We start from the raw sequence: 121,896 nt of genomic DNA, 5'->3' as shown, positions 1-121,896 counted from the left end.
CCTCTGCTGGGGATCTTCCTGATCCAGGGATTGAACCCAAGTCTCCTATATCTTCTGCATTGGCAGGCAAGTTCTTTACTACTAGCACCACCTGGGAAGGTCTGTCTACCCTCAATTCCTCTCCCCTCACTCTCTCTTAAATCCACTCGGTTTAGCCTTTCACGCAAACCATCCCACTGAAACTGGCTCTGTCAGGTCACAGGTCGGGTATCTCTCTATATCTCTTTCTCTCTGTTACACACACACAAAGCCCCCAGGATACAAGTCGCGTGCTGGAGATTTTTGTCCGTTTTGCTCCTTGTTGTATCCTCAGCACCTCCAATCCTCGCGACATTTCTCTCTCAATTCCAAAAGTCTGACTGAGGCGTCAAAGGATGAAGAGTGGGCTTAGGGCCACCAATCAGCCAAGGTATATCAGGTTCCTCAGGCCGCTAAGACAATCCCGGAGGTCCTAGGTGACTAAGCAGCTTCTCCCTTTGCAGATCCTCTGGTTTTTCTCCAGAAAGGAATGGCCTCAGAGAGGAGGTAGTAGCCGAGGTTTATAGGAGGGAAATCCGGGTTTGCTGCTCATCGGGACCACAGACCCACGAACCACTCCTTACAGGAGGCTCCCATAAAGCTAAGGCACAGACTGCCGGAGGATTGACACTAGGCCAAACCAGAGGGCCACTAGGCGGGGGTCCTGAAAGCCTCTGGCTGCAGAGGACTAAAAAGGACCTCTGCGGGAGCAGTACAAGGTCTCACGCCCCCGGATCATCCCTACTACGCTGCTAGAGGCTCTCCTGCGGACAGAAGTCGGACGCTAAGAGAAAGATTTTGCCGCTCGGCCTCGTGGGAAATGTAGTCTTTCATGAGGCAGGGCTAGAAAGGCCTTTTACAAAACTTTGGCAGGAGAAGAATAAAACACGGTGAGTATCGGAGTCCAAAACGATTGTGATGCTCACACAAACTCTGAATACACTTTCCCCGTTTTCTTAGTCTCGGGCCGTCTCCAGAGAAGATCCAACCCCAGCCCACCTCCAACGTCCCATACTCCTCCACTCTGTTTGGGCCGATCTAGCTCGCTCCCGCTCGCTCACCTCTCCGCCGCTCTGTCCAATCGTAGGTGTGTTCCCAGCAGTTCCCAGAGTACCTTGCGTCTGCCATGGCTGCCTCCAGCTGGCGCGGAGCTGTGCTCCTTCGAACCGTATCGGGGCTGTGGCAGCCAGGTCCTGATGCCGCAAGGGAATGGATGATCCGGCTCCCTTCTCTCTTGGGCTATCAGCGGAGGTGCGTTTCCTGTGTAGCGGGCCCGGCCTTCTCTGGTCCCCGCCTGGCTTCGGCTTCACGCCCTAATGGCCAGAACTCGGCCCTGGATTGCTTCCTCGGACTCTCTCAGCCAGACAACTCGTTGCCTTTTCGCGTCCCCGCTGTGTCGGTGCACAGAGGTAAAGAACGCAGATAGATTTGTCCGCGACTGTCACGGCTTTAGCACAGCAAGTCCCGTGTTAGGAAGACCCCTCAGCCTCTGGGGCTATCATCTTTGGCTCTATATTGTAGAAAACGATCTTGAGGACCCGAGAGTTAGAGGGGAGCAGTGAAGGATCTCACAGGAAAGAGATGCTAGGTTCTAAGAGTTTTCGAGCTAGAAGGAACCGATCTAGTCCCAACCAACGACGCCCACAAAGAGCAGGAAATTGAAGGGCCACAGGCATGGCAGAGTTGTGGCTCTCTCTCCCAACATGGGGTGCAAACTCGACCCCAAAGTGTCCCATCTACTTATCAAGACACGGAATTACAGTTGGTCCTTGAACAACTGGGGACAGAGATATTAAAGATGCTGAATCCGCGCAATCGAAGGTCCTGTATAATGTATTATTGGCCCTCCATATATGCAGTTCCTTACATACCCACAATTCCAGATCCAAGGATTCAACCAAGTGCAGAAACCAACATTTAATGGGGGGCGGAAGGGGAGTGCGGAATCCTGTGTGTAAGTGGACCAGCCCAGTTCAAACCCATGTTGTTTAAGAGTCAACTATAAGTAGCACTCTCTATTCTTAAAGTAGCATAGACTAGAGGCTGAACACAAAATCTGGTCATTGCGATGCAGAGTCATAGGAGCGAATACCGAAAGACTGAGAAAGCTTGCAGAGCTTTCATAGTACCCTTAGTAGGGTGAGACAGCTGAGGGAATTTCTGGCTTTATCTGGTATGGTGATATTTTCACACATGTGCATACATTTACTGGGTACAACTATACAATATGATTCCACAAGGTTATTGAGTGCCAGGCGTTGTGCTGAGATGTTTTACACAACTGTCAGTTGTCAAAAGAAGGTTATACAGTAATTAAGTACCATTGATATCATTTCTGTTTTACATATGACAAAACGAGAAAATTTGATAAAGGCATATTGTTTATATGGAAATAGACATACAAAATCTAATAGGCAAACAAAATCTCAAAGCCTGGTCTTGACTTCAACCTGGCGCACCAATCTCTTATCCATACTCTTTTTGTGGACAGATAGGGCTGTGTACCTGGTGGGGGATCCAGATTGCACTGCCTCTCACTCCCCTCCTGTCCCCTCATGCAGATGAGCAAGATCTCCTCTTGGTCCATCACCCTGACATGCCTGAGAACCCCCGAGTCCTACGAGTGGTCCTCCTGGGTGCCCCAAATGCAGGGAAGTCTACACTGTCCAACCAGCTGCTGGGCCGAAAAGTACGCTGCATCCTTGACCCTTCCCCCTCCCCTTTTCATTTCTCACATCTTACTGTGCCTTTGTGGATTGTTCCAGAGGGATCCAGGACCTCACTTGGGATTTCTTTCTTCCTGGCAGGTGTTCCCTGTCTCTAGGAAAGTGCACACCACTCGCAGTCAAGCTCTGGGGGTCATCACAGAGAAAGAGACCCAGGTGGTGGGTACTTGCAATGAATGTCCAGCAAACAGGACAGAGGGTGAAGCCAAGACAGTCTCCCTTAACGATTGAACCCTTCAAAAATGATTTTTAGATTCACTTTTCTTAGGGAAGGGGGCGCTTCTTCCTTTAGACCTGGAGCAGTTCTCTCTCTTATCTTACCCCTCTGGTATCTAGTCACAGAGGTCTCATTGCCTCTTTACTGCTTCCTAATATTCCATATATTCACAGTTGTCCTCCTCCTCCTGGATCCTGCGTATTGACAATAGTAAAACAGCTGGAGGATAAAAATCTAAAATAAAAAAAAAAAAAATCTAAAGTCAGCTCAACCAAGAAGTGGGGGCAGGCTCCTGACATCAAGGGTGGGTGGCTTTTCACTCCCCAGTCATAATCTTTCCTCCTGGGGTTGGGGACCTGGGCATCTCTTTCCTGATTTTAGATTCTACTTGACACACCTGGCCTCATCAGCCCTGCTAAACAGAAAAGGTAACAGCTGGGGGAACAGGGAGTCATTGGGGGGAAAGATGTTGAAGAGAGAGTGGGGAGATTCCATCCTAAGGGCTGGGAAACCCCCTTGTCACACCCCACCCCTCCTCAGTAATGCATCACTCACCAGACCCTTCCTGACCTATGTGTGTCTGTCCCTTAGACACCATCTGGAGCTCTCTTTGTTGGAAGATCCGTGGAAGAGCATGGAATCGGCTGACCTGGGTTAGGCTCAGGCTAGGAATCTGAGACCCAGTTTACATGATCATGGCCTGTCACTCCTGGTAGCTTGAGGGGTTGGGGGTTGGCCAGATCCCATACCCTGGAAGTTTTTTTTGGGGGGTGGGGGAAAGGGTGATCATAACCTTGTCCTCCTCCATACACTGCCGACTTCCAGTTGTGGTACTTGTGGATGTCTCAGACAAGTGGACTCGGAACCAGCTCAGTCCCCAGCTGCTCCAGTGCTTGACCCAGTTTTCCCATGTCCCCAGCATCCTTGTCATGAACAAGGTGAGCCCCACCTACCTGAGGAAGGGGTCTGCTTCAAGGCCCCCATCTCACTGACTACAGTCTTCTGCCCATCGCCCACCACCAGGTTGATTGCCTGAAGCAGAAGTCCGTTCTCCTAGAGCTCACAGCCGCCCTCACTGAAGGTGTAGTCAACGGCAAGAAGCTCAAAACGAGGCAGGCCTTGCGCTCACAGCCGGGCACCCATTGCCCTAGCCCAGCAGCTCAGGGCCCAGACCTGCAGCCTGCGAGAGACCCTCAGCGGATGGGCTGGCCCCACTTCCAGGAGATCTTCATGTTGTCAGCCCTAAGCCAGGAGGATGTAAAAACACTGAAGGTCAGTTAGCCTGGCCCTTGGTGTCCACCAGGTGAAGACAAGCCTCAGAGTTCCTCCTGGAAGTAAGAGTGAGAGGGAAGTCCCACTTGGGACTGATATGCTGACCTCTTCCCTCTCTGCCCATAGCAATACCTCCTGGCACAGGCCCAGCCAGGTCCCTGGGAGTTCCACAGTGAGGTCCTCACCAGCCAGACACCTGAGGAGATCTGTGCCAACATGATCCGAGAGAAGCTCCTGGAGTACCTGCCTAAGGAGGTGCCCTACAACATACAGCAGGTGTGGGCACAGTGAGGGGTCCAGGGGCTCCTTCTGGAGCAGGACAGCTAGGTCCCCAAGATCTGGGCTAGGGGACCTGCTGACCAGTCATGATGTCTCCCTGTGCAGAAAACAGAGGTCTGGGATGAAGGGCCAAGCGGGGAGCTGGTGATTGAGCAGAAACTTCTGGTGCCCAAAGAATCTCACATGGTGAGCAGGGCTGGGCTTGGAGGAGGGATCAGGACTGTTAGGCAGGGGTTCTTCCCGACTGCCTGATAGCCAGCTCACGGCCCTTTCTTTTACCCCACCCTCAGAAGATCCTGATTGGTCCAAAGGGGTACCTGATCGCTCAGATCGCACAGGAGGTGGGCCGTGACCTCATGAACATTTTCCTCTGTGAAGTTCAGCTCCGGCTGTCTGTGAAACTCCTCAAGTGACCACCCTCCGCTGTCTTTTCCAAGGCGTCCCCGCCCAAGCTGCTGGCGGGAGCCACTAACCAGAACTGCCTGCAGGGCCTGGGGCCAGGCATGGACACCGACAGGCTGACCGACTGCTGGCTGGCCTGGCCAAGTCTGCACCACATCTGCCGAGTCATGCCTTCCTGCTGGAGGAGGGAACCTGCCTTAGCTGGGTTCCCAGGTGGTTCCTCTGCCTGGGGCTATAGCTACTTGGGTCTTAGAAGCTGGCCCTTTGGTGCAGAGCACTGCTTCCCACTGGCTTTGGGCCCAGAGTCTCTGTGTTGCCAGTTGTCGGCAAAGAGGAGAACTTTCCCCTCTCCGCTCAGTCCGTCCACCTCGCAGCTGTGTAAGGACCTATGTGTCCTGAGTGAGATAGTGCCGCCCGTCTACTCCTCAAGTCCTTGATCTCTCCCACCCCACCCCATCTCCAGTCTCAACTGCGAATAAAGTTCAAAGACAAACATTCTGTTTCTCATCTTTATTTCTTTAGAACAGGAAAGAGAAAACTCACCCATTCCCTCACCCCCACCCCGTGGTCTGAGCTGGAGCCTCCCTCCCTTTGGTAGTCTGCTCCAGGGATCCGAGCAATCTTCTTGGCACGTTTTCTGGGTGCAGCAAGAGAACCGTTACCATTACTAAACTCAGTAATGGTAACGGTTTCCTCGCCATCCCCAAGTGCCCTGGCGGTCGGCAGGCTGTGATAGGCTGAGCAGTGAGCATGGTGGGCTTACAGCAACCCCTGGCCTCCTCCGCTGGCTCCAGAGCTGGGAGCACCCGGACTAGTACATCATCTATACTGTAGTGTCTCATCGCAAACTTACAGTATATGATGATATCCCAGTCAGGGCCCTGCGGGAGGCGCAGGGAGCATGGCTCAGAGAACACGGGGGCAGAGAGAGCCAGGCACTGGGGGCAGAGCAGGACAGGGCCAGGCTGGACACAGAGCTCTCCACTCCCTGGCCGACATCTTGACTCTGTGGTCAAGGACACCCTGAAGGGACTGATCCAAAGAGCCTTTCAGAGCAAGGGTCTGTTGAGAACTCCTTAGGGACCCAGCGCTGGTGTGAAACAAGCCAGAGATCACAATGAAGCTGAAGATTCCCTCTGATCAGACCCACAAGCAGATAAAGCCAGAGGAGGAACACTTACCTGGAGCTGAAACTGCAGACCTAGGAGGCCTTTAGAAGTAGGGAGACCCTGTCCCTGCCTCTCCACACAAGTAGCTCCCTTTTTAAGGCACCGGCTGGCCCCTCCCCTTGGGTGGGGTACTTTTCCCCGGGCTCTGGAAGGCTCTATCTCTTAACCCTTTCCTTTCTAGTCTCCTTGGACTGAGGATCACTGGCCCTTCTTCCTATTAGGCCCTTTGTCACATATTCTTTTATGGAACTTGAAGCCTAGGAGCCACCCTCCACTCTCATCCCCATGAAACTGGTCACCCATCTACTGGGAGGAGAAAAAAAAAAACAACCTCACCCCAGCCATCCTTCAGGGCTTAATTACTGATCAGAGCCCTGGGAAAGTAGTGGTGATGGGTTCTGGTGTTAGCAATGTAAAGAATACTCCTGCCAATGCAGAAGACTTAAGAGACAAGGGTTCGATCCCTGGGTTGGGAAGATCCCCTGGAGAAGGGAATGGCAACCCACTCCTATATTCTTGCCTGGAGAATTTCAAGGACAGAGGAGCCTGGCAGGCTACAGTCCATGGGATCACAAAGAGTTGAACACGACTGAAGTGACTAAGCATGAGTGTTAGTTTGAATCTCTGTAAGGCAGGGAGGGTCCTGACAGCTGTATCTTGGGGCAAGCTCTGACCTAAATTCCAGTCCCCAGGCCCCTTCTTGGTTTCTGCTGAGCCTGAGGCCAGAACCCTTGCCAACCTCTGCCATGGCAAGATCCTGTAAGTGGAGGGGTCCTCTGCTAGGAGATGTGAGGGCAACTGAATCCCAAGCTCATGTGGGAACCAGCCTAGGAATGGGTAGGGGCCTGTTCTTCAAAGCTCAGGGCCCCTAGGGTGACAGCCTGGCTGTACTGGTTCTCTGCCTCTGGGGAAGCTGAGACTCTTGGGGTAGCAGCTTCTCCAAGCGGGGCCTCTGTGACTTGGACTCCCATGCTGGGGAACACGTGGGCCCCTCTGCTTCCTCTCCTTCCTCCCTCCTAGACCATCTGGTGTGTGTGCTGGGAGGCAGTTACAGCCCTCTGCGGGGGGCAGATGAGGCCAAGATGGGGAATGAGAGGGAGAGACTCAACCTTCTTTTGGTTTCTTGGAGATATTTTACCCCCTGTCACGGAACCTTGGCACATGCTCTTCCCTGTTTGGCACAATCTTCCCTCCTTTCTTGTCTCCTGTTCTCTGTTTAGATCTTGAAGTGTCATCTCTGCAGGGAAGTCTTCCCTGGCTAAATTCCCCTGTTGCAGGCTCACCTATTTGTGTGGTTATTCATATTAAGCAAATTTTCACAAGGGCCTGCTTTATTCACTGTTTCTCTACCACAATGAAAATGAAAGTGTTATTCACTCAGTCGTGTCTGACTCTTTTCTTCAACCCGTGAACAGAGGACCCCATGGGCAGTCTGTAGCCCGCCAGGCTCCTCTGTCCCTGGGGTTCTCCAGGCAAGATTACTGGAGTGGGTTGCCATTCCCTTCTCCATGGATCTTCCCAACCCAAGGATTGAACCCGGGTCTCCCGCATTGCAAGTGGATTCTCTACTGTCTGAGCCACCAAGGAAGCCCCTCTACCACAGAGCAGTGACTAAATAAACGTTCATGTCGAATGACTGATGTCATGTGGGGGAGGGGAGAGATTTTGACCTGAGGAGGCAGACAGACAAAGCTGTGACTCTCTCAGGCAAGTCATTTTCTTGGACAATCCCCATTCCGTTTTGTAAAAGGGAATGATAGCAGTCCCCAGTTTGCAGAGTCGTGAAAGCCAAGTGATGAGCTGCTGGTCAAGCACTCAGCACAGTTCTAGTCCTGGCCCACAGGGGCTTTGCTGTTGTTTAGTTGCTAAGTCATGTCCAACTCTTTTTGACCCCATGGACTGTAGCCCTCCAGGCTCTTCTGTCCTTGGAATTCTCCAGGCAAGAATACAGGAGTGGGTTGCCATTTCCTTCTCCAGGAGAGCTTCCCGATCCAGGGATCAAACCTCAGTCTCCTGCATTGCAGCCGGATTCTTTACTGCAGAACCACCAGCGAAGCCTTTAAACAAGTTAATTTCCACCTCATGCCCTGCCCCCAGGGGCTCACTGAAGACCACAGGTGAGTCCTGTTGTTGAACATCTGAAAACTCATCAAATACTCTCGAAAGCAGCTGGAGGCCATTGAGGACGTCCAGGTTTAGAGATAACGGGCCTCAGGTGACAGCCCCGATTTCACTGTTCCAGCTCTGTGACTCTGGATCCAGTGCTCCTCTCTTCAGTTTCCCCATGTGTAAGGTGGGCGCTTTCCACACTGACCTCACGTGGCGGTTACAAGGATTAAGTGAGCACTCGTGTCAAACTGGACATGGAACAACAGACTGGTTCCAAATCTGGAAAGGAGTACATCAAGGCTGTATATTGTCACTCTGCTTATTTAACTTATATGCAGAGTACATCATGCAAAATGCTGGACTGGATGAAGCACAAGCTGGAATCAAGATTACTGGGAGAAATAGCAATAACCTCAGAAATGCAGATGACACCATCTTTATGTTCTTCACTTTCTTCAGTGAAGAAGAACTAAAGAGCCTCTTGATGAAAGTGAAAGAGGAGAGAGAAAAAGTTGAACTCAACATTCAGAAAACTAAGATCATGGCATCTGGTCCCATCACTCCATGGCAAATAGATGGAGAAACAATGGAAACAGTGACAGAATTTATTTTTTGGGGTTCCCAGATCACTGCAGTTGGTGATTGCAGCCGTGAAATTAAAAGACGCTTGCTCCTTGGAAGAAAAGCTGTGACCAACCTAGACAGCATATTAAAAAGCAGAGACATTACTTTCCCAACAAAAGTCCGTCTAGTCAAGTTGTGGTTTTTCCAGTACTCGTGTATGGATGTGAGAGTTGGACCATAAACAAAGCTGACCACAGAAGAATTGATGCTTTTAAACTGTGTTGTTGGAGAAGATTCTTGAGACAAGTCTCTTGAACTGAAAGGAAATCCAACCAGTCCATCCTAAAGGAAATCAGTCCTGAATATTCATTGGAAGGACTAATGCTGAAGCTGAAATTCCAATACTTTGGCCACTTGATGTGAAGAACTGACTCATTGGAAAAGACTCTGATGCTGGGAAAGATTGAAGGCAGGAGGAGAAGGGGATGACAGAGGATGAGATAGCTGGATGGCATCACGACTTGATGGACATGAGTTGAGTTAGCTCAGGGGGTTGGTAATGGACAGGGAAAGTCTGGCATGTTACCGTCCATGGGATCTCAAAGAGTCGGACGTGACTGAGCGACTGAACTGAACATGTCAAACATCCAGATCAGAGCCCAGCACCCATGAGCCCCTGTCAACGTTCTTCCCTCCTTCCCTGTTTCACTCGCTTGCTGTGGGACTGCAGGCTAAGTGCCACATTTCTGAACTTTGGCGGTCTTATACATCTTACCAAGTTACAAGAATTAAGTGAGAAGTGTGGGTGAGAAGTCTTCACAGACCCAGGTGCTTTACCCAGTGAGGAATTCCCCTTGTCTACTCCTGCCTTTCTGGACCCTCACTTCCTGGTCCTGTGACCCTACAGATACTCCAGGCTCCCTTCCCAGAGTCAAGGCTTCAGGGACTAGGGCCAAATTCAGGCCACTCACTGCCTAGGTTTCTATTTAGACCCTGGGGGCCAAGTCCAAGGGTGAGCATGGACAGAACTCAGGGATCCTGGAGGTAGTGGGGAGAGATATCTCCACCAGCCAGAGACCTTGTGACTGCGGCCCCGAGCTGGGGTGGAGGGTGCTGCCATCAGGGTGTGGGCTGGCGGAGAGCCTGAGCCTGGGTGGGGTAGTTTGATTAGCAGACTCGGGCTATCAGGGGTGGGGGCCTTTCTTCTTATCAGGAGCTTGCAGGGGCCCCAGTAGAAGCTGAGGACACTTCGTTCTGAGGGCTGTCTCCTGGATGGCTGCTTTTCCATCCCTCTGCCTCCATACAGCCTTGAGGGGAGTTAGAGCGGGGTCCTTCTCCCTTTCTGCAGGTCACAGAAACCCCTGGCAACCAGCATAGGGTTGGGGAATTCATTTCTGGTCCTTGGGCCAAGGCTTGTATATTAACTGCTTTTGCTTCAGACTGCAAGCTTCACGGCTCTCCTGAGACTCGAGGTGGGCTGGTCTGGTACCTTTCAAAGTCTGGTTCCGATTCCCGCCACTGCAGCTTTTAACCTTTGACTCGTATTTTGGCTTTCTTTGGATGAAGTTCTGAAACCATATGCTGAGTGATGAAATTAAGGATGGTCAGATCTGCAAGAGTGCTTCAAAATCATGGGTTCAAGTCCCTCTTTTCTACAGAAGAGGAAACTCAAGCCCAGAGGAGGGGCGGGTATCACCCAAAGCCTCAGGGTCCCCTCCACTTCACAGCATCAGGGGACCCAGAACCCTATGAGAAACAGGCAGGCAGGAGCCGGTACCCACAGACAAGACATACAGTCTCACACACAGATGTACACGGCACACAGGTATGATGCCTGCATAGACACACAATACACAGATATACACATTTTTGAAAAATGGACTCAGCTAGTAAAATTACTCATAATTTCCTCTCGGTTGTTTTACTAAGTTTCATAAAACTGGCAGTTTTGTACAAAGATACAAGAAGGCCAAAATATGTCATTCAATGTTTCACAGCACAGAGTTAGCATCAAAGCTCATCTTAGAACCAAGGACTTTGAGAAGTTCCGGGAAATTCTGGCTCCCTGTATTGCTTTACAAACAAGAGGCTCAAAGCAAGAGCCAGGTGTGGTTCTAGGAGTTTCACAGATGGGACAAGAAAAGCTAGAAAACTGAGCAAATCCGTACTTTCTGCATTGGGCTTGCAAACTGGGACTTTGCTGGAGATTACTGCCGGTGATTGCCTTTATTCCGGCTTGGTTTCATCTTGACTGGCCTGTGAAGCTTCTCCTGACCCTCCCTGATGATTGCCCCTGTGTCCAGGCTTGGACCTGCTCTGTCTTCCTCATCAGACTGTGAGAATTCATCTGATCCTTTATTTGTCCCATAACGACTCTGCAAGTGGGCACCTTGTCTGATTCTTCTCTGTGGTCCCTGCACCCTTCATGGGCCTTATCCTGGGAAGTGCTCAGAAAAACCCTTACACTGAAGAGATGCCCGCAGACAATGGGCAGTATATGGTACCGTTCTCAACACATTCCCTTACACGCTCTAAGCCTGTTGGCCCCACAAGCTGAGCAATGAACTCAGGCGTGGCGGGTCCTAGCAATGGCTTCCCTGGGGACTTTGCCACTGTCCATCAGCCTCCAAAGGATGACTGCCTGCCAATGTTATAACAGAGAAACTGAAGCTCCAGGAGGAAACTCAGAGTCCTGGGTCACACGGTAGTCAGGAAAAGAGGTAGGACAGCAACCCACTCTCCAAACTCTAGATCCCTGGCTCCAGGTCCAAAGCTGCTATGAATGAGGTTGATTTCGTGTGTGCATCTGTGGGGCCTTTCAGACTCTCAGAGGCAAATGGAATCAGACCTGAGCTTTGCCGCTTACCTACTGAGCACATGGCTTGCTTCGTCTCTCCGGATGAGCCTCAGCCTCCTCATCCCTAAACTGGGGCCGACCTTGGGAAGACTCAGTGAAAGAGTGTGTGGGAAGCTCCCAACGAAGCTGGGATTCCCTCCCGGCTTCTGCTTCCTCAGATCCTCCCACCCATCCCATCCCTCGTTTAGCCTCTTCCACACCTGCTCTTGGTCACCTCCAACCCACCAACATTCCTCTCTCCTTTCTCGGACCTCCTGTGGTTCCTGAAGTGGGCCCTCACATGGAGCTCACTGCCCTGGACTCACAGTTCAGGCCATCTGCCGCTTGAACCAGAGCCTCAGCCTGTACGTTTCAGGGGTCGTGCCTCAGAAGTCTTAACTTTTCTTCCTGACCACCAGCTCAGGACTGATGCAGAGCCAGAGGGAAAAGCATGGCATTGTATCCATCGGAGCCCAGGCTCCGCCCCGCCCAACTCATGGAAACTTGCCTTCCTTAGTAAAACGGGCTTAAAATGCCATCTTTTTCATGACTATAGTACAGATGAAATGAGACAGTAAAGGTGAAAATTTCTAACCGAGAGCCCGGCTCATCTGTAACAGGAGATCAGCAAAGCGAACGCCAGGCTCCTTCCCTTCAGGCTTTGCATCGCTTTTCCTGCTCCAGCCCTCCCCAGGGGGGCGTGTTTAGCTGAGGCCTGCGTGCTCACTCACATACCTGCCAGGTACGCATGGGAGCTCACACCTGCCCAGGCTCACACTGAGGCAGAAATAGAAACTTCCTAGCCCATGCCTCCCTGGCTCTGTTCATTAGCTCCCAGTTTCCTTGGTCAATGGGAGGCCCCACGTCCAGACTCAGGCCACGCCCACTTCTGTCTCCTGGCACCTGAGGTTTCCTGAAGGTGGCTGTTGGGTGGGGAAGGATCTCCAGGGAGCCTGGGTGTTGCTCCGTCTTCAAATCCTTCCCGCCATCAGCCTGGCCCCTGACTCCCTCCCTCCTTACCAGGACAACCTCTCTGCTTCACAGCTGCTGTGAAAGAGATAGGCAGCCTGGATTATCAGGCCAGAGGAGGCTCCCCATGGCAGCCCCCATCTTCACCCTGGCAAAGGTTCCAGGGTTTAACCCCCTCTGTGCTGGGCCCTCAACCCAACTGAATCTGGTTCCAGGCTCTGGGCACCAGGCCTGGTTCTCCTCACTCCGGCAGGCGTGATGACTCACCCTTCCTCCCTCCCCCCATCATTGCCCCTTTCGTGCCTCCAGCATCCTTCAAGCCTCTTTCAGCAAGACCCCTGCCTTTCCCAGGGCCCTCTGATCATCTCCTCTGGCTAGCCACCCTCTCTGACACGAAGGCTAAACAGGCCCATCTCCTGCTTAGGGGCCAGTGCAGTTCACCCAGGCCTCCCTTCCCTGAACGTCAACAGGAAGAAGTGAAAAGAGAACAGGAGCCTCAGAGTCTGGGAGTCTGGCTTCCAGTTCTGGTTCTAGCTCAGACCCTGTGTGACCTCAGGCAAGTTTTTCCACATCCATGCCCCTTGGTGATTTCATAAAACGGAGGGCAGTAGCTCTTTTCACAGGGTTGACTCAGATTACATGAGAAAGACACACATATCATTTTAGTAATCAGTTGGAAAGCAAAATTAGAATCTGAAGAAAGAAAGAAATGCCTGCAAGAGGGCTTTATAAGCCAGTTACCAAGCAAAGGATACCAGCTCCTACATGCTAAGCGCTCACGAAGTGCCGTACTTGATGCGAACGTGAGCTCATTCGGTCCTTATAACATCCCCACTAGAGATGGCCCCAGGACTTCCCACGTGCCTCAATAGTAAAGAATCCGTCTGCCAGTGAAGGAGATGGGAGAGTCACAGGAGATTCTGGTTCGATTCCTGGGTCAAGAAGATCCCGTGGAATAGGAAATGGCAACCCACTCCAGTATTCTCACCTAGAGAATCCCAAGAACAGAGGAGCCTGGTGGGGCTACAATTCATAGGGTCACAATGAGTCTGACATGACTCAGCACGTATGGACAACACATAGGTGGCCTCGGGCTCAATTTTGAACCTCTTCTCTTTACACCTACACTCATTCCTTTGTTGAGCTCATCTTGTCTCACAGCTTTAAATACTGTCTACACACCAAGTGACTCCCTAAGTCCTGTGTCCAAGTCAAGCCTCTCCCCAACACTAATTTGTAAAGTTAATCTCCTACTTGGCGAATTTCTCTAATAGGCACCTCACACTTAACATGTTCAAAATCGAGGTCCTAATCCCACTTCAATTCTGCTCCTTCAACTATTTCTCCCATTTCTGTAAATAACAGCTCCATTCTTCTAGACCAGTCAAAAAACCTTGGAGGCAATGTATTCTTTTTTTTTTTTAATTTCTAAAAACACTTTATTGGAAAAAAAAAAAACCACTTTATTGAGGTGTAACTGACCATAAACTGTTCTGATTAAAAATGCACACTGTGGGACTTTCCTGGTGGTCTAGCAGTTAAGACTTCCACTGCAGGGGACACAGGTTTAATCCCTCATTGGGGAGCTAAGACCCCACATGCCGTGCTGGGCAGCAAAAAAAAAAGCACAATTTGATAAGTTTGGACACATCCCACTGAGACAATTTATTCTTGAACTATTATTGAAGTACAATATATATTTTAAAAAATGCACAACTCATAAGTGAATTATCACAAAGCAAACACATCCACACACAAACATCCGGGTCAAGAAATGGCGCATTGCCAGGAGCCTCCTGTGTCCTCTCTCTGATACTCCCCTCTTTCTCTCCAAAGGTGACTTCTATCCTGACTTCTAATGACATAGATTAGCTCTGCCTGCTTTTTTGGATGTTGTATGATGGGATGAATCCTAATCACTAGGCCACTAGGGAACTCCCAGTATTCTTGTACATATATGAGTGCGTATATCTGCTGGGGGTGGAATGGTTGGGTCAAAGGGCTGCTTATGTTCAGGGGTATATATGTGTGTGTGCGCGTGCGGACTCAGTCATGTTCGACTCTGTGATCCCATGGACCGTAGCCTGCCAGGCTCCTCTGCCCATGGAATTTTCCAGGCAAGTGTAGGTATGGCGGCTCACTGGTAAAGAATCTGCCTACCAATGCAGGAGATGCAGGAGACTTGGATCCCTGGGTCAGGAACGTCCCCTGGAGAAAGCACATGGCAACCCGCTCCGGTGTTCTTGCCTGGAGAATCCCAGGGACAGAGGAGCCTGGAGGGCTGCAGTCCACGGCGTCGGAATCGGACACAACTGAGCTCACGAACATGCACCGAGGTACTATCTTCTGTCAAACAGGTTTTCACAGTGGTCGTATTGACGTACTCTTCTTCAGGCTGTGTGTGAAGTTTCCAGTTGCTCCATATCCTGCCCTACGCTTGGTATTGTTGCTCTTTTCTATTTTAGTCATTCTGGTGGATGTGAAGTGGTATCTGTTATGGTTTGAATTTGCACTTCCTTGATGACTAATGAAGTTATGCGTGCTTGTCCCACTATTCATCACTGTGTAACAAATTATCCCCAAATTTGGAAGCTTAGATAATTAATATGGTCTGGACTTCTCTGGTGGGCCCATGGTTAACACTCCATGCTTCTACCGGAAGATCCCTTGGAGGAGGGCATGGCAACCCACTCCAGTATTCTTGCCTGGAACATCCCATGGACAGAGGAGCCTGGAGGGCTCCAGTCCATGGGGTTGCAGAGGCTTGTACACAACTTAGTACACAGCATGCTTCCACTGCAGGGGGGCATGGGTTAGATCCCTGGTCCGGAAACTAAGATCCTATATGCCTCGCAGCCTAAATAAATACATAAATAAAAGATAAAAGCTCTTAAAAGAAGAAAGACAAATGAACAAAAACCAACAATCCTTTTGCTACCTTGCATAGTTTCGGAGGTCAGGAATTCAGGTCTGCTGGGAAGAACTAGCTTGGGGTTTCTCTGGCAGAAGAGGTCAGGTGGGGACTGGAGGAGCTGGGGGCTGATGGAATAGCCCTCTCTCTTTCTGTAGCTCAGGGCATATCACTGAGGTTTGCCTGCTGGAGCTTCCTTACAGCACAGACTGCTTACAGAGTGGCTGAAGGCTTAAAGATAGCATATTCCATCAAATAAAGTGGAAGATATATTGTCTTCTATCAGCTAGTCTTGGAAGTCCCATAGGATCACTTCTGCCTTATTCTGTTGACCTAAATAGTCACAAAAGGCCACTCAGTTTCCAGGAAAGGGAGCATAGGCTCCACCTCTGACTGGAAGGACTGTCAAAGTTACACTGTAAGAGGAAGTGTAGAAAGGAAATTATTGTTGCCTCTATCTTTGCCACACGTGTTTTCATGCATCTACTGGCCATTCTGTGTAGTGCTTGAGCCCATCATTTCTCTTTTCTCTGAGGGGTTGTCTTTTTTCTTCTTTGTATGCAAAATATATTTTGGGTGCTAGTTTCCCCCCTAGGTATATGTGTTATAAATATCTTTCCCCCTAATTCTGAGGTTTGCCTTCTCATACTTTCAATGGGTCCCTATGTGTGCATATGTGTGTATGCATGTGTGTTTATAAATTGAAATTTTTATAAGATAATTGTAGATTCATATGCAGTTGTAAGAAATAATAGATCCCTTTCACACTTTACCCAGTTTCTCCACTGGTCATGTCTTGCAAAACTGCAGAATAATATCATAACCACAGCCAAGTATCACAGGATGTTGACCTTGATATAGTTTACCCATTTTATTCAGATTTCCTGTTTAGCTTGTGCTCACTTACATGTGTGTATTAAGTTCTGCACAATTTCATCACCTGTGTGTACATGTAGCCACTACGATAAAAGTTACTGAACAGTTCTAGTACAAGAATCCCTAATGCTTATAATCACACCAACCCCCGTCCCTACCACTGGCAGCCACTAATCCATTTCTGAAATTTTGTCATTTCAAAAATGCTATATATACCTTACACACATTAGGATGGCCACTACCAAAAAAAAGAACAAATGTTGGTGAGAATGGGTAGAAATTTGAACACTTGTACACTGTTGGTAGGTGATGGGTATGTAAAAAGAAGCAACTGCTGTGGAAAAGAGTACACTGCCTCAAAAAATTACAAATAGAGAATTCCTTGGCAGTCTGGTGGTTAAGACTCAGCGCTTTTACTGCAGAGTCCATGGGTTCAATCCCTGGTCAGGGAAAAAAAACAAAACCCCAAACAATAGCTAAAACATGGAAATAATCCAAGTGCTTATCGACAGATGAATGCATAAGCAAAATGTGGTGTATACATACAATGGGATGTTGTTCAGCCTTGAGAATATTATGCTAAGTAAAAGAAGCCAGTCACAAAAGGGCAACTATTGCAAGATCTCACTTCTGTGAGGTATGTAGTCAAATTCATAGAGACAGAAAGTAGGTTGATGTTTGCCAGGGGCGGGGGACAGAGAGGGATGGGGAGTTAATGTTGAACAGGGATAGAGGTTCAGTTTTACAAAATGCAAAATGTTCTGGAAGACGGATGGCAGTCTTGGTTACATAATAATGTAAATATACTTAATACCACTGAAATGAAGGCTTAAAATTGGTTAAGATGATAAATTGTTATGTGTATTTTACCACAATTAAAACTAAAGGCTTTACATTAATAGTTGGAATCACATATGCAGTACATATGGACTTCCTTGGTGGCTCAGACAGTAAAGAATCTGCCTGCAATAGAGGAGATCCCAGGTTTGATCCCCGGGTCAGGAAGAATCCCTGGAGAAGGGAATGGCTGCCCACGCCAGTATTCTTGCCTGGATAATTCTCTGGACAGAGGAACTTGGCAGGTTACAGTCTATGGGGTCACAAAGAGTTGGACACAACTTAATGACTAACACTTTTACTTTCACATGTAGTACATAATATTTTGGGGTTTTTTTTGCTATGCATAATTCCTTGGAGATTAGTATGTCTTTTATTTTTTTTAGTATGTCTTTTAATAAAGATATTCTTTTTTTTTTTTTTTATTTGACTGAGCTGGATCTCAGTTGTGGCATGTGGGGTCTTCCATTGCGTGGGATCTTTGTTGCGATTCATGGGCTTCTCTGGTTTCGGCACATGGGCTCAGTTGTCCCTGGGCATGTAGGATCTTAGTTCTCTGATCAGGGACCGAACCCGAGTCCCTCGCATTGGAAGGCAGATTCTAAACCACTGAACCACCAAGGAAGTCCCAATAAAGATATTCTTGATTGTTTTTATTTTTGGCTGCACCCTACAACTTGTAGGATCTCAGTACACTGACTAGGGATTGAACCCAGGCCACTGCAATGAAAAGTGCCAGTTCTCACTGGGGAACTCCTTCTTTTATATTTATTGATTTCTGCATTGTTTTAAAATTTTTTTGGTTATCCTAAGGTCATGACGATATTCTGTTATTTTCTATATGTTTTACCATTTTACCTTTCACATTTAGATATACAATCCATCTGGAACTGATTTTGTGTACAAGGTGAGGTTCAAGGTCAAGAATCATTTCTCCCCCAGATTTCCAGTATCTTTTATCAAAAAGACTGTCCTTTTCCCATGGCTCCGCATTGTCATTTTAGTCATAAAATAAGTGTGGGTCTATTGCTGGATTTTCTGTTCTATTCAATGCAATCACTGGTGTACTACGTGCCAGGATCACGGAGTCTTAATTACTTAAAAAGGAGATGGCAGCCCACTCCAGGTGCCATGGACGATTCCATAGACAGAGGAGTCTGGCGTCTGCAGTCCGTGGGGTCACACACAGTTGGACACCACTGAGCAACTAACACTTTCCCTTTTTTTATGTCTTGACGTCTAAGTTTGAATCCTCTCACTTCACTCTTTTTCAAGCTTGTCTTGATTATTCTTATTCCTTTGGCATTTCCCTATAGCTTCAGAATCACTCTGTCGATTAAAAATTTCTTGGGATTTTGATTGGGGTTATATTGAAGGCCAGGGTGCTGCTGCCCCCCAGTGTCGAGGGTGGGGAAGAACAGGCAAAGTGTAGCCTTTAGGCTGAAGGGGTGTGTGGGTGCGTTCCCAGTCTCTCTCCTCACAAAAGGCACGGTACAGGGTGTGGGCATGACCAGATCTTTATTTTACCAGAAGGGACAGGTAGCGGGGCAGTACAGCATCCAAGCCCCAGACCGGACATGCAGCACCCACATGCAGGAACAGCTACACAGGCTGGGGCAGAGCGAGGGGTGGGGGACCAGGGCCACAGGACTCCCGCAGCGTCCCTGCCAGGATGCTGGGGCCCTGGGCTCTTCTGCCTCCTCTGAAGCAAGGAGACAGAGGACCGGGCTGCTTCCCCACGGCTGGAACCTGATCATTTCTGGTCAGGAAGCAAGCCGGCACAAGCGGGGAAGGAGTCCAGCCGGCCTACGGCACTCGATTCTGTACAGGGCTGGCACAGCTCTGCCCACTGGAAGGGCCCGACCTGATACTCAGGGCAGCACAGCCCTAGTAGGAAGGGGGTCTGTACATTTTCTAGTCCCCAGAAGGGCTGGATCCTGATCCCAGAAAGGCTTAGCAGAGCTGGGACCAAGCCCCACTCCAGGGAAGGGGCTTCCCTGAGCACGAGCAGGGGCCTCCTAAGGCCGTAGTAAACCGAGGGAGCTGCTCTACACAGGAGGCCTCGCCTCTGTGCCCGTGGGCGCGGGAGAGAGGTGAGGTGTGAAAGCAGGCCTTGGGCTGGGCAGGGGTTGGCGGACGGCCATGGCCCTGGGCCTGCAGCCACAGCTACCCGGGCCCAGAAGGGCTGGAGTGGGTGAGGCTGGGGACTTCCTGGGGGCAGGTTTTGGGCTGGGAAAACCAGGCCAGGAGAGGGCAGGGTGGCCATCATCCCCAGAATCCCTGCACCCATGCTGAAGCTCTGGCCGGGGCCATGGGGTGAGGGGGTGGACAGAAGCACAGAAAACTTCAAGGCACCAGGATTCTCGGGAGCAGCAAGGCCACCCCCACAGACAGACAAGACTGTGATTGTAATAAACATCAATTTAAACAACATGATGTGTGTAGAGGGTGCCAGGAGAGAGGGAGAGAAAAAGACAGACAAAGGAAGAGACGTACAGGAGAAAAGGGTGCAAGAGACAAACCAGACAGTCGTGGCAGTGAAAGTGAGGCTGTGGGATGGAGGAGAAGAGGGAGGAGACAGACAGAGACAGAGGAGAAGGGAAGACAGCCAGAGGCCTGAACACGCAGCACTTCTGGTCCCTACAGAATAAGGCACCAGAGTCAGTGACGTTCCCGTTGTCCCTGTGGTGTTAAAACGGGTGCTGAAGGTGGGGGCGGTGGCTGCTGAAGGGTGTGGGCCGACGAGACCTCACACTTGTGCACCGGTGGCCTTCTTGATCAGCGGTATCTGCAAGGACGGGAGATGCCATGAGGCCTTGGCTCCAGGGCCCCCACCTCTCTGCCTGGGCAACCCATCGCCGACGGCGAGACACCCACCTTAGACAGGTCCACGCCCGTGAGGGCGTGCACAGAGGCGGGCAGCTCGGCCAGCAGGCGGTTCACTTCTGACGTCACCTTGCTGTTGTCCCCACTGAGGACCACAATCTCATCGACTTTGGTCAGTGGGGCGGCAATTTTGGCAGCAATCTAGGAGGCGGGGTCGAGGGAGAGCTAACTGTTACTCGGACTCCATCCACCTGCCCCATCCAGCATCTCTCCCTCCCATCTCCACCTCACATCATCCCAGTGCGGCCTGGGTGGCCCTTATTTGCAATAAAGGTCAGATGGTCCACTGGGTTAGGGATGAGCCTAGGCTGTTGTAGAGTTCTTCCCCACGCCGCTGAGTACTTCCCCATTTAACCCTCCTAGCCGTCCTGTCGCTGTGTTACTGACAAGGCCCAGAGAAGTCCGGCACTTGCCCAGCCAGTCCCAGCCTGGGGTGGGAGCCTTACCCGGGGCAGGGCGTCCAACACCAAGGCCATCTTAGCTGCGTCTCCGTATTTCTGGTAGGCCTCAGCCTTAAGTTTCATCCGCTCGGCCTCTGCCTTGCCCCTCGCCTCAATGACTGCTGCCTCTGCCTCCCCGATTTTGCGGATCTTCTCTGCTTCTGCCTGAGCCAGGAGGACCTGCTTCACCCTGGGGGAGTCACGGGCAGGCAGGGTCAGTGGGAAGTGCCAGGGGGCCAGTGAACCCTTGAGCCCCCCACTTTGGCAGGTGTCAGGGGTGAGGGACCCATGAGGGCAGTGCCCTGGCCTTCTGGTTCTGGCCTGGAAGAGGGCACTGGCTCCCAGAGGCCAGACTGGAGAGGGGACCTACCTGGGTGCCCTGTGCCAAGCAGCACACCAGGCCCTTAAACCTCTGGCACCTAATTCAGTCTTCCTAACAACCATCCCATGGGGCAGGCGGGTTACCCCTACTTCCCAGTGAGGAAGCTGGCGTGGGGGCCTCCAAGCTTGGCCAGGAGTGGAGGGGTTGCCTGGGTGGCAGAGGAGCCGGACTAAAGCGGGGCCCCCAGCGGCACCTACTTCTCGCCCTCGGCGATCTGCTGTATGCGGTGGGCCTCGGCCTCGGCGGGGCAGCGCACAGTGGCGATGAGTTCCTTGTCGGTGCGCAGGATCTCCTGCGCCTCCACAGCAATCTGCTTCTTGCGCTGCACGACCTCGATCTCAATCTCTTCCTGCCGGATCTTCTGCTGCTCGCGCGCCCCTTGCAGCTCGTAAGCCAGCTGGGCCTCAGCCGTCTGTGGCGGGTGAGGGTGGTCAGCATTTCAGAGGCTGGCCGCCACAGTCCTGGGCCTTGAGCCCTGACCCCGGGACGCCCAACAACTTCTCACCTTGATGTTGACCTCCTCGCTGAAGGCCGACTTCTGCAGCTCGAAGGCTCGTTTGGAGTCGGCGATCTTGGTGTCCGCCATGAACTTCACATCCAGCATCTCCTTCTTGCACTCGGCTTCCTGGGAGCAGGAGGGGCAGGTGCTGAAGGTCCCCCTGAGTAACTGGGGTTCCCACCGCCCCTGCGCTCCCTCGTCCCCAGGGCTGGGAAGGTAGGCTCACATACCCGGATGCCTGCGTCCCGCTCGGCCTCAGCTACTCCGATGTCAGCATCTCTCTGGACCACAGCCGTCTGTGTCTTGCCCAGGGAGCTCAGATAGTCCACTTTGTCATACACATCCTGGGGAGGGAAGGGGAAGTCGTCCCTGGGAATAGTCAGAGGCATAAAGGGGCCCCTCCTGCCAAGCTCCCCTGCCCAGCACGGATGGACACGGGGGCCACAGCCTTCCCGCCACACCACACCTTGATGGTGAAGCTGAGGATCTCGATGCCCATGCGGCCGACGTCAGGGGCTGCCACCTCCCGCACCAGCTTGGCAAACTGGTCTCGGTCCTGATAAATCTGCTCCACCGTCAGGGTCCCTGGGGGCAGAAGGATCGTGGGCTGGCTCCCCTGGGGCCCAGCCAGCTTGGGTAAGGGAGGAGGTGGCCAGGGAGAGGTCTGAGTGTAGGCAGGGGTCACGCAGTCTGTGCTGGGTCTTCCTAGGTTTCTATCTGACTGTGCTGGGTCTTCGTTGTAGCAGGTGGGATCTTTAGCGGCAGCACGTGAACTCTTAAGTTGTGGCATGTGGGATCTAGTTCCCTGACCAGGGATCCAATCTGGGCTCCCTGCCTCGGGAGCGCAAGCTTGGCCACTGGACCAGCAGCGAAGTCCCTGGTGGGTTTCTTCTAACACCGAGTCTCCTCCTGCAGGGTGTGGGCAGGATGAGGAAAAGTGCCCCAAGCAGCCCTAGGTGCCTGACCAGACTGGCAGTCACTCAGCCCCATATCCACGCTCTCTTCTTCACTCGACTCTCCTGACGTTTTGAAAGGAAATACATGACAGAAAACCTGTCAGCTTTTCTGAAGAAGCCTCTCAGTGGGACTGACAGGCCCGCCTGTCCACGGCCCCCTCTCCCCTCCCTGGCCTTGGCCCAGGGATGCTGTGTGGCTCCTTGCAGGTGGCAGAGGGAGAGGGGTCCCTGTCCCAGGCAGGGCCTCACCGAGGATGGAGCGCAGGTGTCCCTCCAGCGTCTGCAGGACGACGTTCTTGATGTCTTGCACGCTCTTGCCCAGGAACTGCTCGCAGGCCACGGCCAGGAGCTCCTTCTCGGTCATGATCTTCACCTGCCGGTGGTCACAGAGGAGCCTGAGCCAGGCTGGAGGCAGGCAGACAGAGGCCCCAGACCCAGGAGGATGGTGGCGGTACCCCTCCCCTCCTTCTCAGGACCTGGAGGCCTGGGGGGAGGGGGAGGGAGTGGTGGTGGGAGGGGATGGGGGTCTGCTGAGGCCTCCAGCAGGGAGAAACACGAGGAACTCATACTGAGAAATTTCACCTTCACTGGCAGCCCCAGGCTCTGCCAGGGCCTCTCTCCTGGACATTCAGGGTTCCTCCCCCCACCCAACCCCTCCAGTCCACCCTTGGCCCCTCAGCCTGCAGGTCTCTGCAAAAAGGAGAATGAGCAACAGGGGTGCAGACAGACAGACTAGGAAAGAGAGCCAGGAGAGGGCAGGAGACAGATCTGCGGTCCATCACCAGGGGTGGGCATCCTCCTGTCTTTCTTCCCCAAGGCACCAGGCCAGCCACTCCTGCACCAGGGGCCCTTGAGATGGCTGAACCTGCCCCGTGAGGATCTCTGGAGAGCAGGAAGCCCCTCACCCAGTCACCGGGCTGGGAATATAACGCAGCTCTGACTCCAGAGCCCAGAGCTCCCTGGCCTCACGTGGCCTCGCCCTCTGGTCCCCACCCTGCAGCCCCCTACCCAGGGGTCAGGGGAGGCCTGCGTTCGGGGGCTTGGCATTTCCGACACCTGCAAAGAACGGGGAGGGGTTAGTGACACAGGAGCCCTAGCACTGCTTCCGTCCTCCGCTGGCCCGCTGGGGAGAGAAGGGGTGTCTTGTTAGTCCTGCTGGGTGGCCGAGAGGCTGAGTGCAAGTTCCGGTGGCGGCGACCCTCTCTGGGAAGGGGGGCGGGCGGGGCCGGGGCCGCTGGAGAGAGACTGCCCCTGGCTGCCGGCCTTTCCTCGTTCCCACCCCAAACCCCAGCATGGGGACGAGGCAGCTCAACGGACATGCGTGGGGCTGCTGAGTTACTATACCTGGGCGACACCCGTCACAGTTAAAGCTACCCCCTCGGCCGTCTCTACGTCCTCACAGCGGGGCTGCAACGTCATAATCTCTAGGGAAATCCTGCCAAGAAATGCAAAACAGGGGCCATGGGTCTGGGGGCCCAGGGCCTGTGGTGCGCGGAAAGACTTTGACATCTCACTGTGCCGGCTGGGACGGGCCAGGGGGGTCCTGCTGCAGGAGACGGAGGGGGTGGGCTCTCCAAGGGGTCGGAGCTGGGAGCGTGTGAGGAGGAGAGGGGTGGGAAGGCAGGGCTGGGGTGCAGATGGCTCAGCGGAAGGAGCGTCATGTGCCACCCATGTGCACATGTGTCCTCTGCTCACATCAGCCTGGCTGGAAGAGCGGGAAAAGGAAGTAGAGAAGTAGTCGGGGGTGGTCTGGGCCGGGGGGCGGGGGCTGGGGCAGGGTGGGCAAGTCTTGGCGTAGCTATGTGTGTTGTCCTGGGACAGCACATAAGTGCTGGTCCTCCAGGCTGTGTTTGTGGGTACCATTTGAACATCCCGCAGGGGCCTTCGCCTGTTCCCTGGGCGTGCTCAGCACCCCAGGGTGTTCCCGAGGCTGCTGAGAAAGCTGCCTCGTACCTGGCATGCTGGGGTATGCCCACTGCTGGGCCAAGATGGAGGTGATCCTGTTTGCCCCGCCCCACCTGGGGAGCCCTGCCGGATCCCTCTACCTGGCATCAGGCCAAGGCTGGAAGCCCATTCTCTGGGGCTGGGGTCAGGTGGGGCCAGTGGAAGAAAAGGTTGGGGTCACGCTAGAGCTTCGGGGCCAAGAAAAGTTCTGCCCAGATGACCTGAGTCTTCAGGGTCCATGTCACCCAGTTGAAAAGGGACCTGGGTATTAGCAGCTCTTTCAAGTGGAGTGTGGGCTTGGAGGGAGACGAGCCTGCTAGGTGGGGTGTCGAGGGAAGCCTGGCTCCTATGCATCCCACGCAAAGGGGCTCTGGGCTTCTTCTCTGCCCTGAAGCCTGCCCTTCCACGGCGATGAGTGGTGGGTGTGATGGGGACAGTCTTCTTCCCCATTAAGGATAAGAGGATGGGTGAGGCAGGGTGTGGGGAGGCAGGGTGTAGGGGTGCCAGGTTTTGCCTGAGAAGCTGAAGGACAATTTCATGGAAGGGTGGAGGATGGGTAAGGTGACATGTAGGTCTCCTCTGGCCTGGGGACCCGCCAGCATGCAGGCTCTGAGAGGCAGGGGCTTTCTGATGTCCATTGCTGCCTCCGCTGTGCTGGGAGCTGACAAGACGCTCAGCAGGGAGCTGGCAAACGGACCAATGAAGATGGGAACCTGTGTTGCTAAATGCCCTGGCTCAGGAAAGGGTTTCATCTCTATGGCTGCATGGCAGTGAGGAGGGAGACAGAAGGTCGCTTGCTTTCCCAGGTGAGATCAAGTCTGTGATACAGATGGCGTTCCTCGAGCACTTCTTTTCTGAAAATCCCAAAGCGAGCACCCTTACATTACTTTACTTGCCTTTCTAATATTCCTACAAGGCTCAGGGAGGGCTTGATTCTCCCCCTTTTGCAGATGGGGAAGCTGAAGTCTGGTGACAAAGACAGCTGCTCAAAGGCCTCTCGACAGAGAATCAGGGGCAGGGAATGGCCATGGCTCTTTTTGCTCAGGCCTGTCAAGGAGGTTGGAGGTGGTCAAGGGGTGGGGTAAACACAATTCCCCAAGGGGCCCGTTTTCCTGGCGCTGCAGGGAGGAGGGTGTCGGCCTGGAGAAGGCACGGGCAAGAAGCTCTGTGATGCCTGGAGGACTAGGACTCTGGCAGGAGTTGTTAGGACAGACCCCTCCCGATCTGGGCAGTCCACCTCTGTCACCAAAAGGGCCTGTGTCTTCTTCTGCCTCAGCTTACTCTCAGTGTAGGCTTGGTGTCCAAGGACACCCCCTGGCAGACTTGGGCAGAGCTCCCAGAAGCCCTCACTCTCTCTCCCCACTCGCAGCCCCCCATGAGCCCGGACAAGGGAGTGGGGGCCATCCAGAGCAGTGGTGGTGGGAGCAGAGGGCAGGGAGGCACGCTTTCAGGAAAAGGGAGTCCATCTGGAGTCTGCCAGGCCCCCGAAGGGCAGGAAGAGAGGAGGTTAGACACAGAGGAGGAAGCAGGCGGGTTATTACCTGTGCAACCCCTGTTACGAATAGCGGGACCCCCTCCGACGTCTCAATATTCTCACAGCGACACAGGATGGTCATAACCTCCAGAGACAGTCTGAGGAGCAGCCGGGAGAGGGAGGGAAAGGTAGGGACAGGAAGGGGGAGGAGGGGACACAGCAAACACACACAGTGGTTACCAGACAAGCACCGGATGCCTGAGGCCTGGGGGCTGGGGGTGGGGTCGCTCTCAAAACTTCAGCTCCCATCCCCCACTGCCAGCTCGGCTAGGCCTTAGGGGGCCAGAGACACCCCGGCGCTGGCCTGAGGCCTCTGGGTCTCTTCTCCAGCCCCTACACCCTTCCAGTGAGAAGCTGCTGGGCTGGAGGTAAAGCCTGCTGATGCCCTGGGCCCGTGGCCTGAGGCTGGGAGGCTGCCTGTGCGCAGGGCACCGGGGTTACCCACTGCCTCACTTTCCCAGGAGATTCCTTGCACTGTCTGGCTGGCAGTCCGAGCTCCTTGCTCCAGACAGAGGCAAACCTGTGTTTCCAGAAGCTGGGGTGGGGGGTGGGGGGGGCCACTCTGGGGGTTCATGAGTCGCAGCAAATACTGAATCCTGTTCAGGGCACAACCCCTCAAGGCCTGTGCTACTTATCCCTAAGAAGGCAATTTAGGCCCAGAAGAGTCTAAAGAGATTTTTGGATTTTCTGATTTGCGGGGGTGGGATGTGTCAAGGAAGGCTGGGGAAGGGGGGAAGTGTGTGCACCCCTGCCAATATTCACAGGGACAACTGGGAGTCACTCACTTCCAGAGCTGGACACAGGCAGAGTCATTGCAAAGAAAAGGTGCGTGGAAGCTACCTGGGCCTCCCAGGGGCAAGGTGTGTGCCCGTAAGTGCTGGGTGCTGGACCAGGCAGAGGCCAGCCTGTGGACAGCACAGAAGGTTTCCTTAAACCAGAGGGAAGGAGGGCAGAGGCTGAGGTGAAGGAGCAGAAGCAAGTGGAGTGGGGGGACAGGGAGCAGGAGGCAATGTGGGTCCCCCCACTCTCCAGCCATGCGCATGTACACAGGTTGACTGCCTTCCGGCCCCTCCCTAACAGCACACTCAGGCCGAGAGCAGCAGACCCAGCTCAGACAGGCACCCATCAAGCTCTCTTTGGGGAAGGAGGAGAGGGAGACAGGAAAGAGGGGGGAGGGAGGGAGGGGAGGACAGAGGGAGGGAGGGAAGGAGACAGGAAAGGGGGGGTGGGGGGGAGGAGGGGAGGGAGAGGTGGGAGGGAGACAGGAAAGAGGGAGCAGGGAGGGAGACAGGAAAGAGGGGAGGAGGGAGGGGAGGACAGAGGGAGGGAAGGAGACAGGAAAGGGGGGGTGGGGGAGGGGGGAGGAGGGAGGAGGGAGGGAGACAGGAAAGGGGGAGGGTGGGGAAGGGGGGGTGGGGGGAGGGGGAGGAGGGAGGAAGGAGACAGGAAAGGGGGGATGGGGGAGGAGGGAGGAGGGGAGGGAGAGGAGGGAGGGAGACAGGAAAGAGGGCAGAGGGAGGGGAGGAGAGAGGGAGGAGGGAGGGAGACAGGAAAGGGGGAGGGTGGGGGGAGGAGGGAGGGAGACAGGAAAGGGGGAGGGTGAGGGAGGGGGAAAGGGGGGGAGGGGAGGAGGAAGGGAGACAGGAAAGGGGGAGGGTGGGGGAGGGGAAGGGGAGGAGGGGAGGGAGGAAGAGGGAGGGAAGGAGACAGGAAAGGGGGAGGGTGGGGAGGAGGGGGAAGAGGGGGAGGGGAGGGACTGGAAAGAGAGGGGAGAGAAAGGGAGGGGAGGAGGGAGGAGGGGAGGGAGTGGGGAGAGGGGAGAAAGGATGAGGGAGGAGGAGGGAAGGAGTGGGGAGGAGGGAGGCTGCAGCTCAGAGGCCAGAAGTGGAGGAACCGCTCAGGTTAGGGAGAGACAGCTGCCCCCATCGGGGCCTCAGGACAGGACAGGCCATGGCAGCAAAGGGCAGCGGGAGAGACCTCACTGGCTCTGGAGAAGAACAGCTGACACTGAGGGCAGGTGACATCGAGGATGGCTGTGGAAAGGACCTCAAATAGGAGGCTGGGTTAGAAACCTAGACCTCCACTCTGACCTAGGAAGCGCCTGCTGGCCTCGGGGAAACAAAAGTCCCCGCTGGGGGAGACGCCCCTGCAGCAGGCTAGGGGACAGGGAAGGGGCCGCCCCAGGAACCCATGAGTGGGCCCTGCTGAGCCTGGGTGTCGAAGAGCCAGCTGCTCCTAGGATGAAGCACAAGGCCCCCTACCCCTCACCTTCAAACCTGCCGTCAGAGAAGCCGGGCCCTGCTGTCTTGGGGCTCTGCTCCCGGGAGCAGGAAGCGGGAGGGGACCAACCACGGTGTGGAGAAAGGGCCTCTGGGGTGTCAGTAGTACCCGGCAGCGGATGCCTGGCAGGACAGGTCTCGGGGCAAGTGGACACTCTCCAGTCGAGGAGCTTGGACAAGACACTCTGCTGTCCCAGGACTGCGTTGTGGGTGTGGGGTGGGAGGTGACAGTGTCTCTGGAGAGGGGTCCCATGGCTCCTGTCAGGCCAGGGGGCCCCCTCAGGAGTCTTAGGATCCAGAGAGGAAGTTGTGACTGCTACTAATTACTTTATGAACACTTTTGACCTCGGGCCAGAAGAGTTTCCCAAGATCCTTCAACTGAGGAAGGACCAAGAGTGGGGAAAGATGGGCAGTGGAGGGAGTTAGGAGAGATCAGAGAAGTTAAATCGTTGTGACATGCTTCCCATGCCCCTGACCTGAGCCAGCACCCTCAGACTCCCCGGAGCCCCAAGCACTAGCAGCTCCCTGCAGCCATGAGGCGTCTCTTTGCCAAGACTGAGATACAGGGGGATTTCCACTGGAATCTCCACTGCTTCCCCTTCACAGGACCCCCACCCCTGCCAACGGGCCTGCGCTTTCATAGCTCTGCCGCCTGTGTCGCCTGGCTCCTGGCCTGGAAGAATCTGGGCCCCTCCTTCCCTGATCTCCCATAATCAGGAAGGGGGTGCTGGTGGAGAGGTGGCCACCCAGCCTCATCTCCTCCTGGGTGGGCAGTGAGGGGAACAGGAGAGGCCTGGGAACAGGAGAACCCTTTCCCTGCCCCGGGCTCTGGGAAAGCCAGCAGGTAGAGCCTGAGCTGAAATCTCCTTTCCCCTTCTAAGTCTCTCCAGACTGACGGAGGAGGTCCAGACCCATCTTGCCCAGCCCCAGCGCCAATTCCTTAGATCTGCATCCTTTGTCTTTAATACACAGAGCCCCTTCAGGCTGTAACCATCATCTGCCATTTAGCCCCTGCCTACATTGTCCCGGGGTCTGCACAAGGTAGGGGTCTCTTCAAGCCTTTCCTCCTTCCTAGGACCACTTCAAACAGGTGTGTTATTAAGGCTTCGTGAATAATTCTGAGCTAGAATCAGGGCGTTAGGGTTCTGCCTGAATTGCCTGGGGCAGAAGTGATGCTCTCCCTGGAAAAAGCACACCCACCAAGGAGGAGCTGCCCACAGACAGCCCTCCTGCCTCCCCATGTAATCCATTCCACCTGCCTCTTGGGAGGTCCCCCCAACCTGAGTGGAATGCAGCAAGTGGTAGATGCTTTAGCTCAAGTGGCATGAAGGGGGTAAGGATAGTCTTCTCCCAGCCCACCAGGATGCCCGATCGCCAGCCCCCAGGCTCTTACCTCTGAGTGTCGGAGATACACCACCAAGCCCAGGCCCAGCCGCCAAACACATACTGTTTATAGTCGGAACCACAACAGCCCCCTGGAGAGCAAAGCAAACCATGTCTGGTCAGTCAGTCCTTGGGTCTGTCTACCCTCCAACACTTCCATCAGCAATGTTGGGCCTTCACCTGCATTGACAACTCCCACCACCGGGCACCAGGTGTGGAGGTTACAGATAAATGGGAGACAGGCCCTTAAGGCCTTGGGATCTAGTTTGTTAGACAGGCAATTTGCATAGAAATGAGGGGAGCCAATGAGTGGTTCAGAATGTATGTGCTTTCAGAGAACAAAGTCAGTGGGCAAGAGTGAACAGTGAAGCTTCCATCTTTGATTCAACCATCACTTCAGCAAACAAGTACTTTTCTGTGCTAGGGAAACAGAGATGAAGGTACTGTTCCTCTCTTAAAAAGAGGTGGGACTCGGAGGAGTGACCTTTTCCTGAGCTGATGGTTGTACCATGCGACTGGCCTGTTACCAGGATGGGATCAGTCCCAGAGGGAAAGCAGGTGGAAGGCTAATACAAAGGAGTCTATGAGCCAAGGGGCGGGGTGGGGGTGGGCGCTGGCTCACGCTCAGCAGACCTCTCAGTGAGGCTGGTTCCCAGGGGTTCAGAGTGAATGGGAGCAGATGGGGAAGAAGGCAAGACCTCAAAACAGAAGCCAACTCATGGTACCAACTGGAAAAGTGAGAGAAAGGGAAAAGGCCTAAAAAGGAAATGACTCCTGGAAACTATGTATCAACTAAATAGCCCGTTGAATCTGGTCACAACCCAGATTCACTTCGTGGATGAGCTCCGCACAATCTCTATACAGAAATGAGAAAAATCAGTTCTTGAAATTCTTGTTGCAAACCCTCCTGCTGATGTCAAAATTAATCAACAAGTTCAAGAAAACTTAGTAAAAGCAAGATGGGCTATTCCCTGGCAGAAACAGATGATTCAGAGGAAATGTGACGGCAAAAAGCCAGTGGGGGTCATTTCCGCATTCACAAACTTGGGTTTTCAGGAAAGTCTAGGGTGAGTGCCTCCCAAGGTCAAAGGTCAGGGGTAGTTTTGTGTAGCTGGGTTAGTGTCTCTGAGGCCTCATGGCAGGGGACAAAGCCAGGTAGAAGGGCAGAGGGCAGACTGCAGAGTACTATAAGTATTGGGCCAAGCAGGGGTGCTGTGTGTATGTGCCTGAGTGATGGGGAAGTCATTTAAGCTAAGAAACCACACTTATATTTGCATTTTAGAAACCCGACTTTGCACAAGGAGAAAGATACCTAGGTCAGGGAGGCTGGGGAGAAGCAGCCTCTTGCAGTGACCCAGGCCACACACAGTGGCTGACATGGGGGGATAATTACTAGAGTAGTCTTATCCAAGAGAACATCCTTCTCGGATTGAAATGTTCCACAGCTGTGCTGTGCAACAAAACAGCCATTCAGGACATATGCTATTGAGCACTGGAAATCTGGCTGGTATAACCAAGAAAATGAATTTTAATTAACTTAAATTAACCTGTGGCTCATGGCTACCATATTGGACAGTGTAGGTCGAGAGCCAGGGTTTGGGTGGGTGGTCAGGTCAACAACCAAACAGAGACAGTAGAATCATGAACTGGAGAGAAGTTTTAGATAGGTGGAGGGACCACCTGATGCGAACAGCCGACTCACTGGAAAAGACCCTGATGCTGGGAAAGATTGAAAGCAGGAGGAGAAGGGGGCGACAGAGGATGAGATGGTTGGCTGGCATCACCGACTTGATGGACATGAATTTCAGCAAGCTCCAGGTGATAGTGAAGGGCAGGGAAGCCTGGCGTGCTGCAGTCCACGGGGCTGGAGAGTTGGACACAATTTAGCGACTGAACAACAACAAAGGAACAAAGATTCCACAAGTGTGGCGGGCCTGCCAAGATAGACAGCTGGCAAGTGATACCGCCCACTGGGCAGCCCACCCTGTCTCCTGGGTCTGCCCTGTGCATGGTGTACAAGCAGCTGAGCCTGAGGTCCAGGGAGCCGGGAGCATCCCCGCAGTGTGAACAGGGCCAGGAAGAGGTTGTAGGTCTCTGGAAACACCTGTTCACAGGACTGCCGCTCAAGGTAAGCCACTGCAGGCTGCTCTGCCCTGGGGATGGGGCGAGAGGAGCCTCTGAGGACCAGCAGTCGACTTGAAACCAAAACCATCTCGGGATCCAGTGAAACTGGAAGAGGATCAAAAACCACAGCTTGTTCCACTTCTTCTGGCCTGGTGGGGGCTGGGGCACAGCGGCACAGCTTTCTCCAACCAACCCAGGGCACTTCTCAGGGGGCAGGGGGAGGAGGTGGTGGCGGGGTGGGATGGGGGCGAGGGGGCCAAGGGTGGGAATCCACGCTTTGAAGTGCAAAGTGAAGCATTAGTCACTCAGTTGTTTCCGACTCTGTACGACCTCATGGACTGTCAGGTTCCCTGTCCATGGAATTCTCTGGGCAAGAATACTGGAGGGAGTAGCCTTTTTTTTTTTTACCTCTAACTTATTCTTTGACCTTGGGAGCAGGCTGCCACAGCTCAGGCTGGGCCTCGGCCAAGGGTAACATGGCCAGGTTCCCAGGGGTAGCAACAACAGGAAGCTGGGGCTGCCTGGCTGCCCTACCCCCAGCAGCCTCCTCCCCTGGAAGGCATCTTCCTCCCAGCTTCCTGGTCACCCTGGGGACCACTCCCAAAAGAGGACTCTTAGGTGATCCTTTCTTGACCTCCCCAGTTCTTACTGTCTCCAGACCTGGAGAAAATCCTCCTAATTTTATCTCACTTCTTCTAACCCAACCCACTTTCCTTTGCTCTGTCCTCAACCAAGCTGAAGGATCACAAAATATCCTTTCAGTTAAGGTTAGTGTAAATAAAAATGTACTATTTTCCTCTTATCAAATGCAAAGACCTCTAAATTCTATCCACAAACTTCAGGTTAAGAATTTTTGACCTACTGTAGAGATAAGAGAAAGGTATATGGTGTTTGGATTCCCCAAAAGTAGAAACAGAGAAAAAAAAATTGTGTATTACAGAATGAAGAAGTGAGGATAGACAAGAAGAACCTCCAGACTTTTCAAGTGGAAAAGATGATCATGATATACATCAACATCCTCCTCCTGAAAGCGGGCTGCGTGAGATGCCCCTGGAATTAGAAGTGAAAGTCGCTCAGTCATGACTCTTAGCAATTCCATGGACTATATAGTCCATGGAATTTTCTAGGTCAGAATCCTGGAGTGGGTAGCCATTCCTTCTCCAGGGGATCTTTCCAACCCAGGGATCGAACCCAGGTGTCCCGCACAGCAGGCAGATTCTTTACCAGCTGAGCCACCGTGGAAGCCACCTGGACTTCGATGCAGGTCCAATTAATGGGGTGTAGGGAACAGGACTGGAAGTCCACATGCTAGCGAGAGCCACAGTGCAGTTCGACCATCTCAAATCCCAAGGTGCTATTATGCTGGGTATCATCTCTCTCCTCTTCCACCTTCCCTCGACTTCAGCTCTCTTAATTCTCAGCGTGGCCTCCTCCCCACACCCCTAAAACAGCTTCGAAGTTAGCACTGCCTTGGCCTCTGGCTAGAGTACCCTGGCAACTTGGAAGGCAGGGAGTAGCCCGTCTTAGGGGTTCTTTTTGCCCCTCAGTTTCAGGATTGCCGCAAAGACAAAACTGGAGCTTCTTCTCCTTGGCCCAGAGTCTGGGCTTCTAGAGAGAAATACCACACAAAAATGCAAGTGTGGTGTAGATTCAGTTTTCTAAAAACCTTTAGGAGTGGAGGCTAGGAGACTGGCTCAGGTCTGAGAAGAGGAACAGCTTTGACCTCAGTGCTCTCTGGGGGTCTCCCTGGCGACCCCAATGCTATCTTCTCTAGTTTTCAGGGAAGTGAAAGATTTTTTTTTTTTTTTGGCTGTGCTGCAGGGCTTGCAGGATCTTAGTTCCCTGACCAGGGATCAAGCCCCGGGTCACTGCAGTGAAACCACGGAGTCCCTACCTCTGGACAGCCAGGGAAGTGAAGGATCTTAATTTCCCCACAGGAGTAGGGTCCTAGTCAGAGAGATTTACGATTTCCTGTCCCAGGGCAGAGATCACTTTTAGATCCAAACTGAACCAAAGTCCATGAAATTTCCCAATGGATTCATCCCAGCTCTCAAAGTGGGTGGCAACAAGCCCTGGTCCAGCCCACCCTCTTCTGCTCAGTTCTGCAGCTGGTCCTAACAACTCTGTGCACAGGTGGAGAATCCATATTGACAGTGGGAAGTAGGATATGAGCGTTTCCTGCAGCTACAGGCCTCCTCGCTGTCGGGGAAACACGGGCTTCTCCCCAGCACCCGCGCCATTGGCTGCACAAACTGGTGGCTTGAAAGGCTTCTGCCACTTCCCAAAACATCCAAATACACAATTTAAATAGGAGCCTTATGAAAAAATAAAAATAATAATAATAAAAAAATAAATAGCAGCCTTATGGCAAGACCTCTCTCCCTCCCCCAACATTGCGGAGCCCCCTTCCCGCCTAAGCGGCAACAGAAATTCTGGAGTCTGCAGCATTTTGCAACCAAGAGCAACACAGCCCGGAGCCAGGTTTCTCAACCTGTAGAGGCCGCACCCGTGTCTCCGGGGCGGGCAGTGTCAGTAAAGCCCGGCAAGCCTCAGCCTGCTCGGAATTAACGGATCTGTGCCCAGAACCCAAGGATCCAGGTCCACCGCCCCTCCCCAGACAGGCACCTGCGACCCACCCAACCCTCGTTCCGGGCGCTGGCATCCAGCCAGACAGTGTTCCCGGAACCCCAAAGCTTCGGCTCGGGATCCTCTAGGCCACAGGGGAGACCCTGCCCAAAGTAGGAGGCGGAGAAAGGAAATGAGGGAATAAACACGGGCAAACACGCAGGGCGCGGAGGTGGGGGGAGCGCCTGGCCGGTGCCCTAGGGCGCGGAGCACGGAGAGTGGGGGGTCCCTGCTGGGAGGGATCTCCGGAGCTACCGTAGACTCAGGCCCCACCCCCGGCACTGCCCACCGCCCCCCAGCCCTCAGAGCCCTTCCTCGGCCTGGCCCCTCTCCCGCCCTCCCAGGCACAGCCCCCGCCCCAAACACCCTCCCGGCGCCGGGAGTTCCAGACCCACCTCCCTCGGGGCCCCCTCACCTGAAACCACCAGCGCCTCGTTGGGCCCCACCGTGTGACAATTGCCCATGGCGCCGGCGGGACGGAGGGGCCCCCCGGGGGTCGCGGAGACCTGGACAGCAGCCTCCGGACCGCACCCCGCGCGCGCGCCCGCCCGCACCGCCGGCCTCGCCCTGCCTGTCGGGCCACCCCCAGCGGCCGCCCGCCCGCACCCCTCCGCGGCCGCAGCGCCGCCGGAAGTGTGGCGGCGGAGGGCGGGGCCGGCGCGGCCTGCGAGGCGATCTGCGCGCTACCCGTGGAGTCAACACGCTTTATTGCACGGGGTAGACATCGCGTGCCCTCGACTCCCACTGGGCGCCTGAATAACCACCGCCCTGCCCTTTCTCACCTTCCACCTCCCAGCTCCCACCTTACAGCGGTCGGCCCTGGAACCAGCCCACTGGGGGTTCCAATTTCAGCCCCTGCGCTTACTAGCTGGGCGACCTTGGGCCAGTCCCTTATCTGGAGGAGTCCCTCACCCGGCTGCTAATGCAAAAAGGGGATAATGAAACTACTTAGCTAAAGGGGCCCAGCTGAATAATCCTGTGTTGGCAGGGCATCCGATTACAAATTCCCAGGCCCTATTCCGGGGCTGATCAGCATGCTTGAGGGTAGGGCCTGGAAATAGGAAATTCAAATTCCTGAGAAACCGCAGCAGATATACTAACGCCCCACCTCTCAATCTGGGGTTACCGTTCCTCTCAGGGAGGAATAATCACCCTTTATTTCCTTCCGCCAGGAAACGAGCTGTCCAGGACATACCTCGGAAACCCCGGAAAGTAACCATGGAGGCGAAAATGGCAACTCTCTCCATGCCCAGTGCGTGGCCCGGCACACAGCTAAGGTTTTAAAGGCCACCAGGTGCCCTGGAAAGCTGCCCGGTCTCTGTGTGTGTGTGTGTGGCGGGGTGGGGGGGTGTCGTGGAGTAGGGGGCGCAGTTAGCAAGCCTGAGGCTCAAGTTCAGCTTTAACCGGAATTCGGCGCGTGACCGTAGACCTGTCTGTTGAATTCTGAGGGCTGGGGTAGAGTTCGGAAGCCGTGGGCTCCTCGGGGTGGGGGCTGCTTGGAGAGGATGGAGTCCCCGGGTCCTCGGGCTGGGAATCTTCATCGGATTCGGCATCCTCCCCAGGCCCAAGCCCTGCTAGCTTCCTGCTGGCCTCCCACAGCCGGTGAGCTGCGCGGTCGTCTCTGGCGGCTGGGGGCACCTCCTCCACGTGGCAGTTGGCGAAGTACCTCCCGCTGAGGGGCTCAATGCCTTCCTGCAGAGCGCAGTACAGGGGTGTCTGGGCACCCCCTCGAGGTGCCCGGAGCACCAGCCAAGCCAGGGGGCGCAAAAGTGGGCGGAGCCATCCAGGAACGTGGCGCAGGAAGAGCTCCGAGTTCACTGGCCCTGTGGACAGGAAGAAAGGCAGCAGCAGAGAAGACGACCGTGGTTGAGGGTCTAGGGTAAGAGGCACACACAGGGCTACAGAGGAGTGGGGGAAAGAGTCCGGTCCCAGGGAAGCCAAGGTCGCATTAACCAGGTAGTACTTAGGGACCTGATAAGCTGACCTTACTCCTTTCTAACAGCAAGCCTTCTTCTCCATCCAAGCTCCTTACACATCCTCATCTTCCAGATATTGCTCATGCTGTGTCCCTGCCTGCTCAGTCACTTCAGTTGTGTTCGACTCTTTTCGACCCTATGGACTTCTCCCATGGGATTCTCCAGGCAAGAACCTAGCCTGGAACAATCTGTCTCTCTCCATCTTTTTTCCTGTTCCTTTGTGTTTTGTTTATCTTTTGGCCTCCCTCAGTGGCATGTGGGATCTTAGTTCTCCAAACCAGGAATCAAACCCTCATCCCCTGCATTGGAAACATGTGGAGTTCTAGCCATTGGACTGCCAGGAAAGTCCTCCTGTTCCTTTGTTTAACCAGCAAACATTATGAACACCTACAGTAGACCCCTTGTCCAAGGTAATGAGCAGCGGCTGCGTTTTGCTGGAGCAGCTGTGAAGAGATACCCCACATCCAAGGTAAGAGAAACCCAAGTAAGATGGTAGGTGTTGTGAGAGGGCATCAGAGGGCAGACACACTAAAACCATAATCACAGAAAACTGGCCAATCTGATCACAGGATCACAGTCGTGTCTAACTCAATGAAACTAAGCCATGCCCTGTGGGGCCACCCAAGACGGTCAGGTCATGGTGGAGAGGTCTGACAGAATGTGGTCCACTGGAGAAGGGAATGGCAAACCACTTCAGAATTCTTGCCTTGAGAACCCCATGAACAGTAGGAAAAGGCAAATTGATAGGATACTGAAAGAGGAACTCCCCAGGTCGGTAGGTGCCCAATATGCTAATGAAGATCGGTGGAGAAATAACTCCAGGAAGAATGAAGGGATGGAGCCAAAGCATAAACAATACCCAGTTGTGGATGTGACAGGTGATAGAAGCAAGGTCTGATGCTGTAAGGAGCAATATTGCATAGGAACCTGGAATGTTAGGTCCATGAATCAAGGCAAATTGGAAGTGGTCAAATAGGAGATGGCAAGAGTGAATGTTGACATTCTAGGAATCATCGAACAATAATGGACTGGAATGGGTGAATTTAACTCAGATGACCATTGTATCTACTATTGTGGGCAGGAATCCCTTAGAAGAAATGGAGTAGCCATCATGGTCAACAAGAGTCCAAAATGCAGTACTTGGATGCAATCTCAAAAATGACAGAATGCTCTCTGTTCATTTCCAAGGCAAACCATTCAATATCACGGTAATCCAAGCCTATGCTCCGACCAGTAACGCTGAAGAAGCTGAAGTTGAATGGTTCTATGAAGACCTACAAGACCTTTTAGAACTAACACCCAAAAAAGATGCCCTTTTCATTATAGGGGACTGGAATGCAAAAGTAGGAAGTCAAGAAACACCTGGAGTAACAGGCAAATTTGGCCTTGGAGTACAAAATGAACCAGGGCAAAGGCTAACAGAGTTTTGCCAAGAGAATGCACTGGTCATAGCAAACACCCTCTTCCAAAAACACAAGAGAAGACTCTACACATGGACATCACCAGATGGTCGACACCGAAATCATACTGATTATATTCTTTGCAGCCAAAGATGGAGAACCTCTATACAGTCAGCAAAAACAAGATCGGGAGCCGACTGTGGCTCAGATCCTGAACTCCTTATTGCCAAATTCAGACTTAAACTGAAGAAAGTAGGGAAAACCACTAGACCATTCAGTTATGACCTAAATCAAATCACTTATGATTATACAGTGGAAGTGAGAAATAGATTTAAGGGACTAGATCTGATAGAGAGCCTGATGAACTATGGACGGAGGTTCATGACACTGTACAGGAGACAGGGATCAAGACCATTCCCATGGAAAAGAAATGCAAAAAGGCAAAATGGTTGTCTGAGAAGGCCTTACAAATAGCTGTGAAAAGAAGAGAAGTGAAAAGCAAAGGAGAAAAGGAAAGATATTCCCATTTGAATGCAGAGTTCCAAAGAATAGCCAGGAAAGATGAGAAAGCCTTCCTCAGCGATCAATGCAAAGAAATAGAGGAAAACAGAATGGGAAAGACTAGAGATCTCTTCAAGAAAATTAGAGATACCAAAGGAATATTTCACACAAAGATGGGTTCGATAAAGGACAGAAATGGTATGGACCTAACAGAAGCAGAAGAGATTAAGAAGAGGTGGCAAGAATACACAGAAGAACTGTACAAAAAAGATCTTCATGACCCAGATAATCACAATGGTGTGATCACTCACCTAGAGCCAGACATCCTGGAATGTGAAGTCAGGTGGGCCTTAGAAAGCATCACTATGAACAAAGCTAGTGGATGTGATGGAATTCCAGTTGAGCTATTTCAACTCCTGAAAGATGATGCTGTGAAAGTGCTGCACTCAATATGCCAGCAAATTTGGAAAACTCAGCAGTGGCCACAGGACTGGAAAAGGTCAGTTTTCATTCCAATCCCTAAGAAAGGCAATGCCAAAGAATGATCAAACTCCTGCACAATTGCACTCATCTCACACGCTAGTAAAGTAATGCTCAAAATTTGCCAAGCCAGGCTTCAGCAATACGTGAACCGAGAACTTCCAGATGTTCAAGCTGGTTTTAGAAAAGGCAGAGGAACCAGAGATCAAATTTCCAACATCTGCTGAATCATCGAAAAAGCAAGAGAGTTCCAGAAAAACATCTATTTCTGCTTTATTGACTACGCCAAAACCTTCGACTGTGTGGATCACAATAAACTGTGGACAATTCTTCAAGAAATGGGAATACCAGACCACCTGACCTGCCTCTTGAAAAACCTGTATGCAGATCAGGAAGCAACAGTTAGAACTGGACATGGAACAACAGACTGGTTCCAAATAGGAAAAGGAGTACATCAAGGCTGTATATTGTCACCCTGCTTATTTAATTTATATGCAGAGTACATCATGAGAAATGCTGGGGTGGAAGAAGCAAAAGCTGGAATCAAGATTGCTGGGAGAAATATCAATAACCTCAGATATGCAGATGACACCACTCTTATGGCAAAAAGTGAAGATGAACTAAAAAGTCTCTTGATGAAAGTAAAAGAGGAGAGTGAAAAAAGTTGGTTGGCTTAAAGCTCAACATTCAGAAAACGAAGATCATGGCATCTGGTCCCATCACTTCATGGGAGATAGATGGGGAGACAGTGGAAACAGTGTCAGACTTTATTTTTTGGGGCTCCAAAATCACTGCAGATGGTGACTGCAGCCATGAAATTAAAAGATGCTTACTCCTTGGAAGGAAAGTTACGATCAATCTAGATAGCATATTAAAAAGCAGAGACATTACTTTGCCAACAAAGGTCCATCTGGTCAAGGCTATGGTTTTTCCAGTGGTCATGGATGGATGTGAGAGTTGGACTGTGAAGAAAACTGCAGAAGAATTGATGCTTTTGAACTGTGGTGTTGTAGAAGACTCTTGAGAGTCGGACACGACTGAGCGACTGAACTGAACAGTGGACCAGCCACTGCTTTAGATATAGAGATATGGAGTGTAATAATGGCTAGCTATAATTATTATTATCTCTATTATCATTTTAACGAGCTTAGGTAATGATTGTCTAATATTCGGTATAGTATTATGCGTCAGGCAGATCTTGTTATCCGGCAACTCGTTCCTAAGGCAGGGATGAGTCTTCAGTTCAGTTCAGTTCAGTCGCTCAGTCGTGTCTGACTCTTTGCGACCCCATGGACTGCAGCATGCCAGGCCTCCCTGTCCATCACCAACTCTGGGAGTTTACTCAAACTCATGTCCATTGAGTCGGTGATGCCATCCAACCATCTCATCCTCTGTCATCCCCTTCTCCTCCTGCCTTCAATCTTTCCCAGCATCAGGGTCTTTTCCAGTGAGTCAGTTCTTCACATCAGGTGGCCAAGGTATTGGAGTTTCAACTTCAACATCAGTCCTTCCAGTGAACATTCAGGACTGACTTCCTTTAGGATGGACTGGTTGGATCTCCTTGCAATCCAAGGGACTCTCAAGAGTCTTCTCCAACACCTCAGGAATGGGTCTTACTAATTAGTGAAATCACTCAAACTGTAAGAATGCTTCCAGTGGACCCCTAGACCCTGGATGACCCAGCCTATCTCTATACCTTATCTTTTGCCACATTCCCTTCCTCACTCTGTTCCAGCCACAGCAGGGTCTCTGTTCTTTCTTAAACACACCAGGCACCCCTGCCTCAGGACCTTTGCACTTGGTATTTACTCTGTTCTTTTACTCTTCTCCCTAGAATGCCTCATAGGTCATTCATTTCCTTTAAGCTTCTACTCAAATGTCACCTTTTCAGTTATATCTTCCTTGACTGCCATAGAAAAACATAGCACCCCCTGTCATTTCTTTTTTCTTTTTCTTTTGCCAGCTTTGTCATTTCTTAGTCCCCTTACCCTGTCTTATCTTTCCCTGCAGCACTTTAAACACCACCTGTCATTGTATATATTTATTAGCTGTCTCCTTCTATAAAGTAGAATGTAAACTCTATAAGGATGAGGTCTTTGTTTTGCTCACTACTACATTCCCTGTGTCAAGATTAATGCCTGGAACATAGTAGGTACTCAGTAAATGCTTCCTGAATGAGTAATTATAAGTTAACATCATCGGTTCCGTCATGCAGATGGTTCCTTGGGGTGAGAACCTAGGCCTTCCTCATTGCCATGCCTTACCCAGCCGTCAGCATCTGAACTTGTGGTGTGAGAGGAAAAACCCAGACGAGGAGAGCCAGGCTTCAAGATCAGCAAGGAACGGGCCTCTCCCTGGACCAGGCTTCCTTCCTGCTCTGAGATTCTGTGGCTCAACGAGAGGCTGGGGGAGCAGGGGAGGGGGCGAGGATGAGAGAGGGGGAATAAGAATGAAGCAGAGAAGCCAGAGAGCCGAACCTCACCTGGGTGGGCTGCATAGCAGGTGACTCCACTGCCCTCAAGCTGAGTGGCAAGCTCCCTGGCGAACAACACGTTGGCCAGCTTACTGTCGGCATACGCCCGCAGCTCCTGCCGCCAGCCCACCACCGGGCGGTCCAGGCGTGTGAAGTCGAGGCGGCCCCGGCGGTGGGCGGCAGAGGAGACCACCACCACACGGCTGGGGGCGCTCGTCTTGAGCCGGGGCAGCAGCAGGTGCGTCAGCAGGAAGGGGCCGATGTGGTTCACGCGCAACAGCAGGTTAAAGGGCTCCCGGGTCCGGCCGCAGGAACTGATCCCTGGGGCAGGGGCTGGTGTGAGCAACTGCTCCAGAGGGATTCTCGGAGGCCTCAGCGTCCCCCAGGTGAGATGGTGGTAGGGGGCATCCTTCCCACATGTTTACCAGTCCCTCAGCCAAGCCTGCCTGGAAGGATCGGCTGCCCTTGGGCATCCTCCCGCCCCCCTCCCCACCGCCACCCCCCACCCCCGGCAGGTCGGCTGTCCTCACCAGCATTGTGGATGAGGATGTCCAGCCGTGGCTCGGAGCTCAGGAAGGCAGTGGCAAAGGCCCTCACGGAGGCCAGACTGGCCAAATCCAAGGCCATGAAGATGACTTCATTGTTTCCACTCTCCTGTGGAGCGGCAAGAAGTGGCCTGTCATACGCACCCTTCTCTTCTTCCTTCTCCCCAGGCACGAAATTCTGAGAGTTCAGCTCCTTCTACTAAGATCTGCTCCAGGCTAGAATGTAGTGGGTAAGTGTGTGGATGCTGGATGCAAATCTTGACTTTGCTTATTACTAGAGTGATACCTTGGGCAAGATACTTAATCTTTCTGAGCCTTAGTTCTCTGTAAAATGGAAATAATAACAGTACTGATAGAGTTATTGTGAGGATTAAATGAGTTAATATATGTAAAATCTTTAGAATTCTTTAGAACACTGCCTAGCATGTAGTCACCACTCTGTAGGCACTTGCTTTTTTTTTTTTTTTTTTTGGTACTTGCTATTAATATCATCATACCCTCTGCCTGTTATCGTTACCCTAAAATCTACAACGGACTGGTCTCGTCCAACCCACTTTTACCCCCTACAAACCAGGTCTCACACAGTCACTTAGGGGTTCATTCCCAAGGGTTATTCTGACAGTCCAGCCCCTGCTGAGGACACTTCATCGGATCTCCACTGTCCATTCAATGAAATCTGATCTCCTCAGTAGGGTCTATAAAGGGCCCTCAGAACCTGGCCCTGGCTCAGAGAGTTCAGCCCCTTCCTTTTGCCCCTTCTCCCCATACTCCGTGCTCCAGCCTCATTAAACCTTTCGATCAGTTTCTCAAATCAGACCATTTATCTTGCCTCAGGGCCTCTGCATATGCTGTTCCCTCTGCTCTTCTCTTTCCGACTTTCATTAGAGTGACTTCCACTGATTCTTAAATGTCTTAGAACAGCAATTACTTCCTTCAGATCTGGCGTCCCTTCGCCGTGTGACCAGAGCACCTGTGCACCCTCTTCTCCATTTGGAGAACCGGGCTGCATCGTCCTTTAAGGGACTCGATACCCACGGCCCCACGTCTCGAGCTGCCCAGCTCTTTTCTGTCTGTTTCCTCTATGTTTCCGTCCTCTGTTCACCCTCCCGCCAGGCCCCGCCCTCCACAGGCCCCGCCCTTCCGCCTGGCCCCGCCCTCCCTCACCTGGCGGAGGTCGAACGCAGCCGCCTCGCCGCGCTCCCGGCTACGGCAGGCCAGCACCACGCGCGCTCCCCGGCGCGCCAGTTCCAGCGCCGTCATCTTCCCGATGCCGCTGTTGGCGCCTGAGAAGGGTGGGCGGGAGCCGAGCTGAGGCGTCGGGCCCCCGCCTCGCCGTCCCGGCTCCCCGCCCTCTGCCCGCCAGCCAGCACTTACCCGTGACTACGGCCGTGCGGCCCCGCAGGCTGGCGAGGCCGTGGCACGGCGGGGCCTTCACCAGGTTGTAGTAGACAAGCACGTAGGCGCCCAGCAGCAGCCCCACGCCCAGCAGCAGCGCCTCCATGCCGGCCGCACCTCCCGGCTCCCGCCCAGGCCCGGAGCCGCCTGGATCGCCTCCCGGGGGGCTGCGGGCTCTCCCCGCACCGGCCTGGAAGGGCGCCTGGCGCTCTTCGCCTTGGCGAAGGCGGAGGCGGAGGCGGGCGGGAGACAGGGCAGGGATGTGTGTGCGTGCGTGTGTGCGTGGGCCCTGGGAGCGCCCCCTAGGCGTGCGTCTGCGTCCTCGGGGTGTGCGCTGGTGTGAAAACCAAGGTGCCAATGTGCGTTTGCGCCTGGGAGCGCCCTCTAGGTATGTACACGCACCCCTAGTGAAGGTGCTAGTGACTTTTTGGTATGTGATGTGCCTATGGATCCTGGGATCGTCCTTTAGGTTGTGTGAGTGCCTCTGGATCCTGTGTGTGCGAGCCTGTGTGAGCACCTTGTAGGTGTGTGTTTTGTGGGCTTCGAGCCCCTCCAGATGTGTCCATGCAGCTGTAGTCTGTCAGTGTGTGCATGAATGACCGTCTTCGCCTGTACTCTGTGCTGGGCTCTGTAGCGGAAGACTTGCAGGAGGGGGCTTAGCAGACGGGTGGGCTCTCTGGGTGTCATTATGTAGCAGTCCTTCCCATCTGGAGAGGGGTGGGCGCCTGAATGCTGCTGTGTCTGGACAGTGAGTCTATTCCTGGATTCTTTGCCCTCTATGAACAAGTCCATCAGTTCCTTATCCTCTTATTTCAGCCCTCCGCTTCTAGGATCTTCTCAACCCAGGGATGGAACCCAGGTCTCCCGCGTTGCAGGCGGATTCTTTACCAGCTGAGCCACCAGGGAAGCCCTCAGCTTCTAGGATTCTTTCATTTCTTCCCATAGAGGTCAGAGAGGTGGCACAGTGCGTGTAGGGTGGCACCTCAGTTCAGGGCTGTCAGGATTCACTTATTCATTAGCTGTCTATCTCCTCACCTCCTCCTACCCCACCAGACCCCTCCTTTTTTTTTAATAGATATATTTATTTATTTGGCTGCACCGAGTCTTAACTGCAACACGTGGGATGTGGGATCTAGTTCCCTAGCAGGGATTGGACCTGGGGCCCCTGCAATGGGAGTGCAGTCTTAGCTGCTGGCCCACTAGGGACGTCCCCCACCCCTCCATTTCCGAAGGGAGGCAGGAAGAGAGTGTAAAATCTGTCCTCTGATCTTCAGGAGGAAATTTGTCTCTGGAATGATTCTGACAGGTGGGAGAAATAGGTAAAGAGGCTTCATCACTGAATAGAAGTGATTGTGATGGCTGAGTGGGTGGGGACAGCTGGGGAGGCATGGGTAAGGGTATTATTTCTGGCCAGGTGACTTGCCAGGAGAAAGAAATCCAGTACAATTTAGCACCTGTTGTTTGGCACTCACAGCATGCCCAGCAGTGTAGGTAGCCTTGAAAATACCCAGCAGAACAATGTTTCTGCTCTTAAGGAGTTCAGAAGGCCCATCGGGGGAGGAGGAGGAGAGTGGTGGAGGCAAAGCTAGAAGGGTGGGTGGAAACCAGGGTCAGACCTCAGATTCCAGCGGAGGTTTCCTGTTTAGCTGCACCATGGATTCAGCGTTCACGTGTCCATACTGTGGGATGAGACTAGGGATGGAACATGAGTGAAATAAATGGATGTGCTCTCCACCCCCGCCAAAACAAAATCCTGACATGCAAACAGATACTACGCACTCTTAACAGCGCTGGCATGCATACACACAGCTGTGTTCTCTAAGGAGCAGGAGATGGTTTTCAGGAAAAATTGGCAGATAAAGTTTCTTAAGTATAATGTGCAAGGAGGAATAGTTTGTTTAAATAAAAGGGAGGTTGGAGGCCTGAGAATTAAGGTAATGAGTGAACTCATCTGATCAGGGACTGCAGTTGTAAAGTGACTGCAAGTCGAGTTACTTGTGGCATGACTGAGTCTAGAGACTGGATTTCTTCTCTTCAGACATTTGAAGCAACAAACTGCTCCGCACTAGATTCTTTTTTTTTTTTTTTTTTTTCCGCACTAGATTCTAAGCTCCAAGAGGCAGGGGCCACATCTGCCCTGGTGATTGCTCACAGAAAGTTACTGAGACCAAGATCCAAGGCCCGGCAAAGGCTGGGCACTGGAGGAACTTGAGTGATACTTGAATGATGAATTGCTCCATACCAGCTAGGGCTGAGGGGGAAAAAAACCAGGTGTTATGACTTCTCCCAGAATAGATGGATAAAATGATAGCAAATAACTGGAAGGAAAGACAGCCCCAACTGCTTGGATTAAAGCTTCCGGACCAGAATGCAGAGGTCTCATGCTATCTCTTATTTAAAAAAAATTTTTTTTTTGAAAAACAAAACCAAAAAACCCAAACATTTTTGGATGTGTGGGATTTCTCTAGTTGCGGTGAGTGGGGGCTGCTCTTCACTGTGGTGTGTGGGCTTCTGATTGCAGTGGCTTCTCTTGTGGTGAAGCATGGGTTCTAGGTGCCAGGGCTTAGCTGCTTTGAGGCATGTAGGATCTTCTCAGACCAGGGGTGGAACCCAAGTGCCCAGCTTTGGCAGACAGATTCTTTACCACTGAGCCACCAGAGAAGTCCAGCCATCTCCTATTTTAATGTCTTGGTTTTGGAGCCAAGAGGAGCAGGGATCTGTACTCTTGGGATTCTTGTAGAATCTGATCACATCAAATCCTCAAGCCCTCTGAATCCCCTCAAATCGCCCACAAAGCCATACAACAACCCGCCATCGCAGCTGAACACTTCCCCTTCCATTTGGCCTTCCCACCCTAGGCACACTTTTCTCTCACACCTCCCCTCTCCTGACTTCCCTAGGGACTGAGTATCTGGGACTGAGACTTGTTCACTGGGGCTGTGGGATCAGGGCCCCAGGAGGGTTCCCTCTTAAGGGTGATGACAGGTAGGACAGACAGGCAGAAAACATAATTTGAAGTATTTTTGTTTTTTTATATACAGAATACAGGAAAGTTTCTGTAAAGTCTAAAACATTACAATTACTATGTACATCGGTACTAGTTGTGGGGGTAGGGGGAGAGGAGGGAGCCAGGGGTGGGAGGAAGAGAAGTGGCAAGAGAACAAAAAAAGGAGACAAAACAGGTTTACGACAAAAACGTTTTTGCTACAATAGACAATTTGAAGAAAACGCTCTACCACATGTAGTACTGTACACAGTTTTTAAAAACATTGAAAAAATGTCATCACTAGATGTATTTACACAAAATCCAAATACACTTTTCCTTATTTGAAATAAAATAAGATGGACAGCCAGAAAAAGAATTCATTTCTCATTTGTCCATAATACACAGTAGCTACCTGTAGTGCAACCGCTGCAGAAAGGGAAAATAACCTGGAGGGTGGGAACCATGGAAGGAGGGTGGGTACGATCTTTATATTAAATAAAACAATGATATTGTATAGATTTTGCTGTATGAAAACTGTATTTTTTTCTTTTAATATAAAACTATTGTCACTGCCACAAAATAGAACAAGTTTCTGATTATTTTACAACGGCGGGCGAGGGGGAGGGAGCAGGAGGTGGGTGGGGAACGGTTTTGTGTCGGAGGTGTCCAGACCATCGGCCTTCCCCTCCCTGCCCACGCTGTTCCTCAGCTCGGTCTGCCGCTTTCCCATGAAATGTTGAGTACAAATATATGTGCAAATGCCCCCTAGAACTTGAGAAAAGAAAAGGATTTTTAAAAAACAGTCAAAAGGTTTCTTCATTTCATGCAAAGATTGTAGTCGAAGGGTTTCCGGTAGAGTATAGAAAAAAAAAACCCGGGCTTGGTTTGTGTACATTTTTGCATTGCAGGAGTCTTGGGTGGGGTGGACGGGCGGGTGACGGGGTGGCCGCCAGTCCTAGGGAACGGAGTTGGAGCGCAGCACGGGGCCCTGGTGGGGCTTGAGAGAGAGCTTCTCGGCCAAGACCCCATCTTGCAGCAGGCCGGCATCGCCTTTGGGCTGTTTGGTCGCAAACTCAGTGATGCTGAAGACAAACTGCAGGCACCCCAGCTTGATGTAGCTGCCGTGGTGCAGCAAGGCCGTGCCCTCCCAGCCGGCCCCACTGCCCCCAATCAAGCTCGAGCTGCTGGCTTTGCAGTTGCAGGGTCTCCGCTGCGGCCCCTGGGCCTGGGAGCTCATCATGGCTGCCTCTTCACTTGGCTCTTCATCTTGTTTCTGGTGCCGGCGGCGCCCTGGGAGAGAGGGGGAAGGTCACAGGAGGGGAGGAACAGTGAGCAGCCAAGCCCCACCTGGGCCGCCAGCCAGGGTGGGGGCCCTGCACCTCCCCACTCTAAAACACTGTGTGACTTGGGGTGAGGGGAGCTCAGAAAGGAGGGGTGGAGTCTGAGGCTCCCAAGGTAGGTGTATATACCCAGGGGGGTGCACAGCACGTGCTTCTCCATGGCCTTTCCGGGGCCCACAAGCAAGGAGAACCTGGCCAACAGGACCAGGAAAGCTAGCGACAACAGGTCATGGCAGCGAGCCACAGCCACCCTGACTGAGGCATCAGAGAAAGTGTCCAAAAGGGCAGGTTCCGTGGCCACAGGCCTCTGCTCCAACTTACTGATGACACTCTGCACTTTGGCAACAATACTGCTTGGGGGGGTTGGCGGGGTCTTCTCAGAGAAGTCACATGAATACAGCACATTGTCCACCGTTGTCCCGTGCTCACTGTAGTTTAACAGCTCATAATGTTTGGTATTCTGAGGAGGAGGAGGGAAGATAAGATGTGTGGTCTGCTGCGTGGGGCCTGGGGCTAAGGGGAGAGAGGACACATGGAGAAGGCTGTGCTGCTCTACCGGGGAGCTCCCTCCTTCCTTCCCCATCACGCCTCGCTGCCCTGCCCCTTCCAAAGGGCTCAAGACTCATGTCCTCAAGAAAGCTTTCTTTCCTACCCTCCCAGTACTCTGCCTCCTTAGCATGGGCTCCTGGTGAAATGACATTCACTGGCACGTGGTGATGCTGCTAAAACCCACAGGGACATGCCTGGAAGGCTTGGTTCCTTCTGTTGGTCCCCCCGCCCCCCAGCTTAGGGTGCCTCCTCCCTCCCTGGGCCTGCTGACCCACCTCAGGAGAAATGGGGGCCCTGCTCCCCAGGATGGATGCCCTTCACACTAAGACTCTTCTCTTCTGGGAATGCCAGGGAGGGAAGAGAAGGAGAGGACCCCATCCCCTTCCCCTCACCCAGGGCACTGAACAAAACCCCAGTGCTGGGAGAGGCCTCAGGTTGGCAGAGCTCTCTGTCACCCCTCACCTCATCGTAGAATATGCAGGCGTGTTTTCCGGACACGTAGTTACAGTGACCATAGTTTGTAAGGCACACGTCCATGTCAGCTCCTGTGAGGGGCAGAGGGTGGAGGAGGGGAAAGGAAATGAAGAACACACTGTGAGGTGGATGTGCGGGGGAGCTGAGAGGGGTGGGAGTTAGCTTCTGGGCAGGAACTTAAGGGACAGGTAAGCTCAGGGCCCTCTCCTTGTATTTTTGAAGAAAAACTGCTATCTTTTCCAATCCCTGTAAAAGAACAAATGTCCCTGCCAGCTCATGTGCTTCAGAATATGGGCTGCTGCCCAGAGGGGTGCTGGGAGTGATCTCCATGTGAACACAACCTGGGGTGCATGGTCCAGAAATTGCATCACCTGAGAGAAAAGGGGCCTTTCCAGGCTAAGGGCTTGCCTGTCCCTCTGGCAAGATGCAGGGCTAAGTATGGGTTACACAGGTGTCAGCCCCATCACGTCTTCAAAGGTCTCCAGGGAGACAGCATATGCCCTCTGCGCAGGTCTTTCCTGCGCTGCTGAGATGCTCACTGAGCAGCAGTCAGGGCTGCCTTCCGGGCTGTCTGGGCCACACGGGCCACAAGGCCTGAAGCGGGAAGGTGGCAGCTGACAGTCCCTTTTCTCAGCCCCTCCTGTTCAGACATCTGCTGGGTTAAACCAGTCCACCCTGGAAAGGGCGTCCCTCCCTTTCTCGCCTCAGGGGGTCAGGGTGTCCATCTTCAGGGCTGGAGAGGGTCAATGCCCCTCCCACCTGGCTTACCTGTCCCGATGTAGAGGGTTCGATAGCACATGTTCACAGCGCCTCCCAACCCTAAGAGGGGGTAGAACACAGCTCGGGCCTGTACTTCCCTTCTCTGCACTGCAAGGCAAACACAGGGATGTAACTGTTCAGGAACAGAACCTGGGGCCCAAACACACATCAAGAGAAGCTGGACCTTTGGTCATGGAGAAAACAACCCCACAGGCTGAGTCATCTTTCCAAACTCACACCTCACACGAAGCCTGCTGCAGGGTGTGGCTCTCTCCCCACTTAACAGTGTTTCCCACGTTGGGGAGTAAAAAGGACCATCTCTCAAGAGGACCCTGAAATTCAAGGATGATAGTACTTGAAGCACAAGGGCTGCTGGTTGGTTGGTTTATCAGGAATATACTAACTGATCTTATAAGGGAGGCTGTGCAAAAACCCCAGAAGGCACAAACCAATGTTCCTCTAATTTTGAATATGAATCACCCAGGGATCTTGTTAAAATGTGGGTTCTGATTCCGTAGGTCTGAGGTGGGGCCTGAGCTCTGCTAACAAGCTCTTAGGAGATGCTGATGCTCACGGTCTGAGGATCCTGCTTCTAAACAGCGAGGTTTTTACTGGCTAACGCTCTAAGGGCTGTCCTAAGCAGAGTTAGCCTTTTGGAAAATCCTTCCAGCTCAAATACTGAGAAGCAAATGAGCAGAAAGCATATCACATATACCCAAAGGCACTCCTAACTGCTTTCTGTGTCTCACAAGGGATGAGTTACAGCAGACTCTCCTGAGTCTGATCTGAAAGTGGTGGTCACCATCTTGTTTCTGCTTTTGAGAAAAGAAACTGTGGTGTTATTATTAAGCCCAGTAAAGGCCTGCATGGAGGACTGAGATTCTCCGTGGGGGGGAGATGGCTGTTCACAGGCAGAGGGTGGCCCAAGCGGGGGGGCGTGGGCATGCGCACCTTCCGTGTGCTGCCCTCCAGAAGCCAGCGGATGCGCCCCGACACTGCCCGGTGAGGCTTGGACCCGGGAGGGGAAAAGCTGATGTATTCTCTGCAAGGCCAGAAACTTGATCAGCTTCTCGTCCAGCATATTTATCTCGATTTCTATTAACCAAAGAGAAAGATTAAAAAGCAGCTGAGGAGGAAATGGAATGTGGAAGTAGGTGAGGGTCGGAGAGCCAATATTTCAGCATTCCTAATATCCAGCCAAGTGATTTTTCTCAAATGACTCAGAGTACAAAGTGGTACCAGGGCCTGGAGCCGAGTATCTCACTGGCCCTTCTGCAATGAGGCTGCAGGCAGCCTGGGCAGATGCCCCCTGCAGTGGGGAAGCGGAACATTAGGTACAGTGGTTCCAGAAAGTGCAGCTTGCCTACCTGGGCTGAGCGGAACCCCCGATGTCTGGTACTGAGGCCTGGACTCTCTAACCCCCCGCTCAGAGATCAAGGTTGGCTCCCGTTCTCCCTGACTTCGGGGGTTCCTCACAGATGAGGTCCCTCCTTTGGAAGCAAGGCTCTTCCTGGTTTTATTCAAGTCCAAGTGATCTGCCTAAAGTGACTTTCTTGTCTTCTCACTGGTTTAGCTTGGCTCTGCGCTCCCTTTGTCCCTGTTTATGTGTATACCCGCGTGTACGAGGAAGAACTGGGAGAAGGGACTTTCTTTCCTACAGTCCTCCCGCCTCCCCGCCCCCTGAGACCAAGCCCCCTTCTGCCCCTCTGCAACGAGCTGAATGCTGCACAGCGGCAGTGGCTCACTCACTCACCTCCATTGACATCCATGAATGCTCGAAGTGAGTTGGTGAGGTCCACCATGGCAGTAGAGTTGGCTGGGAAAGAGGGTACGGTTAAAGCGCTTCCTATGGATAACGTGCCGGGGCTGACCTTGCCATCTGGGGACGGAGCAGGAAGACTGTTACTTACGTTGCCTGAGGGAAACCCACCGGTCCAATCCCCCACTGCTGAGACAGGCCTGGATTTCGGGCCCAAGGTGATGTTCCCTTCTTGATCCTCACCCCATAGGCTCTGGAACTCCTAGAGCTAAAAACGTGTGGTGAGGAAGGGCAGGTGGAACGACAACACACCCGGGCACGCGGGAGTCCCCAGAGCACGAGAATGAGGACATCTACTGCTCGGGGGGACGTGGTGGGACAGCTTCGTCCTCTGGGCCGCGACTACCTCCTGGCTGCCTCTGCTCACTCAAGCAGGTGGTGCCTGCCCCTGCAGCTCCTGTGTCCTGAAGTGGACTCACAGGTGCCGAAGCTAGCCAGGCTGGTATTCAGAGATAAACAGGAAGAGAGCCTGAGAGTAGGGGCCATCCTGGGACCAGGGGCCCCCATGCAGAGAAGTCACAGTCACCTGGTCACCGAGACTCCCAGCTGACTAGGAGGCCAGTTCAGTTCAGACAGGAGAGACCACAGGGGGTTCCAGCAGCATCTGAAACCTGGTTCAGATGCTGGGGTCAGCAACCGTGAGGTCCTGAATGCTGACGGGGCACAGCTGAAAGAGCGGGTCTACACCTTGCCCAGGACGCATTATGGGACTGCCTTGTAGAATGTGGCCCAAGCACAAGCCTTTGGGCCAGAGCAACCTCTGCGGGTACCCCACTCTGCCTACTCTGGAAGGCAGTGCTGTTTTCTGGCCCTGCTTTCCCTGACACAGCAATTTCTTCAAACGAGCTGTCTCTGAGATTCTGGAACGGGGTGGATCATCAAACACCGAGGTCATCAACATAAGACTTAAGACTGACCACAGCAGGTCCCAGGAGCCGGCTGCTCTCTTCTAAGGTGACGGAACAAAAAGCCTGGACAGCGTGGGAGGGGAGAGTCAGGAGACCCAGGCTCCAGTTCCACTCCTGCACTGACTCGGTAGGTTACCTTAAGGAAATCACTTTCAGAGCCTAAAGGTCCCGCCTCTAAATTAGGGATAAGTTAACAGACACCTTGTCTTCTATCATAGAAACAGGGGGAAGGACAATTAATACAGAGATCAAAGTCCTCTGGAACATTTACAGGGATACAAGCGTTGTTTGAACCTTAAGAGTTATTTGCCAGGAAGAGCATGAAAGGCTGAGCCGCACTCACCTGACGATGGCGCTGGTGAGCAGAATCGTTGGTTGGCTCCTGTGGCCAAGATACCATCACCTGCAGCTTGGGGGGGAGTGAGCACCCGGGTGGCATTTGGGGGTGAGCCCAGTGGCCTTGAATCTGTCAACGGAGGTCCTATCTGGGATTGGACAGTCTTTCTTTGCAAAGTGCTGGTGTTCTCGATGCTGGCACAAGAGCTGGGAACGGAAGGGGGTAGGCTTGGGACAAGACCCACACTCCTCTGGGGGCAAGAGCTGGGGCCAGTGGCATTCTCTGTCTTCACAATGATGCCGACGGTGTGGTTCTGAAGCCCCCCAGCCGCTGGTGGCGTGAGGGGCCGGGGCCAGCCTTGCCGGTGTGAGAGGCCTGGTAGGGGGGTGTTGGCGCCTGGAAGTCGCCGGGGGTCCGTGGAATCAGTGGGGCTGCTGTAGAGGTGTGGGCCATTGGCTTTCACCTCTGTGTTCACCGGCCCGTTGGCAGTCCCACAGGGGGCTTTCTTGGATTTTTCCGCACAAGAGCTGCAGCTGATGTCCTCTAGGGTGGGGGGTTGGTGGGGTGGAGAGCAACTCAGGGAATTCTGGGTGCTAAGCCCTGAGGGGCAGGACAAGGGGTAGTGGGAAGGTGGAGGTGCCTTGTCAGCTGTTTGCAGGGAGGTGGTGATTGAGCTGTCAGTCACAATAACAGGCTTAATATCAGCCTTCTCTGTCTGTTCAGAGTCCCAATGCGAAGGCATCTGCTTAGCAGATAAATGTTTCAATATGCTGCACTGGAGCGCAACAACACTACAGAGCCACTGCAACGGAAGGAGAGGAGAGGAGAGGAGGGTGAGAGGCCTGGGAGGCGCTGGTCCTTCCTGCCACAGCGGCCAGGGCTACCGCAGAGCCGACAAGCACTGTTTCCAAGGTCCCATCGCGAATGCCCAGAGAGGGTGTGCTTGACTCCTGAGAGGACTCCATCTCCATTCCCAAGCAAGGCTTGTCGGTACACACTCGGCAGGCAACACCCTGGTCAGCAGGGCTGGGGGTTCCCGTTCTGACTCTGCCCCTAAGGCTCACCTCGTCACCAACATCCAGCAAGGACCCAAGCTCCTGCTGTGTGTCCAGCAATGCCACCTAACTTCTCTAGGTCTACTCATCTCTTTCTGCAAGACGGACGTGCCCGTCTCGCAGCACCCTGGGGACTGGTGGAGAGAAGCAGACCAGTTGACTCTGTAGTTCTCTTACTTGCCTCAGGATCTGAGCCAGAGGGTCTCTCTGGAACGGTCAACTCAGGGGGCAGGGCAGTGGCAGCGGGGGTGGGGGCTCAGGGTGGGGGAGGGTGGGGTGGCAGAAGATGGGGATGAGAGTGACTTCAGTGACAGCCGCAGTGAGGTGGAAGGATGATGGGGTCTGGAGTCCCGGCCCTGCCTTCACTCACCTCTTGCTGCTCTGCCTGGGTGGCTAAGTGCTCAGAGTTCACAAGGTGCGTCTGTGATTCCTCAGGGATCCCATTACAGATCAGCTCCCCGTCCCGAATGGCCGCGGGTGCAATGAGAGGGGGTGGGAACTGGTACTGAGATTTGATGGCATCGGGAACCTGTTCAGGACAGAGAGAGGGAGGAAGGAGAGGGTGACAGAGCCAACACACCCGGTGGGCTCTGCGCTGGCCTTGCTCGTCTGTGGTGCCGATGCCTGAGGGGAACCATCCACTCTGGGGTCCACTGAGGACGAGGACGCACAGTGGGCGGCTGCGGCTCTGTATCTCCATCTCTGTGACTCTGACACACACACAAGTCTGAGAAGCCACAGCACTAGAAAAAGCAGCCACGTATCCTACTCTTCTTCATCAAGGTCCAAGGCCTGCAGAAACCAGGCCTTCCTGTCTGCTGCCTTCTGTTTTGGCCTAAAAAGTGTAAGAGAGACACTGGACAGGGCTTTAGAGTGGTAGTCTAGGCTCTTACTGATCAGTATCTCATCTGGGAGGTGAGTGAGTAGTATCTGAGAGAGAAAAAGTTAAATAAGGCCACATTCACTGTGGAAATGCTCAGCGTGAGGCCTGCCTGGTGATAAGCACTCAATGCCAGTTGTCTTCATCCATTCACTCATGACTCATGAAACAATTAAAGGCCTCTTTGCTGCACAAAGACGGACAACACACTCTGAATCACAACACGTGTGAATGGAAGCGTCACACAAGCCAAGAGTCATTCATACATTCAGCCAGCGTTTACTGAGTACCTCCTGAGTCTGTGCACCACGCCAAGTCCTAGAGATCCAGAGATGAACAAAATTTAAGCCTTGCCCCTAAAGAAGCTCACAGCCTGGTGGGAGATGAACCCAGAAACATTACAATACAATGTAATGGGTCCTAGAAAGAGAGGATGTCTAAGGAGCTACCAAAAAAAAAAAAAAAAAAAAAAGAGTGTGCTTACTTTCATCTGGGGGCCAGAAGCTCAGGACTAGGGAGGATTTTGTAGGAGGGCAGTATTATCTGTCAAGACTGAAAGCTGAGGAGGAACTTCTAGGCAGATGAAGGGGTAACTACAGCTGGGGGAGGTGGACTTGGAAAATGTGTGAGAACTAACAGATTTGGTGACCAAGTCCTTACGGAGATTAAGGGAAGAAGAGCTGAATTCTGATTTGAGGGACTGGGTAGAGATTTCAGTCATTCACTGAACCAGGAAATACAAGAAGAGGAAGAGCACATTTGGAGGCAAAAGACTCTTGGTCTTTTGCAGGATGAGCAGGCAGGAATGAATCTAGTTATCAGCAGAAAGGCAAGGAACATGGAATGGAGAACTGTCACGTTAACAGTGGTGGCCAGTGCTATGGACTTGTCTGAGGGCATCCAGGAATGGGGCAGTAGCTAGATTAAGGTTGCCCCTGAGAAAGAGGGACCCCCCGCCCCCCAACAAAGATATGAAGGTCTCGGCTGATTTTGCCTGCATTGCTGCATGTCAAGAATGAAGGCCAATGTTCCAGAACAGGGCTAGAGCAGTTCTCTGCCGTGGTCCTCTGGTGCTGCAGGCCCCATTTCTCTCTTACGCTAAGAACAAAATGCTTCTCAGGCGACTCATACCCTTGGGTTGTCCTCAAGAATAGGGACACATTTCAAAAGGGGGAGGGGCATCAGGATTCTATCAAGGCCCCCTGACCTGTTCACTTCAGTAGCCAGGCTTTCTTTCAGATCCATCCGGTCAATCACACAGCCCAGACTTACTCTTAGATGTCTAAGTAAGGTCTGAGGCATGCCATCTTCAATGTGCAAATACATTCTACACCTGACTGCAAATACCTTTATTTAATTTTGGAAAACTGGTATTCCCACCAAAGCATAAATATTTACGGTTAAGAGTTTGTTACACAATTTTCAACAGTCAACATTTAGCTAGCGCTGATACCCAATGGAAGTGATGGAAGTGGTGTGAGTGATAACATTAAGTGTGGCTGCCACCAAGTGGTCACATTTGAGAACTGTTGGTTTCCCTTGGTAGAGGGGACTGCAGGATTATTTCAAAAGAGAAAAATCAAGTTTATATACACGGGTATATAGTGTTATGTTCTCTAAGTTAAATGAATGAGACTGATCAGTTTAGGAGAGACAGCCTCAGTACTACCAAATGCTTTTCAAAGAAGGAAATACTCCTGTCCATCTCCGTGGACACAGGTTAGCAGCTGTCAGACGCATACAAATGTTGATTATACCAACACCACAATTTTTTTGAGTATTGATGATATATTAACAGTAGCCCCCCAAAGTGGATTGTCCCTCACTTTTTGTAAGGGCTTCAGCTTAATCAACCCCTTAAACACTTCCCCCCTCACCAGACAGCTTTGAGAAAGGGGCCACCTAACAGAAACAGAATGAGTGCCAGGAGTGAGGATGGTAACAGCAGAGCATACCAAAAGTCTGGTGGGAGGGGCTGAAGGCTGCTGATCCTCAAGAGAACTAGAAAACTGGCTAAGTCTGAAGGCCTCCCTGCGGGTTTCCTGACCACCATAAATTGATGGTTGCATTTGTCACCTGCCATTGAGCTTCAGTCTTCCCCTCTGTAATGGGGACCCTGACCCTGTCTACCCAGAAAGGTGGGCAGAGACCACCATCCTGCTTGCGCTGGGTTGTGACTCACCTTCAAGCTTCTTCTTTTGACCGACTGGAGCACGCGGCGGTTGGGAGGGTGCTTCTTATGGATTCGGTTCAGGAAGTCCACTTTGACGACGTGCTGTGAAATGGTGTCCTGGAAACGGTCAAACACCTGGCACCGATTGCTCAGCGTCATGTTCTTCTGGTTCAGCTGGGGACAGAGCAGACACATTCCTGCTATGAAGCTCAGATGCATCACCCTCCCAATTATCGCTATGTTAAAAAAAAAAAAAAAGGCACCCTCGGCCCATTGGGCTCCTTTTGTCAGGAGCTGGTATGTCAACACTCCTGTCAGAGGGCCAGGGGATGTGGCCAGTCTAGTTCCCACTCCCTAGAGAGGCCCGAAGGGGACAAGACACAGGGAGTCAAGACAAGACACAGGGAGTCAGCCTGGAGGGCCCTTCCAAACTCAGCCTCTGACAGTCCTCTTCCCAGTGCACAGGTTTCAGAGCAGGCGCAGGCCTTGGCCCTAGAGCGCTCCAGACTCCTTTCCTAGCAAGGGCCTCTCTCCCACCAGAAGCAGGACTGTTTCCCGTGTGGGAGCTTGGCTGACAGGTGAGACCAACACCAGAATCCTGCCCTCTTCCTCCTCCATGGCACCAGGAAGCATTCATGAACCCACCTGGGTACCAGAGCCTTTTTCTACAGCAGGCAGAAAGCCTTGGCCTGCTCTCAAGAGGCCAAAGGGAGGGAAGAAAATAAGTGTCTGCAGCAGCCTCCAGAAAGCATAGAGCAACTATGCCTCTTTTCCTTTTCTATGTCTGGTCCCCCATACTTTAATTAAAGAAAAGATCTATGTGGCCACTTCCTAATTAGTAAATTAGGAAAATCCCTATGCAGCTAATAAATAATCACCCAATTAATAACTTCTCATCTGCTGAAAGGCTGCTCTTACAGATTCACATTTGGGTAGACTGCTCATGGCTGTTTCTCTTCTGGTTCAGCAGGAGGCAAAATGAGACACTCACATTGAGCCTTGGAGAGAGGCTTCCTCCTGCATAACCTTTCTGAGGTGCATGAGTGAAGTGAAGAGGGCCAAGTACGCGCTTTCTCCCTTCTGAGCAAGTCTATAAGTGAAGTTCCTCTCTGGGCATAGCAGAGAGCGCCAATCAAGCAGAAGGCCAGCAGTCATTCCAAGGTTATCACCCTTTGATATGGTGATGCCTTATGCAATTACCCTTTGAACCTGGAGAGGCTGCTCTTAAGAGGGAGCTGCTCCGCCTGAGGCCCTCTCTCATTCAACCTTCCGAGGGACAGTGCTGATTAGGAGATGTCCTATCCCTCTGGTGGAGATAGGAAATTACAGTTTTAGTCTGGCCTCAGGAAGCAGTCTGGAAAATGTAACCAAATCTCCTGGGAGATAAGATAATAGCACCTCATACCATTCATTCATTTTGACAGTTTTGACAAAGGAAGAGAAGGGCAAGGTCCTCCTCATGTGGTGTGCAGGACACCTTAGGTGCTCAATAAAGGACTGCCTGGAATGTTAGTTATCTGGGTCAATTCTTCAGTTCTCCAAAGTTACTGGGCAGTTACCTGCCAGTGCTATGAGAATATTTTAGAACTTTCTCAGTTTGTTCCCTCTAAAAACAAGAGGAATTCCCTCTAAAAACAATCAGGGATTGCTGCTGATTCACGTTGTTGTATAACAGAAACCATCACAACATTGTAAAGCAATTATCTTCCAATTAAAAATAAGAAAAAGAAAATATGGAAGAGCATTGATTTGCGTAAGTCTGGATCTAATATAATATATTCCCTTTTGAGGGCTGTAACACCAATTGCTTAACTCATTACAGAGGAAATTATTCACGAACCATAAAGTGCAAGTGGCCTAAGTCTGCCCGTGCAGCTGAAACAAGGCAGTGTGGGAAAAGGCCAAATGCACAGTCGAGGCAGGCAGGTCACAGTAATGGGGAGTGAGTAGGATGGTCTGCAGGAGCCAGCATCTGAGGGACTGGAGTGAACTCTGGCGCAAGGCTGACAGTACTCTGCTTCCCACTGACTGGGGACCCAGGACACTGCCGTGCTTACCACCACATGTTCGATGTGATTCGGACACATCCACCTGCCCAGGGGCATGGCAGTGAGCGGGGGCTCGAGGCAGTCCATGTGGAACAGGAGGGGGCAATAGTCACACTGGATGAGAGGGGCCACACGACAACTCCTGCAAGAGAGAGGGAAGCCATTGATACGGCAAGGTGAGAGAATTCACGTGGACTCTGCCCTGTGGGATGGCTTCCCTTCCTTAATCCTAGCCGTGTTCTTTCACACTCTCCTCCCCAGTAATTCAGTTCCATTCACCATTAGGAAGATGGATGAAGCTGGGGGCCACCACTGGGCTTCTCATCACTCTTCTAAGCGGAATGCAGAGAAGTGAATGCTCATTTGGAGTAAAGCTAAAGTGGCTGTCGGAGCAGGAATGATCAACGCTCGGTACCTACTGGGGAAGACCGCCAACCCTGCTCTGATCTTTCTACTCCTTAACAGAAAGCAATTACCTCAGTTAAAAAAAAAAAAAATCACTAGCAACTTTTCCAGAGTCTCACACTACAAGAGGAAAAGATTTCTCTTCCACATTAAGCCCTCAGTAAAACTGACAACCAGAGAGCACTGTGCTGGGAAAATGCTTTTGTTATGTACTCATGTAAGTGCAATTCCAGGGAGGGCGTGTAAGCAAATACCAGTTATGAATTGTACCTACGATACCCCAGGAGTCCTGATACTTCAGAAGTCCTGAAGTCACACTGGAGCCACAGTGTGGGTCTCGATCCTGTCTTGTTCCCTATAGCTTTTGCTGTGGAACATTTCTCATTGAGAGCTATTTTCTCTTGCTATCCTGCCTTTCTCACGGATCCAAGCCAGTAAGTCCAGCTTCAGTAACTGAGGCAGCTGGTTCCTGTCACTGCGGAGATCTTATTTGAAGGAAACCAGTGTCCCGGGGAAGCTACAACTGGGGCAGCCTAGAGGCTTTTGGAAGTCATCCAGTCTGATGCATGCCAGCTAGGGTGGATACTTGTACTACTTTTAAATTCATCTTTAGCACTTCAAAAATTATTAGCCTTTCTCAGGGATGTGTCTCTTGGCTGGCCAGAGTTCTTCCTGCTAGCTAGTCTAAATATCCCATGATTCATTTTAAATCCAACTTCTCTTGCTTAAGCCTCTATCAACATGGTTTACGGTACTTTTGCACCGTGATTGTTCGAGGATTTCTTTTTTAGAACACTCAAGGCTCTGGTCAATTAGTCACTCAGTCTCTTTGTACTCACACCATCAGATTACGGGTTACCTCTATTTAACATGGACTTCCCTGGTGGCTCAGACGGTAAAGTGTCTGTCTACAATGCGGGAGACCTGGGTTCGGTCCCTGGGTCGGGAAGATTCCCTGAAGAAGGAAATGGCAACCCACCCCAGTATTCTTGCCTAGAAAATCCCATGGACAGAGAAGGCTACTGTCAACGGGGTCGCAAAGAGTCGGGCACGACTGAGCGACTTCCCTTCCCTATTTAACATACATGGTTTGGAAGAGGTGATAAAAGAGAGAAAAAACATTTGCTGAATGAGGAAGAGCCCTTTGCTAGTGAAGAAAAATACCTGTTACACGTGAAGCAGACTTTGACCGGTAAGGGAACAAGACCATTGTGATCTAACTCGTGCTGTGTTTTCTTAACGTTTTTCCCTGTGGTTTCCTCCTTTCTTCTCCTCTTGCTGGAACCTGGAAGAGAAATTGGTGGTGCTAAACGTTCTCTGGAGGCAGAGTTCCTAGTCTGGGGTATGGAAACAAGAGTGAGTCAGAGGAACGGATCTTAGTAAAACCATGTGCCATGGCCTGGACACAGATCTCTTTCTGAGGGCCCTCCCTATCCCAGGCTGGTTTCCAGTGAGAAATAGAATGAAAAAGCAGGAGAAGGGACACGTAAGTCAGAACCATGATCACGAGTTCCTTGTTCTGTGACAGAAATACATCCTCAGCGTTTTGCAAACATCAAGTGATCAGCAGCCTAGGTTAGATACTTGCAAATTAAGAAACACAAAGACCCAGGTCAAATGGTCAACAAATTCTGCAGAGGTGCCTGAGTAAAAGACTAATTTCACTGCATTTTAACAGAAAGCAGAAAAGCTACGATGCTGTATGCATCCTACTGACCAGCAGGTTTCCTATGCCTGCCGATTTCACTTTCTACGGGAAGAAGAAAATAAGATCTAGATTTTTTTGGTATCAAGGAGAAGCCATGACTTAATTAAAAAAAATTTTTTTTAAAAAAAGGGAATGAAAAAAGAAAAAAAAAGGGGAATGGAGGACAATTTATAATATCCTTCAAGACTACAAGTGCATAGTTGCATAGTTTTGACCCAGCAATTCTAATATTAGTAATTTATCCTCCATACATTCACATGTATACAGTGATACATTTACAAAATTATTTGTTGAAACACCATTTGTTGTTCCTAACAAAAGATTAGGAACAACCAGGATGTCCATTAATAGAAAATTAGTTTATATAATGTGTTACTATGCAACCATTAAGAAAACTGAGGATAATGTGGACATTAATATCGAAAGATGTTAAGTAAGCATGCTATTTAAGGGGAAAATGATAAACATATCTGTATTGGCTTCTAAGATACATAAGAATCAAACAGTGGTTATCTGTGAGGGGAAGGAAGGTGGAAATCGGGCAACGGCGGACAGGGACAGGTGGGAGATGTTTTATTGAAATTCTTCTTACATTTTTTGATTTCTAAACTATGTGTATGTATTCCACATCCCGCGCCCCCCTCCCCTGCCCTGTTTTTAAAGTGATATTGGAAAGGGTGGAAATTAGAAAACTGACTAAGCATGTAAGCCTTCAAAGATCTTTCCACAAACCAAAACAGGAACTTGAGACAGTGGCTACACAGACAGTGACCCCAGGCTACACAGCCCTCTGGGTGGACGATGTCCTTTGTGGAAGCCGGGGTAGGGGGGAGGATATGATGGTCTGGCTAACCTGGTAGTGCAGTGGTACAAGTCAGTTCATTGGGCAACTGGAATTGGGTGGGGTTCCGCTCCATGGCGGCAGCGATCAGCAGCTCAAAGGGCCGCCTCAGCTGGGGCTGCACGTAGTCCGGCTCTGTGGCCACTGGCTCCTCGTCCACATCGATGATGTCCTCATCGACGTCATTCTGCTCAGAGGTGGGGGTCTCCGTGCTGGCGTTGGATGTGGGTGTGCCAGGTCGGCTGGCTCTCCTTTCCAGGATCCGGGCATGGGCAATGGCCTTGAGTTCAGTTTTGCTAGCTGATCTGTCCAACAAGTCAGTGTCACTGCTGGGGGATGTAGTCCGTTTGCCAGATTTGTCCACCAGTCCATTGACATGGCCCAGCTCCTTCTTCTGCTCTCGTTTCTGTGCAAGTGAACAGGCGGGCCCATCACATAGAGTATCACAAAACAGAAAGCGATGGATGCTATGAGTCCTGCTAGACCACTCACCAAAACCATGAAGGTCTCTAATATTACAGACTCACCCACCTGTGGACTTGTAACACTGGTCTGTGAAAGTTGACCAAACTATGGCTGAACTAAACTATAGCTGGCAAGACCAGTGGGGCAGGGGATCAGAAAGTACCAAAGTCAGAAACAAACCACACATCCTATGATACATAGTGTCTCCACACACAAGGTGGGGGTAAAGGGATTAAAGTTAAAGCAGTGAGAAGAAACTTAGACTAAGTGGGGACAGTGAGGACAACTCAGGGAATCAAGGACCGAGAATGCTGCCGTTTGCCTTGGGAGTGTCCTGAAGGGTTAAGAACTTTGCTCAAAATAAAGGTCTGTAAAAGCAAAGGTAAAAAGTAAAACGGGCAAGCCGAGCTTCCTATCCAGGGATGGTGGGTGCCGACTTGCAAGGCAACCACACTACAAGGTGGAAGGATGGTGTGTGGAGCAGAGCGACCCAGCAATCATGGTGTCCAAGAAGGGTGGCTTTCATGTCTCCAGTTTAACTGGAACTCTGAAAGTGACACTTTTTGAATGGAAAGGTGGGGACAGGGAAAAGACTAAGTGCACAGAGTAGGACTGAATGACTGACAAATACATTTTCCTCCAAGGGTCCAAGCAGAGTAAAGGTTTAGCACTGGGGTCCAGTAAGGAGACATGGGATCTTGTCCCAGTTCTGCCACTGATTCCCTATGACCTTAGGTGATTCCGGCTGGAGGGCAGGAATTCCTCTCTGTGTGAAGTGAGACTAGGAAAACCTTTCTCCTCCTCCTTGCAGGGATTTGGTTGTGACAAAGAGCACCGGATACATGAAAGGGGTGGCTCTGAGATGGGGGGAAGATATAGCCTCCACTAGGAGTGAGACCTGAACATGAGAGGTTGGTGAGGTCCACAGGAGGCCATTTCAACCCCCTTCACTGTAACTAAGGGAGGCCAGAGGGCTGGAGTGGTGGTGGTGGTGCAAAAGGCAGATATGGCATGGGAAGACACAGAGGTCCACTTGAGAGCAGGGAGTGGCATTTTGAGAAAAGCACACTATGCAGAAAAAGGCATACTATAGTATAATCCTCCGCAAGTAGTTCTGTTTAAATTGTTGAGGAAGTAATAGATCTTGGAGTCAGAAAGTTATGGGTTCAAAACTTGGTTCGGTCAATTCTTTTGAGTACTTGGGTAAGTTCTACAATTGTGAACCTCAAGTTTCTTCCTTTTAAAAACAGAGATAATAGCACCAGCACTCATAGGAGGCTGTATGGATTACATGAAACACATGTAGAACAGCCAGCTATGATGAGCATCAAAACAATGTTAGCTCCTCTTCTTCACCTCCTTTTCCTGGCTTCGTCTCTTCTGCCACAGTAGTTCCCAACCCTGTCCAGTTCAGTTTTTTTGAGTGGCAAGTTTCTGAAAGGCCTCTTGGCTGACAGATGCTTCTAACTGGCCCCACTCTAATCTAGCTGGGAACACACAGGTAGAGATTGGGAGGAGGACAAGCTGAAGGACACTTGCTTTGTGGACATTAAGAGAAATCAAACCACTGCTCTGGTAGGGCGGTTGACTTGGCCTTGGCTTACTTTTTAATAGGAACTCTATGCACACATTGAAAAAGTGTCCGCCTAATTGTTAACCTTCTTCTTAAAGGCTGAAAACTGTTACACACATAAACCACAATCTCTGAATCATCTCATCCTGTTTCTGCAACAAAGGAAGTCATCATTCATTGTGACATCATGTTGAGGGGCCAGGAAAAGAGGTGATGTCACAACAAAGGACAGTTGCTTGGTGTGTGATTAGTGTGGGGGTAGGGCAGGGAATGGTTTACAATTCGCACACAAATTCTAATCCACAGCCTGTAATTTGAGGATTGGGTCTCGCTATCTGGTGGAAGCACACTTACTTCCTTTTTTGATAAGGGAGCATTTAGCTTTTGAACCCCACAGAAGTTCTCAACGTAGAAAATTATGTTCTCAAAGCCAGTACTGAATTATCAAAGCTGAGGGAAGGGGAGCTGAAGAGAGGACAACGTGGGGTCCAAGTGGGTCAAAGTGCTCTCCACCCCCCACACCTGACCAAGCCTCTGGAGACCAGTGACTTATTTGCCTCGAAGTGAGGGGAATCCTTTTTCTATCAAGCTGCAGGGGCAGCCTTCTTCAGCCTCTTTCGCCATGGAAACAGCTGCCAGTATGTTCAGGCCAGTTATCAGGAGGTCTACAAGGAGATCAGACTACTTCTGTCACTAGTGAATGAACACGTCTCAGTAAATTAACACACCTCTTCAGCCCATTTCAGCAGCCCATGTTTGGATTTTAGGCCCTACTGGATTCTAAACAGTCAACATGGGGCGTGTGAGGGTGATTCAGGGCTGGAAGAGATAAGAAGAAGGGACGAAAATGCCTTCAGGGCCAGGCCGTCTTTGCTCTCCATTATCAGTGGTCTAGATCTGGCATTTGGAGCAAAGCCTTCAGAAAGCAGCATTCTTACCTTTCGGCGAACGGTGCACCGGTGACACATCCACTCCCCAGGAGGCAACATCTCTTCACTCAGTGGAGGGTTGCTACGAGAAAAAGACAAGGGCAAGACTAAGTAACTAATGCACCAATGCAGCAGGGACAAGCCTAACTAGGTCTGATGCAAAGCTGCATGTTGCTCAACTTGTATTCTGTAGTTATACATCTCTTATCCTTCAAAATGCTTACTTGGCCCCATTTACAGTAACCTAAGGAGTAAGCTTGGTAGCTCAGACAGTAAAGCATCTGCCTACAATACAGGAGATCCGGGTTCGATCCTTGGGTAAGGAAGATCCCCTGGAGAAGGAAATGGCAACCCACTCCAGTACTGTTGCCTGGAAAATCCCATGGACGTAGGAGCTTGGTAGGCTACAGTCCAAGGAGTCGCCAAGAATCGGACACGACTGAGCGACTTCACTTTCACTTTCAAGGAGTAAGTATACATTCCCACATCTTAGAAAGAGATGCCAAACCCAGAGCTATGAACACTGGACTGACAGGGAAAGATATAATGAACTGGTTTGGAGCAATGAAGAGTCATTCCCAAACTCCGCACCATGCTAATAAAATCACAGAGAGGTCCTTCATAGCTATTTCAAAGTCGGCTAGTGGAAGTCCATGATCTTCCACCTGCTGTTCAAAGCCCTCTGTCATAGGGTCCCCTTCCATCTTCCCAGGCCCCTTTTGGGAATTTTTCTCCCTAGTTAAACTGAAGACTTGCTATTTCTTCCTCTAAAACTCTTTCCTCTGAAAGCTATGCCTATCAAAACCCTATTCATCCTGTAGGGCCTGCCTCAATCAGCCTATAGTAGCTAAAGATGGCTACAAATTCTCTGCTACCCTTCCACCCAGGAGTCCATTTCCTTCCTCGTGAACTGCCTTGTCTTCTTCTGACCACACCTCGCAGCTTGCAGGATCCCAGTTCCCCAACTAGGGCAGGGATTGAACCCATGCTGTCAACAGTAAGAGTGTGGAGTCCTAACCACTGGATCACTGAGGCATTCTCTCCTGTGACGTTCTAACCACAGAATGCAGCAGAGGTGACAATGTAGGAACTTCCATGGCTGGGTCTGAAGAGCCCTGTAGATTCCATTTTTACACACTTGGAATGTTCCATCTCAGAGCCCTGCTCTCATGCTGAGAGGTCACACAGAAGAGACTTCAGGCACTCCAGTCAGCTCCAAGTCAACAGCCAGCACCGACTATGGCTACATGACTGAGTCATCCTGGATCATGCCAGCTCAGCTGAGCCTCCAAATAACCACAGTCCCAGATAACAACTGAACACAAAAACCATCCAGCTGAGCCTAGTCAACATGCAGGTTTGTGAGAGATAATAACTAGGGTCTGTTTTAAGTCACTGAGTTTTGGGGTAGTTTGTTACCAGTGATAGGTAACTGAGCACACAACTCCTCCACGCACTCTTCTCAGACTACTAAGACATCCTTCTTATGCCTTCCCTTGTGTGACAATTCTCTTACTTCTTTTATCAGAGGAATCAAGACAAGGACTGGATCTCCTTCCCTCTTTGTATCTTTACAATAGAGAGGCTGCATAAACAGTAGTCACTCAGTAAGTCAATACTGAATCAAAATTATAGCTGTGGAGGGCTGGTCTTATTGATTCTCCAGATCATTGATTTCCATTAAGGTTTATAAAAATCATATGAAACTTTATTGAATTCTTAGGAGGGTCACATTTATAATGTCTCCACAGCAGGAGTTCTCAAAGTGTGGTCTCCAGACAAGCAGCATCAGCATTATCTGGGAACTTACTAGAAATAAAAATTCTGTCCAAAAAGATACATGCTCCCCAATGTTCACAGCAGTGCTATCTACCATAACCAAGATATAGAAGCAACCTAAATGGTCATCGACAGATGAATGTGTTAAGATATGGTATACATATATAATGGAATATTACTCAGCCATAAAAAAGAATGAAACACCACTTGTAGCTGAGTGAAGGAAGTCCTAGAAAGACAAATCATCATTTATCACTTATATGTGGAATCTAAAAAAATGATACAAATAACTTACTTGACTTGCAGACATAGAAAGCAAATTTATGGTTACCAAAGGGGTTATGACCAACCTAGATAGCATATTAAAAAGCAGAGACATTACTTCGCCAACAAAGGTCCGTCTAGTCAAGGCTATGGTTTTTCCAGTGGTCATGTATGGAGATGAGAGTTGGACTGTGAAGAAAGCTGAGTGTCAAAGAATTGATGCTTTTGAACTGTGGTGTTGGAGAAGGCTCCTGAGAGTCCTTTGGACTGCAACGAGATCCAACCAGTCCATCCTAAAGGAGGTAAGTTCTGGGTGTTCACTGGAAGGTCTGATGTTGAAGCTGAAACTCCAATACTTTGGCCACCTCATGCAAAGAGTTGACTCACTGGAAAAGACCCTGATGCTGGGAGGGATTGGGAGCAGGAGTAGAAGGGGACGACAGAGGATGAGATGGTTGGATGGCATCACCGACTCGATGGACATGAGTTTGAGTAAACTCTGGGAGTTGGTGATGTGCAGGGAGGCCTGGCGTGTTACGATTCATGGGGTTGCAAAAAGTCAGACACGACTGAGCGACTGAACTTAACTGAACTGAACTGAAAGGGTATAGCAGTGGTGGAGGGTAGGGTGGGGGGAAGATAAATTAGGATTTTGTGATTAACACACATACACTGCTAAATATAAAGTAGGTAAACAACAAGGACCTACTGTATAGTGAAGGGAACTATATTCAGTATCTTGTAATAACCTATAATGAAAAAGAATGTGTGCGTGTATGTATATATAACTGAATCACTTTGCATACACTTGAAACACAACATTGCAAATTAACTATAATTCAATTAAAAAATTAAAAAGAAATGCAAATTCTGAGCCCTCACTCCAGGCCTACTGAGTTAGAAATTCTGAGATGGCCTCAATAATGTGTGTTTAACAAGCTCTCCAGGTGATTCTGCTCAATATCCAAGTTTGAAAGCCACTGCTATACAGAATAAGGTTACATTTATGCTTAAGAAATTCCTACATTTGGTTCCTGGGATTCACCAACTTGGAATGATGTGAAGGAAAATTTTTTTCATAATATATGAAAAATGCTAAAAACAAATTATTATATATATCTTATATATGTACAGGCTATGAATATATAAGGACTCTTCCTTAAGTCCTAGGCCTTAATGCTAGGCTGCTTTACCCTTTCTACCTAAATAGCATTTAGCCTGACAATTTTCCCTAGCTCCTGCTTTGTCAACACATCCCTGGAGCCCTAAGCGTACATGTCAGGATGTCCACCAAGCCCTCACAGCTCATTGCTTCCTATTTGGTTTCCCTGGTGGAATCTCAGGAGGATCCTTACCAGGAAGCAGAAAAAAGGAGGCACAGTGGCCTACTGGGACAGGTCTTCAAGCCCTAGATAACCACATGTGAATGTCACCTGTAAAGTCTCCCCTAGCTCCTTCCAATATATTTCCTCACAGGCCATATCCAAACTAATGAAATGCATGTGCGTAATTTGCAAAGGCCTTACAGACTCTGCTATGCTTCAGCAGCTGTCATATTAAAATTAACCCTGAAAGAGCTGTCATTTCTGATTCTGTTTTTCATCATTTCTTTTCATCTGCTTACTGGCTTTGTGTTTTGTATCAAGATAACCTACACCAAACATGTAAAGCAGGGAAGGGTGAGGCAAGGTGGCAGTGGCTTAGATCTTTTTACCAAGATGTGAATGCCCCCCTGGCTGCTCTTCCTGCCTTCTTCAATCTATGTCTAACCCTGCTGGCAAAATAATTCTGCCACAATCTGATCATGTCAGTCTAATGAAAAGCCCTTCCATATTGCCCTCACCCCAAAAGGATAAAGGTCAAGCTCCTCAGTACTGCAGGCCAGGAATCTGCCCCTTCCCCAGCTCCATTAGTCTGGTGGCTCCCCACACAGTCCATGCTGTTTCTCAACCCTGTGTCTCTCTGCTCATGCCAGAGCTGCTACCCACAACCACAAAAGCTAAGCCTGCCTCCAATCCTTCATCTGGTGAACTCCTTATTTTCTGGAGCTGAAGTCAGGCATCATCTCCAGGAAGTTTCCTCCGACAGCCCACGATCCTCTATGGCACTTCTGGGCCACACTATATACTGAACTCTCAAGGAACCTGAATCCTGCTCTCTGCCTCATTTACCTTTGTATTTCCAGTCTCTGCATAATGTTTGGCACACAGCAGGTACACAATTAAACTTTAAAGAACTGGGGAACGCAAAATGAATGGGCTTCTAAGAGTGAATGTAACTGCCCCCTCGCCAAAGTCATGAGATGAGGCAATGTGGCTGGGTACTTATTTTGGTGGTTAAATCACACATGAAATTACTTATATTTTCTGTCACAAAACAATAAAATATCAGAATCAAAGTCCATACCTGCAAGCCTAAACTTCATACAGCAACACCCTACTGAAATCCTCTTTACACAATTTATCTTTCTTAACACAGGGGTAAAATGCTTAAAATCTGTATTAAGCAGCTCTCAAAAGTAGCTCCTGGTTGGCTTCTAAAGGATCACTTTTAAAGATACCATGCTTAAGAACATTTCTCAGAATCCTAGATTATGACCATCTTGTCTACCCTGAAGTGTGGGATGAGGGCTGCAAGTTTAGGGAGTCATGAAGGAAAGTCAGAGTGTTGTCTCAAGGATGAACACAGACATTTTAAAAAGTGAGGCCTTGCTGCTTTCTTGAGACAGAACATACATCTTGAAATAAATTTGAAAATATGGTATCTCGAGAGAAGGCAGCAAGATCTAAGATGGCATGAATAGGGAAGGAAGGTCTATGTTTCTTGAAAATGACCATCAGAGTCATGGCTGGAAAACAGGAATGATGATTCTTTCCTCTTTGAGCAATTCCTTTCAAGCTATGTGGAAGGCAGCTTTTATAAAAAGCTTTTATTTTTTTGGCCGTACCACATGGCATGTAGGCTCTTAGCTCCCTGACCGGGGACTGAATCTATGCCCTCTGCACTGGAAATGTGGAGTCTTAACCACTGGACAGCCAGGGAAGTCCTTAGAAGGCAGTTTTTCAACTCAGACATCTTGATAAAGAGTCACGAAATGGCTCAAGGAAAGACAGGCTGCCATTGGGGCAGGGTAATGAGCTCAAAAACTAGTTCTGAGGATGCTGTTCTGCAAGCAGACTAATGTTGTTCTGTATCAGAAACAGTGCCAACAGAGAAAGGATTCCAGGGAGAAAGGAGATTCTTTTTTTCTCCTTTTCATTTATTTTTATTAGTTGGAGGCTAATTACTTTACAATATTGTAGTGGTTTTTGCCATACATTGACAGAAACCAGTCACGGATTTACATGTGTTCCCCATCCCGATTCCCCCTCCCAAGAAAGAAGATTCTACAGCCTTGGGATTGCTCACACACACATCCTGAGGACTCCCCTGCCTCATCCACTCATCTTAAAGCTCCTTCCCTCATTAGAACAGCATTCTCACAAGCATGCAACTTCAAAACAATTATATGCATGCCAGAGTCTTTAAATCATAATATGCCTGTCAAGAAGAACACCAACCCAGCTCCCTCTCAACCCTGTATATCAGTGAAGACAGGGCGCTGAAGGCCATCCTCTACAGAAGGAAACGATTGAAAGTTAAAGTCAGGTAACGCTGAAATGATCAGAGTTTCTGCTGCTCAGTAGTAAAAACCATAAAAACACTACTGTGAGACAGTGCCACTTGTAAAGACATCAATGTGCTTCCTAATCACTAAGCTTAGAGACAGCAGAGTGGTAATCTCATTTTACATCCAGTGTATTACGGTTCACAAAGTGTTTTCACAGATGCTCTTATTTGATCTTCACCATCAAACTGTGAAAATTCTTACTCCCATCATACAGGTATCTCCAAACTCATTTATCTAAAGCTATGGAGTCAGAAAGCAGCAGAATGAGAACCAAAATCAAGCTTCCTGGTTCTTCCAAATCTTGAGCCCAATCTGTTTTTAAAGAACCTTTGGGAGTTATCTTATTTCTGGGGAACACAATGGAATATCCATCAGGGTAACTTACTCAACCACAAGGTCAAGCATTTCCCTCTCCATTAGTCTTCCTTTATTGAGTTCCCACTGCTTCCTAACCAGTGCCACACTGGAGGTACCACGCTGGAGGAAGGACACGAAGCAAACCAGTTATGATCTACCCCGTCAAGAAACTCAGCCTCTAGGGAGAGAAGACCAGTCATTCATCCACTCAAGTATTTACTGGACACTATGCTATGCTTCCCAGGCAGTGCAGTGATAAAGAATCCACCTGCGAATGCAGGAGACACAAGTTCCATCCCTGGGTCAGGAAGATCTCCTTGGAGGAGGAAATGACAACCCTCTTCAGTATTCTTGCCTGGAAAATTCCATGGACAGAGGAGCTTGGTGGGCTACAGTCCACTGGGTCGCAAAGAGTTGGACATGACTGAATTCTCCCTCTCATACCCACACCCTGCCTCCCCCACGTTATGTTAAGCAACGTACTAAGTGGCAAGATTTCAGAAACGGTCCTTGCTCTCGCGGACCCCAGTGGGGAGACAACATGGAAAGGACAGTTGGTATGGAGATCACATACAACCAGCTATGAGCTGCTGCTTGGCAGAAAGACCTATGTGAGACTCAACTGCTCATGGACCCCAGACAACCCAGAGCCTCAGAAGTTTGGTCTTTTGGTATCTGAAGGTGACAATGGCCCTTCCCTGATTCTTTCTACATTGCAACAACTGCTATTCAGCAAATGGTAATTAAGCCAGTGACCTAGAGATGATAAAGTTAAGGATCTTGAGGTGTTCAGGAGGAGACTAGTTTTATTTTTTTAATTTTATTTTTTGGCCAAGCTGGGGATAATGTGGGATTTTAGCTCCCTGACCTGGGATTGAACTCATGCCCCCTGAATTGGGAGCACAGAGTCTTAACCACTGGACCGCCTGGGAAGTCCTGAGACTATAGTTTTAGAAGAAGGAGGTGTATTTCGGTATTGTGATAACCTACCTGATAAAGGAAGGTTCTGGGAGCGGAGACATTTTCCTGGGAACAGAGACTGAACTTCACCAAGCATACAGTGGTCCACCAACCACCTTTAGGTTCCTTCTGAGAACTAAGTCCTGGGAAGAAAGGTGAGCCCTGGAAAAGTGGTGTTCTATACGTGAGCTGGCTTGTCTTGGAAAACTGGTAGCTCTCTAGACAACAGGCCAAGGATCTTTATTTTATTTTCTGGCTTCAAAGAATATGGCCCTCAGTGCTAGAAAACAGGCACCCTTCTCCCCAGGACAGAAGGGTGTCCTGGGAGCATGGTACTCTTACAGAATCTTCCTGTTTTCACGGCTATGGATGTTTCCTTCCAGATCGTTTGTTAAAAAGCAATTACTGCAATTACTGGTCAGAGAGCGACTGTTCACCGCTCTGCAACTTGCTATTTATTTTAACCGCTACCTGATCTTGAAGACATTGTAAGCTATAAAATACTTCACAACAATGGAGCTCTAAACCTTCAGAGATGTTACAACTGAAGGATATGCATCTCACAGAGTAGTGCTCTGTGAGGCCTGAGAGGGCCTATAAACTGTTAACAGTAACATCTGCACACAAACCAATTAAAAAGCTGGTCAAAGGGGCTTCCCTGGCCGTGCAGTGGTTAAGAATCCACCATGCAATGCAGGGGCCACCAGTTTGATCCCTGGTCCGGGAAAACTAAGCCTGTGTGCTATAACTACTGAAGCCCACGTGCCTGGAGCCCCAGCTCTGCAACAAGAAAAGCCACCACAGTGAGAAGCCTGTGCACTGCAACAAGGAAGACCCAACGCAGCCAAAAATTAAAAAAAAAAAAAAAAAAGAAAAAAAACTTGTCAAAAACATTAATTATTTCAAGCAAAAACTCCTAAACCTCTGCTGCAGGACTCTAGCATCTGAACTCCCACAAACAAATCAAGTGATGTGCCTCTGTTGCTGAAGAGGGTGTCTAGATTGGTCTATTGAGAAAATCACAGACATACAACCCTCAGCTAACTGTAATATCTGTGCTGGGTCAAAGATTCAAAGTCCAGAGCCAGATGATCCCAACTTACAGCTAAAGGATGGAAGAAGCCCGGGTTTAATTTAGAATGTCTCTTTCATTCACTAATGAGGCAGCAGCTCACCACTGCAGGTGGAAGATGTTGGTAGCTGTCATGGTTCTTGGCTCTCTAATTAAGAGGATCTATTTCAAGTCATATACCAGTGCGGTTGATCCCAGTCTAACCTCACTCATCTCCCTCGCCTATTAATACATGTGAACCTGCCCGACATTAACATTTACTTCAGATTTAGTCGCTACCAGCGGGACCTGTTGCTCCACAGCTCTGTGCTAATTATCCATCCAGCACAAGCAGTTTTTCAATATAGAACTGGAAGGGAGAGGGGGAGGGGATCGAGAGAACAAAGGGAGGAGGGGAGAGGTGAAGGGAGACAGGGAAGCAGAAAGACTGCCTTTTATTTCAGAGATTTCTTTTTTGCATCACAACATGGAGATAAAAATGGTACAGGGCTCTGGACTTTTTTTTTTTAATATATTGTTACTGATGTATGGCTTGCAAACGTCCATCCAGCTAAGTGACACTGACATTTTAAAACTTGAGCCAAAGGCAGTCAGAAAATATCACCTAACCAAATTAAAAGCTTTGGTGTATGTCTTAGGACAAAAGGAAGCAGGTGGATGAAGAAATACTTAAAAAAGAACACACTCCATTTTCTCTCCCTGGACTGACAAAATATTCTATGTAATACACATGGGAACACTCTTCAAACAGCCTTTCTGTATACAATACACCAACAGCCTTCCACTCCGTTCTCTCCTAAAAGAGGTCAGTCAAATGAACTGGTGAGGGTCCCTCCTGTCAGAACCCATCATTCTCCAAGAATCAGAAGCTCTCCAGCCCCACAAATGGTTGTTTCAGTTGAAATAAAATATCAGACTAAGAAAGGTTTCACTGCCTGCAGCCCCCCCTTCCCCATCATCTGTATGTCCCCTCCCCTTTTTGGGGTGGTGGGGGTGTTCAGTCAGCAAACAATAGCACTGAGCGGTTCTGATTTTTAATTTCACAGTTCATGGGTCTCATCCATCCACGTGAGGTCCACTACCAGATAAAAATCCTGCATTTATATTTAACGGCATTGTGTAAGACTGAGTGCTGAAGACAATACATGCTCAGAACAGGCCTCCTCTCTCTGACTGGCCCTGCTGCTCTTGGCTAGCTCAGGAAATGTGTCGGTACTAGTCAAAACGGGATCGCTGACAGGACCATAGCCGTGTCTCAGCCTCCCAGCAGCCATCTTGATCTACAAAGGCATCTACCCGCATAGAAAACAAGCCTTTTATAAACTGAAATCAGTTTCTGTCCTGGAAAAGCTAAGAGGTGACAGTTCAAGTTTAATTTAAAAACATCTGTTTAAATTAAAAGCTGTATTAATAATTCCTCAATTTACTGGTCTGTGTTTTGAGGGAACAAAACTTAATGAAATTTAAATGTCAGAAGAAATAGTAAGCTTCCCTTGGACACTTGTGTGGGCATTAGCTTTTCCCTTCACAGATGGCCTACCTTTCAAAGGCACGAAAGATGGTCACACTGAAGGATACTGAAGAGATGAAAGTGGAGAGAAAAGTTCATGGGGTCCCTGAACCTTAATTTCTTCCTCTCCTTTATCCCAGCTACTGACTCAAATACAGCTAATGCCACAAAGTACATAAAAAGTACACGCACTGCTGGTTTTTTCATGCAGAGCCTCAGTGGCTGTGTTCACAAGGAGGCCAATGCAGTGCCAGACCATTACAAATGCCCCATTGAGAAACTTAGCTAGTTGCGTCACTTCCACAGGCATATAATCCTTTCAAACTAGCTGACTGTGCCCCCCCATTTTATTGCCTTCATGTAGAGCTTCCCTGGCCATCCTCCCAATGAAGGACACCTGGAAAAGAGGGTTACAAGTAGTGCAGGGCAAGGAGGAGGTGGGGCAGACCACCGACAGTTACACCAGGTGTTTGCCTCTGCTAACTTCTCTACAAGCTGAGCCCCGGTGCCACAGGACCTCATCTATCACTGGTGTGGCTGTTCTTGCAATCCTGGCTTCTCTACAATGGAAAATAAGCTGGGTGCAAACATTTTAAAAATGGGCTTCATTCATTCACCTAATGATGGATGCTGGAGTTCACTTGTTTTAGAAAAGAGTCGATATTCTGGCCTCAACAGTCACTTTTTAATAGTCTCAGGGAACATTCCATGGGAAAGTAGAACAATTTTAACTGTGTATTCCATAAAAGTTTCCAAGGTATGGAAAACTGGGTACTGTTCTGTGGTCAAATTTCAGTGGACGACCAAGAGTAAGGAAATAGCCAGGCCACACTCTTCTTGTGAACACAGCTCAGGGAATCTGGAACAGTTCACATCTTACAGATACTGGGCCTAAAATTCTATAAAGGTTGGGAAAACTAAAAACAGTGTAACATCTTAGATGTAGGGAGACCATCTATTTGAAAGCCAGCTAAATGCAGAGAGCAGGTTTCTACCCATGGCCCAGCTGCTCTTCCCCAAGAAGGATTTCTGCTTCATTTACTCTCCACTGACAGGGTCTTCTTTTAAAAAAAAAAAAAAGGGAAGGAGGAGGCATAAAGCTACCATTTGGGCCAAAACAGCACAGGACTTATTCCCCTCTTCTTTGACTCTGCTGCTCGCCCCTCCCCCAATTTCACTTAGAAACCTCAAAGCTCCCCGCCCTGCCCAGCTGAAGTAATCTCCTGGGCATGCTGTCAGACTGTGCTGTCGTGGTTTGATGCCACAGCTAAGTGCTGACTTGGGCTTCTGAAGCCTTCCAGTTATACCCCTGGTGACCTATTTAGGAGCTAAACACACTTGTCAGAGACAGCGCCATGATTCTTCCTTTCTGCCCACTGTTCTCTCAGATGGCCCCCAACCAAAGAACAATCACCCTAAAAGGCCTGAAAGTGTGCACACAAATGCTAAGACTTGTGGGAAGCTTGCAAGCAGCAAGCATACAGGCCCTGGACAGGAGCTCTTTCCTGTGACTCAAATAACCTGCAGCCAGTTTTCCTACTTCAAGGCCATGAACTGCAGCCCAAAGTCAAAGATGTCTGATATCATGGAGTCAGGTGTCAGAATTACCTTGAGTTAGATGACTAAGTGTCATCTCTGCCAAGCAAAACCGAGAGGACTAGTGAGGAGGGATAAAGCAAAACACAGGTAACAGAGCAAAACAACATCAATATCAGCAGCAATAAAGGTCAAAATTAGTGACAGAATTCTCCCTACATTTAAAATGGTCTTTCATAAAAATGGCAAGCAAGGTCAAGGAAATCTACATATGGCCAACCCAGGTACAGGCCTATGAAATATTACAGGTTTAGACACTTTAAATGAGATTCACATAGTAAAATTTTCACAATGTATTTTGACCAATAACTGATAATTATTCATGGAGAAAGTTCACCGTAGTTTCTCCCTGGTGTTTCCAGAACTTCGTTAAAACCAGGAATCAGGAGAACTCTGACAGTTAGTCAACATGGGAATTAAAAAGCTTCCAGCTCATCGCAGGAGCCCATGGCTGGGAGAAAGAACAGGAGTAGCTCCACAATGGCCAAATTTGTAATGCAGAGACTCTTCTAAACTCACTTAAATTTCCATGCATTTCATTAGCTTTTCTGCTCTGTTCTTTGCACAAATGCAGACAGGGGAACAAATACCCAGTATCCTTCTGAGGATCACAGCTGGATAAAAGCCTGTAAAATGTATTGGCGCCGCCTGGAATTTAACCTTGCTAGTAATTCCGAGAGGTACCCCCATTCCTGCCTGGCCAGGAGGTACAGTGAAGTCTTTGGGCTATGGATAAATTCAAATCCCACAGAATCCTCTCCTGTTTTGTGCTGTGATCAGATGTGTCCGGCTCTTTGCGACCCCGTGGACTGTAGTCCACCAGGCTCCTCTGCCCATGGGACTTCCCAGGCGAGAATACTGGAGAGGGTTACCATTTTCTTCTCCAGCCCATCTTCCCCACCCAGGCATCAAACCTCCATCTCTTGTGTCTCCTGCACTGGCAGGCGGATTCTTTACCGCTGAGCCACCTGGGAAGGCCCTTCTCCTGTTCACTTGGGTTTACTTCAAAAAAAGCCTTAGGCACAGCCCAAAGCAGTGAGAGAGACCAATGTTAGGTTCAGGCATTGACACTCTCCACCCCGCAACTAAGACTTTTGTCCTTTCAAGACCAGGAAACATTTCCTGGGAGATACTCTGGATAATTTGTCAGAAAACAGGGGAAGGGCAAAGATTAAAAACCCAAGCTACTAATATATAGGAAAGCAAACGTTAATGAGGGAGAAAGGAACGGTCACCATGTTTGTGTTAACAAAGTACCATCTGCTTCGAAGAAGCCAGACATCATTTCTGTTACCCAACCAATGTTTATCTTCGCACCTCTCTCATTTGTGACACCACTAAGTATTATGCAACGGTGAGCAGAGGAGATGGGTCAGTTTCTGGCTTTTAACTAGTTTAGTGAGCACTGAGTATAGGATTGCAGAAGGGAAAGGAATGTAGTTCTTTGAATGAGTGAGTCAAGTTTTTCATTACTTAGAAAATGTCATCAATCTGCAAGGTATACCTGGAATTTGCTTACTGTGAATTCAACAAGAGCTGTGTGTAACGGCCAAGCCCCTTTTCGCCGATGGGTCAAATCAAAGATTTCTCCTTTTATCAGTGTTCATTGCCCTCAGTGTCTTTTGCCTCCCATACAAAACTCCATCTTTAGAAAAAAGACCAAAAAAAGACCAAAAAAAAAAAAAAAAGACTTCATCTTTATTCTTATTTGCTGAGACTAGATTTAGAAAAATATTAAGGCTTAAAGGATGAGGAATTTGATATCTGGAAATGGCAGGGAGAAAAAGGAGTCACCTTCTTATTCTTCTTAACTGTTCTTGAGTCATGGGAAAGGCAGTCAGCTAGTGACCTGTGCATGCGGCCTGGGCACAGTGACAAATCTGCAACACCAAAGTGCCTTTCTGAAATTTGGTCTAGGACTTGCACTGAATACAATGTCCTCCTCTTGCAGGAAATTGGCAGAGGGACAGCTGTACTCCTGTCCTGTCTCTTGGGAGGCTAGCATTACGCAGAGGTGCTCTCAGAAGTGTCACTCATTGCATGGCAATGCAGCTGGCCCATGCTGAACTCCCTAGGGGCTTTAAGTCAAGGAAGAGCAGTGGAGGGGGGAAGACAAACTTGTCCCACATTGCTCTAATTACTTAAAACTCTGGCACTTTAAAACTAGAATGCATTTCCAGGAGCCTGTGCTGCATTATCATAGTAAATGCCATCATAAACTCAACCAGAATTTTCTACCAGGTTGGCCTGCTTAACTACACACCCAAGGAACAGCTGTTTATGCGCTGGGGATGGGACAAGAAAGCTCAGAGATGGATTTTAAAACTCATACCCAGAACTCAAAACGAACAACAATCAACTTCATCTATTTACTATTGTTCTAGCAACTTGTAGAAGAAAAAATATACCCGTTTCTGTTAAGAAGCAGGACACCTGCATTTCTAGGGTACCAAAAAACCCCCTCCTGGGGGCATCATAGCAGACGGTTTCTTGTATAACCTACATAAAACCTTCAAGCAAATAGTCTCGGCCTGCTATCTCCCTATTTACTACTATCTGGGCTTAGATATGGATACATATAAACAGGTGAGGAATTCACTGCAATGTTCAAACCAACTTTTTGTTCTTGTTAACCGGGATCAAAAAGCTCACTAATTCATCTATAGTTATGTCCACCCCAAGGCTGTTACCTATCAAACTGAGGTGATTAAAATCTTCCTCCTTACACCAGGGCCCTCCATGTATGAGAAGTGCCTGTACACAGAAATTTTCTGTTGTGGCTGGTGGGAGCCATGTGGTAGATTTTTTTTATACATCCTCCATGGTAACTTTCAGCTTTACTTTTTTGCTAAGAGTGGTCACCCAGAAAAGCTGAAATAGCAACATACCAAATCATTGTAAGGTTCCCTCTACTGAGACACATCATCCTGAGTTCATGAAAAATCCTTTACTTACTGTCTCGACATAGACAACATAGGCAAAGACATTAAAGTGTGCTTAAATCAACCGTCTTTTACTAGATAAGAGTAAAAATTAAAAAATAAGAAGATAGGGGAAGTGAAAGACAACCTACAGAATGGGAGAAAATACAAGTCATATATCTGACAAAGGACGTGTATCTAGAATACATAAAGAACTCTTACAACTCAATAATAAAAATACAAATAACCCAATTAAAATCAGACAAAGGATCTGAGTAGACATTTTTCCAAGAAAATATACAAATGATCAAGAAGCACATGAAAAGATGTTCAATATAGTCAGCCATCAGACAAATGCAAATCAAAACCACAGTGAAATAGCATGTCATACCCACAGGATGGCTTTAATCAAGAAGACAAGTAATAGCTAGTACTGAAAAGGATGTAGAGAAACTGGAATGCTCATACAGTGCTGATGGGAATGTAAAGTGATGCAGCCACTTTGGAAAATAGTCTGGCAGTTCCTCACAGGTTAAATGTAAGAGTTACCATATGACCCAGTGATTTTACTCCTGGGTATATACCTAAGAGAAATGAAAACAGATGTCCAAGAGAAAGCTTGCACTCAAGTATCTATAGCATGATTATTCACAATAGCAAAAAGAACAAATAACCCAAATACCCATCAACTGATGAATGAACTTTAAAAAATACAGGGTGTGCGTGTATATATATGGTAGTCATACATAGAATTGTTTTCAGCCATAAAAAAGAATGAAGTACTCACAAATCTTAGAAGGATGAACCCCAAAAACTCACTGAGCCCTTTTGAGTACCACTTGTACTTCTACTCAAGAGCTTAATAAAAAACTGTTTCATTCAACACACAGTAGTGACTATTTGAATTCCTTTTCAGTTCAAATTAAATAATTTATTTGCCTTTATGATCTGGCTTTTAAACAATTCTCTTGGAAACACTTGATTAAGAATTTTAAAAAGACCAAGACGAATCTCACCTCCAAGATTAAAATGAAGGCAGTACCTAAATATGACTTTTACAAATTTAAACACATTAAAAAATAAATAAACAAAAACATAAAAACCCCAATACCACAAAGGCCTCAAACAGTCCTAACATTAGTGGAGCCCATCTGTAAAGTACTTTGAGAGCCTTAAGGAACAGCAAGAGATTGACATTTTGTGAGTAAACAACTCATCCCAAGTATTATCCTTATATTTTTAAACAGTCTTTGTTATCTTCCAACTACAGCACTCATTTTGTTAGAACTGGCCCTTGAGCCCCACGTTAAGTTTACAAAGCCTTTGGTAAAAATAAATGAAATAAATCTGAAAAAAAAGTAAAGTTCACAAAGCATGCACACTGAAATTGAGTTAAAGTTAAATGTTAGTGGAACCTCGATGTCTGAGTGGATCCTTTAAAAACAATACTACACCATCCAGATTCCAACACAACACAGCAAATGCAAAAGTAAATAAAATAAACATAAAACCAAATTAGGGTTGTTTTTAAAAGAAATCTTTTAGCCGCTCTGCACAGCATGTGGGATCTTAGTTCCCCCACCAGGGATTGAACCACATCCCCTGCAGGGGAAGTAATATTAACCACTGGACCTCCAGGGATGTCCCAGGTTTGTTTATTGTTGAATCGTTTTACTATGAGCGGGCAGAATAAAGGGAGGGAGTTCAGATGCTGTCATCTCCAGTTCTTCAGTGCCAGGCTTCCAAGCACTCAGAATGTCAGAAACAAAAAATTTGTAAGATAACACTAAAATAAACGTATTTTAATTCACCACTTGCTTGTTACTATTGTGACAACAACAAAAGCAGAAAAATCACCCCCTTAGAAGTTCGAACAGTATATAGGTTTTCTACAAGGCAGTTTTCTACTGTGTGTGTGAGACCTTTCTTGTTATGACTCACTGAAAATTAAATATGCAAAACTCCAAGCTGAGCTTAGTTTTGCCTGTGCACAGAGACCTTTTTACTCTCATTCTTCGAAAACCTCGTTTTGGATCTTGCTGCCAACACCAGAGAGAGGAAAGCCGGCCAACAATTCCAAATATAACATGCGGAGGCAAATGCTACAGAAATCTGTCTGACGGGAAGCGACCATGCTGAGGTCTGCGAGGGAGATGCACTTCTCACCCAGACCATTCTGGTCCCTCAGACTGTCTGCAGCAAAATGCAACTATTTAGGTTCCAGTCAGCCTCACTAGTGATGCCCTATGGTACTCACTCTGTCCCTGAGAACAATCCCATCCATCTCAAACAGAAAGATGGGTCGGCTGCAACTAGAGCTCTGCCAGTTTTCTAATTTTTTTTTTAAAAGGCTAATTTTTAGGGACCAGTCCACGGAGATCAGTATTTTCAGAAAGCTCAACAATTATGATAAAGGTCAGGTTCACCAGGGAACACTTGAAAACACCTCTTCCTGGTTCTCTAGGGGCAAATTTAGAAACCCTTACCACCACTCTGAATAATTGATAAACCAGTTAAACTTGGATAAAATTGATTACCCTATCACTTAAACAAATATGAAGACATCAGCTCCTCAAATTCAATTCTTTAGTAAGTCCAGGATTCTGAGCACAGGACAATCCATTCCCTCACCCAGAAAGTTATCAGAGAAAACCCAGAAGCAGGACTCCTGGTCTAATTAAGAAAGGTTCCTCATATAGAGCACTGGCCCCTAAGAAAAGACAAGACAATTAAAAGAGTTTATTGGACCACTCAATTCCTCCAGTAGGTTATCTTAGAAAAAACCCCGGGGTTATGGCCATGTCACCAAGTCCAGCAGGTAAAGTGTGCCTAAAATCACTTCTGGAGCATTTTACTAGATCCTGTTCACTGTGAGGCAAGCTGGTCAGGCACACCAGACTGAAAAGGGACTTGTCTCCTGGAGCGTTGAATGGAGACCTACAGCAGCACTGTGATTAAGACCTACAGAGTTTGCAAAACTCTATCTCCCCTTTTGTACATTCTGTCTAAGAGGAAAGTCATCATTACTATGCTTTTGTAAATAATCCAGTCTTAGCCAGTTAAAAAGGGAAGCAAGAGAGAACAGACACACCTCCTAACCTCACTCTCACATGACACAAATAAGTAATAATGGGACAAATTACCGAGAGCACAATCAGGAGTCAAAAATTTCTGACACTATTAACTGCTTGACCTAACTACTGATTGAGATGGTTAAAGAAATACTTCTCTTGAGCTAGAAAGAGTGTGGGATAGGAAGCAGTAAAGTGGGATAAAACTCACTTGAAAGAAGGCTTCCTGCCTTTGTACCAGTATCTACAATGTTTTGTGATTTTTGTAACTACTCAGATACATCAATGTTACATTCAGTACTAGCATCTTCAAAGAGGGAACTGGAGATGTGAAACAAGGGCTGTCTCATTTACTAGGATTCTCAAATCTCTGATTACCAGTTTCCATTCATGGTCTTAAAAAAAAAAAAAGTAGTCAATGAAATGCACAGTCTGAATCTCAAAAAGAAGGAAAAGCAAAGCGCCTCTCTCTCCTACCAGCTAAATTAGAACTGTTAATTGTTACAACTTGACAAGACTTGGACTCATCTAGTGCAAAGATTCAGGAGTTAGGTTCAGGCAAAACAGCACACTTCCCCCTTGCCTGAGGTTTTTAATAAACAATTTCAGCTTGATTAAACAAATAATAAAGAGCTTACAAAAGTCTCACTCAATATGGGAATCACCCTCCTTGGTTAACATTGACTTCATTCGAGAGGTAAAATATTAACCCATGTTTTAAATCAAGGAGCCTACAATTCACTCTTAGTATGTATCAAACACAATCACAAACCAAACAAAATCAACAGAGAATAACTAGTAAGCAACACAACACCACCCAGTACAAATCTCTTCTGTGCTCAACAACAGCACAGGAAATGTGACAGGAGATGGCTTACACCTTATAGGAAGCAAAGGCTAAAAACCACAGACCCTTCCTGCTGGCCTTAGTCACTAAGCAATAAAAATTTTAAAGCCATCAGCAAAGCTCCCTCCAGGATAATCATTTTTGTTCCTGCAACATTACAAGCCAAGATGGGGTGCTCTCCTGGGCAAAGGAATCTTGGGAATGGTAATGGGAGCTTCCTACAGAACTTCTGACCACAGACTTAATTTGCCCAGTATCAGTCATCTGTCTAGTAAGTGTTCCCAAAACTGCAATTAGTACAAACACACAATAGGCACTATTCCACCAACCTAGAGTGGGAATGTGAATGGAACTGTGTAGAGAGCTTAAGGAAAACCTCACTTTATGGTTTTTTTTTTTTAAAGAAAAGGCTAAAAATGGCAATATCGAAAACGGGTGAGAACAAACGCAGCAGCCCCTCTCTTTCCCGCTCTCTCCCCAGCCATCTCCTCTCGCAAACATCTGCCTCAGTCAACTGTTGCTGAATAGAACAAGAGCCATCCGAACAAGATGTGATCGGGGTCCCGGCGCAGATGTGGGATTTTTGAGGAAGGCCGAGGTGACTTCTCCAGGAAGGAGCTGGAGTTTACACTCTTCTTGGTCGGATTGTTCTGGGCTGAACTGCTGAGGAGGATCAAGCAGCGGGCGACTAACCCAGGTCCCTCCCTCCCTCTTCGGTCTCTCGCCTCCCCTTGCGTTCAGTAAGTGGGGGGAAGAAAAAGCGCCTGGCTTTCCAGCTCTCCTCTCCTTAAAAATGCCCTCGAGGAGCCACCGCACACAGAACCCCGGCAGCAAAGAATTTTGCTGAGAAGGGTTCGCCGATCCGGAGCGGAGCAGTGAAATCGGCGCCCAAGGGCAATTTTAATTGTCTAACCCAGCTCGATTTCCTAAGAGGCGGCAGCGCGGGGAGGAGAGGGAAGAGGCAGGCAGCTCCGACAGGCAGCAGGGGCGAGCGGCGGCAGAGAAAGGGGATCCCAACGGCAAGATCCCAGCCCCGGCCGCCGACGAGCTTCCGCCGAAAGGACTCCGAGGTTACCCCACCGTTCCCCAGGAGACGTCTGCAAATCATATATGCAGCCAAAATGGCGCTGAGAATAAAAATATAATTTAAAGGCGGGTCGCCATATTGTAAACAGAGAAGCAGAGCAGAGGCGGACTCGAGAGACACCCTCCATGATTTCTTCCACGACTGGGAGCGCCCGCGTGCCGGGTCCCTCGGGCCTGGACCAGGGCAGCTCCGGCGGCCGAGGGCTCCGCGCACCCACCCCGAGGCCAGCCCATCCCGGCAGGAGCCCGAGGGCGGCGGGCGGGCGCGCGGGCGGCGGGCAGCGAGCGGCGCAGGGCCCGGAGCTCCTCCCCTTCCTCCCCCGCCACCGCCGGCCGTGCCCCGCCGGCTCCGTCCCGGCTCCCCAGCGACTTCCAATCCCAGATGGGGCACTCCGCACTCCTCCCCACCCCCACCTCGGGGTCCGGACCTACGGCTGCTCCTCCCCCTCAAACGGCCGGATCCGGGCCGCACCTGGGGGCGGGGAGGCGCTCGCCCCAGCGGCTGCAGAGAGCTAGCGGCTGCAAGCGCCCGTTATCTCGGCCAGCAGGGGTAGGCCGGGTGAAGGAATGTGCCGGGAAGGGTCCGCCAAGGGGCTCCGGAGGGGGTCCCCAGACCTTACCAGCACTGGAGATGGAAGGCGGCCGGGCAGTGGTCACAGCACAGGAGGTCCCCACCTTCTTTGCAGCTATCGCAGCTGTCGTGGTTGGTGGCCCTGCCGCTTCTCCGGGGCTCCTTCTCAGGCTTCCGACTCCGCTTTTCGGCCTCGTCCGTCTTGGGGGGAGCCAGCAGAGCTTGGATTTGCTGCACACACATACAAATGGCGTGTGTGCACACTCGGAGCTCCCGGGCGGTCCGTCGCCCCCCCGGCGCGGCTTCTCCGTCACCCACCCCTCTCCCCCCTTTTGTCCTTCTTCCTCCCATCCAGGCAGCTCCCAGAACCTTTTAGCCCCCGGAACCAGGGGGAGCCCACCCTAACCGCGTTCCTGCCGCACAACAACGAGCACCGCTTCTTCCAAATGGGGAGGATCAGAGTAGGGGGATGGGGAGAGGGTGCGCGGTTCCCTTCTCGCCACTTCCTTGTATGGACAGTGGGGGACTCCAAAGCCAGGCTCGGGAAAGGCCTGAAGCCGGGTACCCGGACGTGCTGGGGGAAGCACAAAGGGGCCGACAAGGAGGGGGTGGGGAGGCCCGCCGGTGCAAAGAGATGGAGTGGGTTGGCGCTTCGGGAGAGCGAATCGAGGGCGGCGGGTAGGTGAAACTGATGCAAACGTCCTCGGCGGCTGAGCTCAGCCCCCCGAGTTGCAAAGATGGGAGGGAGAGTCTGGGTGAGGAAGAGCCCCCCCTCCCCCGGCCCTCTTGCGCTGCGAGCTCAGGGCCGGCTTTGTGGGGCGGAGGGCGGAGGTTCCCTCCCGGCGCTGGGGGAAGGGGATGAGGTGGGCCACTCTTACCTCCATCAGCCCCCCCGACGTGTCCAAGTCGTACACGATCGTCTTGGTCTCCATTTTCTCCCACATTCATCCACCTCCCGGGCTGGGCGCTCTCTGCTCCGGCCCCCCCAACCCCGGGGGGAGGGGGGAAGCGGGGGGAGGGGGCGCTCCGGACCCCGGCCCTTCTTCTTTTTTCCAAACACGGGTCCCGACTTCCTCGCCCTGGCTCCCCCCCACCCCCCGGCCCCCAGTCCCCGGGACGGCAGCGTCCTCCCCACGGGCCGTGAGGGGGGAGCGGCCCCTCAGCCCCGGCCCGGCGGCTGGCTGCACGGTGGGTCCTGGCTCGGGGGGGGTCAGGCCTCGGCGGGGCCTAGTCCCACAGGCTAGAGCCGGCGCTGGTGACCGCTGGTCCGGCCGGGAAGGCTGGCGGGCGCTGCCATCCCGGGGTTGGGGGGATCGGAGGGGGGGGTGAGAGGTTAGGTGAGGTTGTGGTACGTGAGGTGACTGCGGGGAGGGTGATGGGGGGTGGTCCCCGGGCTCCGCCTCTCGCCGCCGCCGCCGTCTGCGTCCCGGCTGCCGCGCACTTGGCGCAAACTTACCGCGAGCGCCCGCAAAGCCACCCGCGCAGGCGCCCCGGGATCGCCGCTCGCCGCGCGCAACCGCAGTGACAGCCGGCGGCCGGGCTCCCGCGCAGCCGCAGAGAGGGGGCACCCCCCGGCGCGCAGCCGCGCTGGCATTCGTCTGGAGGGCCGAAGCCCCGCCTTTCAGCCCTGCGCCAGCGTACTGCGATGAAAGGGCGGGACTTGCGGTCTCGCGCAGGCGCCTGGGAAAGCTCCGAAGGGTCACAGCGCAGCCGCAGGAACACCGGGGCTCTTCATCCATTGGTGTTTGAGTGTAGACCAAAAGGACTGTGTTCCCGCGCAGGCGTGTTGCGGATGCTCCCCTCCCGCCCCACAATAACACAACCGACTCCGGCGCAGGCGTATTGTCATCAGAAGGCCCCAACAAGAATGCTTCTCCTTTCGCCATTTTGGTAGTGGGTTCTAGACTACCATGCCCTTGATCCTCAGCCGTGAACAGAAAGGAGCAAAGTGTGGTGTTGGCTGGCGCTGGTAGGCTGTCGGTGACAGCGTGTACTCCTAGGGATGTAGTACTGGACTGTCTGGTTCCAGCGTCAGGTGTGGCTGGACCAGGCGCCATGTTAGTAAAGAGAAAAAGAAAAGCCATCGCGACGGAAAACGATGGTTTTGGTGTCGGGTTGCATGGCTTCTGTTCTCTCTTCCCTCCCGCTCCCAGCAGTAAATTTTAGCCTGAGCATCCCTGCCTTCAGTAGTGATGGCACCATGGAGGTCCGCCTGCCCGATACAAACCTCTTTTGATTACTGTCTCTGAAAACTGCCCTCCAAGAGAAAGCCAAAGGCAAGGAGTTTGCAATGCTGACAACGCCCAGCTACCTGCCCGCAGTGGACTTCAGCTCCCAGTTTGCAACGCGCAGAGGTCCAAAGGGCAAAGGGAGAGCATTGCACCCTGGGAGCAAGAATCGCGATGGGTCTGGTGGGTTCTGGGAGCCGTAGTTCCGTGTGCGTGCGATGCAGTGTAATGTAGTATGGACTCGGGGAAGAGCGAGATACCTTTCAGAGCTACCACTGTATGCTGGGATTTGTAGTCTGAAGGTCTCACCTCGGACTCTGGGCGGGGCTTCACGCTCTCCACCGCGCCCGCCCCTCCCCTTGGTGCCATCTACAGAGATGGCCAGTTGCCTCTGCCTGACTGTAGATGAAGCGGTGGAGGAGGGAGGGGCATCATTGTGCCTGACACGAGGCGTTTAGTTGGCATTGTTACCAGGTAGCTGTGTCCTGGCTCACTTTTGATGTTAAGGTATACTTAGCATTCTCAGAAACCTAAAACTGGAAAGGGCTTAAAAACCATTCTGTATTAACCTCTTCATTTCCAGATGCAGAGAGAAGAGTAGTGATTTGCCTGGTTCACATAGTGAATGTATGGCAGACCTAAGAATGAAACATATTTTTTAAATTCCCAGGCTAGGATACTGTCTAACTGCCTGAGAGGAGTTGCTGCTTTGGGGTGGGAGATAGTAAGGAGGATGAGTTGTATAGGGTGAGGTCGTGGGTGTGTGGTCTTTGGTTTCTGTTCTGACTTTCCTAATGATCCGGTTGGTGGCTGGGAAGAATATTAAAGTCCTGGGTCTTATTGATCAAGCAGGGGAATATGTCATGTAGATCGGCAGTTTCTACCCTCTACCAGCCTCAGCAAACAAGAAATCTTAGTGGCTCTGGGACAGTGATGTAGCCTTCAGAGAGAGAAGGGCTGAGCTAGAAGTATGGAAGTGGCTGGACCTCATGTCTTCTTAGGCAGTGTTTCATGCTACAGATGCTGAAAAATGGGTATATCATGTACCCTCTCCTACTGGCTTCCTTTCTACAACTCAGGGCCCAGCCATGCTGCTGTGTCAGCCTGAAGGTATTATGGGGCAGATAAGTAAGCAACTGGCACATGCCCAAAGAGCAAGGCTTTGCTTTCGTCAACACCATCACTGCAGTTGAGAACAGACATAGGCATTAATGGGCTAACGAGGGAAATACTACTTGGCGCTGTTGACAAGTACCAGGGGAACTAATCACTCCGCACACCTTCCTCTCAGAAGTTGGAGGGTGAGGTCAGCCCAGTGGGGCTAGCAGTTGGTGCCACCTTGGAGAGCTCCAGCCCTGGATGTGCCAGGGGGATTGAGGAGAGCAGGTGGGATACACATGCCTTTGGAAGTGACCTCTTGTGGCTAATGTAGGCACTGCATTCTGCATGGGCTGGAGCCTCTCCTTCCTTCAAGGTGGCTTGCAGTAGAACCAGGAGGTGGCCAGCCATGAGTGGTCCAAGATCTCCGAGTTGGATAACTGTAGAAGTTCTGGTTGCTGCTACCATTTCCGTCTTCTGGCTTCTGAGTGCCCACAACTCCCTATTGTCTTCCTTTTGCTCTTATTCTGGAGAGCAGCCATGCAGAGCGCACCTCTAAGCATGGATGTTTGTGATGCAGACCAAGGCTGGCTAAGCACATCTCAGGAGATGCTGGGGGCCGTAGAGAAGGGGCAGAGATGCTGAGAGGGACTGAACAAGGCAAACTTAAGCACATCCTCTTCAGTCACCTCTTTCTGGAGTCCATGGACACAGCTTTTGTTAAATTAGGAGCTAAGCCCCTAGGCTGCATTGCCTCTGCACCTGACAGTCTGGATGTTCTCTGAGGCCAAGACAGACTAGAGCCTCACGTTCAGGGGCTCAGTCTCTGATTCCTTTTCCAATTTCCTAAACCTTGCTAGCTGGAATGAAGTGAAGGAGGCGTCAGGTTTTCTGGGCCTTTTCAGCAGTACAGTGTGTTCGAGGACAGACTTAGGACTGTGCCAGGCTTTGGTTCTGGACCTAGCAAAGAGGGGGAAGTGAAGCACTGGGATGGCTGAGCATTTGCTTCTGGGTTCCCATACCCCTGTGGCACCAACCTTGGGGCCTCTCACTGCACATGCCAGCTGTCACACTGATCTTGTTGAGACAGTAGTCCCTGAGGCACTGGCATGTGGATACATTTTGTTGTTTGCTTGACTGCATGTGGGGCTTGCAGGATCTTAGTTCTGTGATCAAGGATTGAACCCAGGCTGTCCAGTGAAAGTGCTGAATCTGACACTGGAGCCTCCAGGGAATTCCCATGACTGGTTTTTGATAAAGTCTGGAGATGATCAGTTGGTAGGTTTAGCATGCCTTCTGGCCCTCAAGTTCATATCCCATTTGTCTCCCATCTCCCTTCACTCCAAGAAAGCACCATCCACCAGGCCATTGCTTTTTTTTTTTTTTTTTTTCCAAAAACACCATTTTAATAAGGAAACAACAGAAATAGAAGATTGTTCTCTGACTGGAGCCCAGACCCCATATAATACATTACATGTACAAAGTAGCCTGCAGCCAACTCCTGGGCCTCTCCCTGGGATGCTTTGACCCCCTGTTCCATGCCAAATTCCTGTACCCGTGGACCTCTGCTCATCTCTAGAATATGCCTGCCACTCCCCTTATCCCAAAACGCAGTTGCCAGGAGGGAAGCCTGACAGGTTGCTGGGACTGGAGGAGGGGAAGGTGGGCAAGAGGGTGTTTTTCACAGCCGGACTGATGTCAGGGGAGGGTCTCCCTCTCTTAGGGTGTAGGGCCGCCAGGGGAGCAGCGGTGGGTGTCCTGCTTTGGTGTGGAGCATGAGTGGTGTGGCCTAGGGAAGCCCAACCTGAGCTTGGGGTAGAGTCCCTAAATCCCTTACGATCCCTTAGCATTATTGCCTCCACCAGGAAGGGGCAGGAGGCAGAACTGACCATTCCTGGGGCCTTAGAGAAAGACTAGAGATTCCCCCCAGGGGACTGATGTCAGCATGCCAGGACTACCCAGAGGTCACTGTTGAGAGCGGTTTTGGCCACTGGCAACGGCCCTGTGAGGAGCACCCTGGCACAGTTTCCGCCGCTGTCATGCCAGGGCTGGAGGGTGGTCACATGGAGGGAGGTACTCCGCCCTGCCTGTGAATTCCAGCCTGGAGGTCCCAGGCCTGAGAGAGGGTCAGGAGAATGCTGGTTCTTGGTGCATGTGCTCCAGCTGTGTTTGGCCTGGAGGCAGATGCCCCTGACTTGGACCCAAGGAAGGGCCCTAAGTGGGCAGTGGTCCCAAGAAAATAGGCCCCGGTGGGTATTGCAGGCGGGAAGCGCACAACTTCTTGAGGGACTGGCGGCATCTCTTCCCAGGTGGTATGTACAGGAGGTGGAGGGCAAGGGAGCAGGAAGCTGGGAGCTCTGCTGCTAGACTTGGATGCAGGGCGGAACCGGCTTCCCCAGGCCGCCCCACCTAGATGGAGACTTCATATTCTCTCGTCTCCTGCAAAGGAAAGAGACTTCTGGGAGTTGGAAACTTGTCAAAGGCTTGCCAGCCCACAATCCACCTTCCTGAGGAAAAAGGAAAGAGTGAAAGGGTTTGGCAGGACCCGCAGGGGTTCCTGGCCAAGGGAGCACAGAATTGGGTCCTGACTAGGGTGTCGAGCCTGGCCTGGGTACTTACTCCAGTCTCGTAAGTTGGATTATCAAACGCTGACTCCACGGTGATTCGGTCATAAGGGCGGGGTCGTGTCCGGGGCAGCTGCAGGGGGCTCTTCCCCTGGAGCCTGTGCAGCAGAGAAGCCTAGGAGTCAGGAGTGCTGGGCAGGAGCGGGTCAGGGGTGCAGGGCAGGCAGGGAAGCCGGACTCACCTGCAGAAGTAGAGGTACACACCTCCCACCAAAAGCGCCATCGCCACCAGCGGCAAGAAGATGGCAGCTGCGATGTGAGCAGCATCCAGTGTGCTGGAGGCAGCTGGCACCTTGGCAACTGAAAGCACAGAGGATGGGGCTAGGGCAGAGGGCCCTGTCGCCTGGGTCCCACATCCCCTCGTCTCTGCCCAGGGGCAGCCAGCCACCAGCTCCTTCTTGCTGGCTGGGGGCAGGGAAGGAGCTTTTTGCCCCCTGCTAGTCCCAGATCTCTCTCTCTGCCCTCCCTCCTTGGGGGAGCCCACAGCCTGGAAGCTGTGAGAACAAGGGACGGGGAGATTATTTCCCTGACCCTCGAGGAGGTTGGGGGCTCACCATCCAGGCTGCGGCCGCTGTAGAAGCCGTCCAGAGAGGCTGGAATAAGAGGGGAGGGCCGAGGGCAGTGGGTGAGCCCAAAGAGCCAGACCACAAAGGCAGGGAGTGGGCTGGTCATGGGGAGGAATTTGTCCAAGGGGAGCCCACCCCAGAGTTTGTCACCAGGTCAGAAGGATCTGGCAGACACCCGGGAGACCAAGAATAACAAGAAGTGGGGGTGCGTGGGCAGGGGGTTTTGGTTCTCGGCCTGTGACATCTTTGCCAGGGCAGCCCCGTGGGCCAAGCAGAGGTTCAGCAGATGGCAGGACACTCACCAGCCCTACAGATGGGCGGGGGGTCACTCCAATGTGAGGGGTGTCCGGGCACACACTTGATGCTGGCCTGGCCCTTCAGCACGTAGCCAGGGGCACACGAGAAGTGGACAGTAGCCCCCGCTGGGTGCAGCCGCTTCTCGGGACTGCGGGCACCATTCTCGGGGGCACTGAGGCCGTGGCATGGTTTGAGCTGTTCTACTGCAAAACAGGCAGGGCCCAGTGAGGGTGCCGGACCCCCAGCCGCCAGAGGCAGCAGCCTCCCACCTCCCCGTTTGACACTCACGGAGACATTTGGGGGCCCGGTCGCTCCACTTGGGGCTGCTGGCTTGGCGGTCATGGCAGGTGAGGAGGGCACTGCCCGTCAGCACAAAGCCCTGGTCACAGATATACTGCACGGTGGCCCCCACGGGGAACTTGGGGCTCGATATGAGGCGTCGGCTGTGTTCCACGTCCCCAGGGTCATGACAGGAAGTCACTGAGGGTAGGGAATGACAGAGGGAAGAGGCCCAAGTAGAACTCAACAAAAACCACTGCATACTGGTTTGGTTTCAGGCCTGCCAACATCTTCATAGCACAGGGCTCCACCCCTGTTTATCTGCCTCTACCATTGTGCTGGTGTTATCTCTCCATCTGTCCCCCTCCCCATTCACCAGAATCAACAAACAGTGATGGGTCACATACCAGGAATGGAAAACTTGGAGTACTTGTTAGATAACCCTATGAGAAGGTATGATCCCATTTCACAGATGAGGCAACTGAGGCTATGACTACCAGCTAATAACAGCTAGAGTCTGGATCAGAATCCAGGAGAGAGGCTTGTAGGTTGCACTGGGGAGAGCGTGCGGAGCAGGTACACTCACCTCTCTGGCAGGAGGGCAGGTCCTCACTCCAGGTGAGGTCCCACTGGCACATGAGGACGCTGGAGCCCACCACCTGGTAGCCAGGGTAGCACTGGTAGGTGACGACGGTGCCGTGCACCAGCTCAGGCTGCGATGGGCTCTTCCAGCCATTGGGGATCTCAGGTAGCTCCGGACATGTGTCATTACGGGGCACCTCTGGGGGCAAGATGCAGGCCCTCAGCAGCACCCAAGGGAGACTGTGCCAGCCTCCCTCCCCTCAAGGGCACGCCAGCTCCTGCCAATTTGTCCAGGCCTGGCCTGGCCTGGGCAGGTTCAGTGATCATGCCTTCCTGCTCAGGGGTTCCTCCTTGCCTGTCTCCTAGACTCCAGGGTCATCACCTAAGCTTTGGCCTTACTTCCAAAAGCACGTTGGCCAATTCCTCAGCCTTGAGAGAGGGGCTGGGTAGGGTGGGGAAAACGGTCACGTCTATCAAAGATTGTCAGAAAGGTAGAAATGAAGGCCTTTCCTCAGTTCCCTGTTTCTATTAGGAAGTTCTTCCCACTGTCTACCCAGCTCCCTTTAGCAGAGGCTTGCTTCCTCTCACTGGGCCCTCGGGGGAGATGGAGAATAAGATTAGCTTCCCGAAGGTGATGCCTGGAATGTCCCAGCTTCCCCCAATCAGATAAGAGTGCTCAGACTCCTCACCTCCCTGGCCTTTCTGACTTGCGGAGGCTGGGGGGTCTGCACCCTGGCGTCGCTTCTACCCCCCGCTGCAGGTCAGGGCAGGGGCAAGCTCACCAAAGAAGTGGATGACGAAGCCCTGCTGGTAGCCGAGCACCGAGGCCCCGGGGTCCGACTGGAACTGAATGGTGACATCAGCCATGGAGGTAAAGAGCTTGAAGTGGCCACGGGGCCCAGAGTACTGGCCCAGGACCCGAGCTGTCAGGTCGTCCCCGTCATAGAAGGTCAGCACATCACCCGTGCCTATACGCAGCCTGTGGAGTGGAACCGTCAGGCAGGGCGGGCCGGGGGGGCCCCCAGGACAGGATGGCTGAGAGAGGGCCCCAGATCTTGGGAGGCAGCCTGGCCGAGCCCAGCGGGCACTCACACTCGGATGTCCAGCATGATGCGCTTGTCTTCCTCCACGTGCACACCCCAGATGCAGTCCTGCCCACGGCCGTATGGCTCCGGCCAGTTGGGGGAGAGCACCACGCCGGCCGAGTCTGTGGTCTCCCCACTACACACGGCTGGAAGGCAGGGGAGCCGCATCCCCTCGGCGTCCCCCCCGCCCCCACCCCCTGCAGCCTGGGGCTGCCTCCTGCCCACAGGAGTGCCTGCCCACTGCTGGGACCCCCCACCTCCTCCTTGGGGGAGGGGAGTTTCAATCACATGTGTCACCGGGCCCGGTGGTCCCAGGCCCTGTGGCCGGCTGCCTCGTGCCCACCCCGCTCCCTGCCCCCAGCAGGCCTAGCCTCTGATGCCTACTGACCTCGGCAGGCGGGCTCTGTCTCATTCCACTGGGGGTCGTGGGGGTCCACACACTCAATGATGATGGAGCCCTGCTCCAGAGTGTAGCCGGGGTCGCAGCTGAACTCCACGGTGGTCCCCACAGGATAAGAGGGTGCGCTGCTGCTGAAGTTGCCGTATTTGACAAAGGGCTCATAGCAATGGCCTTGCTGGAAGGCTGCAAACCACAGGACCCAGCCCAGCTCAGCTCAACCAGGGCAAACAGGGGGCAGTCATCCTACTTCCCTCCCCAGGGCCTTTCTCTTCCTGATGACAGATGTGTGTCTGGGTTTGGAGCAGGGGGTGGAGCAGCCCAGAGCATCTATCCTCAGGAGGCCATCACCATTGTATTCTCAGTGTTGAGTTTGTGCTTTATACACAGAAGGTGCTCAATACATGTGTTTTTTTTTTTTTTAATAAATTAATGAACACATGCTTGCGTGAGTGGTGCTAGAATGTCTCCTGCAGCAGTTCTTCTGTAAGGGTTGGGGCTATTTTTATTCTTCAAACTCTACAGAACTGATTCTCTTGGACCAGAGGGCCTGGGTCCAGGCAGGGGTCTCCTGCAAAGATGGAGTGGAATCCTGAACTTCAGGGGATGAGTAAAGAAAGAGGACCTGGGTGGCAGGTGAGCAAGGGGCGAGTTGGAAGGCGTGATGAGGGAATCGAGGCAGAGAGGGAGGGTGTGAGAAGAGACCCTGGGCTGGAGACCCCCGTCCCCGGTTAGGCCCCAGCAGGCTCACCCTCATAGCGCAGGGCCATGCCCGCAGCCACCCCACTGCTGTCAGTACTGAGTTCCACGAAGAAGTGTCGGCCGGAGCTGAGCAGGCCCTCAATGGGCAGGTACTCCACCTCGTAGGAATCATACACGGGCGGGGCCTCCACGTTGTCCCCGTTACGGATGATGAGCCTGGGCCACGAGAGCGGCAGCTGCGTGGCTGGTTGCTGGGTTGGGTGGGGTGAGGCCCCAGGCTTGGGTACCATCCCTCCGGTCGGGTACTACCAGGCTAGGCACTCCAATCCCACCAGGACACCCCCCTCACCTGTCGTCATCCTCGGCCAGGGAAACCTTCTCAAAGTGCAGGTGCAGCCGCTGGCCCTCGGGAGCCTCAAGCAGCCAGTGGCAGGTGAGGTTGTTGCTGTAGTTGCCCGGGAAGCCGGGGGAGACGATGCGGCCGGTGGTGGCGTTGCGGATCACTCCACCGCAGGCAGCTGTGAGATGGGCCGCACTGTGGGCTGGGCCCCGTCTGGACCCTAGATGGCCTAGCAAGCCTCCCCGCCCGTCCCAGCTCCATGCCTTCTGCACGGGGCAGCAGGGAGCTTGCCTTCACGGCTCTGGAGGTCATTCCTTTGCCCCTGTGACCCTGCAGCTCCAGGCAGCCAACCTCCTAACCTGTCGCTCCTCCAGGACCATTCACGTGCAACTCCCTTGACTAAGGGGAATCTGCGGCTGCCGAGCCACATGGCCCTGGGTGAGTCACCTTTCCTCACTGCTGACTTCTCAGGGAGGCCCTCCCTGATTCCCCCTCCCAGGTGAACTTTATTCCCCTTTCCAGGGTTCCAACCTTCTTGGATTTATCTGCTGCCCCTGTCTCAGACCAGCTTCCTAAACCAGTTATTTTTGGAGATGTCCCTTAACTAGGCCTCCAGGGCAGGGGCCAGGTCTTTTCAAACCAGAAACAGAGTTGGTATTCAATGTTTTTTTTGGATAAAATGAATGAATGACTATGAAAAAGAGAGTAGGACTAGATCAGGGATGACAGCACCTGGTGGGCATGCCCTTCACCTCCAAACCTTGTGCCTGTAGCAGGCCTTGTTAGCCAGGAGACAGTCTTGAATCAGCATCACTGCTACTGTCAAAAGACAGGCTGACCCCTTTCCAGCACTGGTCCCTCTGGCCTGGGACGGGGCCCTCTTCCTTAGCAGAGGCTCGGCAGCTTGCCCTTCCCTATCACCAAGGACTGCTGAGTTGCTTGGCCACAAGCTCCTGGCAGTTAAATGGGGCCAGAGAAGAAGTCGCGGGCAATAGGGCTCTGGTTGGTCCCGGGTAGCACTTTCCTTTCCTGGACCCACAGCTCTGGACTCTGCCAGCTCTCAGAGACCAGGCTACCCCGGCCAAGATGCAGTGCCTTTGTCTCCGAGTGTTCAGACTGAAGAGTATTTTAACCTAATAAAGCTCCCAGGGAAGGGGTGCTGGTGAGTTGTTTCTCTGCTTCTTTGCAGAGAGGGCAGACTCACCTTTCTGCTTGGTCTTGGAATGGCACTGCCCTTGAAATCTGACTATGCCCCATCCTCCACTTAAATTCCTCAGTGGCTCCCTGTTACCCTCGAGATAAAGTCGAAGCTCAAGACGGGGTTTGAGCCCTTTATAAACCCCACTCTCTCTTGACTCGGCTTCAATGCTTCCCGGTACACTGTCTTCTTGAGGCGCGCCCCGCTGTGTCCTCATTGTGGCCTGCCGCTTCATGTCTCCGCATCTCTGCATGTGCTGTTCCAGGAATCCATTCCACTTCCCGGAGCTCTGATGTGCCCGTCACCCTTCCCTGCCTTCTCCTTGGGAAGATTTTTTGACCTCCTTCCTCAGTTTCAAGCAGCTCTCCCCTACTCCCCCAGCTTGGATCTCCATGGTGCCCTGAGTTCACCCCATCACAGCACCATCTGCCCTGAACTTACTTCCTGGGTTGCTTTCCAGTCTTCCTGCCGAACAGAGAGCTCCTTGAGGGCAGAGCCCACGTCTGGCTTATTCACACCCACTTTGGCCTGAGGCCCAGAAAGAGTTTATAGGATGAAATAAGTATCAAAACCCCAAGCTGCTTTTCACCCTGCAAATAAAACACTCCATCTCACTTCTGTCAACAAGCCCCTCTTCATTGGCAGCAATCTCAGACTATCTGATCACCCAGGACCAGAACCTAGAAGTCTCCTATGTCCCCCCTTTCCCTCGTCTGGGTCTCTGGAACCTCTTCCCACCTCTTCATTCCCAAAGTCATTGTCTAAATTCAAACCCTCTTGCCTGGCTGGCTGCGAGCTTCCAGACACCGCCTGCCTATCTCTCCTGAGGGACAGTTCTGAACCCCTCCCTCCCTGTCTCACAAAATGTCAACAGCTCTCCACCCAGTGTCTTGGCCTGACATTCAAGGCCCTCCCATCGCCCTCTGCCCCTGTCTCAGGCCTCAGCCAAACCTGGCTGTTTTCTTTGTCCCTAAAACGCTCTCTCCCCCTCTCACCTCGGGGTCACTGCCCACACTGTTCCCTCCACTGAAACCTTCAAAGCCACTCCGCCCAGGAAGCCTCCTAAGCACCCAGCTGAGAACGACTGTTTCCACCCATTCCAGGTCACTCTGTCTCTTCATCCATACTTTTAACTTCCTGCTCTGGAAGTTGGCGACCCAGGGGCTGTCTCCCTCTCTCATATCCTAGAACTGTGGGCTCCTTGAGGGCAAGTCCCTGTTTGATTCCACTCGGTATACCTGTGGTGCCTCCATATAGTAAGTGCCCAAGAAGTGCAGGTTGTGTGAATGCTACTGAGGTGTGAGGCCATTTTCTGGCTTCGTTATGGAGAGGAAATGGAGCTGCCAGACCACAACGGAAAGCGGGAATGAGCCCCCCACCTCACTTCCCTGATCGGCATTGAGTCACCGGGGGCCACTCACCGATGCAGACCGGCTCCTGAGAATCCCAGAAGGGCTGGGTGGCGTTGAGACAGGTAAGGAGCCTGGCACCCTTCAGCTGGTAGCCAGTGGTACAGCGGAAGCGGGCACTACCTCCAGGGTGGAGGCTGGTGACAGTCACAGCTCCATAAGCTGGACGTCGGGGAAAGTGGCAGCTCAGGAGATAGGCTGCAGAGAGAGAATGAGTGACATGTGTATGTGTGTGTTGAGGGGGCTGAGTCATAGCCAGGGCCAGCCTGCCTCAGGGTGTCAGAGGAAGCATCAGGAATTCCAGAAGAGACTCTGATCCCCTCCCCAGAAGGTGTCAGTGATACTTCTGGCAGCCTGGGCTGGAGCAAGCACAGAGCTGGAAGTTGGAGCCTTGGGTTCCAAGCTTTGACACTCCAGGCAAGTTACTTCGCCTTTCTGCGTCCTAGTTTCCTCACTTGTTAAATGAGGTTCAAGACGTCAGCCCACTTACAGGGTTATTGTGAGAATAAATGGGGAGTATTTTATTCAACTTGGTATCCCTGGAACCAAGAAGTATGTACTGAATGACTTATAGATGTGAAAGCACTCGAAATAGTGAAAAGCCTATACTGATGTGAAGTATTGATATTATTTTTTCTGCAAGGGACAAAGATGAATTACAGCAGGAAACACCAAAGTCAGACAGTAAAAACTTTCCCAGTATTCACTGAGAAATGCTAAAAAGCTTGATGACAAGAGCTGTGGACTTTGAAAAACAGAAAGGGTCCCGGGTGGGGAAGCAGGATACAACTTCATGGAAGTTGTGGGAGGAACAAGTTGCCCTGGGAAACTTAACTATTGAAAGTGTCGTACCAAGTATGACCGAATGGTGGCAGCAAAACCCATAAAACAACCCAGCAAATCCCAATCCGGTGCTAAGCTGGGGCCTTAGCTAAAAATGGGGACCAGGGCTGAGAGGTGGGGAAGAAGGCCTTGGAAGGGTCAAGGAGAAAGGCTGAGTGAAGAGTCTGGGCTATGCAGCCTGAAAACCCTGGGGGTACTGGGAGAGATGAGAACCGTCTAGACTGAGAAACCACTCCTGGGTCTTGGGGGTGGAGGAGGCCCACCCTCACTTGAAAGTACTAGGAGGATGGGAAGTGAGGTCCAGGCAGGAACTCTACTAGCCTCTGGGTGTCTTTGTATGAATGTAGGAAAGGGCAGCTTCTGGGCAGACCAGGGTCCAGACACAATGTCAATGCCAATGCTTTCTTGCTCAGTCATATCTGACTCTATGCAAAACCCCATGGACTGTAGCCCGCCAGGCTCCTTGGTCCATGGGATTCTCCAGGCAAGAATACTGGAGTGGGTTGCCATTTCCCACTCCAGGGGATCTTCCTGACCCAGGGATCTAGCCCACATCTCCTGTGTCTACTGCACTGTAGGCAGATTCTTTATCTTTGAGTCATCACAAGTTTTGTGATTTTCACCTGGCCTGGCCTTAGTTACTAGGTCTTTGAAAAGGGGAGACCATTCCTACCTTTCCCTCTCTCACAGAGTTTTTAGAAGAATGGCTAGTGAGTGCTGGCTTGTGACTGGCAGTCAGCTGTATGGGGCAGTGCTCAGGAGGTGGGCTCTGAGGTCAGACTGCCTGGGTTTGGATACAGGATCCTCTCCTTGATATGCCACTTTGGGCAACTTACCTAACTTCTCTGTGCCTCAGTTTCCTTGTTTACCCACCCTGCATTCTATGTTGTTACATGAGAAGATATATGTGCAGTGTCTGAACCTTATATATTTGAACCTTCACTAATACTTCTGGGGCAGGGAAAGTGAAAGTGTTAGTCACTTAGTTGTCTGACTTTTTGCAACCCCATGGATCATAGCCTCTGTCCATGAGATTTTCCAGGCAAGAGTACTGGACTAAGTAGCCATTCCCTTCTCCAGGGGATCGTCCTGACCCAGGGATAGAACCGGAGTCTCCCTCACTCCTGGCAGATTATTTACCATCTGAGCCACCGGAGAAGCCCTGGCACAGAACAGCAGCAGATGCTGTTATTGTTTGTAATTTTGATTAATAAAAGCACCTCACATCTGCATGGGAAAGGGAGCACCTTCCAGCTTCTAAAGTGCCTTTATGGGACTCCCATGGCGGTCCGCTGGTTAAGGCTTTGTGCTTCCAATGCAGGGGACAGGGAACTAAGTTGGGAAACTAAGTAACAAAAAAAATTGCCTTCACACTCTTCTTACTTGATGCTTAGGAGGAAGTTAGGGTTTATTAACTCATTTTCAGGTGAGGAAAAAACTAAGGTTCAGAGAGACGGAGGGACTTGGCCTGATCACAGTCAGTAAGCGGTAGAGTGGGCACTTGAAGCTCCTGGCTCTGGAGCCCACTTGCTTTCTCTCTCCCCTTTCCCACCTGCTTTCCCAGTTGAAGTAGAAATGTGGGCTCAAGAATCAGAGAAACCTGGGAGTAATAACCAAGGCTACCCTGGGTGGTGGTGCAGGGTGGCCACTCACAGTGATCTGGGGAGGAACCCCAGGCTGGAGTGGGATGGGACACTCTACCCAGAATGGAGGGGGAATGACACCCAGGGCGGTCTAGGTCATGAGGCAGATGGCATGCTCAACACTTGTATTTCAATCTTCCCCATAACTCTTGGAACGGAAACCCCCCATTTCACAGATTAGGAAATGGGGCTGGTATGAGGTGAGAGCAGGAGGCTGGGGGCAGACGATGAAGCCCCCAGACTCCATGGTGGGTAAAGTGCTGCTTCCCAGGACGAGCTTCCTCCTGTTGCCATGACGACTGTTCCCAGGGAGCCTGCATCGCTGCAATCTGTTGAGCTATTTTCTCCCTGGCATCTGTTTCTGGGGCCAAGTCCAGTGCCAGGAATATTCAGAAGGGAGGAGGGGGATGCCTGGCAAGGCCCTCTGCTTCTTCACCCTGCCTGAGGCTGTGGGAGGGGAGCTGGAACTTCGTTCTGCAGATGAGACCCCTGCCTCATGATCTCCAACATTCTCTTGGACAGCTCTGGCAGGGCTGTGGGTCCGGGGCCCCTCACCCCCTCTTCTGGCACCCTCTTTCTCCAGCCCGGGGAGACGCGTGTATGAACGCACACTCCTCCTGTTCCCATCTCTGGGATCAGGGCTAATTACAGCCTATAATTAGGGGAATTACACTCATTAAGGAAAGAGCTGATCATTGACAAAAACTGGGCCGAGGAGGGAGGGCTTCTGGGAACTGAGAAAGATGCAGGACTGGGCCAGCTTTCCCAGCCCCTCCTTGGGGTCCACACCCCTCACCAGGCCTCCACCTTGCTGTATTTCAGTCACCTTTGTCTGGCCCAACAGAGAGAAGGTCCGAGGATTTGTGCAAAGGAATCTGTAGCTACTGAGAAGGTTACCGTGGCGTGAAATTATGCCTGCTGCTAGGGAGGATTGATGAGCCATTAGGGCCCTTGCCTCAAGGCAAGCTGGTCCCTTGTCTCTGACAAGCCCCTGGCCAAACCCTGATGACTACGAGGCTCCCTATTACCACGCCAGACTGCTCCCTCAGTTTAGGTGGAGAGGCCAGGAAGGTGTGGGTACTCCTTAAGGGGAGGACCAAGCATCCCCATCTCCAGAGGAGTGGGGAAGTGGTCCCTGGTGATCAAGGCAATTGTTCTCATCAATTATCTCCCCATTAGCACTCCCCAGTTTGAACTGGTTATCTTGTCACAGCAGTGCAAGGGATCGAGGAGACTTTGCCTGGGGAAGAAGGGGCCGGGAGGGATCCTGGTGGGAGAGGGACAGAGCTGCTTTTCCTCCCTTTCCCATCCTGCCAGCTCTTTAATATAGTTTCCGGTTTTCTCATGGATGAGTGCTAAACAGTTGTCCACCATGGCTTTGTGGACTCGCTGTTTTGGTCTCATTTTACAGTGGAGGAAAAGAGGTCAGAGGGTTAGAGAGGTCAAGTGACTTGTGTAAGGTTGATAGCCAGGGGGAAGGAGATTCAGACGCGGATCTGCCCTTCTCTTGAGTCTGTGATTTTCCTATTACGTCATACCACTCTCCTATTTCCAGAGGTATTCTGAGCTGACTGGGACATGGGCCAAGTCCAGGGTGGGTGAGACAGTTCAGGAAGGCCAGGGTGGTAGTTAAGGACCTCTAGATAGATGGTCAGCCATCAAGCCCCTTTGACCTTGACCTCCTTGCATTTGGGAAGAGGGCTTCTGTTAACTGCCTGTTAAGTGTCTGCCTGCTGTGGAGATTCTGATTTCCTTGAGGGCAAGGACTAGGCTGGATCTTAATACTGCCAGTCTCCAGCACAGGCCTGGCAAGGAGCAGATTCCTAGGAAAAGTTTACTGAATGAACGAATGAGTGGCAATGGACACACCCAGAGCTACCTGATTCTGTGTCAGGCCCCCTTTGGGACGAGTTCTCTGGTGGGTGATAGGGTAGGAGGGAACGTCCTGGAGGTATCAGATGGGCCATGCTCACCCCAGTGTATGTTACTAGTCTCTCCGTGTTCCCCCCTCAGGCTGTAATAGCACCAGAGACCCCCAATAGGGCAGCCAGTCCGACTGGTCCTGCCCTCAGCTCCCCAGGCCTACCTTGGTAGTGGAAATGGAAGGTGCCAGGCCCAGCAGGGGGTGGGAGGCTCTGGAACCTCAGGGCTGCCTGGTGGGTGGGGCTGCGGATGACTTGGCCCCTCAGCAGGAAAGACTGGTTGGCCAGGGGCAGTGGGTCTGGCCCCCCGAGGCCCTCCACGGTCACGGTCTCCCCCTCTCGGAGGCTGATGTTCTGGACCTGCCCGTGGGATAGACAGAGCAAAGCAGAAGGGTCAGGCTTCTTTTTACTGATTGAGCCCTGCTGCTCTCAGGCTCCCGCAGGCCCCGAGGCATGGCCAGTCCTCAGTGCCTCCTGGGCATTGGAGCCCCTAACCCGGAGCTAGGCCCTTCAGTGCAGGAAGATCTCATTTTACCTCCCCAGTAACCTTGTGAAATGGGACCTGAAGTTCAGAGATACTAAGTGTATTATTCAAGGTCACATAGGGCATTCCAGGCAGTGCAATGGTAAAGAATCTACCTGCCAATCTAGAAGCAGGGGACACAGGTTTGATCCCTGGGTTGGGAGCCCCCTGGAGAAGGGAATGGCAACCCACTCCAATATTCTTGCCTGGAGAATTCCATGGACAGGGGAGCCTGACAGGCTACAGTCCATGGGGTTGCAAAGAGTCAGACACAGCTGAGCACACATACGCATGCACCCAGAGATTGGCAGAAGTGGGATTTGTAAACACGTCTGGAGGAGGGAAAGGCTACCCACTCCAGGATTCTGACTTGGAGAATTCTATACAGTCCATGGGGTTGCAAATAGTCGGACACAACTGAGCGACTTTCACTTCACTTCTGCTTTCCAAAGCTTTTCAACTACCCCATATGCTTCCTGTCCCTTCCTTGCTCCAGGCTGTTTTCTCATCTGTAAAGTGGGGGTGCAGTGGGTGGGTTGAACTAAGTGGTGTCCAGGGTCCTGGTCAGCAAGGTGGGGTCTTAAACATCAGACCCATGAGCCCAGTTTCCCCTGAAAATCCCCTGCTGGATGTCTCACAGGCATCCTCACCCAGTCTGCCTCAAACCCTCTTCTCTTCTTCTCTTTCCCCAACTGGCAGCTCTCCTGGCTCCCTAGCTCAGGGAATGACCTCACTATCCATCTGCAAGCCCAAGTTAGAAACCCTGCCTCATATTCCACATCCAGTCAGTCATTCCATCCTGTCAACTGGCCCCCAGCTCTGTTCACTGTCCCCTCCCCACAGTCCTTACTCTTACTGTTCCCCTGGACCAATGCAGCAGGCTCCTGCCAGCCTTTCTGCCTGCAGGGCTCACCCCACTCCCTCCTCTACATCACTATTATCTGAACTGCAGCCAGGGAATAGACCCGATCTGCGGTGCTCATGGTGCTTCCTTATTTAAATCCTCCATGACTTTCCAGTGAGCCCACAAAGACCACAGTATCTAGTCCAAGCTCTTTGCTGCGGCCCTGGGGTCCCTGCCCCACTTGGCCCCTGCTGACTGCTCAGCCTGGTCTTACACCACACCCCTCCCTTCTGATCGTTTCCTGTCTGTCACAGGCCCTCCCGCCATCACTCCAATCCTTAGTCCTTCAATCCCTGGAGCATCCTTCTGGGCTCCATGCCTTCATTCAGTCAAACAAGGATTGGACAGCAACAGCGTCTGCCCAGAGGAGAAATGGTAGTGATAGGATTAGAATAGGATAGTTAAACAGGTAGCTATAGAAGTCCCAGTAGGAGACTATGGATAGAGAGGGGAAACCTAGGAAACTTTGGGACACCACTCTAAGTTAATGATCACTCAAGAAAGCTATTGGAACATCGTGAAATGAAGCAGGCCTGCTTAACCATAAAGTCATAAATAAAAGCATGAGACATGCCCCAGGTCATTAGGTAAAGGGAAAAAGAAAAAGAAAAAATGAACAACCTTCTACTGTTTTGAATAAGTGCTATGATAATCCAAAGAATTGATGCTTTTGAACCATGGTGCTAAAGACTCTTGAGAGTGTCTTGGACAGCAAGGAGATCAAACCAGTCAATCCTAAAGGAAATCAGCCCTGAATATTCCCTGGAAGGACTGATGCTGAAGCTGAAGCTCCAACAAATTGTCCACCAAGAGCCGACTCATTGGAAAAGACCCTGAGGCTGGGAAAGATTGACGGCAGGAGGAGAAGGGGGCGACAGAAGATGAGATGGTTGGATGGCATTGTCGACTCAATGGACATGAGTTTGAGCAAGCTCTGGGAGGTAGTGAAGGACAGGGAAGCTTGGTGTGCTGCAGTTCATGGGGTCTCAAATAGTCAGACACCACTGAGTGACTGAGCAACAACGATAATCCTAGTTTGACCTCATAGGATTGAACACTCTCCTGCCCGATATGAAGGAGCAACTAGTGATGTAAGCCTGACCTCTTCTCAAAGAAGGCAGTCTTTCTCCCTCCCTTACTTTCCTTTGACTATAAAATTATAGCCTACTTAATCCTCGGGGCACAGTTCCCTCACCTGCCCACTTGCATCTCTTAACAGTAAATCCTACGTTAATAAATCTACTTCTTGCCTATCACTTTAACTCTTGCTGAATTCCTTCTGCAGTCATTCACAAAGAACGTGACCTTCATTAAGTCCTGAAACCAGGCATGTGACCTCAGTTGGAAGATCACGGGTTTCAGATGGGTTTGAGTCCCGGCACTGAGATGAGATCAAGTACCAGGCTCAGGTTGAGTGGTTTCAGCTCAGGTGAGTGTATGGCCTGGTAAAGCAGCATTGGATTAGGAGCCCAGAGGTCTGGGGCCTACCTAATTCTAACCATGTAATCTTGCACAAATATGCCAACTATTTGAGCTTTAGTTTCTTCATCAATAAAACGGCCCAGTGTGAATCTCTGCTACTCAAAATGTGGTCCCTGGGCCAGCAGTGTCAGCACCACCCAGAAGCTGACTTTCAGACCCCATCTACGATCTACTAAATCATCCGTTGCATTTTAACAAGGGGGCTTCTCAGGTGGTGCTAGTGGTAAGGAATCTGCCTGCTAGCGGAAGAGACACAGGAGACGTAGGTTTGATCTCTGGGTTGGGAAGTTCCCCTGGAATGGGAAATGGCAACCGGTTCCAGTATTCTTGCTGGAAAATTCCACTGACAGAGGAGTCTGGTGGGCTACAGTCCATGGGGTCATAAAGAGTCTGACACGATAGCACACACACACAAACTTTTTAACAAGACTTCCCCCATGATTCCAAAGCACTGATCAACATAGTTTCCAAAGTGCAAGTTTAAGTGTTAGTTGCTCAGTCATGTCTGACTCTTTGCAACGCCATGAACTATAGCCCCCCAGGTCCTCTGTCCATGGAATTCTCCAGGCAAGAACACTGGAACAGGTTGCCATTCCCTTCTCCAGGGGATCTTCCTGATGCAGGGATCGAACTCAGATCTCCCGCATTGCAGGCAGGTTTCAAAGGTCCCTAGTATGTTGCTCTGAGGGAGGACTTTCATGGATTATCCACTTGGGCTAGTTAAGTAGCATCCAGTGAGTCACCAAATCCCTCCTAATCTTACCTCCCAAATATTTCAGTTGATTCCTTCTCTCCATCTTTTTGTCTCCATCTTGGCTCTGATTACACCACCAGCACCCCACCCCTCCATTGTTTCCCAAGTGACCTTCACCCTGTCCATCCCCAACTCATCTGCCGGGCATTGGCTGTCCCTCATTGGATCATGTCTCTCTTCTACCCAAAGCTGTTGGTGATTTCAGATTGTTCACAAGACAAGGTCCAAACTTCCCAGCTCATTGTTGACTTCAGCAGCTATGCCAGCCTCTTACCTTCACTGCGGCCACAGGCCATGCTCACTACCCTCCTCTGGGCATTTGCATGCCCAGGATCCTGCCCAGGAAATGCCTGCCCTTTTTCCTCTCCTGCTGAAGCTGCTCATTCTTTCAGGTCTCAGGGCCACCATCCTCTGCCTCCAAAGCCCAGACAGTCACTTCCTTTACTTCAGGCCCTCCCCACCTGTCCTCTATCTATTAAAGCCTAAAGGTAGCATTTTGGATCACGATGTCCTCTTCACTGGGGCTTCCCAGGTGGAGCTAGTGGTAAATATTCCACCTGCCAATGCAGAGACATTAGAGTCATGGGTTCAATCCCTGGGTGGAGAAGATCCCCTGGAAGAGGACACGGCAATCCACTTCAGTATTCTTGCCTGGAGAATCCCATAGACAGAGGAACCTGGTGGGCTACAGTCCATAGGGTTGCACAGAGTCAGACACGACTGAAGCGACTTAGCACGCACACACCCTCTTCACTGGCCAGTTGCAATAAAGACATATGGAAACGGTGAATGGGCGGGTCGCTGGATATACATCACTTGCCAGAGGCTGCTGAGAACAGCGAGGTCTGAGGACAGAGCTGTGCTAGGCTCTGAGCCCCTCAGACTGTGAGTGCTGAGAGCAGAGGTGCCCTGCAGACCCCCCTGCCTGGGATCAAAGACCTGGGGGATCTTGGGGGCTGAGGAGAAGGCCTGAGGCAGAGATGCTGGGGCAGAAGTGCTGCTCCTCCAAGAGCAGCTCAGGGCATGTTTGGGTGGAGGCTGCTGGACCATCTGCCAGGGACAGTCCTCAGGGAATTCCTGCAGCAGGCGGAGGCTGGAGGAGGTCCCCTCAAACTTGGAGATTCTGTGATTCTCGAGTTGGGCAAACAAGACTCACACACGTGGAATCTGTAATTATCGAGAGATGCCAGGCAGCATATAATTCTGCCTTAAGTGGGACTGAACGCATGCAGCAGGAATCCTCTAGGGGAGAGTTGGAGGGGTTGTAGGCTGGGTGGGGAGAGAGCCTGGAGCAGGTGGGTCTGAGAGTGCTTCAGGGGGTGGGGCGGTACTAGGAGGAGGAGGAGGAGGAAGGGATGACATCACTGCAGGGAAATTGCTAAGGAAGCAAAGGCAGAGAAATACACATGAATTTAGCATTTTTCCTAGTTCCCCTAAACACCCTTTTGACCCCAGCTTCCAGGTCCCAACCCTGCTGTTTAGCCAGCAACAGCGGCTGCAATACCAATAATTACCATTCACAGAGCACCTACCATGTGTCAAACCTTGGACTATTTACAGATATTAGTTCATCCTCACCACAATTCTATAAGGAAGGTAGGTGGTAAAATCCCCTTAAGTAAACAGAAGCTGGGAGAGGCTAAGGAGCTTTGGAAAGGTTGCACAGGTGTTAAGCAACAGAGCCTTCCTCACTGGAGGCCAAGGCAGCTCCCTCCCTCCCAGCCTCATGGGGGTGTCACCTGCAGACAGATTTCTAAACATCTTTATTCCCAGGCCCCAGGTCCATCAGGTTTAGCAGCGATGTGATTTTTGGCCAGGCTGGGATTTTTTTTTAAGGTGTTGAGCTGTCTTTCCTCTCAGAAACCTGTTGTTTTTTAGTCACTAAGTGGAGTCCGACTCTTTTGTAACCCCGTGGACTGTAGCCCATCAGGCTCCTCTGTCCATGGGATTCTCCAGGCAAGAATACTGGAGTGGGTTGCCATTTCCTTCCCCAGGGGATCTTCCTGATCCAGGAATCGAACCTGTATCTCCTGCATTGGCAGGCGGATTCTTTACCACTGAGCTACGTAGGAAGCTCTCAGAAGCCTATAAAGCTGGAAAACTGGGAGCTGAGACCTCTGTCCCTCTCTGATCTGGGGAGGGCATGCCCCCCTCAAAGCTGGCCTGGTGGTAGGGTTGCCATGAGAACATGGGATGGAGTGGGCCTGATTACTCAGGGTCTTATCCAGAAGGCACCCTGTTCTCCCAGTGGCTGTCTAGGCAGCGCTGGCCCCTTGGGTTTCAAGCACCCACTTGCAGGCCTGCCACCGTGGCCAGATGTAATTTGTCACTTGTTTGAGGGCCAGGCCTGACAGAGGCCAGACAGGGCTGGGTGTTAGACAAGGGGGGTGGGTGATGAAGTCCTGATGTAATTTGCAGGCATCTGAAGAGCTCAGGAGACAGATTGAAATGTCAGCTCTGCTCATGAGGGCTGTCTTCCCACACCCCTAGCCAGTGACAAGAGGGGAGCTGGGGACCAGGCCAGGGAAGACAGAGGCAGAAGGAGGTGCGGGCAATTCCCACAGGACCCTGGGCTGTCTAACTTTGCCTGGCTTCCCGCAGACTGGCGGTCAGTTCAAGGAAGGAAATAGGGCTGCTTTGAGGGGGCTGACTCTGTCCTGACTCCTTCCTGGAATGGAGATGGGGAGGACTTAGGTTGCCCTCTGCCAACCCCAGACTGTCAGCCTTGCCTGGCCTCTCTGTCCCCATGGAAGCTGCCAGTCGGTCTCCAGAACACACTCTAATGGTATGACTCACAGGCAGGATGGTACCACAAGGCTTTGCACACCATCACCTGAGTATAAGCCTGCAGAGGCAGGCCGTGAGCTCAGGGATGACTCATGTGCAAGCCCCTCCCCTAGCACTTGAGTCCCACCCCCAGAGACTGACCACAGCCCTTGCTCCACTGCACTCTCCTGGTCACCAACAGTCATGCGTGTACTCTGACATAAGCCCCCTGCATGCACATGTGTGTGTGCATGCTAAGTCACTTCAGTCGTGTCTGACTCTTTGCGACCCTACGGACTGTAGCCCACCAGGCTCCTCTCTATGGGGATTCTCTAGACAAGAATACTGGAGTGGGTTGCCACGCCCTCCTCCCGGGGATCTTTCTGACTCAGGGATCGAACCTGCGTCTCTTATGTCTCCTGCATTGGCAGGTGGGTTCTTTACCACTAGTGCCACCCACTGTGTGCATACTACTCCCTAAAATACATGAGCTGGCACATGCGTGTCCACACATATATGTGTTCCCTCGTGTCCACGTGCTCCCTCACTCCAACAGTAGTAGAATCACAGTTCCTCCCATGAGATCCTTTACAGTTTTCAAAGCTCTTTCACACCCATTATCCTCTCAGATCTCAGAGCCTCAATAAAGGAGGCAGGGAGGCTGCGTTTACCTCCACTCTATAGAGAAAGGAATCTTGTGATCAGAGAACTTGAGAGGTCCTCTTTGAGTCTCACAGTGAATCCGAGGCAAAGCCAGGACTCCTGCTTCCTGGTCCAGTGCTGTGCCTTCATGCATGCATCCCAGGCCTCTGCCCCCAGACTGGGAGAATTCCAGGTGGGGGTCCTAGAGGAGGAGGCAGGGCTGGGCTGAGGAAAGGGGTGGCAGATGGAGCTCTCCAACTGTCCCCAGCTGAATTCCCTCTTGGAACAGGCCAATCTTCTGGGCCAGGGGAAGAACAGGGCCTGTCGAGTCTTGGGATCAAATCCCAGCTCTGTCACTGACTAGCTGATTGGTCCTTGGGCAAGTCACATGACCTCTCTGAGTCCCAGTTTTGTCTGTGAGTTGGGGTTGTAAGGATTATGTTAGATCCCACCTATACGGGGCTCAGCACAGAATGGGCGGAGCATCTGTGGTCTCCTTCCCCTTTTTTGGAGTGACCCGGGCCCCATCCAGGCTGTCGGCCACCTCACCTCAGCTGTGCCAGGGCTCTGCCTGAGAGGCACAGTACCCAAGAACCACCCTCTCCCTGGCCCAAGTTCTGAAAGTGAGAGTCGCTCAATCGTGTTTGACTCCTTGCGACCCCATGGACTGTAGCCTGCCAGGCTCCTCCTTCCATGGAATTCTCCAGGCGAGAATACTGGAGTGGGTTACTATTTCTTTCTCCAGGGGGTCTTCCCAATTCAAGGATTGACCCCGGGTCTCCTGCATTGCAGGAGGACTCTACTGTCTGAGCCACCAAGGAAGCCAGCCGCTAGAAAGCAGGAAACAGGGTCAAGGGGCTGAGGGGCCACTGCCCAGTCTGGCCTGTGAGGGAGTTTCTCAGCCAGAAAAGGAGCCATACTCAGAGGGACGGGCGTGGAGGACACTTCTACATCATCTGGTTCAACTTCCTTTCACAGAACGGGACAGAGGCCTAGAGAAGGCTAGGGGCTTAGCCCCATGACTGAGAGATGGGCTGCAAAGGCAGGACTGGAACCCCAGTCCTGTAGCTTCTATGCCCTTGTCTTAACTGATGCTTGTCTGTAAACCCTGATGGCACAGGGTCTGCTTTAGGGATGGGGAGAAGGGCCTAGATCCATGGGGCTAGACCTGCCGGCTCCCTTGTGGCCCCCCCCCCCCCCACATGGGCCTTCCTGGAGCCAATAGAGAAGAGGTTGCTGAGGAATTTCACTGCACTGCCCCACCACGTACTCCTGCATCAGGCTTGGTCCTGGGTTGGGAGGATAGGGGGTTCTGGTTATCAAATTGGCAGCTGGCCCGGCCTGGGAGAGCAGTGTTCCAATGGGGCCACTTGGGGCACCAGGGCAGGGATGGTGGGCAGCTGTGCCCAGGCTCCAGATGGTACAGACAGCCGTCAAGCCAAGATGGGGCTGGCAGCGGAAAGGCTTTTGGATTGCCCAGCACAGTGAGAGACATGAGCCAGGCCCAGAAAGGCCTGGAGCCCTCAGGGAAGACTGGCTGCCTGGAGAGGAAATGGGGCCCTCATGGGCTACAGAGCTCAAGCCCACCCATCTGAAGGGGCTTCTCTGGATCTCTCTGAAAAGAGCCTAGCCCCATGCCAAACTCCTGGTCAAAACAGGCAAGCTTCTTCCTCCCTGGCCTTCTTTTTGCAGGCAGCTCAGACCCTCACTCTCAGAGGGCACGAAGAACATCCTAAAGCCATGGGGAGCTGGGCCATTAGAGATTCTAGAACCCTGAGACTATTCCTCACAAAGAGGGGATTGAAAGGGTCTTGCCTAGGGCCCTAGTCTTTAGCCAGGACTCTGGGCACATGGCTGGGGCTCAGCCTGGTGCCAGGCTGATCAGTGCAGGGCTGTAATTTACGGGTCTTTAAGATGTTCCTCTCCTCCCGTGGCTCCTCCCATCCCCCTTGCAGGATTCCATCCCTTTCACCTAGTGTGAACCATCTCCGTGAACTCATGGAGGGGCAGGCAGGGGCTTACCTGCGATGGGGAGAAGCCACAGGCCTAAAGGAGCAATGGGCAGCCTCCTAAGTGTGCCAACAGTCTCACTCATCTTGCTGCCAGTGCCCTGCATGGCTTGGCCCAACATCCAGCTCTGAGCAAGAGAGCATTTTACGCTGACCTAGCCTCCAGCAGGAGTGCCATCAAGAAGCCCTGAAGCCCACCTCCTGCTCCTCTGCAATAAAGTCACCTGTCCAAAACTGCCTAGGCAGGCTTCAAGGGCCAGTCTGCCTTACCTGCTCCTTCCCAGCCCAGGCTTGGCTGCCGGCCTCTCATCCTTCAGCCTTCAGAGCAGGTATCGTCACCTCCCAGAAACCTTCCCTGACCAGCCCGCCTACTCAGACTGCTAGTTAAAGTAGTGTGCCCCATCCTAGAACTCCTACGGTCCTCCGTGCTCCCCACTCCCATCGCCAACAGTACTGTGTATTTTATGGTCATTGGTGATGGTGGTAGTTTTTTTTTTTTTTGATGGTCATCATTTTTTATTTCTGTCTCCCCCGCTAATTGTGAAGATCTGTGTCCCCAGCACCCAGCACAGAGCCTGGCACATAGTAATTACTCGATCCATATTTGTGGAACAAATTCATTCATCAAAAAACATTAGTTAATGATTAACGGAGTGACCTTGGGCAATTCTCTTTCCAGGATGGCCTCAGTTTTTCACATACCCATTGGGTATCAGTCTGCAGTATCACTAATTCTTCAGGTCCCCAAGTGGCCTGTGTGGTGCTTCGAGGAGGCCTGGATAGGAGCCGAAGTGGCCGGAACTGGCCATGGAAGAACCTTAAATCCTGCTTCAGCGCTGGCTGATTCTGTGTCCCTCCCCACCTGGCCCTCCCTGCCATGGCCTCAGACTCTGTCTCAGGCCACCAGGTTGACAGGGTCCCCAAGGACTCTTCCCAGTGGTGGGGGAGGAGAGGGCGGGGCCAGCATCTGTCTGCTACATTTCTTGACAGCCATCCAGGGCTGTGGCAGGTCTTCCTCTCAAGGTTGCCTGGTAACAGCTTTTGCATCTGATGAAAAAAAATGTGGCAGAACCCGACAACAGACACGGGGCTTCCTAGGGCTTACGTGAGGGGGTGGGTATCCGGGGTGGGGCAGATGCCTGGGCCAGGGCCAGGGCAGGCAGAGCCCACAGCATCTCACCTCACTGTGGAGAGTGCCAGGACGGGGCCCAGCCTGGCCTAGTGGGCATCAGTGGGGGTGGTAGGCTTGGGGGGGGGCAGGTAAAGCCAGCCCAGGCCTGCAGGGGGGCAGCCAGCCTGGTATCTGCCCCCTCACCCACTGCCTGCCCCACACCTGCAGCTGGCGTCTTCCACCCGGCGAGCCACAGCCGGTGCCACCACTCATTAGGTGATGATGTTACATTAATTACCTTAATTAAGCGGCACTGAGAGCTAATGGCTTGGGGGGGGGTGTTGGTGACTGTTCCTAATTACCCTCCCAGTCAGACCAGAGTGAGGGGCACAGGGCTTGGCAGAACAGGAGCAAACAGTTACAGAAAGAAGGGACGGAGCCCACCAGGGGTGGGAGACGGTGCCCCTCCTCAGGGTCTGGCTCAGAGACCTGGACCTGCCATCCCCAGACGGGAGGGTGCTGCCCCAGGAGAGATGAGCTGGCTCTCAGCCCAGATCCAGGGGCTCTGGGATGCGTGGGGGACAGGCCAGGAAGGGGAGACAGTCAGTGCTGTCCTGCTCCCCGCCTGTTCTCCTCCTCTGCCCCTTCCCTGGGCTCCTCCATCACCTGCCTGATTCCCTCTCCTGGGCTGAATGCTTCTTCTCTCCACCTCCATTCACTCTCCAGAGTCACATCAAATATCATCTCATTCCTTCCTTCCTCCATTCATTGATCCATTTCATTCAATTAGCCCATGGAGAAGCCAGCCTGGGTCCTGTATTCCAACGCACCCCTCAAGGAACTCACAGTCGAGCTGGGGAGGTGGACAGCTATAAACACACCCAAAGGAGACAGAGTGATGAGCTAGGATGGGAGATACCCCAAGCTCTGGGGATCAGGAGAGAATTCCCAGAAAAAATGAGGCCAGATTAGAGTCCTAAGGGAAGGGATAGGAGGATGACTCTTCTGGGCAGAGGGACCAGCAGGTGCAATAGGAGCTTGTGAAGAAAGTGCGCTTGGTCTGTTCCATTAGCTGTAAGCTGTTTAATGCAAAGCAAGAGTAGAGAACAAGGGAGGAAACGGCTAGAGATGGGCCCAGAGGGACTGGCCTTGATTCAGAGGCCCTTGGGGGAGATGTGGGAGGTAGGATTGATTTCATTTGAGAAAAATGACTGCAGTGTGGGTGGAGGATGGTAGGAGGGGTCAAGCATGAGTGGAGTGACCAGTGAGGCAGCCACTATATCATCAGGGGAGGGATGACAGAGGCTGGACCACGTGGTGGTTGGGATAAGAGGGAGCAGCAGGCAGATCTGAGTTTGGGAGAGTGTCATGGTGTTAGAACTCAGTCATGAGTTGGTGGACTCATGGGAGAGGGAGAGGGAAGGGCCGAGGTTTCACAGCTCCGGTTGCACAGCTTCAGGGATGCCGTCTACAATGGACCATGGGGGTGCTGCTCTAGATTTCTGATTGGTTGGGGCCAATCTCTGAGGATAGGTGTAGTGTGTCAAGCAGGTTTTGGGGAACAAAAAGGAAGAATTGGGTTTGGAGCATGTGGAGCCTGTGGGACAGCCAAGAGAGCCTATAGGCTCAGGTTTGAAGATTAAGAGAGAGCCGGTGGCTCAAACGGTAAAGAATCCCCCTGTAATCCAAGAGACCTGGGTTTGATCTCTGGGTCGGGAAGATCCCCTGGAGAAGGGCATGGCTACCCACTCCAGCATTTTTGCCTGGAGAATCCCATGGACAGAGGAGCCTGAAGTAGCAACGGTTCATGGGGTCGCTAAGAGGCGGACTGACTGAGCAACTAACACTTCATGCCGGGGGAGGGAGGCAGGAGGCAGGGGGCTGGGCGCTAGGTCTGACTCCCTCAGCAGCTGGTCACCTTGGATGCGGCAGCCATGTCTGTCTTTCCCACCTTTGCATGCCAGGAGCCAGCAGAGGGGGCTGACCGAGAGAGGCTGCTCAGAGGGTATTTGCTGAAGGGAATGAGTGAGTGAATACATGTGCAAGTGAGGCTCCATGGCTCTCAGAAGCCCAACCAGGCCAGCCTGAGTCCTCTTTGACTCAGACACGTGGATTCAGACACTCACCCAATCCCCTGCCCATCCATGGCTAGAGCCCCTCCTCAGGCTTGTCTGAGCACCTGATTAAACCCCTGGGGCAAGACGATGGGCACACCTGCCCCTCCTGCCACCCCTCTGAGCCTCGGCACCGCTGAGTGGGAACAGGAACCTCTTCACTTTCCAATGCACAGGGCAGAATCCAACCACGGTTTAGGCCCATCGCCTGATCCTGCTCCTAGGCCCCTTCTTCCACTGATGACCTGGTACATCCCCACCTCCCCCCAGTAACCAGCACCTTTCTGGAAAGATAACACACTAGCCCCAACTTTTCCTCTGCCAGATCCAGGTCACTCACCTTGATTTCCACGCCGTAGCCAGGGTAGACGGAGATGTAGTAGAAACAGTCCAGGCCGACATCAGGGGGTGAGTTGGAGGCCGTGGGGGAGTCCAGAGAGCCCTCTGGGCCTGAGAAATTCCAGCTGCAAGGGCCTGGAACGCAGGGGGAGACATAAGGCTAAACCTAGCTCTGGCAATTTGGGTCCAACTATGGCTTCCCCGTGTGTGTGTTTGTGTGTGTGTGTGTGTGTGTGCGTGTGTGTCTGGTATGTGATGACACTCACCCCTTGGGAGTTCTATTACCCTTTGAAAGCAGGGTAACCACCTTTTCTTGAGCACCTACTGTGTGCAATCTTATCTCAGTTCTTACAGTGACCCAGTGAGGTGGGTCTTCTTATTGCCATTTTACAGAAGAGGGTCAGGGAGGTTAGATAAAATCCCTAAGGTCTGATGTGCATGCAAAGTCACTTTAGTCATGTCCGACTCTTTGCGACCCTTAGGACTGTAGCCCGTCAGGCTCCTCTGTCCATGGGGTTCTCCAGGCAAGAATACTGGAGTGGGTTGCCGTGCCCTCCTCCAGGGGATCTTCCTGACCCAGGGATCGAACCCACATCTCTTGCGTTTCTTGCACTGGCAGGTGGGCTCTTTACTACCAGCGCCACCTGGGAAGCCTCAAGGTCTGGCGGAGTTGCTTTCACTCAGGATTTGAACCTGGGTCTGGTTCCAGTCCACATGCTCCCTGTGGGTTGGCAAGGCAGGCCAGCACAGAGACACAGAGAGAGGAATCCAGAGGGCCCCCAGCCCCCCCGTCCCTCTCTCTAGATGGGGATTTGAGCCAGCAAGTAACTGACCTGGTGGCTGGACTGTGGTGACGGTGGTGGTGGTCTCCTCATCGTCCCCTGAAGCTGTGGAGGTGGCGACGGTCCCCTCCATCCCGAGCCCTGTGGTCTGGAACAGGACTCCCAGAGCCCAGGGCCTGCCTATGTCTCCAGGACCCTCTGCGGTTGGAGTCCATGCTCCGCCAGGGGGTGTAGTGTTGGGCCCCTGCCCTGGGCCTGGGGTGGGCACTGCCATGCTGGGCCCCGGAGGTAGGGCAGCTGTGATGCGAAGTGCAGGGGGCTCCGACTCCAGGCTCCAGGGTCCCTCCCTGGACTGGGGCTGAGTAGGGGCTGCCGCCATGACTGGACTGGGACTGGTGAAGACGGGGCGGCTGTCCTGATTGGCCAGGCGGGGCAGGGGACTGGCTGTAGGTGGGTCAGGCCTCAGCTCGCCCTTCTCCAGCCCCTCTTGTAGGAATTCCTCCAGCAGGGGGTGGTGGTTAAGCAGCTTCAGGGTAGGGGCCGTTGTGACGAAGTGGACGCCTGGTTCTGGCTGCTCAGGTGTAGGGGCCGCTGTCAACTCTCCATCTGTCTCCTCCAGGCCTGGGGCCTGCCCTTTCCCCTCCGTGGGGGCTTCCGAGGAGAGTCCTGAAATGATAACCAATGCTCAGAGATTCTCCTCCTGCCCCACAGGGAGCAGCATACCCAGTCCAGGCAGTGGGAGACCCATCTCTCTTTTGACTGAGAGCCTTGGGGAGCATCCTCATGGCTGAGAATCATGGAGCTATAGAGTTTGAGAGCTGAAAGTGAGATGATAACACGCACTTCAAGGATGGCACATGAGAGATCTCTTCCCCCCACCACCACCAGAGGTGGCCATTACTAATCTGCTGCTACTGACAAGTGCTCAGTCATGTTTGACTCTTTGCAACCCCCATGCACTGTGGCTCGCCAGGCTCCTCTGTCCCATGGGATTTCCCAGAAAAGAATACTGGAGTGGGTAGCCATTTCCTTCTCCAGGGGATCTTTCTAGCTCAGGGATCGAACCCAGGTCTCTTGGGTCTGCTGCATCGGCAAGCAGATTCTTTACCAGTAGCACCACCTGAAAGGCCATTACTAATCTGTCATCACACCATTTCTTGGTTGTTCTCAGATTTGGTCTCAGAATCCTTCTTAAAACAGCACTCTAGGCAGCCATGCCTGAAACCTCAGACACACATGTTGAACAAATATTTCCAATCCCTAATGTAGCTCAAAGGCCTGTTTTTACTGATGAGGAAACAAGGTCAAAGAAAGGAAACGACTTGCTCGAAGTCAACCAGCAGTCAACTGAAGGTCAGAGATGACACCCTTAGCAAGAGTGCCCTCACCGTGACTTTTCTGCCTGAGATTACAGGGCCTTGCTTCAAACTCACTTTCTATTCTCTCTCTTTTTTTTTTTCACTTTCTATTCTCAATGAAATTGCTGGTCATTAGTCTCAGGAAACACTTCACATATTTGGGATTTTATTTTAGACTCCTTCATGGATTCATGATGACTTTTTTGTTAGGGTCCCATTACGTCTTATTTCTCTTACTTTCCATAAAATCATTTCTTTTGTCTCTCTCGCTCTTTTTTGTCCACCAAGAACAGTAATATGAATAGAGTAGGAGAAGCTAAACTCTGGAGTTAGGCAGATATAACTCCAAATTCATCACCATGGGACTGTGTGATCTTGGGCAAATAAACTCTCTGAACCTTATTTTTCTCACCTGTAAGATAGGGTTTCTTTTATAGGATTAACTGAGGTAATATTACTTCCCTTTCCCATTTGCTATGTCTTTCTAAATTCTCTTTATCTTCCTTTTGACACAAGCCAGGATCCATTTGGGGTAGGGTCTAAAGTAGGGTCATCTGCATGTCATCCCCAATCCATGGCAGACATTGTTAACCAATTTTGATTATTTCTTGCTGAGGCCACATCGGACTTCAGAATCCTTCTCAACACAGTTACACAGGCTATGAGTAGATAGGCTATGGAAGAAGAAACGTGTTTGTTGTTCCTGGCCTGAGGTTGCTATGCTATTGATTGTATTGACTTATTTAACCACATCATAGCTGGAGAGAAGCTGTATATTCTACTTGTGGCCCACCAGGCTCCCCAGATCCTGGACTGTCAGAAAAAAGGTCAATGGATGCTGGCTCCAGATACACTTCACATAGAATTTTGCCAGTTTCGAGAAGGCTGGGAAGATATTCTGACTTGAACAACTCAAAATGGCTGCATGAGGACTTGAAGGGAAACACAGCCAGGGTGAGATAACAGAGTCGGCAAGGAGAAGGATGGTTCCTCTGCACATCCGATGGTGGGGCTGTCATCCCACACCCACCCTGTGGATTGGCAGGCACGAGGATGCAGCAGATGGCCTACATTCTGTTCGGGAGACCATGGCAGCTCTGATGTGTTAGACACTCGGGAGGAGGGAGGAAACTGGGGTGGGGGAGGTGCCTGCAGGTCAGAGGGCTCTTTGCTGCTCTGGGTCAGAGAGGTCTGGGGGCCCAAAGCCTTGAGAAAGCAGGACCAATCCCTATTTCTTGGGATGCTCACTAAAACAGTCCATCTGTGCCTTGGCATTCTGTACCAGACACTGACAACACAGTGCCCAAACTAGATACGCAGCCAGGCCCACACCCCCTGGAGCAGATGGTTCGCCAATGTCCTGTGTCTTTCATCTGAGTCTGTGCTGGAGGGTCCAGGGAGTGCCTGTGACCTGCCAGGACAGGACTACTCTCTGCCCAGCCCCCAGATGTCACACGGTCTTTGCCAGGTGACCTGAGACTAATCTTAGCATGTCACAAGGAAGAAGAGCCTTTCTCATCACACAGACTGGAGCCCTAGGGTTCTGGTGTCCCCTTCCAGGGTGGCCCAAGAAGAGATGAGTCTCCCAGGGCAGTCTTCACTGGGAGAGGGAATGCCTCTGTCTCAGGAAGGGACCAGAGTGGGCACGGCTCCTCCCGCCGGCTGCCAGGTGGGTGCTGGGCAACGGAGCAGAGCTAATGGGCACCTCCCGTCACTGTCGATTGAACTGATTGTGTTATCTGGGGGAACCGAGCACTTGGTTAAATGGGATGGAGATAGCATATCAAACGAGCAAATTGATTCCACAATCAGCTGCCGCTTGGTCCCTGAGGGTGCTCCCCACTGTCAGAGAGGGTAGGATAATCTGTGGGAGACAAGCCATTTCTACGGAGAGGGTGTCTCCAGACACCCTGGTTGATTCTGATGGAAGCCTCAGGCCTTGTGACCTCCCTTGCCAGGTTCCTGGGGTTCTCTCTGCCTGGGCTGGCTGAGATCAAAGGTATAGAGACAGACAAAGAGGGGGTGTGATACAGGGGAGGTGTGTGGTAACTGCTCAGTCGTGTCTGACTCTTTGCGACCCCATGGACTGCAGCTCCTCTGGCCATGGGATGTTCCTGGCAAGAATACTGGAGTGGGTTGCCAGGTGTCGGGGGCCAAATGCCCAGTCTCTTCAGGTACCTTAATATGTACCAGACACTGAGTCAGGCCATCCCCAGATCTTGGATTATGTGACACTACAAGTCTGTGAGGTGAGACTCTTATTCCCACATTACAGAAAAAGAACTGGAAGCCTAGAGAGGTAAGGTGAGGATCTGCCTGGGGCATAGTGGTGCAGCGGGGATCTGAACCTACCTTGATCTGGTTCACAAAACCCTAGTCATTCCAGGACACCAGTCTGCCTCACAGGAGGAAGGGACTGGTGCTCCCCAGCAGAGAGTCCTCTAGCTAGTACAGGAAGCTAAGGCCCAGAGAAAGGACTGGACCTGTCCACGGTCTGATGCAGGTTGGAAGTGGAGCTGGGGCCACAGTTTCTGGCACCTGGGACCTAAGCTGAGACTGAGCCGAGCTGGGCCCCCAGGAGGCCTTTGGGCTGGGACCCAGGGAGCTCCCATTCTGTGCCCAAAGCGCATCTGAATCTGGAACTCAAAACCAGAGGCCAAGGACACTGCTTCACAGGGCGGGGGCACTGCATCACACTGGCACTGGGTTTAAATGTCAGCTCTGCCACTTAAAAGTCAAGGGAGCCCAGGACAGTCACCACTGTGTCCTGAGCTGTAAAACGGGCGCTTTGGAGAGGTTTTATGAGAATCTTAATGTTCTAAGTAGCAGGGGTTTCTGGGGGAAGGGTGGAGGGATACAGAAGGTGAGGCCACCCTCCGAGGGCAGCAGCTCTCTGGGGTTGGGAGAGGCTGGCCCGGTGAGACCACCCTCTCCTTTCTGGGGGACGGTGTTCCCTGCTGTGTAGCAGTGTATGTGACCTCCAGGATGTCAGCGTTGTCATCTGTTAAACGAGGATAATACTGTACCACACGGTGCAAAGGACGGCCTCCTCCAAGGCGGGCATGGAGCTGGGGGACAGTGGCCACAGCCAGACAGGCTGCCCGGTCCACCTGCTGCCTGGACACGGGAATGCACTCCCTGGGCGGCCGCTCCCTCCTCCCCTCCCGCGGGCGGGGGCTGGGAAACACCCGCTCCGCTCCCCTGCTCCCCCACCCCCAGCCCGGCTTCCCCGGCGGAGGCCCGGAGCTTCCCGGCAGCCCCCGGCCCTGGTGTGGCCCCGCCGCCACCGCTGCCTGGGCCCTCCCCCCGCATTAGCTCTTAAGCTATGCAAATAGACATCGGAGGGAGCCCTGTTTAAAGTATTTAGACGAAATGAAAAAAGGCTTTCATCGGCACTAATGAGCCATTCAGGATGCCTCCCCAGTGGATTCTCTCCCGCTCCGCCTCCCGGCCCTCGCCGCCCCCCTGTGGCCCCTCTGGGGATCAGAAGCCCCCTCCTCTCGGCTCCAGCCGGGTCCTCCCAGGGAGAGCCGCCTTCCTCCTCCCCTGGACCCAGCGGGGTGAAGGTGGAGATGGGGCGGCAGGTGAGGGGTCGGGATGCATCCTCCACCCCGACAGACTGGGATCTAAATGGGGTGGAGTGCTCATCTCTGATTTAGGAAACCCATAACGACGGGGGACTCTTCTTCATAGCTTCCAGGGGTAGGTGTTTTGTCCCTGTCTGGCAGATGGGGAAACTGAGGCTCAGTGAGGCCCAGATGTTGCCAGGGGTCACAGCATGGGTGGGCTGAGGAGCTTGAACTGGTTTGTCCGGAGGCAGTGGGGGAGGGTGGTAGTCTTTTTTTTTTGGCTGCCCCAGGCAGCAGGCAGGTTCCCCCACCAGGGGTGGAACCCTCCCCAAGCAGCGGAAATGCAGAGTCTTAACCACTGGACCACCAGGGATGACCAGGTGGTGGTCTGCACGCGGTGTAGACCTGGGGCAACTGCTGCACCAGGCCCAGATGGCCCGCCTGCTTAGGACTACTGTTTCTGCAGATCTCTCTGCTCCAGACAGAAAAACCTCAGGTTCCAATCCCCCATCTCTCTCTCACTAGCTGTGTGACTTGAGCTGGGGGCTGCCCACCTGAGTGTTTGCTTCTTCATCTGTGGAGTGGGGTCCTCCTGGTTTGGAGAGGACCAACCAGAGACAGGCCTGTGCTCCCCTCTGCTACCCACCCCCCCACCCCCCCCACCCCCCGCCACCCCACATCCTCTGCCAGGGCAGGAGAGGCCTTCTGGTCTCAGAGGCCGGCACATGGAGGGGGGGCCCCAGAGTCCTCAGACAGGTCAGGCTTGATCCCCACTTGTGGCAGCACCAGGTTTCAGCTGTGGGGAGCATGCCTGCTGCTGGGTACAGGGGGAAGTCTAGGGGTTACAGTGGGCAGGGAGCCTGCCCCTTGGGGCTCTGGAGGTTAAGCTGGCCCAGCATAGGGAGAATGAGAATTTAATGGGATCCATTTATTATCCCATAAAAGCTAATGAGTTTATTCTGGAGGTTCCTTGGCCCCTTTCAAGTTTTAATAGGGGATTAGTGAGGGCCTGACCCCTGCAGACCCCCATTATGCCAGAGCCCGAGGGCAGGACAAGAGGCCCCCAGAGTAAAAGCACTTGCCCCCCCCCCCCAAAGCCAGAGCCTGGTGTCCACAGTGACAGTTTCACTGGATCCAGGCCTGCCTCCTGAACTGAGGGTCCCCAACTAGAGGCTGGCAGGGTCACGGAGGGCCCCTGAGGCCTGTTTCCACGTGCTACCACTGACATAATTACCCCACAGTATTCCTGTGTCTGAGATAGGTTTGTTGCTGTCGACTTCTTGTATTAACAGGAAAGGCAATATAAACCCAATAGAATAGATGGGGAAACTGAGTCCTTAGAGCTGGGGTGTGGCTTCTCCAAGATCACCCGAATGCTATGGCAGAACCAGAATGGATGTGTTCTGCCTCCTCTGGTTTGGAGCCAGGCAGCTGCCATTCTTCACTGCTCATGTGCTAACCAGGCACTCAGCACCTTCACATGTAGTCACCTATCCTCCCCAGAGATAGAGCCATTTGAAGCCCAGAATGGTTAAGTAAGCTGTCCGAGGTTGCACAGCCAATGCATGGCAAGCCTGGGACTAGGACCCAGAGCTCAGTAGCTCCATCACTCAGCTTTGTCTCCTGCTGCCACTGGCCTTCAGCTGTACCTCTTCATCGTCTTCCCATTAGCTTAGCCGCCACTATCCTATGGCACTTGTGCTGAGAGCCCTGCAGCTTAGGGTGATGGGAAGGAGGTCCTGGTGGTGTCTGGAGGGGCCATTGTTGGGGTGGACTGTGGTTTGAATGGAGGAGAAACCCTTCAAGGGAACTCTGCCAAAACAGGTGCCTTCCCCCTTCTGCCCTATTGGCTCACTACTTTGTTTCTTTAAGGGCTTCCCTGGTGGCTCAGATGGTAAAGAATCTGCCTGCAATGCAGGAGACCTGGGTTCGATTCCTGGGTTGGAAGATGCCCTGGAGAAAGGAATGGCTACCCATTCCAGTATTCTTGCCTGGAGAATCCTGTGGACAGAGGAGCCTGGTAGACTACAGTTCATGGGGTCGTAAACAGTTGGACTTGACTGAACAACTCTCTAACACTCTTTTGTCTCTTTAAAGTTTCCCCATCCTACCATACCCAGCTCCAGTCCCTCCTGGGCATCAGGAGCCACCCTGCCTGGCCCAGGGGGTGACAACACCTCTCTCCTCTGATCTCCTGGTGGCACTTCTTGGTGGACCCTCAGCATGGGTACAGCTTGTGCCCATGGCCAAGGATCCAGCACGCAGCACATCTCTCTTCTTTCATCTCTGCTCATAGTTGCTGACCCTGGGGCCAGGCACAGTGCAGGGTGGGCTCAGAGGACAGTCTCCAAGCTAGGATTCTGCCTGTCT

At 51.6% G+C, this 121,896-nt stretch overlaps 5 protein-coding genes across 13 annotated transcripts; 1 reads left to right on the top strand and 4 right to left on the bottom strand.

Annotated features, from left to right (window-relative positions):
* The first annotated feature begins 1,138 nt into the window (after window positions 1-1,138).
* Window positions 1,139-5,401, top strand: ERAL1 (Era like 12S mitochondrial rRNA chaperone 1). Of its 2 annotated transcripts, none has more exons than XM_065909213.1 (10): window positions 1,139-1,427; window positions 2,580-2,707; window positions 2,826-2,903; window positions 3,343-3,389; window positions 3,553-3,614; window positions 3,787-3,899; window positions 3,985-4,233; window positions 4,360-4,509; window positions 4,618-4,698; window positions 4,806-5,401. In XM_065909213.1, the coding sequence occupies exons 1-10, from the start codon at window positions 1,145-1,147 to the stop codon at window positions 4,923-4,925; spliced, it is 1,311 nt and encodes a 436-aa protein (XP_065765285.1). In that variant the 5' UTR covers window positions 1,139-1,144; the 3' UTR covers window positions 4,926-5,401. The 2 variants fall into 2 exon arrangements, with proteins under 2 accessions (XP_065765285.1, XP_065765284.1); XM_065909212.1 differs by having other exon boundaries at window positions 4,803-5,401.
* Window positions 5,402-18,684: 13,283 nt separating this feature from the next.
* Window positions 18,685-34,844, bottom strand: FLOT2 (flotillin 2). 4 transcript variants are annotated; one of them, XM_065908522.1, is made up of 11 exons: window positions 34,653-34,844; window positions 29,499-29,580; window positions 25,834-25,924; window positions 22,598-22,721; window positions 21,859-21,977; window positions 21,623-21,736; window positions 21,399-21,518; window positions 21,091-21,305; window positions 20,518-20,701; window positions 20,063-20,212; window positions 18,685-19,973 (listed from the first exon to the last, which is right to left on the bottom strand). In XM_065908522.1, exons 1-11 carry the CDS (start codon window positions 34,699-34,701, stop codon window positions 19,935-19,937), a joined length of 1,287 nt encoding a protein of 428 aa, XP_065764594.1. In that variant the 5' UTR covers window positions 34,702-34,844; the 3' UTR covers window positions 18,685-19,934. The 4 variants fall into 4 exon arrangements, with proteins under 4 accessions (XP_065764594.1, XP_065764593.1, XP_065764595.1 ...); XM_065908521.1 differs by lacking the exon at window positions 25,834-25,924 and adding an exon at window positions 23,693-23,783; XM_065908523.1 differs by lacking the exon at window positions 34,653-34,844 and adding an exon at window positions 23,693-23,783 and having other exon boundaries at window positions 29,499-29,546.
* Window positions 34,845-34,956: 112 nt separating this feature from the next.
* Window positions 34,957-43,315, bottom strand: DHRS13 (dehydrogenase/reductase 13). The gene is made up of 5 exons (XM_065908526.1): window positions 42,987-43,315; window positions 42,777-42,895; window positions 41,598-41,721; window positions 41,077-41,388; window positions 34,957-36,060 (listed from the first exon to the last, which is right to left on the bottom strand). The coding sequence occupies exons 1-5, from the start codon at window positions 43,111-43,113 to the stop codon at window positions 35,609-35,611; spliced, it is 1,134 nt and encodes a 377-aa protein (XP_065764598.1). The 5' UTR covers window positions 43,114-43,315; the 3' UTR covers window positions 34,957-35,608.
* Window positions 43,316-46,018: 2,703 nt separating this feature from the next.
* Window positions 46,019-85,051, bottom strand: PHF12 (PHD finger protein 12). Of its 4 annotated transcripts, XM_065908865.1 has the most exons (15): window positions 84,839-85,051; window positions 84,010-84,191; window positions 64,266-64,338; window positions 61,302-61,695; window positions 59,905-60,025; window positions 58,345-58,477; window positions 56,297-56,461; window positions 53,605-53,763; window positions 52,186-52,981; window positions 50,869-50,994; window positions 50,067-50,210; window positions 49,125-49,223; window positions 48,345-48,427; window positions 47,655-47,793; window positions 46,019-47,283 (listed from the first exon to the last, which is right to left on the bottom strand). In XM_065908865.1, the coding sequence occupies exons 1-15, from the start codon at window positions 84,902-84,904 to the stop codon at window positions 46,949-46,951; spliced, it is 3,015 nt and encodes a 1,004-aa protein (XP_065764937.1). In that variant the 5' UTR covers window positions 84,905-85,051; the 3' UTR covers window positions 46,019-46,948. The 4 variants fall into 4 exon arrangements, with proteins under 4 accessions (XP_065764937.1, XP_065764939.1, XP_065764938.1 ...); XM_065908867.1 differs by lacking the exons at window positions 84,010-84,191; window positions 84,839-85,051 and adding an exon at window positions 76,969-76,997; XM_065908866.1 differs by lacking the exons at window positions 84,010-84,191; window positions 84,839-85,051 and adding an exon at window positions 71,317-71,995.
* Window positions 85,052-89,695: 4,644 nt separating this feature from the next.
* Window positions 89,696-114,993, bottom strand: SEZ6 (seizure related 6 homolog). 2 transcript variants are annotated; one of them, XM_065910425.1, is made up of 16 exons: window positions 114,651-114,993; window positions 113,819-113,952; window positions 101,338-101,533; window positions 96,778-96,963; window positions 94,168-94,336; window positions 93,868-94,034; window positions 93,108-93,302; window positions 92,727-92,865; window positions 92,417-92,613; window positions 91,639-91,833; window positions 91,062-91,253; window positions 90,779-90,976; window positions 90,465-90,503; window positions 90,093-90,210; window positions 89,906-90,008; window positions 89,696-89,725 (listed from the first exon to the last, which is right to left on the bottom strand). In XM_065910425.1, exons 1-16 carry the CDS (start codon window positions 114,976-114,978, stop codon window positions 89,696-89,698), a joined length of 2,586 nt encoding a protein of 861 aa, XP_065766497.1. In that variant the 5' UTR covers window positions 114,979-114,993. The 2 variants fall into 2 exon arrangements, with proteins under 2 accessions (XP_065766497.1, XP_065766496.1); XM_065910424.1 differs by having other exon boundaries at window positions 89,709-89,741.
* Between the last annotated feature and the right edge of the window lie 6,903 nt (window positions 114,994-121,896).

Source organism: Muntiacus reevesi, chromosome 18, assembly GCF_963930625.1.
Source record: "Muntiacus reevesi chromosome 18, mMunRee1.1, whole genome shotgun sequence".
Classification (NCBI taxonomy): domain Eukaryota; kingdom Metazoa; phylum Chordata; class Mammalia; order Artiodactyla; family Cervidae; genus Muntiacus; species Muntiacus reevesi.
This window is presented reverse-complemented; position numbering and strand designations above follow the sequence as displayed.

Coding starts and splice junctions, on each gene's coding strand:
- FLOT2 (XM_065908522.1), bottom strand. CDS start 34,701: ATGGGCAATTGTCACACGGTGGGGCCCAACGAGGCGCTGGTGGTTTCA. Junction 21,519..21,622: donor AGCGGGACGCAGGCATCCGG/GTATGTGAGCCT, acceptor TCCTGCTCCCAG/GAAGCCGAGTGCAAGAAGGA. Junction 19,974..20,062: donor CGGGCGTGGACCTGTCTAAG/GTGGGTGTCTCG, acceptor CCGTCCTTGCAG/ATACCGCTGATCAAGAAGGC.
- DHRS13 (XM_065908526.1), bottom strand. CDS start 43,113: ATGGAGGCGCTGCTGCTGGGCGTGGGGCTGCTGCTGGGCGCCTACGTG. Junction 42,896..42,986: donor CCGCACGGCCGTAGTCACGG/GTAAGTGCTGGC, acceptor CACCCTTCTCAG/GCGCCAACAGCGGCATCGGG. Junction 41,722..42,776: donor CTGCGTTCGACCTCCGCCAG/GTGAGGGAGGGC, acceptor GCCGCTCCACAG/GAGAGTGGAAACAATGAAGT.
- PHF12 (XM_065908865.1), bottom strand. CDS start 84,904: ATGTGGGAGAAAATGGAGACCAAGACGATCGTGTACGACTTGGACACG. Junction 61,696..64,265: donor GGTGCACCGTTCGCCGAAAG/GTAAGAATGCTG, acceptor TCACTTGCACAG/AAACGAGAGCAGAAGAAGGA. Junction 50,211..50,868: donor ATTCATGGATGTCAATGGAG/GTGAGTGAGTGA, acceptor TTTGGTTAATAG/AAATCGAGATAAATATGCTG.
- SEZ6 (XM_065910424.1), bottom strand. CDS start 114,978: ATGGCGGCAGCCCCTACTCAGCCCCAGTCCAGGGAGGGACCCTGGAGC. Junction 101,534..113,818: donor GCTACGGCGTGGAAATCAAG/GTGAGTGACCTG, acceptor TCCCACGGGCAG/GTCCAGAACATCAGCCTCCG. Junction 96,964..101,337: donor CTTCCATTTCCACTACCAAG/GTAGGCCTGGGG, acceptor CTCTCTCTGCAG/CCTATCTCCTGAGCTGCCAC.
- ERAL1 (XM_065909212.1), top strand. CDS start 1,145: ATGGCTGCCTCCAGCTGGCGCGGAGCTGTGCTCCTTCGAACCGTATCG. Junction 2,904..3,342: donor CAGAGAAAGAGACCCAGGTG/GTGGGTACTTGC, acceptor TCCTGATTTTAG/ATTCTACTTGACACACCTGG. Junction 4,234..4,359: donor AGGATGTAAAAACACTGAAG/GTCAGTTAGCCT, acceptor CTCTGCCCATAG/CAATACCTCCTGGCACAGGC.